The sequence below is a fragment of the Pseudopodoces humilis genome, chromosome 6, assembly GCF_049639895.1.
Source record: "Pseudopodoces humilis isolate 2021_Gansu_Grassland_sample_001 chromosome 6, ASM4963989v1, whole genome shotgun sequence".
Lineage (NCBI taxonomy): Eukaryota > Metazoa > Chordata > Aves > Passeriformes > Paridae > Pseudopodoces > Pseudopodoces humilis.
The window spans coordinates 13,260,388-13,404,566 of record NC_142205.1 but is presented as its reverse complement, the minus strand read 5'-3'; the positions used below and the strand labels follow the sequence as shown (position 1 = coordinate 13,404,566).

Sequence of the window (144,179 nt, the reverse complement as noted above, 5' to 3'; positions counted from 1 at the left end):
TGCAGGAGTGGTGCTGGGAAGAATCACTGGTTTAAGGGTTTTGACAGGTCCTGTATAACAGCACAGTGTTCAAACATTTCTGTGTCTTAGTCTTAGCAGGTTATTCTTCAGAATGTTTTTGCCTGCTGAAGCACTGAAAGACACTATTTTCACTTTTGAGACAAAAAATGGGGTAGCTATTTCCTTAGAGAAAAAACATTAGATGAATCAGGCTACATTTCAACACAAGCTTGTGGAATCTTAAGAACATTTGCATGGGAAATCTACCAGTGTGTTAGAAGGAAAAATAAAGCATAGGAAATAAATCCCTCTATAGGTATCCAATGAATTCAGACCTCCTGTTACTATGTTGTTCCACCCCATAACCAAGCTTTATACTCCTCCAGGAGGAGTGCAGGTTGATTTCTGTTATGGCAATGCAGTAGCAAGTTGCAATGTTTGACTCAGTGACTTAGGACTTCTTTTCCAAATTACCACTCAGAAGTGGAATGCCTTTTTGAAAGTACAAAAAAAAAAAAAATTGCTGATATAAATCATATACCTATATATAGATATATAGGTATATATCTATAGGTATAGATATATATATAGATATATAAGTTTTTATATATGAAAATTTTAATCACATTGAATCAGCCAAATAATTATAAAAGCTGACCCTGCATATTTTTGTAACTTCAACCTTAGTCCAGATATACTTTTAAACTGAGATATTAATAAAACACAAAATCAACCTTGAGACTGTCTAGACCATTCATATAAACATTTTGAGTTTAGCCACTATCTGTAGTTTCAGACTGCAGCTTTGCTGATAGGCTAGAGCTCTAGGGACTCATGTCTGTCAAAGATCCTCCTTCTGCACAAAATTTACTCCACTTAATTTTTAGCAGCTGGAGATTAGAAAAAAGCAATTATCACTCACAGCCATGGCTGGCAGAGAAACAGATTGGGGTGACATGGCCAGATGATTATATTACTTAGAGACAAGGACATTTTTTTTTTCCTGACAGTATTTCAAGAACTTGTTCAGACCTAAAGAGGTGCGAAAATTATGGAACTCAAACAAGCGCAAGTATCTCTCCAGAACTCTCAGAGCTTTGGTCCACTGTTCTGGCATCTCATTTAACTATAGCACAGCCAAAAGATCAGGAGGAAAAGAAAAAAATCAGACTGTATCTTTAAAATCTTTAGGTTCTACCGCTGTCCACACCAAAGCAGGTGATAAATTCCCTAAACATTTATTTTGCATGCACTAAAGTGATATATCTCAGTCTGTTTTGTTTTGTCTAAGGTCTCCCTAAGACAACTAAAGCAAACCACCAAATCCAAACAAATGTAGAGGTCATTTCTTAGCCCTTAAGCTCTCATTCAACCTACAACCACTTTCTATATTTTTGAACAACTATTCTCAAATCTTATATATTGAATTATAATAATAAAGCAACAATGAAGGAAAACTTTTGAACTTTCCAAATAGACTTGAGAAAATACTTAAGGAAAATTCCAAACTGATAATACTCAAAATGTATAGTGAAAAGCCAAGAATACATCATTATATGGGAAGTTTCAGAAGAAAATCTTCTGTGTAAAGAGAGTCTGACAATAGAAACTTGGAAAGCTAACCTTTAAAAAAATTACTAATTTTCCCATGTCATGCAACAACAAAAAAAGTAATAGAATAGTAAAACACTCCCAGTCTCTCTAAAGCAGGCCCCAAAATCTTTCACTTACAAATCCTTGACTAAGCCAAATAGAATAATTTGTTATTTAAAAGGAAAAGTAATAAATTGGATTTTATGCCAGGAGAACAACCTAATAAAGGTGATGTTGGATGCTGATAATGAGACTTTACCAGGAAATCTGGAGATTAGTTTATTACTTTCTTACATATTATTTGAGTTCAGATCCTATTTATAAATGCAGGCACATTCTCAGTTAGGTCATTCCAATTACTTGGTATATAATTCAGCACCTGAATCAATTCTATCAAGCTGAAGATGATGCACTTGACGAGATCCTATTTGCTGAACAATAGGTGGATAGAAGCTTCCTTAATAAAAGAAATAGAAAAAACCTGTGAGCAAGTAAGACAAAGTGGAAAGTTGCTCTAGAAATGCAGGCCTGTTTCCTGTGGCATGATGAGTCCCAGCCCAGCATTTGCATGGAGGAGGATTACTTACAGATGGAACTGTCAAAATTTGGTTTTCATTGTACAGGATGACAAATGTAGTCCTTATGGGAGAAACTTCTCAGCATAATGAAATCTAATCTCTCTGGAAGGTAAAAGATTAATTCCCCGTTCATTTCATTTCTCTTCAACTTCCCTCTAACTACTGCATGTTTTATAAGGGTTTCATACCTTTGCAGCCATGACCAAATATCAGGGGATAGAGGGAGAAGAGGCAGACTTGCCCATAATTTTAAACTTTTCTCCCTCCTATGCACAGCTGATTTCTTCTGTTTCTGCTCTGTACCACAACGATGCCCAACTGGTGGAACAAAACAGGGAGTGCAAACAAGATCTGCCAGATCTATTCCAGCTGGACCCAGCTCAGTTCTCTAATTTTTTCTCTACTGTGAGTTCATGCACATCTTCAGATATTCCCGTGCATTTAAAATATATGACTAAAGGCACTGAATTGCAGTTACCTTTTCATCATTTCTTTGATCATTTGCTGTGGAATCAGATTTCTCCATGATTCTTTGCTTTTCCTTGTTCTCATCCCTTAAAATTACTGATGGCTTGGAACATATTTCTGGCTGGAATTTTAAAATGGATAAAATGTATAAAATCATATCTATAGCTCACAAACTAGAGATAGATAGGTAGCCACTTCCTTTGTGAGTTTTCTTTCATAAACATGAATTTTGAATCTGCTTATAGAGCTCCACATCTAACACTATACAGCCAAAGCATAAAGTTTCTCAGCTTGTTCACTCTCTAATTTCTACACCATGTTATTTCTGCTCTTGTGCATCTTAGCAACATCTGTGATGGTGAGAAATGAGCATAACTTGCAAGATAACTAAAAAGTTGAAAGTCATTGTAATCATATTGAAATGATTCTAAATTAAGAAGATGGCGTACAGACTTACTTTTATGTCTGTAAGGAAAGATGAAGATTACACTGAGACCAGTACTTATTGCTGTCTTCATTTGCTCTTGTTCAGCATGAGTTCACTTTTCAGAAAGCCCCTCTGTGTCTGTGGGTGTGCAAACTTCAGTACTGGTATTTGTAGAAACAAACAGGTGTTGGCTTGTCAAGTCAGTTATAATATCCATAATAACTAGTTTGCACAAACCAACATGCTTGTGTGAGGTAAACAGATGGCATCATATTTTCCCTCATGATGTAAGCACTTTTTAAAAGCTTTTGCAAATATTGCTTAAGGATAGTTAACAGTGTCAAATGCAAACATATTTAGCACCTCTCTTCATTTCTGTATCAAGGTATGGGTACATTTGGTATTTCTCTATCCATATTTATATGCCTCAAGATATATATGTTATCTTTCCGATATTATGCTTGATTATAACTAGGCAGTCTTTAATTCAGAGGGACTTTTCTCATTAGTAGTAAGAAGATTACCTCTCTATTAAAGTTTTTTGTTTTTATCAGAAGCTTTCTCCATATTTCAAAATTTTGCCACTGAGCTTGGATCTTCCAAGTACACAGCAGGCAATGCTTTCACCTTGATACAGCTCATGTGCTTGAGGGGGAAGCACATGCTTACATGTTTGTAGAATACTGTGAACAAAACCTCAGAGTTCTGCCAACACTGTGTAAATTCCATGCATTTAGATTGATTTTCCTACAAGTCTCAGATCAAATTAAGACATCAAAAATCTAATTAATTAATAATTTCTCTGGACAGGAAATTATTTCATTTAATTACCTAAATGATGACTGAATATTATTTATTGACTGTCTCAGGACACAAGTCATAGTAATTTCTATTCCTTCTGCTCCCTTCATTTGATTTTCTTTGCACAAAAGGGACAAGTATTCTGTTTAATCACCTGTAGGAGCCTCTGTCAGAACCAGCAGTGCAGTATGCAAAGCCAGTGTACAACACCACAAAAAATAACCAGCTGACATATTTGGTAGGATTCACCTCACTTAATTCTACCTTCCTTCATATAAGCTAATTTGCTAACCTGGCTGCACCCCAATAAGGAGAGACATTGGATACAGAGCTCATGTTACTTTATTTAGATTCACTTTCACCTGAAAAGACAGGATATTGATTACATTGACTACAAAGTGTAACTAGGACAATTAACTCCTGATGTAGACACCAGTTCTCTGATCAGAAGAGCTTACTATTTAATTTGGAAGTTAGATTCAAGCCACTGCTGCTAATCCATAGGCTGCCAAAGTAAGGGAGAGATCCTACAGTGCTGATCCCTGACTCTATAGACATTGTACTTGGAAATTGTGTTTGGAAACATAAAAAAATTGCCAGAACAGTTTTTTCTAAGACCACATTAAGAAATACAGAGCAAGACTAAAGATGTACCATCAGGATACAATATTTTGGCAAAGCTGTATCTTCATAATGCCTTTCATGGATGGAAAGACTTTAAAGAAAAAACAGAATCCTCCTTCCATCCACTTCTCTCACAGCTCCATGGAGAAAAGCAGTACAGTCAAGGAATAGTATGAAGTAAAAGAGCAGAAGAATGAGCAGCTGAGGGCCCCACAGCTGATGGATGGCACATTCTGGCACAGGGTGCATCTGCAAAGCACAGTGCTCTATGTGCATTTCACTTCCCCTGGCTTCCTTTAACAATAAAAAATAAAAAGGCAGGACAAATTCAAGGCAGGGAGGGAAAAAAGTATTTGTAAACAGAAATTATATATTTTGAGGAACACAAGGATTCTGTGTAGAATTCAAAATGCTCAGCATTTAATAGATATAGAGATTCAATGTCAAATGAAGAGTACAAAGCAAATGGTGACATAAAATAAAAATCAAACACCTAGACTACCGATAAATCATTTCTTTTTAAAAAAATGATTCAGATTTCTTTCTCTTTCATTGCGGCAGAAAACAAAAGTGAAAAATAAAGAAATTTATATTGCAGTTTTAAAAAAACTGTGAAAACACTGTCTGAAAGCACTATTTACTCTTCTTTAGTGAATTTATAACTGAGAAGCCATTGACAATAATGTTATGAGCTCAAACTACAGTGCTGCTTAATTTTGATGAACCCTGGTGAGTAATCAAAGTTTTAGACATTTCATTCTCATAGCATTAGCATTCAGGACAGTAATAAAAGGCAAGTCAGGAAGAAAAACAAGGGAAGTATGAATATTAGCAAAGTTACTGTGAAGGACAAGAGGAAAACCTTACTACAGAAGGAAACCTGCTGGCAATTCCTGTACCTAATTCAATGTTCAGGTACAAGTCATACTGGAGGGTCTTGGCATTGAGTCCTTTGTAACTGAACCCAGTATGAAACTGGATCATGAATTTTTGTTATTTTATGTTTAGTGACAAACTATTAAGAAAGAAAGACTCAGAAACAATTAGATCAGACTATTATTTCAGCATTTGTGAGATTTTTTTATGGAGTCCTATTTCTCTCTTTAAAAAATGTATTGATAAGCAATATTGAGAAGCAAATTCCTTTAAAGTGGAATATAACTGAAGATCAGAGTGTAGTAGCAAATTTTGTGCACCTCTCAGAAAACCAAAAATGGCAGCCACTGTCCTGTATAAAACTCTACTTCTGTTTGATGTATACAGTTCTGAAAAGATACCAGTGTAAATTATTGCTCTTATGATAACGTATTCAAACTCTCTTTAGTTAAACAGGTGGACTGAAATAGAGAGGGAAAATTCCCCATCAATACAGCACTGATGCCAAAGAACAAAAATTCTGAACAGTTAACAGAGAAAAGAGTACAAGAAGGGAAGGGACCACACGTATGCCACATTATTTGATCATTTTAACGTGGAGATGAGAAACCTTTACTGACAATTGTTTATCTCAGAAAGGATTTGAACAGCCAGCTTAATGCAGGACTCACAAGTAGCTTTGCTAGTGTGAATTAACAAGGCCCTTGATTTTGTGACATTTGATGTCTACATTTAGAAGAGTATAAGTGTTATTAATATCAGTTCCCTGAATAAAAATATGTAGATACAAAGATAATACGGAATTATTCTGGAAAAACATTCTCATGGAACACTAAATATGATGTAATGGAGAGGAAAAAAAGACTGAGAACATTTCAGGACTACAAGACAGATTGCTCACTAACAGATAATTACAGAATAATTATGTAATATTAGTTTGATTTTCAGGCAAGGATTACTAGAAAAAAAGCAAAAAGATCTGCACAAAATCAGATTCATAGAATAGTTCAGGTTGGGAAGGGGCCTACTGAGATCATCTAACTCCTACTCAAGCAGGGCCACGTAGAACTGGCTACCCAGAACCATGTCCACTTGGTCTCCTGGCAATATGCAGCAGAGCTTGGTCACCCTCAGAGTCAAAGTTTCTTTCTTGTGTTTGCATGGAATTTCATATTTTTTCACTGATGCCCTTTGATTCGGGTCCTGTCAGTGGGCACTGCTAAAAAGATCCTGATTTCCTTTTCTTCATTCACTTGCACAAGAAGGGAATACACACAGATAAGGTCCCCTCTTGAACCTTCCCTTCTCCAGGCTGTGCAGTCACAGCTCTCAAGCTCTACAGGAAAAAGATGCTTCAATCTCTTAATCGTCATGTCTTAATTGTCATGTGACCCTTTGTCAGACTCACTTCAGTAAATCCATATCACCATGTATTGGTGATCCCAGTAAATCCAAATTAGTCCAAATATGTTTGTGTATTACTTTATAGAATGTTGTAGAAAAAAAATATACAAAATCTACTCCAAATGAGAAGAAAATCTTCAAGAGGATTTTGCATGTTGCAAAAGTTCATTTTTTTTGTATTTGTATTTGATCTCATTCTGGTCAATGAAAGACTTAGTAGACACCAAAAGCAGAGGGAAGATTGCTGTAACATGCAAAAAGAGGGCAAATCAGTGCAGAAAAGAAAACCAAGCGAATCATTCGCTCATGACTTATTTGTTTCCTATGGATGTAAGGCCACACTGATACCAAAGAATGCAGTAAGACAGTGCTACAGAAGCAGTAGCTGTCAGCACAGTAAAGGCACCTTGTGAAAAAGAGGAAATCAAGCAATTCACAGCAACAACAATCTGTGGACAATCTGTGGGAATATTCATCAAAATATGTTGAACGGATAATCTGGAGTGAGCATGCACAAGGTAAAAATAGGCGACAAAGCTGTTCAAACATTACCTGACTTCTCCTTTTACAGTTTCCTCACATAATATTTATTTTCTCATCTTTCTGCTCTGGGTTTCTTCCATGACTGAAATGAGCAGACATGCATATTGAGGCTCACCATATGTGCTCTGGCTCTTTTCTATGATTGTGTTGGATGCCATTCTACTGAAACAGGGACTTAAGATGCCTGCAAGCCCAGATCTTGCTTTAATTTCTCAGCATAACTCTAGATGTGTCCACAAGCCACCCTCTGGATCACACTGTTCTTCAGAGTACCTGTTCCTTATTTTGGCCTTCATACCCATTCACAGTATGCTGACAGACCCACAGAGAGGTTTTACACAACTGCTGTCCTTGGGCAACACTTCACTAGAGACAACCTATCACTCACCCCAATGTTCCACAGATTTTGTGAGTAGTATTGAAATAGCATGAAGATCTCCAAATTCAGTCTCTTCTGCTGCATACTGCTTCTAGTGTCCATGGAGATTCAGGCTTTGTGGTTTTCTTAACCCTAAATCTAGGCACCACACTAATAATAAGTGGAGAAGTAAAAGAAGTCATTTGTCATGCTGAGATTGCCAGCACATGTGTGGTGCCAAGGAGAAAGATGTGGAGGGAGCAATGCTGTGGCAGTGCCACGCTCCCAATGGCATGCCTTTTGTAATTGTAGTGTCCCTGGAACTCTGGGCTTTGTGGTTTTTTTCAACCCTAACCCCAAACATAACACTGACCCTAAGCAGAGCATTAAACACAGCCATTTGTGAGGCAGTGGTGCCAAGGCATTGCTCCCTCCTGACCTTTCTCCTCGGCACCACCCATGTTCTGGGTACCTCAAACTCACAAATGCCTCCTTTTAACTGCTGAGATCTCAGCCTGACACGTTCTCCACATTTCTCCTCTACTCCAGTGCACAGTTTAGAGGTTCAAAGGCACTGCTGTGGGAAGTCTCACACCTTTTGCAGTATGTGAGGTAAAAGCTGAATCTTCTCAAGACACGTAAAAACCTAAGTGACTTCTTTACTACTTTTAGTTCATTAATTGCTTTTCCTCTTACAATTTGTAATTGGTAGAAGGTCATTCTTTTCATACTGGGGTTAGAGTTTACGGAGGATAAGTATAAGTACTGGTATAAATTACATCAATCAGTTCACTGATTTTTGTGTTGCTTCATACCTATTGAAGAGCAACATCATTGTTTTGCTTTCTCTCTCCCATCTACAATAATTTTAAATAATACTTTCAATTACAACTTTCAGTTACAAGTCTTCCCAAACTTTTCTTTCTTTTCTGTCATATAACCACAACACAATTCTTTTGCTCCTATCTGCAAAATTTTGCAAACAGCAAAAATATACTCTCAAGCAGCTCATCCACAAAGCACCTTTCTCTGATGTTACTGCAATTTTCCATCTCATATGTTTGTTTATTTTCTCACTTGCTGGAATTTTGAATTTCTCAACCAGACACATTGGCACAATTATTTTTACCCTATTTTATGCACCCTGCTGAGTATGTCTACAGGCTCACAGTCAAACGTCTGCTTCCTCAGCAGCTGATAATCTTCTAAGCTCTGTGGGACTTGTTTACTAGTCTGTGCCAAAGGGGCACAGTGTTCTTTGAGAGGCTCTCATAGAGAGATGTTGAATTTTTTACCAAGAGGAAAATCAGCAATGAACAGAAGCAAAGATAAATTTTCTTTTACTTAATTAACTCAGAAAACTACATTTTCATATAGTGTCCCATTTACTCAAGTCTGCTATAGTAAAAGCATAAACTTCATAATTATTTGGGATATTGCTTTAACTAAAGCATAAACTTCCAATTAGAACCTAAGAAAATTGAAAGGGTACTTTGGTTCTTTCTTAAAATATCCCAGTTAAAATACTGGTAGATTGTGGCAGATGCACAGCATAGGTGCATAAAAACCACATAACTAAGTGCTTAGTCATGCCAAGCTTGTAGTCACCTTATATCTGTGTTTAAAATGAAACTCTATCTATATATTTGCTGCTGAATCAGACCATGGCTTCTTTTTTCTTAAGAAGTGATCTACTCTATGGCATAACGAAGATGAAATAAATAGGGTTTTCCTCTCTGCACTCCCTTGTGCACAGGAGACATCTTGTCCCACTAGACAACCAAACCTAATTTTATGTGATGCACTTATCTGTCCATTTCTGATTCAGCCCCTGTATGCTGGACAAATCACTTTTCTTCTGCTTTTCCTGGGAAGTCTTAATAATAATACTGACTTCCACTGCAAATTTCTTTGAGATTTAATGATAGAAACAAAATAGAGAAGACAGGAATTATCACAAGATGATAATAATTCAATTGTTCAGCCATCAATAAAACTTAAAAGGTAGTGCAATAACTTTAGAATCGTATGAAAATTCCTCTTTCGAAGACTGCTCTGCTGTGCATTTGCTAAACAATACACAGTGGTTTCCAACATTCATTTTTCAAGAAGAAATTATTGCTTGTCACCTGGAGGTATAGCAATTATCAGCAATGTTACTGATAAGCAATAACTTACAACAGATAATTTAAGTCCTTCTTCTGCGAAAATTGAGCATTTGTTTTAATATATTTGATTATTTTCAGCATGCTCAGATTTTCATTTTCTGAAAAGTGGAATAGCTATTAACTACTTCTGTTAAACTATCAAGGGATTGGATAAGCTCCATGCAAAATTTAACACAATCAAATTTCAGTGAAAGGTAGAGCTCTAACAGCATCCCTCTGAGCTGCATTGCCTCATGGGGGCAAATGGAGGAATGACCCATTTCAAATTTATCACCTCAAAGTTCCTGGTGTCACAAGATTTTTTAGCCTTGCTATGTAAATCTTACTAAACATAATCCTTAGAAAATCCTTCTGGTATTGGCATCATCCCTTCAACAGCTTGCATTAAGTGAGGCAGAAAGATTAAAAAATATGTGTGCTAAATCACAGGAGTCAGCATCAGATTCTGCAGTTCCTCCTAGTGCCAAAGCAGTTACTCTGGGACACTCACAGCAGATACCAGGCTATCTTTCCCCCATGCCCTCCCAAAAATAAACAGGCCCCTCATTGATATTCACCTATTCAGCCTAGTTCCTTTGGTGAGTTTTGGGAATAAAGGGTAAATTAGGTATTTGGTGGAAATGCATGCATTTTCTGATTAAGGAAAACATTTTCTCTGTAATTTTGAGCATTGTTAATTGCCTTACTAGTCCAATGCTGAAATATAAAAAGTGGTCATTGTTGTAACAACCATGTGACATAACTGTATGTTTATCTTGACAGTGTTACAGCACAGAACCAATTGGTACTGGGGTTTGTTTATGTTTATCTGGGGAACAAATAGAACAGTTTTTTTCTTGTATTTAACCAATATCTTCTGTAGTAGCAGGAGTCTGGGAAAATTAAAAAAAAGATATGTACGAGAGAAATTTTGTGATTTCTTTTTTCCTAGAGGCTTCTCCTGGAGCCTTCACAATAACAAAGGCAGGGATACCAGGGGGTAAACAGTCAGCCAGATTTTGACATGAAAAATACAATATATACATCAGCTTCAGGAAGGATGAAAGGAATTATGCCTTGAGTACTATGCCAAATTTGAGGTATCTTGCTGAGTTGACTGTCAAATTTCCTCTGTCATACGTTATAGACTCACCAGATGAAACAAATTGTTAAATAAGGGTTGAAAAAACCTTCTAATATTCAGTGATGATTGCTTTTTCATCTTTACATAACATACAACTCAAGTATTAGAATGAACAGTGTAATATAGAAAGCTACAGCAGAAGTGACAGATGCAGTCATTAGATTAGAAATGGGGAAAGTTGTCTTCTGCAGATTGAATATCTAAGATTCAAGGAAATAGGCAAAGTAAAACAAGCATCTATAATAGAACAAAGATAAAATGAGGCAATAAGGATTCATTAATTAATTTTTAAAAATATTGATGTTGTTCTTTTCCATTTGACATATTCACTGGCTCTTTAAATTATTATTCCTATCACTGGATAGTATTAGTAAAAAGCTGCATACTTTGGTTTGATCTCAATATATTCTCATTAACATTTAGTGGCCTAATGAAATAAGAATAAATAAATAAATTTTTCAATGTAAAACTATATCTCATATGTATTATTGCTATATCACAGTATGTTTTGTGGGCTGTTTTTATCCACATAAAGTAATAATCTTAAATGGGATGCAGAAAAACTCATTTAATAATGAAAATTACTAATTGTTTCATAGCTTCATAAGTTGGGCCATATGGAAGATATTCAGGTGTTTTCCTCTAAGGAAAAACACCTGACAGCAGAGCAGTCTTCAAAAGAGGAATTTTCATACTATTCTAAGGTTATTGCACTACCTTTTAAGTTTTATTGAGGGGTGAACAATTGAATGATTATCATCTTGTGATAATTCATATTTCATAAGGAAAATGAAATATATTTGGGGGCACATTCTAATCCAGTGTGCAATACTAGAGATACAGCTATACAATTCAGAAATCCCATATTTTAAGCAAGCATATATTAAAAATTTGTTTAGAAAATTTGGTTGGTGAACTTTTAGCATCCTTGACTGATATGAAGTTCTGTACAGTAAGAATAGAAATTCTTCACAACAACAATTGAGAGCAATTATTGTTACAATGATCAGTGGTTTAACATAATTTTTCCTTTGTTCTTCAAGTCCTGATTAACATTGGGAACATGTTTAAAAATTTCAGTCGAAATACTTACCTGCATAGTATTTTCTTTCTTGACATGTTTTCTGTAAAATGTTAATACCTAAATTACAGTGAGGAAAAAAAACCAAATAATTGAGCCAAAGTTTTGTGCCAAGACAGCACATTAAGGTCTCTAAAAAGTTAGATGAGTTTAAGTAAATTCTTTTCCTCTCTGAATGGGAACCTTTTCCTACTGAGTTTAAATCAAATGCATTAATGCACCAAGGCCCACAGAATCAATGGTATGTCTGTGTCTGTAGCTTCTGTTACATCCAGTTTAATGGATCTTTGGGGGTGGGGTGCCAATTGCAACTGTACTTTCTGTGGAGCAAGAGGTGTAACTTAGAAAAAGTTCCCTTCCTGATGTGAGTGCATTTCACTTTTCTCTCTGTTGTGCTTGTAAATTAAAAGATGGGTGAATCTTCTCAACATTGTTAACCTTGTTAGATTTAATTTCTATGGATTAAAGATCCAAGCAAGGCTCCACATCCCTTCTCATTTCAGATGCAAGGGGTGAATTGAAAATAAAGCACATTAGAAATTTTTGTCTCAAGATCAAAAATAGTTCTGCATATTATGTTATTAAACCCAAAGATTTAACAGAAGAAAAGAAACAAAACAAAACCCCCATATTCTATGTTGGATGCTATGACCAATCCCTGATCTTTGCAGTATCAGGAATGGAAAAACCTACAATCAGAATACCAAATGCTCCCATTTGAATAAGCACAACCCAGTCAGCATTTCCAGTCTATTGTCCAGAGCCATGGGCTCAAACTCTGACCATGGACTGGGGTCCTTGTTCAGCTCATAAAACTCTGCAGTGTACTTGCTTTAGATCCTGTAGTCAGTGCCTACACAGCCTGAGCCCACACTCACGTTTGCACAGTCTTCATCAAAACATCAAGTTGCCTTTTAGTAATAATTGCTTGTCTTTCTAAATTCCTCATTATGGCTTCTTTTAGACAAACAGACTAGAAAACAAGGGAGCACAGACTTAGCCATGCCAGGCCAGGCTTAGCCAAGGAATATGCTGCACCCTTGTCATTTAAAAGCATTGCAGGATTGGGGTGATCTGTTCTGTTGAGAAAAGCTGTCCTTTCTTTTTCTTCTTCACAGGCAAGCTGAATATTTACAGCAGCTCAAACTACTGCTGAGGAGACAATCCACTGTTATGAGGCACTGGACCTGCAGTTCTGAGGCAGTAAAAGATGGTCCTTAATTGTTGTGCCATCTTTGCCACTCACAAACCATCCAAAGTTTGTCACAAACTTTCTGTGGAATACATCAGAGCAGGTTTGCCTGGTCAAGCTTAGACACACACTTAGCACTTACCACAAAAAAACTGAGTGCACTCCCTGTGTCACAGCCACCTTCCACCATTCCACCTTCAGTTTAGAAATAAAATTGAGCTGCTGATCATTAACAGTCCCTGACATTACCACAATATTTTTCTCCATTATTTTATCACTGGTATCCAAGCCTGATTCTGGACAGTTTATTCCTGTATTCTACCTTCTCACACTCCTTGTTATCCTTAAACTGGATTAGATATTTTCTCTCACTTTCTGTTCTAAACTCATAAATATCTCTAATTTTCCATCTCCCTACTTTTAACTAATCAAAGTGATTGCTGCAATTATATGACCTACTTGCATTTTTTATACTAAAACTGGTGCAGTTAGTGCTTGCTACTGTTCTTTCCTATATATTCATTCTGTCTACTAAAATCTATAAAAACTCAAATCCACACTTACTATAACTAAAGAAATCGTTTTTCCAATATTTTTTTCTAAAAAATCTGCCCCAAATGAAAATGTATTAAATGAATAATGCAAATCAAAGGCATGTGATACCAATTGGATAACATAATCTCAATTTTACTTATCTCATAGCAATCATGGCATTTATGATTTACAATAAGGGACACAGCATGAGGTACTTTCATAAAACCGTTAAGGATTATAGCTGAACATAAACAATACAATCCATGGAACTGGAAATAGCTTTAAGATCATCCTTTTTCCATAAATATGTATGAATTTAGCAAAGAAAGAAAAGGCTCAGTTATTTTATCTCACTGGCTTCTTATCACTTGTCACAAATGATAACTACTCTATACTCTCTCAATATATTACCCCTTCACTCTCAATCTGTGATTTTTCAGTGTGAAGAGATTCTGCTTTCAGCAAAACACACTCAAACTATGCAGTGGAAGGATACAGGTTATCTGGACACTGACTTGGATGTTAAAAGCCAGCCTCCAAAAAGGTAACACCTGTCCAAGTTCCATAGCCTGCTTTCTCATCTGATTTTTCCTGAGAAGGTGTTGGTTACATAGTTCAGAAAATCTGTGGATAAAATAATGCATCTCTACTGCAGACAGATCTTCTGAGACTATTGCATACTTACCAGAAATAAAGGAACACCAGTGATAGAAATAAAATGATGCCATTTGCATAGCTGTCTATGACCACAGATTTTTTCACAAATAGAAAGAAACCCAACCTTTTTAATGGCTCCTGGACCCTCAAAGCTTTGACTGTAAAAATTCTCATTTTCCTTCTATGACTCTGTCTTCCCAAATCTTCACACTTTTTCTTTCAAAAGTGTTCATCTTTACAATGCTTTTGCTTCTAAGATTACAGATACTCAGCCTTATACGCCTTTTAACAAGTGGCCACACTCTACAAGGCAATTTCTTTGAGAGATCAAGGAGGATTCACAACTCCTTTACAACCTTTCTATTCTGGAGGATTCAGCAAGCTTTAATCCCTTTGTTCATGTTCTAAGACTAAAAATCTAGTGTAAAATTATGATCTACAGATACTTTCACCAGATCAGTGCCCTCATGATTTAAAACACTGTATCTGGGAGTCCTTCCTCAAATTTCATCAAGAGAGAATTAAAATGATGGAGTATCTTTCAGCACCAGCCATATAATCAAAACAAAAATGGTTATCCACTAAATCTATTTGCAGATGTGACTAATGGAAATCATTGATCTAGTAAGTTAATTACAGCTTTGATTTAACCATATTTTTGTTCTTTTTGTAATAGATGTAATAGTAAAAACTCAATAATAAATTATATATATAAATCACTATGATTTCATTAGAAAGTTGAGCAAGCAATGTAAGGAGAAAAAAAAATGCACAAATGGGAGTGCATCCCCAATCATCTGCATCATGTCACTGTTAGACAGCATTGCCTTTGCTGCAGCTCTCTCCAGCCAGCTCTTTTCAAGATAGCTCTTCTATAAGGGAGACAAGTCCTAAAATATTCAGACATGATCCAGTCATTTGCATGTATACTGAGTATTAATGGCCCCTTCTTGGCCCTCTTTTGCTTGGTAGCACAGACACAGGATGCACAAAACCTGACAGCTCCAGAGATTTCAGGAAAGCAGCCCACACACCACAAAGCTCTACTTCCAAATGAAAGGCAGTCCATTCATGTAGCTGTGTAGGACTATATCAAATTCTTCCAGAATAATATGACAATTAAAGAGCTGTCAATATATTCAGCTCAGCATTTTAATAAGTTTTTATAACCAGATTTCTGAATATTTTTGAGAAGAACATGGTCTGAGTGCAGCCCTGCAACATGCAAGATTTAACAGCAATCAAAGGCTGGTTAGATCTGAGATACTTTCACTTAAAGTGACAACTGAAATTAAAAACCATAATGTAAATTCTATGGAGTGTACAGCATTCAGTAATATAAATAGTGACTTTTTAAAACTGACAGAATGAATTTGAGAATCCACCACATTACAGTTTCCCTAAAAGTGCAAGTTTTGCCTGAAGGAAATCAATGTAACAGAATATGCCATCACCTTTACCTAATAGCATTGTTAATCAACAGGTTTCTGACTTCAGTAAACATCAGGTCTCTTCCTGGATTTTACCTTTCTTGTGCTGCAATGAAAACTTGTTCAAATATCCAAGGCTGTCAAAAACAGACACCACTAGTGACAGAAATCATATTCCTATAATCCAAATACTGATGTCCAGTACTGGAGCTGAAGAGCCATTCAACTCCTATCAGCCTGAGACTTTTGAGTAGCACTTGACCAAAGTCACTGGTAGATTTATCACAGCTTAAAAAAAAATATTTCCCTAGAAATTTATATTGTTTCTCCATTTTCTTCTGCATCCATTTCTCTCTCTCTTATGAACATCTTTCATGGCATCATTTATTCTAATGAGTGAGCCATACCAGTTATGTTCCAGTATGTATGGAATCATGCCATTTCTAGTGGCTATCTACACCAGGTATGGGAATATGAGACAAATTCTACAAATTTACTGGCATAGTAGTTGTACTGACTGTATTAATTATTAATGTGGGTAACACTGCTGTGAGCTGTGACATGCTGAGTACAGCTACACCCGCTGTATGTCAGCACAGATAAGTTCTGAAAATTATCAGGGCTATACACTATTATTTTACCTTATGAGTTAGCATCCCTGAGAGATACCAGGAGGACTTTAAAAACCATGAGTTCCATTCTTCATTCTCTTTTTAAGTAAGAGTATCCCAAAACTTTTGTGTCATACTTAGTCCAGACAAGGCTGAATGGTTCAGTTCCTATTTCACATACATATGTGTAAGACATATGTGTCTTACACATATTGACAATCCTTGTACTTCTTTCCTCATTTTGAAATAGTCACTGGCATTCACTTTCTTAAGTCCATGAGGGGACTGATTATGAACATTCCTCCTATTTCTACTTTTCCTATTGCACCAAGCACCAAACATCACTATTAAGACTTTTTCCCCTCTATGCAAGAGAAGACAGTCTGTTAAATATAGATTTTGTTTTAGTGGGAGGGGTTTTCCCAAACATAGTTTTCCTGGCAGTTCTGAATTTGTAATTTACATATAAAGTGTGAATTGCATGGATTGCTTAGACAATATACAGGCAAACCAAGAAAGGAACACCATAATCAAGTGTTACTGCAACATATCTGTGGTTACTGGGTACACTTTCCATCTTCATTTTACTGGAGGTCATGAAATGCAAATGCTAACAAATAAGTATTGCACACTCTGAAGATTTTTCTGGTTCTGCTTCATCATTATATGATGAGGGTGCATTGTCCCCTCCAAGGATATCTGAAGAAAGTATGCCCTTTGACAAATATGTATCTCCAAATTAAAGGCAGAATTTTATGCTGAAAACAGCATAGAACAGATATGTTTTCACAGTACTCCCTAAAAAATCATTTTTAAAATTATTTTAACAGGTGTAATGCAGATCAAGAGCTTTGACAGAAGAGAAAAAATAAACAACAAATAAAACAGGTAAGTGGAATGAATAAAATTGCATAAATGAACATAAAAGAAAACTTACTTATACAATGAAAAAAAGAATAGAAGGAATAAAACCAGTTTAAAACTAGCTCTTAAAACTCTCAGGTGCTAAACCAAGAGCTCCCAAAGAAGAAATAAAAAGCCACTTGAGGTCATACAAATTACCAGTAAAGTTCTGAACTTGATGGAAATTCTATTGCAAAAGTGGCTCTTGCAATCAAACCTGGGAACCAACAGCTTGCCAAAGAAACTTCGTTCTCAGGCTAACAAAGAGCTTCGTTTAAAATCATAATCTCAAATACAGCAATAAATAAAGATGCAGATAAAAACAGACAGTTTACATGAAAAAGCATGTAAAGCAGCATAAAATCAGAGTACCTGGATAATAAACCAAATAAAAGAAATGTTTGTACTCCTAACTTCAAATATTAACATGAATATCACTAATGAGTCACCGTTTCATTGGAAAGGCAGCTAACTTCAGTTTAGAGACATAGTTCCAAAGACCCAGGGGACTGAACTCAGTGGAAACTAGAACCTGTTCCTGAACATTAATTTAGTGCAAGGTAAATACCATTTGAAAGCACAGCTTCTCTGTAATGCAGAATTAATTTCTTACTCTGAATGAGTTAAGTGAATATTATCATATGATTTTCAACCACATAAGACAAATAAGTACACATATTTTAAGTTTTAATGATTTTAAATTATTTCATGTTTTAAAAGAAACCTACTGGTCTATTTTGAATTAAAATGCCTTTTTAAACTTTGTCTGTAAAAAGCCCTGAATCATTTGCTATTTCTGATTCTCCTTTCTGACAACAGTTTCCAGTCATCTTATTTCCCATTCATACAACTAAAGCCAAACCAGATCTGTATTATCTATGACTTTCACTTATGCTTCGCTAAGCTTTTTACCTTTATTTATTAAATCTTTTTTAAGGACTATAAAATGAATTAGTGCTTGATGACAGACATCAGAAATAAGGTCAAGACACTGGAAATAAGGTCACCTGTGAATATGTTTGAAACTGCTGCTGTGGAGAAAGAGCTCTTTAGAATGACAGGAAGTGTAAAGAGCATCCTCAAAGCTGCTTCGTGTATGTGTGTGACTTAGGTCAGATACTAATAGCAACTCCATAATGAAGGAACCCTCTATCCCTGTCTAGATGAATGAAGAGAAAGACAGCTTCACTGGCACAAGATTTCTACTCAGATATCTTTTAAAGATACTTTGTCTTTAAAACAACAGCTTAGCATGAACTCAGTACTAACTAGCAGTTGAACTCACTTAGACAAGAAAAATTTCCATCTTAAGCCCATCAATTTAGCTTTGGCAATGAAAATTTTGCTTAAGTGTCTCAGATATATTAGTTCTCTGCTTGAGTGTCATATTGAATATATGGTTGAGCACAGGTACTAAAAGCAGAGGATGACACAGAGATGATTTTCTGGAAGACTGCAACACAAAGAGCTTTGTTGATGTCCCAGAGGACAACAGCACAAACTAGCTTTCCTAATCTGTTGCTATATAATTTTGAAATCATTAAATCTAAATGAGATGCAGGAAATACAAGTCTTGTGCCCAACATCACTTGCTGAGGCAATTTTCCTCATGGACATATCAAAACTGTAGAGTTGTAATACTTGTAACCAAACCGTAAGTGGGTTTCATAGGACAAGCGAGTGAAAGGGATAATGAAAAGGATAATTTGTCTCTCAGATGCATGTGTCTCTGTGAAGAATCATCTAAATCATCTAGCATCTTCCTGACAACTCTGTTATGCTTCCTTTTTCATTTGTTACACAACTGTCATACTCTATACTCAATTTGTATGTTATTTCTTTTCCTCCTCTCCCCTCTTCCTCCCCACAACCTCAATTCTCTCTAATTCAATTTTCAGTATGCACAATCAGCAATCCAAGCAGCCAAAGTAAGAAGTTCCATGCTGGATTAAAAAAAAAAAAAAAAAAGGTGCTGTCTCTGCCAGTCCCCCAGTTGTCAATGCTAACAGAACAACTTAAGTCCTGAAGCATAATGTAGGACATATTTTAAAAATAAGGGCTGTAATACTCTTTCACAGAGATTGGTATTCCTTCTGCCTACCAATATGTCCCTTCCTTTAAAAAGATTGCTAGTATATTGGTGTGTGATACTGAATTTGAGTCTCACGTACATGAAGGAAAAGGATGGGAAGGGGAAGAATTTAATCATTTTACTCAGAAAATCTTTTGATTTATTTCAGTCTGTTTGCTCTTGTGTTGCTCTGTTTGCCCTATCAGCACAATATGCCAGATTTAATAAAGTCCATTTGTGCTTCACTGTCATTTTTATTTAAAGATTATTAAAGCACTGATATTTAGAAATTTCAGTTTAACTAAAGGTAAAGGTTTCGGTTTCTTAAGTGTCCTCAGATGCTTAAGCAGAAATGTTAAAGTATCAAAGGGTGGCTAAATCTCAGGTTTTGGATTACTGGTCTTAATCTGAACTTTTGACATCTGGCATTTCACTCAACTCACTAAGAAACGTGCTTCAGAAGTGATATTGCTGTGGAGATCACAACACAAGCTAATTAGCACCAACAGATGAAGTGTTGATTTCTCACCACAAGTGAAACTTGAAATAAAAAGAAAAATAAAATAACTGATAAATGTTAGTGATTAGCATTCGTAATCTTTGTTTTCATGGTACACAAAAAAATATGGAAGGTTTGCATTGACAGCCTGTATGAAAATACCTGCACCTGTACTGTGAGGGAGGGAGGAAACACGAGGTAGCAGATGGGGGATCCACATGGACTCTTCACTTTCTCTGCTTTCAGCTAAGTGCTTTCTGTCACCTGTTCCACAGCCCAAATGAGAGGGCAGTGCAGGCACAGGCTACACGACAGTGCAGATGAAGGTATGGATTTGTAAGAGCCAGAGCCCCGTCGATCTCTCCAGTGCAAGGCATTTGTGTTTGCAGTGGTTGGAGTAGCAGCCACAAAGGAAGTGACACAATCACCAGGTCAGCCCTGCTGATGGATGCTCTGTCCATGCCTCCAGAGACACTGACCTTGAAATCCCCATAGGATACCCCCCAGAGTCAAAAAAATTTAAAAGCCTTGAATTGTTGTAGCCTAATCCTTCCGCTAAACATCTATGTTTCAGAGGACAAAGGACTGGAGACATAAATTGCTTTCTTAGTCTAAATTAACCATCTACACTCCTCTGGATTCAATGAAGAGAGATGGACACTGAAAAAAAAGGTAATTCATCTCATCTATGTTAAGACAGAGTGAATAGCTCTCTGGAGATAGCTCTTTCTCTCCACTGACTACAGAGTGAGCCTGGATGACTACTTTAGATTAGAGCTGTATCTTTTTTGATGGCTGAAATAAAGTAAGATGAATCTAGGCAAAAATTACTAGAATTTCTAAAAGCCCATTTATTTTTCTTTCATCTCAGGTTACCTGCAATCACTGGGAACCATACAGATGAGTAAATTTTCTCTGCTCATTAAATTTAATTCAGTAGTATTCCTTAGAAAGTATAATATAAATTTCTTTAAAAATGTCATATGCTGCCCAACTCTAATAAATTCCTACTAAACCTTCAACTGTTTAATTTTTGAAATTGATTCTTTTAACCCTACATCATAAATTATGCAGTATTTCTGTTTATTTTAATGGTCTGAACAGTGATCTGTAGGATCTAAAATTCTGTTTGTTAATTCTCTGTTACTTTTCTATTTTATCTTTTTACTCTTAATGGCTATTTAAAAAACAAATCTATAGAAGCTATCATATTTTAGAGTTAGCATTAACTAATTGGTAAAAAAAAATTTTTTTAATTCAACAGAAAGACTTTAGCAGATTTAGATTTGCTTTTTTATGCTGGAATAACTTTTAGGTTTGGTTTAGTTTAGTATATATCCTGCCTGGGCCTCTCCTTCTTTCTTTGACATAAAATGATGTAAAAATCTCTTCTCCAACTTGCAGAGGATGACTTGCATTCAAAGACACATGGAAAGGAATCATTCCACATTCTTTCTGCTTAATTACCTTTCTTCCCTTCTCCAGAGCAAATGCAAAGGAGAGGTGAAGAATGTGTTGGACTTTGGTTGTGCCTTTTACAGAGAACTCTGCACTACTGAATTGATGCCAGCCAGAGGTTTGCAGACCCTGGAGTCCCTGAAGCTGGAAAGAATTTGGATCAGCAGTATTTCGGGAGAACACTTTTGTAGAAGACAACACAGAACAAGTAATAATAATGTGAAAAAATTCAGGAATATTCTGCAGACCTGCTTATTTATGGCAGTATTTGGAAATGCCAAATTCTTAATGAAGTTTTTTACAACGTATCCTTCTCCGGGAAAAAATAAAAAAATAAAAATAAAACAAAATCAATGTTCTGTTCATCAAATCCAGAATTACGAGCAGCCTCCTTCTGCATAGGGGACACACGTTGCTACCTAGGTGATGACACAGTGGTAATAAATAGCAAAAAAACAGGAAAATGGAAAGCACTTCTTGTTCAGAAAAGGGCAACAAAGCTGCTGAAGGGGCTGGAGCTCCTCCTATGGGAAGTGGCTGAGGGAGCTGTGGGTGTTTAGCCTGGAGAAAAGGAGTCTCAGGGGGACCTGATCACTCTCTGTAACTCCCTGAAAGGAGGTGGAACCCAGGTGGAGGTCGACCTCTTCTCCCTGCTAATGAGAACAAGAGAAAATGGCCTCAGGTTGCACCAGGAGAGGTTTAGATTGGATATTAGGAAAAATTTCTCCACCAAAAGGGTGTTCAAGAACGAGAACAGGCTGCCCATGGAAATGATGTCATCATTCCTGGAAGTATTTGAAAAACATGTAGTTGTGCCACTTGGGGACACAGTCAACACTGCAGCTTTGGGTTAAAGGTTGTACTCTATGATATTTGAGGTCTTTCTAACATTAAAAATTCTGTGATTCTATGGAAAGTTTTCCACATGCCTTGAAAAAACCTGTTTATACTCCTCCTTGAGCACAAAAGGAAGGTGTTTGTTTCTCAGGCAACAAGCCACATTTGTGGTTCTCCCCAGCACAACGAACTGCAGCTGTGGGGCCCAGAGGAAGGCTGGGCATTAACTGGTTTGCCTAATGATGCTTCATTACCTTCCCATCTCATGCTACTTTAGTCAGGACTAGATTTAGTCAGGACTGCTTCCATGCCTGCTTTACCACATGGAAGCTGGCTGACCTGCACCCCCTCTCTGCAGCATGGCCTGAGGTGGGGGAAATTTGGGGGCTGCTCCTGAGGGCCCTGAAAATGGGGTGGCCACAGGCAGGGCGGTGTCCAGCTGCTGTTTGTGGCCAGCACCCACAGTGTGCAGTACTGACATGGACATGGCTCGGAGTAACCCAGTCACTCCCGCTCCAGCTGAGGGAGGGCAGGTTAAGATGGCCTCTGTGGGTCCCTTTTCACTCAAATTGTGATTCAATAACATTATTGTCACTGAATGTTGATAAACAGGCTGGGGCACTGCCCAACAACACAGCAAAAAAGGTGGAGCTACAGTGTGACCCTTGGTGCAGTCAAAGCTTGTGGCATCAGGTGATGCAGTGGGACAGTGTGCAATAACACACACTTGACAAATGTCAGTCGTTAGATGCAAGTCCCAGTTCACGTGTTAAACTGCTTGGAAGTGTCTCCTTAAGCTTACACCTGAGTGCAGACCACAAGAGAGAGCTGAGCAGGCTGGAGTCACTGCTCACTGTGCTTGTCACCACTCAGTGACACCTCTGTATGGGCAGGGAATTGGGCAAGAGAAAGTACACGAAGGATAGTGTGAATGGGAAAGGAAAAGGACCTATAAAATAAGAAAGTATTTGACACTTGAAAGAAAAAATCAATGCTTCATCATTAGTTTTATAATATATTCAGGCATAAATCTATTATTAATTTGATTATCAGTGGAACTTCTGCAAATATTAATCATTATTTCACAAGCTAACATTTGAAAGACATTTCATTGAATAGAAATGATTGGGCTTTTTTCTTTTTATTGTTGAGAATTTGTCAAAGATATTAAAAAGAAGTAGCATTTGGAGTAAGACTCCTGCTGCTTACTGTGTGCAGGGATCTGCCTGAACCTCTCAGAAGGGGCATCATGTTCCCACTAGGCAGCCCCCACCTTTGGGAGTTACCCAAGCACAGAAAGCTGCAAGGCCTTTCATATTACACTTAATTTTTCTAACTGAGCCCTACAAACAAGGTCAGACCCTGCCCAGGTGCACGTATACATGTGAGGTGCATGAGAGGACAGAGAAGATTTCCAACTTCCTGTGGGCCACTTCAGCAGTTAAAATGTGTTTATACTGGTGGTTTGGGTGGTTAACATCTCCCCCATAATTCTGGAAAATACTGCACTAACAGCCTCACTGTTTCAAACCCACTGCTTTCTTTTCCTTTTTTTTCTTCCTGATAGGAAGAGAGCAATTGCTCACAAGATTCATACTGTTATGGCTGGTTCTGCAGGAGTGTTTATCTAGAAATCACCCTATCCAGGGCCCAGCTGACATCAGTGATGAAGCAAGTGCACTACATGAGCAAATATGCTTTGGCAAGACAAAGCGACATTTCCGCTAAAATTGTGATTCTGCAACGAAACCAGAAATCTTAACTGAAGTTTCACTGGGGGGAAATCAACAAGGTTTCTAAAGGCAAATTTTCAGTCTTCTTAAAGAGTGTTACAGATGAAAAAAATATCTTACTTCAGTCTTTACTCTGGTTTTACTTAACCTGTAGAATGCCTGCCTCCCTTGTAATGGACTTTAGGACTGAAGAGGCCTTAGCACTCCGCTCTGCATACATTGCTCTACTGTACCACAGTTTTATGCTTTCTGTGCAATACCTGCCTTCAGCTTTTAGTCCGGCAAGTTCTCAACAGAAGAAAGAGATGAATTCTATAATGCTAATTCTTTTATGGATAGCTCCTAAGAAGATAATATATTTTTCACAGAGGAATCTTGGCAATGATAGCTACATAACCTAGTGGATGCATAGTTGTTTTATCCTGGCTTCAGACTGGAAGTTTTAACTGTTCCTTCCATCCTACTTGTCAACAATTGGCACAAATTTCACAGATTTCCATTAGCACTAATTAGAATTAATTTGCTTTGTAGTACATGGCAATTTTGTCACTTCTTTAAACTTTCCAGAGTCTGCAGAGTTATCAGATTAGAAAATTTGGAACTATGTGACCTCAAAAGTTCAATAATTATTTGATGCCAGTAAATGTCTACTCCAAATGGCATCTATTTCCCTTTGATATTAAAAAGGATGTATTTTTATTTACATTTCCCATTCCATTCCTGCATATAAGTCTAAAGAAAACCTATTATAACATAGAAGTAAATCAGATTAAATTTAGATGCACCTGTGCTTTCATAATTATATAAATATGTCTGAAAATTCTGCATTGTTCCCACTGCAGTATTAACTCAGCTTTGTGTCCCTAGAAATGGATTAAATCTGATCAAATCAATAAGCTTTTCTTTTGACATATTGCAGAGACAAAACACAAAATGAGCTGATGGTGATTCCATTAAGAAGGTAGTTCCATTCTGATGTGTCTGCAATAGCAATTGACTCAGAATTTGGTCTCTCAATGCTCAAATCCCCTACCAGTGGTAATAAAGAGTAGGGTGCTCCTGCATGGCTAAGAGGCAATTTTAAATATTTTAAAAATAGAAAATATGAAGGAGCAAATGATTATTCAACAGGGACAACATCCAAATACCCAAATACCACACTTTGGACATGCATTAAAAACATGGGTCTTCACAGTCCATTGCTTGTTTCCATTAATTCACCTATAAGAAGTTTTAATTAATTTCCAAAGGCGTTGCAAATGCTATTGCTTTATCTCTGTAGAAATACCCATCTATCCTGTCTGTTTTGAAATCTAAGAATAAATAGAAATTCCACTAATCCTACATGAATAGCTGAATCTCAGATACTCTTTTCTGAAGAATGACTCAACACAATGAAATCCTGCTAATATTTAAATTTAGTGCACAATTAAAAACATTAAGAATTTAATATACATTTTTAAAGTTATTATGTGCTCTCCAAGGATCTATCCATGTAGCTGTTCCAGAAGCTTATTGTACACCATTAACTGGTACAAAGCTGCAGATAATTGCAGCCCTGGTTTGCAAATAATGAATGTTATGTTACAATTATTTGTAGCTTCATGACATCTCAGCAATGTAATAGGGTGAGTAACAGAGGAAGGAGGAGTATGAAATGAGAGACTTAGAGATGCTACATACTAACTAAAGCCAGAGTATCAAAGATATCAGGTGGCAGAGCTCAAACTTTTTATTGTCCTTTTCTTGACAGAAAACTGCCCTTAGAACTGGACTGCTCATGTGATAGCATCAGATATTTTAATTCAGTTTTTCTTATGAAAATGTAAATTTCAATTTTCCAGTCTGCTCTATTGCAACATCTTCAGAAAAATAATTATTTAAGTCTTCCTCTAGACATTCTAAAACATCTATAAGACTATAATATAATCAAATATTTACTATATAACTCCAGCAAACTATAAGAACAGTTACGTGTGCTCTTCAGTTCATACACGTCCACAATTTCAGAGACCCCCACAAATGTACTGCAGGAAGGAAGAAGTGTTCCTTTGTCCCTCACCTCCCACCTCTGGTTGCCTTGACAAACAGGTTGATGCAAATTCAAGTCTAATATTGATGCACAGACCTTACCAAACATGTTTTCTACTTAACCATTTGGCAGTTTTGCCCAAGCTGTATTTGGAACATGCTGCCACTTATTTGAAGAAGGTCTATAATTTCTTTTTAAAATGAGCTTGCATTGCGTTATTGTTAAATTCAAACATGAACCACTCTAGAACAATCATTAATAGGATAGAAAAATTTAGGAACTACATGGCCAAACATGGCATTGATCACTGGATTTCTACTGACCTTGTTCAGAAAACTGTCAGGATATTCTCAGAAAAAATTCCTTCCTGATGAACTTTTTACGGCATTTTTACGACATTTATGGAAGGAGGTGTTAGTGTGTTACATACAAACCATTCAGCACTTTGAAATGGCTACCAGCCATGAATTTGAGGCATAGATTTTTCAGGGAGAGAGTTAAATCTCTGCCCCCCAAAGAAATCAGTATCAAATGCCATATGAAAACCTGACCTTAGGCTGATCTAGGCATCCCCTTATCCCTCTGATATAGGTCTAGGCTCTACCTGCATCTGGATCCAGACCAATTTATTTTTATCCATCATTAAAACTGGTATTTCCAGCTATTTTTAATAGCTATTTACTCTGCCAGTGTTTGTTTTCCACAAACACCTGCTCTCTAATGGAAATAAATTAAGCTTTAGGCTTTTTGCCAGTCTGGTTTTTTATAGAGCATGAAAGCACTGTCAATTGTCAGTTTTCTTAAGATAGGTTTTAAAATAGAAAATAGCCAATACCAATATTTCTTTGTAAATAATAAGAAGTTTACATTTTAATCTGCCTTGCTTTTTCTACAAGTCCAGTGCATCAGCTTTGGCAAATATAACTGGAAATGAGGCAGCAGGATCAAAGAGTCCTGCACAGGTGGAGTCAGAGATGTGCACCCTAACACAGTCTTCTAACACTAAAGTCAGTGAATAAGCAGCAAATAGAGTTTCTGAAAAACTGGAATAATCTTCCACTACCATAAGGTATGTTTTCTGCAGAAAGTGATGGTAGGAAGGAATGTCCTCATGAGGACATTGTGTCACTAGGGTGTAAGAAGCATTTTTTTCCCAGATATGAAAGCCAATGTGAAAAAACAACCTTTAAGAATTTTGTGATCTCATAATTACTCAGATCAAGAGTTTTCCTTCTGGATTTACAATTTCCAGATGTTTCAGGATTATAATGCCAGCCTAAATTCTGATATGACATCAAAAGGAGAGAAAAAGAATGAACAACAAGTTTCAAAGGGAAGTAAAGGACAAAACATGTTTGTTGGAGAGTCCTTTATAGATTTTTAAAAATAAATATCGCTTTTAAATGTCACACAGATGTCCCTGCATAAATCACCCCTCCCAAAGCATTGATACTTTACACTCCCAGACTAGACCCTGAGTGAAGTGACTCAACTATTTCATGTCTTCATTTACCCAGCTAGGAGGCTCAGGAGGACAGGAGGTTTTCCAACCTCACACCCTTTTGGTTACAGAATGTGCAACTGTTTAACTGGCTTGTTCACAATTACATGGTTTTCATCCTTTACAAAGTTATATCTGGGCAAGTAGAAAAGTTGCTTCATTTTCTTTGGCTCAGCATATGCCCTCTGAGTCAAGGACACCTTAAAAAGGGGGAAAGTTTCTCCTTTCTTCGGGGGGAGATGAGGGGAAACCAATGGGAAGAAAGGGATACTCAGCACTCTGATGATGTCAGATCCAGAGTGATTTCTTGAAAGAAAAACACCTTAAATAATTCATCACTGTTTACCCAACATATAACTAAACTTTAAGGACGTATACTAACTTTTAAGATATATAGATATAGATATAGATATAGATATAGATATGCATAAATTTTAAAATGTGTATAAATAATCAAATTTCAGATCACTTAATTCAGTATTATTTTCCTTTACTCGGATAAGTAGCTTAGATACTACCTTGGATTTTGACAAAAATAACAGAATGGGGAATTTTAGTGCAAACATGTTTTTTACTAAGTCTTTCAGGGATAAAGCAATAATGATGTTTCAGCTACCAGGCACTTTTAGTCAGTACTCTACCACAAATTCTCCAAAGACTTGTGTTCACAGCAAGTTCTGGCATCTTCATTTTTTCCTGCTGTGCTCTGGCTTTACTTTGCCTCTCTCCAAATAAAGATAAAAAACATTCCACCTAAATAGTTCTAACCTTTAAGTGATTATACATGTGCCTTTTTTCTATTTGGAAAATTTTTTCTCATAGGTTCTGCAATCATAAGTTCAGGGCAGGGCAACATCCTCACTCAGCTAAGTCTGTTTAAGATTTATTAGCCTTGTACAAATAAGTATTGCATTTATTTCCTGTTTTTTAAAGTAGACTATTATTTTGCTCACTTTGAGTTTTCTATAAAGAAATGAGATTTTTAAACACCTATTTTACCTTAGCATACCAGATGATCTTTAAGGTCTCTTCCAATCTAAACCATTCTATGATTCTAGGATTCTTAAATAAATGAATAAATAAACTTTTGAAATTTCTTAATATGATGCCAAGTATGATATATATAATTTTTGAAGTTATTTATTATTTTTTGTTGGTATGGAGAGATATTTATTGCAGTTCCAAAAACCCCTCATTTTACACTGTGACAAATTCTTTTATTCCTCTGCTGCCAGCAGGACTCCAGGTAAAGAGTAAAAAAATGATAAAGATTGGTGGCCTCCCTCTTGTTAAGTGCATTATATGGCTTTTCTTCTTCTGCCTTAGAGGATGAATTCAGGCCTCCAACATCTGTTTGTCCCCAGCTCCAAAGCACTTCGTAGCACTTCGGGTTCTATTCCCCTCAAAAGCAGGTGACTGACTCTTGTGGAACAGGATTTTTTCTCACAGTTTAAAAGACAGCTTCTCCCTCGAGCCTTTCTTCTCTGAAACTGTTACACAAATTCTTTTCATTGATTTATATAGCCTTCTAACTTTAACATTTGTATAACCTTTTAACTTTAACATTTGTCTAAATTTAGTCACATGTATGTTCTCATACACACTTGTTCCTGTGACAATTTTGTTTAGTTTAAATAACTCTTGTCTCCCTGTTACTTTCACTCCTAGTATGGAGAATCTCCTCACAGACTTTGTTATACAAACTGTTCCTGTTTATTTTCATCAAATATACATTTTGTTTACCTTCTCATTACATTCTGCATTTCAATTTCTTATTTTCAAGTAAGATTCTAGAAAACATTCTTGCTCCCCACTAACCTGCAGCAACATTTACACACGGACCTTTGTTTGGAAATAATTTAATGAGAAAGAAGAAGTTGAGCATTCTAATTCTCTTCTTTTAAATTTCTAAAGAAAAACAGACTTGATCACTCAAAAAGCAAGCCAATAATAATGGCAACACAAACACACCCACATCCACCTTGGGTCATATTTTGGCAAAGAGCTGTCAGTGATGGAGAAAAGTTATGATAAGTTGAATTTTGTGGACATTGTGAAAAAAAATTCACAGTGAAACTGAGGATTCTCTAGAATGATAAAGTAATAATACACTGTTTTCTATAGAAAGGTGAGAATTTCTTTTAATCTTCTAGCCATAACCTCATAACATCATCTGTTTGTATAGAAACCTTTCAGATTTTTCTTCCAAACAACAAAGACAAATGGACCTCTCCTAACAGACATTTTTATGCCCAGTTTCACATCTGTCCTCCTGTTTCACAAAAAGCAAGTTATCTGCTTCACATTAGTAGTTAAACAGGTACTTAAATTTTCTGCTGAACAAGCAGCTATCAGGAAAAACAAATCATTATCATATAGGCCACAGTTTGGGGGATGGTATAATATGCCTAAAACTTTTCAATCATGGTACAGCATTGCACTCAAAAATCAATGAAATTTCATGCAAACACGAAGACATGCCTGAGACCACAACTACAAACTCCAGGGCTCTGGATCTATTATGGAATAATGTTTTTTAAAAATTAATTTCCCCTGTTATATTCAAATAGATTGAATGTGCAAGGAATTCTTGCTCAGCCTGAGTCACACTCATGTACAACTAATAAGAATGATAAAGTTGAAAATGTTTGTTTCTGTATAATCTCTAGATATTTCTATCTCTCCTGAGTGGAGGATACAGTTTGCTTCTATTCTTACTACTCATTTCATATAAACTTGAGCCATTTGGCAGCTTTTTTGGTGGAGGCATATCATGGTATTTAAAGTATTAGCTTTTTTAATCTACAGCTCTTTGAAATTGTTCTCTATCAAATTTTCAATTAGTTGTCCCCCTTAAGTCAGGTTGACAAAGAGAAATTATTCATTCTAGTACAGAAGCTCCTCAGCCACAGGAATGCATGACTGTAAGGCTGGCTCAAAAGATCCTCATTATTTTCTGACAACTCCTTAGGAACAGTTGTTTTGAAAACATGGTGAAATAGGTTGCATTTGAATAATGTAGAGGTGCCTGTAAATGCATCCTGATTCAAAGCAAAAGCAACAAAATGTCAAGGCTGACTAATTTTAGCAGGGGTAAAACTGAATAATTTTAAACTTATCTTTTCAGGTTTTGAGTTTCCAGCTCTGCCTATATCCATCCTTCATCCTCTTTTTCTCTCTCCAAACCTTTATTTCTGCTTATCCCTGTCCTTCTATTTAAAAAGCACCAAGAGTAAACCCACCCTAGCCTCAGCTCCTCAGCTCCAGCTCTGTGCTCAAGCCCCCACACCACCCCTCACTTTCTTGTCCACTACAAAGCCCCAGGTGGGAGGGTGCAGTAGTGTCAGTACCTCTGCTGGCAACCCCACTGGTCTTCAAACCTGGACATTCAAAGCAACATTGCTAAATGAGACCATTCAAGAGCTGAAGCACTTAGAAGTATTTTGGATGGGGGGAAAAAAAACTGCTCTCATTTTTTACACCAGGAGTGTTTGAATATTTTTTAAAAGTATAGGCTTTATATATTCATGTTTTTCCTCTGAGGGTTAGAAACATAATTCCCATTTAAAGAAAAGCTGAATCTCACATAACCATGTGATTTGGGGACTGTGGCCTGTTAGAGACAAATGTAATGTATTACAAGAGTCACCCATGAGAACTGGCAGTGTGAATGCAATGATAGCATTTCAATCATCCTAACAGAATGTTTGGAATCAAATATATAAAATCAGAATAAAATGTGACAAATATTTCTGCCAGTCTCAATTATATAAAAGTTATATGCAGTGTACAAGCAAAATCTAAGTTGGCATAGTCCCCAGAAAACAGAATGAGGAAGAAAGTTCTAGACAAATATAATACTTTTTAAGAACAAAAGCTTGTCTGAATCTCAATTAAAGTAATTCTCTTGAAGACATGATAACCATTACTTCTTATTTTATTTTCCTTATATAATGTATCCTTAGTGATTTTTTTTAGGAAGTAATAGAAAGAGATTTTTAAAGACATAATAATTAAGATGTTAAAATGAATTTGAATTGTGAGGCTTTGCTATGCTTCTTTTCATAACAGAAAACATAGTCACACCAGAAATTAATCATTGCAAGCAATAACTTCTAAGAAATTGAAAATCACAGCCTATCTATTTGTCTGTAAAACATTGTTTTTCTTACAGTACTTAACACCATGATGCCTTATTGTGGCACACAGTTAAGGAGCTTTCTTTTTGGTGACTTCAGTATGCTTTGAACTAGGTTCTAGTTGAGAATCCCAACAAAATATATTACATTATGTGAAACAGATGTATCTGTTATTTGAAAAATTCCAGCCACCTATAAAAATGATGGTTTGAGTGCCCAGAACCACTGTTTGGAAAAAATATACTAAAAAAAAATTGGTATTATCCAAATCAGTCCCTTGCATAAACATAGCAATAGCAGAACAAAATATTTACTGGAAGGTAGCTTGTGTTCAGCCAGTTCCCACTCTGCAGATATTTCAGAGAAATCTTCATGAAACCATCTCTCTTAAAAAACCTGCTCTTTTCTATCCCTGTGTCATTACAGGCACTTCTAGGAATCATTCTTTGTGCTGTTTGAAGTAGCCATCTGTATTTAAGCTATATGTGTATTGGTAATGTACAGTACTTCTCATTGGGGTGTGCTCCTGACACACATTCATGAACACAATTATTTGACAAAATCATTCAATTCAAAGCATCAAAGTCCTAGAAAATATTTTCAGTATATTTGTCTCCTCAGTCACCTTGTGAGGTTCAGAAATTGCTGGTTATTTGTGAAGGGCTGGCTTTTGGTGGAGGATACTAATGAGTTACACCCAGTCAGCAGGATGGACCTTGTATACAATGAGAGGCATGTGCAAAGATGAAAACTGCATCAGTAACTGCCCAGAAGTGGCTTGAAGGACTAAATGTATAAAAGAAATATGAATAACAAAATAAAAAGCCAAAACCACACATGAGACCTCAGCATAAAGAGACACTGACACACTTCCTATTCTGGTTTACTCTGACAAACTAGTTCTCATTTGGTTTGCTAAACACTTTTGCTCTCATTTAATACAATGGTAAGTGTTTTTAGTTTTTGCACTCCTGTGTTAGAAAAGTGACCTTTTCTGTAGCATACAGGGCAGAATTCTTACTGGAGATTAAAAAAATTTATAGATGCACATTAACATACTAAATACATAATGTAAATGCAGAGAAATAATAAATATACAAAGTTCACCACTGAATTTGCTTGCAAAATAATGAGTACATTGTATAGAACTAGAGCCCTAAAGGGATATTTCCTCTGCATATTACAGGAACATTATAGAAAAGCTAACATGGAAATTATTGTATGTAGCACTAAGAGCACATAATAGACTCTGCCAACAATGACAGGCTAATTAGAGGATCTGTCAATGAACAGCTATGGACCCACATCCAGTGTTAGTAAGACAGTGCAAGCAATGTTGTATCTTCTCTGTTGTCCACAGATGAAAGATGTGAAAATGCAAAGGCAGTTCAAAGGAGGGCCAAAATAATGAACGAAGGGATAGGAAAAATAAACCCCATTATATGAGTCTTAAAGAGCTCAACTTATAAAATAAGTGCTTGATCATGAATACATGAAATAGTGGGAGGCCTTTGAACCTTGCTGACAATGACATAATGAGATCCAATGACTAGAAATGGAAATTAGGCAACTCAACTTCAAAGTAGCTGAAATTTCACAAAAGATGAAATTTCAGAGAAATGACACCGATTAAATACTTCAACAACTTAGCTTTACTAACACCTTGAACCTGTAAAGTGAGATTAGATACATTTCTCCAGAACAGAATTAATTCATCTTTTGGAAAAAATTCTTTGGCTTGTGATCATGGTTTGAAAGGAAGAATAAGACTGGAGAATCTTCCTGGGTTTGAACTCCATGAATTGGATTAGTATCAGTCATGTCTTTTATTTCTGGGCCTCAGGGAAAGCAGGACCTGCATGCACGTCCACCACAAGCTCTGAAGTTCTGCATTAAGATAAGGATTACAAATTTCATGCTTTTGGATTTTTCAAAATGCCTGTGAAGAATTGAAAATAAGTGCTTTGCCATGAAACTTTTTTTGGTGCAGAGTGGGGAAAAGGTTCTCACCTCCCCCAGAAGCAAAAGAGCTTAACTATGGGGAAGGTAAAACATGGATAATTTTCACTCTCTGAGCTTCCCAATTGGTGTACTTTATAAATCAATCAATTAATTAATAATATAAATTGATGTAGGGAAATAAATTTCTTCACCATTGAGGACAGCATAAACACTCATTTTCCACAATTTTATAATGTAAGAATAGTAGTTCTGCTTTCTCCATGTAATTTTCACTGCAGAAAAACCAATTCATTGTTACATGTAGTAAACATTTATTTTCCAGGTACTGAAGTCCTTGATCGTGTGTATTACGTCTGATAAGCTGTAATATAAAAAAATATCAAGCAAGTTCTCATGGACTACTAGTGTTTGAACTGATTAATTAAATTAAATTAATTAAAATAAATGTAAAAATTTTAAATATTGCATTTAACATCTGGCCAGTCAGTGTATGCAATAGGTGATACACAATACCTACATGCATATATAGGCAAATATGACTAATTGCCTTAAAAGAGCAATTTTGCTAACAGAAACTTCCTCTTCCTGGTACTACTAAAATATGATCAGATTTGTCTGTGCGCTATTACTAATATATTTCTTATATAATTTTTATATTCCTATTGCACTTAAAAACTCAGAGAAAACCAAGAAAAATATTTTAATGATTTCCTGCCTTGATCCAAACGACTCAGTTATTTGTAAGGTGGATACTAAAGATTATTATAATATTTTTCCCACGTACACCTTTAGATACATTATAATCACATCAGAATAATTTTCACTGTTTAATGTAGAAATCTAGTTTTCCAGCACTCAAAGTTTAAAGAAAGTCTGTGGCAGAAAAATGGTGTTTATATATAGATACTTTTTCTACTGACAAAAATTAGCTGTATTTTGAAGATTTCTGCAGATCAAATGGTCTCATAGATCTATAGGTGCTTAGACTACTGAGCTGTAAGATTTCTGAGTGACTTCTAGAAGAATTTTACCAGCTCTGACTCTGAAAATTCCTGTCCTCGCAGAGTACTCCAGGGTCTTCCAATGTTCTAAGTCTCAGCTTCACAGCAAAGTGTCTAGAAACAGGGAGATGTGACTTATACTGAGTGGACTCCCAAAATTAATGGAAGATTTTACCTGAATCCCTCAGTTCTTCATCAGTCAAATTTGGATAATAGCATGCCTTCACCCCTCAAGGGTGCTGTGAAGATTTATTAGTTACTGCTTATGAAACACTCAGATACCACAGCAGTCATGCCATAGGAAATCTGCCAAGTAAATACCCACTCTTCAAAGCAGGTCTCCAACAAAATGAAACAAAAAGATGAGGGACAAAGTTAACAGCAAAGAATAAACTATTTCTGAGCAAATCCCACTCACTGAATGTACCTAGCATGGCATTTTAATGCTTTTTGTTTGTTTTTTTTTAAATCTAAACAAGAAATTAAACAGGGGAAAAGAGAATCTGAATGAATTTGCCCACACAGAAATTACAGCATTTCTTAATTATGAGTACAGATGGTGCAACTTCCAGAAAGCTCTTCTCAAGTTGGATTTTTATGTAATTTCTCACAGGTTAAAACACACAGTTAGATGTAGCTTACCATAGAGCCTTAATACATTTAATGTACCATGCATCATGTACAAGCATGTGTTCTACTATTTTTATGTAAATGAGAATATATTTTCTAAGCTCTACAGTAAATATATTTTTGTTTTTTAACAAGTAGTTTTATTAACTGAATGCTTAGTTCTAGTAACCTGTTCCAGGAAGTATAGCCAACCACAAAAAAGATTAAATTCAAAAAAGAGTATCTTCCATAAAAGATAAGTTTACGCAGAGGTTTTCAAGTTTTTCAGTTCAGTATGAGTTTTTGCTAACTTCTCTATTTCTAAAATTGGTCAACTCACATTTGAACTTGTTCAATTCCAAGTAAAATTTTGAAGTACTCAGTCTCGGGTCAGACACAAGAGAGGGATATGTTATTTTTTTAAGAAAATATTCTAAAATTAAAGGGGTAGTCATGCAGAAGAAACGCAGTACCCAAAAATCAGTCTCATCCATTGATTTTTCTTTCTGAGCAGAACATCAGCAAAGTGCCTCTTCCAGTAGAAAACAGCTGAACTGGGGATGTGCACAGGAACCCAATGAGAGATAATGAGTTCTCAACTAGACAGCTCAGCTCAAGAAGCCTCACAGTTCACAAAGGAAAAGTTAAATGATTGTTTTGTTCACAGTATCTTGGCTTGGCTTGGTTCCTGACTTGGGCTTTCTTGCCGAACTTTGCTGAACTTTGAGCTTAGCATTTGCTGAAGGTCTGTTGTGCCAGGGTGGACAGTGGCTCTTGGACAGGCAGCAAGTCCTACTTAACACTTTTTTCAGCTGCATGTCTCATCAGAAGCCCAATGCTCCTCAGGGTGGCAATAATTCCTTCGCCTTAGGATCAGCGTGGTCCTCTGCACTGCACAGGTTAATGCAGGATGAGAGCTGGGCATCCATGATGGGCAGTGTTAAACCAGTGTACACTGGTGAAATTTTGTATTTGTGTCTTCAGTACTTGATACTGAGGTACACAATACAGGTGGGCTAATTTTAACTGTTTGAAACCCCTCCATGTGCAGACATCTCAGAGTGGGCACAAGAAGCAAAAAATAAAAGACAAAACCAGAAACAAAAACAAAACAAAACCAACCAAACAAACAAAAAAAAAGAAATCATGCTTCCCATCTCTAGAATTTGGGAATTTGGAGTGCAGGTTGAGCCTATTTTATGAAAATTGAAAAGACATGATATGACATGTAATGCCTGGGCAGTGTGATCGTGGCTCTGAAACAGAGGAAAGAAAATATACAGGAAAGCAGCTGCCTCAACAACTCAGTTGCTCCTTCATGTACCAGTTAGATATAAGACATTGAATGTTATCTCACCATATAAGCTGAATTGGAAGAGGCAGAAATAAAGTAGGGTTTGAGTGTTTTTGGAAGCAGAGGATTCAGGAGTGCTTTGCTGATCCTTTTGCCAATCCCACATTAACACCAGCAATAGGGAGCATTCTGCTTCAAAAGCATGCTCATGTTGTTGGGGAATTTCAAAACATTTCACAAAGGTATCTTTGGGTTTACTTGAAATGCACCATTGAACTTTTCCCTAGCCTCAAACTTGATTAGAGAGATATTCTTGCACTTTACACAAACTAACCTGAATACTCTTAATCCACAAATGCATTGATGTCAGCAACTTTCACTCAAACCCATATTTGATAACTCTGCTATTTAAACCCACAGGCTGAGTACAAAATGCCACCTAAGTTGAAAGTAGCTAAGTTCACAATGATTTGTGCTGGTTTTAATTACAATATTCTATAGGAAGCTGAATTGCAATAAAATATTAATAGATGTTATTTTCATTGTTCAGCAGGCCTGATAGGTTTTTACTTCTTAAAGAATGCTAAAACTTCCATCTTATTTAAGTTACACTTCTTGACAGCACTGTATGTAGATTTCAAAACTTGTTTCTCTGGAAAAACAGAATAAAATAAATCCCATGCAAATGAGCATAATCAGCATAATATCAATGAAAATTTGATTTGTTACCAGTCAAAACCCTTATCATTTGTTTCAGTACATTTTTGTACCTCACAGACAGACACTTTTCCTACATGCAAATATCACATTTCTAATAAACTTGGAGGAAAGGGGATGACTGCAATGGAAAGGAAACCAAAAATATTGATAAATTTGATCAAAGTATAATGTCCTGATCTAAAAATAGCAAAATTTATTTTGACAAAAAAAAAATATTACTGTATTGCAACCTCACTTGACCAGTAATTAAGCAAAGGCTCCCATAAGGCTTCCTTGGAATTATGGTATTTTAATTTAGCTTTGAAGAAGAATACATTTGGGTTAAAAAGATATGTTCTAACTTCATTTATATTGACAGAGTTGATCTATTACTGTAGAGTCTGTGACTTTGATAACACAGACATTTTAATATGGACATGATCTCCACTCAAAAAATTGCAGAGGCACATTGGACACAGAGCTTCCCCATCAGATACACCAGCCTTACTTATATTAGCATTCCATACAGGAGGTTTCAGCCTTGTAAATGACACTGAGGAATGTATAAAAAGAAAACTGAGAAGTCAGCAAAATGCCTTGTAAATAGAGGGGCATACTTTGCTTTTCAAAGCAGTATTACAAGCAAGAGTACAGTGAGAACTGTCTATAAGCGATTGAAAAATAACCTTCCTAGAAAGGTTTAATTACAGTTCTGTAATGCTACAAGCACCTTATTATTGCTTCAGGGAAGAGATGCAGAATAAACATGTTCCACATATACTAGAAATTCCATTATGGATTTGCCCATAAAACTATCCATAATCAAAATATAAGTTGGGAAAAAAAAGATGGGCAAGTGTTATGGGGTTTATTTCATTGACCAAGACACAAGGACAATGTCTGTCAGACAGGATGTCATCTGTATAGCACAAGCATAAACAGCGTATAAATAATAGGTCTTGTCCTGCCATTTAATAATTCCTTTTCTCAGCACTGGGTTTGGATGAACCCAGGTAAGACAGAAGGTTCCTGCTAAGCACTCATACCTTTAAATATTTTTATAACCTTTCACTGAAATTGGAAAAGCAAATTTTCATTCCATTTATCTCAAAGCTGAGTTTCTTCATCATTCAAATTGTGTTGTAAAAACTGTCTTTCTCTGTTTACTTTCCCATCATAATTGTATTGTTAGAAAACAAGTCTGGTGATTCTGGCATTTCATCCTGTGCTGGTGGCTACCTGTAGTATTTAAGAATGTGAGGGATATTCCCATGCAGTCATGAATAACAAGATAATTGACTAAAAAGAAAAACAGAAGATGCAGAAATTAATTGAAGTAAATTGGAGATGTGAATGTAGGACATTTAATTCTTCATCCAAGAACATAAGGAAATGAACAGAAAAGAGAATGTCCTGCAACACAGAAGAGTCAATGCTCTCCAAACCAGAAAAGGCAAAGTACAGCCTTCTACAGCAGTTCTTCTCTCTACCTCATAGAGGAAAAATGCTCTTTATAATTCATGAAAGAGCACTTCTATTGGCCCCATCAAGCCTCAGCTCTTCAGTATGGGAGGCCTGCAAGAGTGTCTTTACCAGGGACAGGAAGCCTCCTTTCCAGCAGAAGAGAACTTGCAGGTCCAAGGCTGCCCAGCGTGCTCGTGTGCATTAAGCCTGTCCCACAGGCAGCCATGCAGATGGAAAGCTTGCAGGAGGTGAGCCATGCTGTGCCTACATCTGTCCTGGGAGGCTGCACTTTCAGAGGCACAAAGACACGGCCGCTGAGTCCCTCCACTGTAAATGAGACATTTTCTCACAGTGAACAGCTTGGGTATTAAAGAAGTAATGTACCGTTCACTAAAGGCAAAGTGCTATTGATGTTAATTATAAAGCTAAAACAACATTTTCTAAAGGAAAGAGACTTTGAGGGAATTCAAAAGCTAAGTCTCATTTTGAGACTCAGAAAAATTTTCTAGGGAAGTAAGAGTTTTCAAATTCCTCTCATTGAAACAGGAGGTCAGCGCTTGCACTTCAGCTTTTGTCAGTGTCTGTCTCTGGAATGATGGTTACACAAAAAATTGTGAGATTGGTCACTCCATAGCAGTAGCATGTACCTCATTGTTTAGCCATTAAAAAGATGTATTTGTCATAAACATTTTGCATGAAAAGTTTCTCAGGGAGGTTTTTTTCCTTGGAATCAAATAGTATAATGAAATAGTATAATAAAATAATTATAGTATAGAAAGAGTAAGAGTAAGAGTAAAACTAATATTAAAAGGTACCTTTGTGAACTTTCTGAACTTAGTCTAGCAAATGTTTAATTTAAAAAATTTCAAAACAAACTGTTTCAAAATGGCTGATATTTTTCCCCTACTTTTTCTTATGTTGAACTATTACTGGGTCCCAGTGTTAACAGAGTCTGCAAGTAGATGTAGATAAACTGAAATTATTTTTTATCAACAATTAAAGCAAGTAAGTCTCAGCAAAAGGATACCACAGTCATAGAGTCATAAGCATAGCACAAAAACACTGTCCCTCAGAAACTGCCTCACAGCTCCAGAACTTTTTGTTCTGCAAATCATGAGCAAGAACAGACTTCTGGAACAAAACCAAAAGTCACATTATTACTGCTCCAGTCAGATGAAACCGTGACCTGAACAGAAAGCAAGCGATGATGAGCAGATGTGGAGGCATTTCTGCAGTATGCACCACAAAGGTCCATCCTGCAAGAGACAGTACTAGGATCATCACTCCATCAAAACTCTTCCTAAGGATTCCTGTAGTTACTCCTCCTCAGCAGGACTGTAAGGACTGCCCATAGCACAGCAATAAAAGAAAGAAGAAACAGAATTTGCAGGGGTGTTTTACAAAGGACGCCATAGTGTGCATCTTCATTCTCTAAAGCAACAATTAATGAGAAGAATAGGACTCATGTTGACTTCAGTTTATGCTAAACTGGCACTCTGCAGTTTTACAGAAAATAATTATAAATATGTTCGTTTATCATAATGGTGGTTCCACACAACATTTTAATTATAGTATTTTATTTATGCAGAGAGTACTGTCAATGTTATGGCTTCAAATGTTTACAATTAAAAATTCCAAATAAAAATATAGCATGCTTTCCAAACACAGAAAAAGTATCAATTGGTTTGTGGGTCATAGGCTGATCTGATTGAGAGCTGGAAATTACTATTCTATTTTTTACTGATTTTTTTGTATGGAAAGCATATTTTGAGATAAAATACCCTTTCTTCCTGAGAAACACAATAAGCTAGCATAAAAGCTATTGGAAAAGAAGTCAGCTTAGAACACTATTTGTTTTGGAAATTCAACAAGATTTATTTGGGCTGTATGTTAGCACCCTGTGCATTCTGGTTTCTGGGCTAAAATGCTGCCAATGTTCTTGTGCTGGGACACCATTTCTGTACACTATGGACTGATGTTTTCAGGACATACATTTGTCTCTCACAGCAACACTGACATTTTTTATGAAATATTTTTAGTAGGAAAAAAATATTTAATTAAGTATACCTTTAGAAACTTCATATATATTTTCTATTTACATATAAATCTTGTTTTAAAATACAAGGAAAAAACATTCTTCAGTTCCTCCATGATAGTCCTATACATAGGAATAAAGATTTACAGAAATCCCTTGAAGCCACGGCATAAGAATAAGCACATTGTTCCTAAATTATTAATTTTGTTTTGAGATATAGATAATGAAAATAGTTAAGCATACCTTGAAATAATGTCTAAGCTCTTTGAAAAGCATTAGAAGATAAGTAAATTTAAAATCAGGAGATATATTTTTCCCCATTAAAATTAAGCAGCAGCCTATTGAAACAAAAAATTTTTTAGAGTTAACATTTGAAATAGGTATTGTCACAGAGACAGAGCTGCTGAATATGGGTTAAGGCTGATGAGAATGAGAACATCTTGTCTGTCCTATTTCACTTTGAGGTAGATTCTTAGAGCAGAAAGGATGAATATCTACCAGTCTCACAGAGCTGATTGGTGCCAGGGCTGTTGTGGCTGTCCACAGGAAACTCACCAAAACCAGAATATTTGTCCACTTGCACCATTTCAACATACCAGTGCCTCTGATCTTCAGACAGCTTTGTGGAGCATTTAGCAAAGCTGCAATTTTTTATTTTTTTTTACAGGAGAAATTACCTGGGCATTGTGCTAGCTCCAAACCCACACTCTGGGAAGGAAGACGTCTGTGAGTTGCCCTTGATTCTTCCTATGCTTTTCTGCTTTTAAAAGGTTTCTGCTGAAGAGTTCTATCCAAGTAATTAGCTTGTGTTTCACAGTCTGGTTTTGCTCTAGCAGATGCTTTCTATGCCTTCAAACCTGTGACTTTCATGGCATGAGGGTCCTAGAAATAGCCTGACACCTTGGGTGGTGGCATAGAGCAAAGTCTTGAGCCTGCCTTGTTCAGCTGCTTCTTCTCCATTATGAAAATCTATAGAGCCCCTATAAACTAACTGTACTTGTTTTGCCTAATTTCACTGAATGTTTTTTCTGCACTACTAATTTATGTTTCTGGGTGAAAGGTATTAGAACTGCATTACAGGGTTACACTTAATAAACTGATGCAAATAGTTTTCTTAATATCTCTCTTTACAAAGAGCTTTGGCAGCTTCTATTAGAGATATATTTTGTTACTGTGAAGCTTCTGGTTGCATTTCTGGCAAGATTGGGAATCAAATTAGTGTGCTATTAAAATAAATTGAGCAACATGCTAATTATTGCCAGAAACGAATTAGTGAAGCTGGATTGTATTCATTTAAATCAGATAAATAAGTACTTCCTCCTACATGTAACTGTTTGTTGTTGCTGTAAAGACAGCCTTTGAAAAAAAATTTTGACAATGCCTTTTGACAACTGCTTTTCACCTGCTGGTGAAATGACTGTTTCAGTTTCTACCACTGTTCCCTATTGTACCAAATACAATTGGCCTAGTGCTATAAAACACTTCAAAAGGAGACTCAGCAGCATAAAAATTAAGCTTCCCAAGAATTCCCACATCTTAACTGTAATCTCACGACTGATTTTCCAAACCAGGAATATAGTAGTGTCTATGGCAACTTCTACTCATTTCCATTTATCTTTAATGTGAGAATACAGATGGCCAAATGAGCAAGAATAACCAGTGAAAAGTTTACACTCTGTAGCACCATAGTCTCAGCACAAAGATCTGGCCCCCGGAAGACATTTTTAGCTATTTATAGGTTGAGTTAATGATTTACAGAACTGAAAACCAAATTCTTCAGTTCTTCCTTCAGTAGTGCTTTACAAGAAATATGGTTATTCTGTCAGTAGGGTTTTCAAATCCAGTTTTCTAAAGGTGTCTAAATGATTTTAGAAGGTTATGTCCCATTTTCAGAAGCAAGTTACATTTTTGTTAACTCACATTTGATTATAAGAAATTTCTTTTTTTTTCTGCACCAACTCCATGTGGGTTTGCTTTTGGTTATTTCTTGTTGGGTTTGCATTTGTTTGGGGTTTATACAGAAAATTTAAATGTCCTGAAGAGCCTGTATTTTTTTTCTTAGTCAAATAACAATGGCAAAAAAACCCTAAACCTCTAACAAGGATGTACTGTCTAGCAAGATATTAATAGAACAAACTTGCACTAACTATCCAAATGAACAGACAGAGACCTTCTCAGTTATAAAATGAAACATTTTAAAATGCTCAGCATTTTAATTTACTGGGTCAGCCCAAGGATAATGCAAGTTCCTCTGATTTGCTCCAGTCTGATGTTTGGAGAAACAACTCATGAAATTTCCTGCAGGGCCCTGAAATTTGTTTGCACTGCACATCCCTCTTCTGAAAGTAAAAGCCCCAGGAAATCTGCTGCCTTTTGTGCAACAGAGCTAAACCAAAAGCAAACTTTTTCCCTGACTTTCATTTTGAAATTTCATTTAAGTAACTATAATTGAAAGGTTTTGATCATTTTTTATTGTTCTTGGCAAATAGTACTTGGCCAAATTTTTAACTGTGCTTCATATGTTGACTTCTCAATTTTTTAGACAGCACATAAAAGCTAAGTCTCATTTTCTCATTACCCTCAGTTACGCTTTTTACAAACTCTTGGTGGCTTGGGGCTCTTTATTTCTCTTGCTTCTTTAAAGTTGCATAGAAGCATCCCTTCTGAGCCTAGTTTATGGGAGACTGGAATTTATTTTGTTGTTAGTTTGACTAAGATGGTCCTTTAAGGACAGGGGCATGACTGGCATGTGCTCCTTCAGTTTGCTTGGCAAGGGGCCTCTGTTCCACAGGGTTTTAGCCAAAAGAAGCAGCCAATCTCCGTGACTGCTGCACAATGTGCTGCATGTCCTTGTGTTCCCATGTTTGATGGGCAGGGGGAGGATAGCAGGGTAAAGCTCATCATGAAGTCCCAGCTTTTTTCTTGTCTGCAAAATATTTTGTGTTGCTGGTGAAAAGCAGATGCACATTTACAATTTGTTGTCACTTACTCCTCCTTTCATCCATGGAACATCTACATTTACAATCTGGGCAAATCTTGCTAATCTAAATGATTGCAAAACCTCTTCTTAATCAATAACAGATGTGATTGGTAATTTTATTAGTCGTATTCATTCCAAGGATTTCATTCCCAAACCCCCCCAACCCACAGTAAAGGCAGACACCCAAACTCAGTAGGTGTAAAGTGCCAGAAAAGTGGCTTATCACAACACCTGTGTAAAGAAACTTAGTGTAGTGTTACTTCTGCACTCTGAGTGATTTCCAGCTAGATTAAGTTATAAGAAATAAGGAGATATTTCTGTGATTCAGCTAAATAGGGTTCTCAGTTGAATCTGGTAATGCTTTCTCCCTACAATAGTTTTCATCCCCACTACTGAAAACTTCAGTCTTTTAATACTCTCAAAGCAATCTTTACAAAAATAAGGGCTTTTTTCATGTGAGTTTTCTCTTTTGTTCCCCGTCGCACTTAGACCTTGTATTTTAAGATCCAGTCTACATCAAAATGCCTATAAATTTTCATAAAAAGGGATTCTTGCATAACTATGTAATTATTAAATTCATAAAAACACACTCATTTGCAATACTGTGAGTTATTAGAAGTTTACAGTTTGTCTCATGCCATTTTTGAATACTTTGAAATAGGTTCAACAAGTGCAGACACAAAGGAAATGTTTGCCAAACTTTTTTGTTTTCAAAAGCGATTGCACATTTGATAGCAAATTTTCAGGTAGCTTTCTTCAGAATACAAAGGACTTTTCAGATACCGGAAGCATAATGTTCAATATTTAAAGCAGGAAATACAGCTTTCATTCTTGTAGTATGTGGTAACAGAAGTTGGCACTCTTTGGTGAACTTTTTAAAAAGAAGTTGTTTAGAGAAAAGTGCTGTTTCTTCCACATCTTCCAAAATTTTAATCCTTTCTTAATTTTAAAAAGTAACTAAGGAACCCTTTTTCTCAGATGTCCATCTGCTTTACTAACTTTGCTTACCAATACTGTAATTCACAAGCCATCACTGGCAATTTCCACTATCACAAACCCATTATTGTGATTTCAGAGAAAGAGCAACCTGCTCTAGAAACTTTTCCAAGAATACCAAAATACATAGGATAAATGCAATCTATACAGAACAATAGCAGTAGAAAAATAAAACAGTTTGGCTCACTATCAATATGATTCAGCAACAGCTAAAACTGGATTAAAGCATTTAAAATAAACTGAATATGCACACTCATGGGTAAATAGAAAGCTTAAGAATTTTTGTCTGTGAATTTATGGTAAATTTAAAAAGAAAATGTAAAATAGGGTGAAGATAATAGAAAGCTCAGAAACAGTTGATATACATACAGTTGCAAGTCCCTGCCATTTGACAAGTTGCTGCACATTAGGAGAGCAGACAATAAGACTATTTTTTACTCTCATTGCAGTTATTAAGCTGAGACAAAGTAATGGCAGTGGACAGAGATAGAGACAGAGTAAATGGAAAAGTTATAAATTCAATTTTTATGTCTAAATTATGTGACTACTGAGGCTTTTATTAGGAAATATCAGGCAGAGACAAGCAGACAATTGGAAAATTGATTGAGGCATCAGCTTAAAAGTCTTGGCAATACAAGAGCTGACAACTCTGAAACAGGTTTTAGAATTCTAGATTTCTTCAACAAAATGGTAAAATCAAACTTTTGAAAACTCTGTGTGTGTGTGTGTGCTTTTTTTTTGTGCATATACATAAGTATTTTAATTCCCTCTTTTATAACCAAGGAGTCTCACAGACCCATAGTGTTTAGATTCAACTTTCAGAGACACTTTTCAAAATTTATGCTTGTTTTTTAAAACTTAAATTTCACTTCCAAAATTCTCATATAAATGCAGATTTGTATGTACAAGTTCCATTATTGACTGCACAGACAGTAATGATAGAATAATGTGTGCAATAAATGAAAATTTGTCCATGTACAAATGGAGATAACATTAAGGCCACTTTTAAAAGCATGATCACACTAAACACTTTTGGATGCTACTCAGTTATCACCATATCTTCAAACTCCTGCAGATTAACACCTGCCAAAACTGGAGCATTTTCTCCTTGGAATAGAGGATAACTCAAGTTCTTTTTCAGTTCAGCAAATATTCTTCTGGAAAAAAAAATATTAAAAAGTACTGAAAATGAATACATCTAGATTTTTAATTCTCTAAATAAACAGTATGTTTATTTTTTCATCACAGACTCTGAGTATATGCATTTCCCTGACTCAGGAATCATGAACAAGGAGTAAGTACTTCACCTGAATGTTTGCCAACCTCTCTTTCCCACTCAATACTTAGCTGTTACTGCATTCAACTATTGATTATTGATGTTAATTTTATGCTTCACTCATGCTAAGGATTACATGGCATCAGTCACAGTCTTTCCACATCTTCTAATCTGTTACTGCCCTCTACTTTTGTCCTTTCTGACATTGAAACTGCCATGTCCTACTTTATCTCCACGTTCTCAAATCACCCCTCCATGATGATTTCTGAAGGGTGTCTTTAATTCCACTGTACTTGCCTCTACACAAACTGAGTATAAACCTCTAAATACCAAGTATATAAACCTCACCTGTCTTTCTAGGAGGGCATTTCAGGGTTTTTAAAGAAGTCGAAAGAGCCATCAGCCCCATGCAAGTCATGCATTGAGGGGATGTGTGGGAGGAAGTGAAATCACAGATTTCACACATGCAACTAAGGATCTTGCAATACCTGGGAAAAACAGATATAGTACTCTAGACTAAGCTTGTAGGAACCTCTCGTAGGGCAAAAAGGTGAGGCTTGATTTTGAAGCCAGTTAAAATACATTGAATGCATGGCCTGACCCAAGCTCATATAGAGATTCTGTAGCACATCCTAGCAGGGAATGCAAGCTTTCCAAATCCCATTCAGTGTGAAACACCGCCTCCTGTGCTTCTTTTCAACTGGAGCCTTTGAACACAGAGTTTTTCAGAGCAATTCCAGAGTCATATATTAGTGGATAGCTTAAGAATATGTTTTTAATAATCTGGAGCCAGTGGACTTTTTCCATGTGTAAATAAGTGAACTTTAAAACTTTAAAATTATTACTGTGTCACACTATCCCTAAAAATACTTCTCTTGTATAAACATCCAAAATTAACAACTCATCTGGGAGATGGACTCAATAACTTTTCACTTTCTTCATGTGTTTTTATTTTTTTCTCTTGCATACTTCCCAAAATTTATGTCTGATTCTTGCAAAAATATTAAGACAGAAATGAGAGGCAAAGACTTAAAGGGACTTCTGTTTTGCTGTTGAGATATTTTCCCCAAAGGAAATCTAATTGTCTAACAAGGTGACCCATCTTTCTTCTTCTATGAGGCATCTTGTCTTTTACCCACAATGAATACCTGAACTTCTATCAGGTTACCTCACTTTCACCACTTACACTGCTGTTGCAATGTTGTACAATGGATGCAATCCCTTTATCTTCATTTCAGAGTGGCTTTGCTTCTGGGTAGCATCACAAAATTACTGTCCATTTGCTGCACTTAGCCATCCCCACCCTCTTTTCTTCTGTAGCAAACATCTAAAGCACATTGACTCGTACCAGCTGCCTGGAAACGTGTGTGTTGCATCAGGATTCAACAGCACACTCAGAAAGGAAATATTCAGCTCTGAAATATATTCCCTTTGCTGCAAAACAATTCACTTATAAGGAGCAGAGCACTTCATATGGTGCCAGGAATGTGTGTTTTATTTCAAAACATGTCTTAGGTAATTGAGAGCAATTACTAAAATTGACAAAGGGAAATAACTCCCCAAATCAGTCTTTTGTTTTAGATCCTTGTGTCTCAGACGTTAAAGCTTTACCTTCTTTCTCCTTTATATTTCTCATGCTTTATCCTTTGACTGTCTTTCCACCTCTTCTCCATGGGTTTTTTCACATTTCCTTCAGTGATCCCAAATGACAGGACCCCACCCCACAAGGCCTTCCTTTAAACACAATTTAATTCCTTGAACAGATCCTCTGAATACTAACATGAAAATGTATTTTTGACAGTTGGAAAGCTTTAATTTGATGTAATATGTAAGTGAACAAATCATGGAATGGTTGAGGTTGGAAAGTACCTCTGAAAGTTACCTTGTCCAGCCTCCCTGCTCAAGAAGCATCAGCTAGAACAACTTCTCCAGGGTTGTGTCCAGCTGAGTTCTGAATATCCTCATGGATAGAGACTATGAGAAAACTCTGGCAGTGTTTGACCACCCTCAGAGCAGGGAGTTTTTTTCTTGCATTTAAACAGAATTTCCTGTATTTTAGTCTGTGTCCATTGCCTCTTGTTCTATCACTGCACATTACAGAGAAAAGCTTGGCTTCCCCTTCACTCCTTCCTGTCAGGTATTTATGAACACTGACAAGATCTCCCCAAGCCTTCTCTTTTACAGAGGGAGCAGTACCAGCTATCTGAGGCTCTCTTTGTATGAAAGAGACTGGTCCTCTGATCATCTTCATGGTATTTTACTGGACCCACTCCAGCAAGTCCATCTTTTTCTTTTACCGGTTAGCCTCAAATTGCATACTCAAGCTGGGGCTTCACTGGTGCAGTCACCATCCTCAGCCTTGCTGGAAACACTGAGGATGCTCCTTGCCTTCTTTGCTGCCTCATGCTCAGCTTGGTGTCCAGCAGGACCCCTGGGTCCATCTCTGCCAAGCTGCTTTCCAGCCTCAGCATGGATTGGTGAATGGAGCTGTTTCTTCCCATATGCAGGAGTCTGCATTTCCCTTTCTTGAGCTTTGTGAGTTTCCTCTTTGCCCATGTCTCCATCCTGTCAAGGTCCCTCTGAATGACAGTACAACTGACTGCTGTTGAGTACTGTACAGCAACTCCTCCCAGCTTTCCATCTTAAAAAGCTTGCTGAGGCTGCACTCTGTCACATGGGTCAGTCATGAAGACATTAAACAGTATTGGCCCCAGTATCAACCCCTGTGCTACACCACTAGCAACTAGCCTCCAGCTGGAATTTGTGCCACTGATCACAGCCCTTCAGGCCTGGCTTTCAGACAGTTTTCAATACTCTTTATTGACCACATGTCTAACTCACATTCAGCTTGTCTATGAGGGTGAATCATATGCATGTTCTATTATGCTGTAGCTCTTTTTCCTATTATTTTCCCATTCTTCTAACATCATGTTAAAAGGGATGTGTGTGTAAGCACATCCTATACTTGCTTTAATGTCCCTGACATTCCCAGAGTGAGGCTTGATGAGCAATGCACCCTGTGATCGGTGTAGGGACTGTGCAGTTCAGGGAACAGTAATTTTGCTTCTAGTATTGAATTTTGCTGATTTGTAGTTTTCTTCCAGGGTCACAACCACATTTCAATTTTTTCATCTGGTGGCTTCAGGGAAGAACTGAAATTCACAGGGAACATAAAGGAGGCCATGAAATTTCCTGCTTAAAAGTTTGCAAAACCCTCAGGTTTTGCATGTCACAGAGGCTACAACAGAAGCCATACTTCAGAAGATGTTATTTTTGGCAGCAGCAAGAGGTCACAGTTTGGGGAGAGGGTGGGGTTAGTGAAATCTTTTAAGGTATGGCCCTCTTTCATTCAGACCATCAGTCAGAATCACCTCACAACGTTTCCATAGAGAGCAGGGGACCTGCAGCTTCTGCCTAGCACCCTAACTGGAATTATAAGGTTCTGTGAAAAAGGGCTTCTTTCTGTAGAAAAGCTCAGCCTCTACTTCATTTTCTCCTGTGGTTATTTTTAGGCACCCTTGACACTAAGAAAATGTCTCTACAGAAGCATCCTACAGCTACCATGACTTGTACAGAAACAGCTAACTCATCTTAAACTCCACAGCTCACTACAGAGAGTAACATACCAAGAGCAGCTCACTGCTCGATGAAAGCAATCTCAGAGGATTTACCTCCATGAGCAGGAAAGCCTCTCAGTTCAAAACTAGCTCTAGCAGATTCACCTTGACTGAAATTAAATTAAAGATATGGAGGCAGGTTTTATGCATGAAGTCAAATTTGTGCATGTGAAGGAGCACTGACATAAAACCCAGTACAAATTTGTGTTCTGGCAGGTAACAGGGTTACCAGCTGATCAGCTGGTCAGCTCCTTATAGAAAAAAAAAAAAGGTTTGTGTATAATACCCAATATCAGGTAATGCTGTCTAAAAAATTATACCTATCTGCACTTGCAGATTTTTTTCTTCTTCAGATGGGTAAGGGGACTGCTCAGGTTTAGCTAAATGAGAAAGCTTCATTAATATTCCTTTTATGAGCTATCACAAAAAAACACACTTCATGGTTAAGGAAGTTAGACTTCAATGGGACACTGGACTTACAAACAGAAAGGGACAAAGGCAAATTCTAAAATTAAGGACTATTTCTGAGGTACTGACAAGTCTATATATACTTTGTTATAGCTTTTATAGATGTCAAATATGTAGCTAGACAGCTCTCTATCTGAGTTTACCCATGTTTTTTAAACTGTGATCCTTGTGGGTCCCTTCCAACATAGGATATTCTATGATTCCATGACTGATCAGTGGCAGGACTCACCCAGTGTGGGTCTATAATTTTGAATGCTTGATAAAATCCAAAAGAATGGTCATGTGTTAATTTACACCATGACACACATTCTGTAAATACAGAAATGTATTGATCACTGAATGAACTACTGTAGTTCCTTCAGCTGGCAGCAGAGCACATGGCTGTGAACCTGCCCTGTATAACTCTGGTGGAAAAATCCCATATGTAAAAAGTCACTTAGCATTTATCATATCAGAGTTATAGTCAGTAAAAAACCACAAAATAAGTGATGCACACGTTTTCTCTCCTATCATAAGAAAAATAAAAAGATATTCCCAAAACCTCTCAAAACCTTGCTCCAGTCAGTCCTCTGGTACAAAAGCAAAGACATAACCCATTATTCCTGATACTTTTAACTAACCAAAAATGAAAACAATATCTCAAATGGAACTCTCTTTGTACATATTAAATAACATCAAAAAGCACAAACAACCTTTGTGGCTGACCCTTCCACATACTCTCACAGTGCAGTACAGAAATGGGGTTAACACAGAGTTTCTGGAACAGTGCACCCATCCTCCTTTCTGTTTTTCACTACATTTTCTCACAAAGCTGACCAGAGGGAAGGAACACACAGCTGCGATTACTCTCTTCAAGGTCTAATAACAGCCATGCAATATATCACTTTAAAATACATTTTTTTAAATTAAGAAGTTGCCCTTGAGGCTGAAGACTGGTGAAATCTCCCATGTTAGATCAAACCACCACTTCTGGTGTCAGCAGCAGCCCCTGCTGCGACTGCTCCTTTGAAGTGCTCGCAGGTAGAGGCAGCTCAGCAGAGAATGCCCTGCTGTGCTAAACCAAGGAGCTTGAACCCAGAGATCTTATTTTCTGCTTGTTCTGGAAAAAATCCTGCAGAGCTGCAGGCATACAAATTCAAATAGGAGGGCTATAGGTGCATTAGAAATATTGCAATTGATTAAATGACATTTTGCATGGGAAAGGAGCTCAAATTTAAGCCAGGGTCTTTGTGCCTAAGTGTAACATAGCTATAAACTGAATTTCAACCTGTGTTTTAAAGCTGGTGGCTTACTTTTGCTGTGGGAGTGGGTTTTAACTACATCTGAGACTGAAGATGTGGCATCACCTGCCTCTAAAGTAGATTCAGAGATGTCTCTCTGCATTGAGAAATGGCTCTTCAAGTCAAGTTCCAACTAAGCTGCAGCAAATTTAAAGCCAGTGTTTTAAGACAGTGTATTTCTTTGTCTGCAGAGAGGAGCTTCAACCCCAGCTGTGAGTGCTTCAAAGGCATAGATTCCACAGCTGGTACTAGAGCTAGAATTAAGATGCCAGCTACAACATTTGCTAGATTTTACGATTCAAAGTTTTTCATCATCATTTTTATCAATGTATACATTTTAATAAATTGGAAGTAATCTATAACACTAATTTGCAATTTTAAATACAGCTACACTCTAAATATTATTTAGATGAAGGAGACATTTTAGAATTTGTGAATTATTTACATTTTTCAGAGAGTATCCTTTTCAAAGGATCAGACATATATCTCCTGTAGTTTGGTAAGGTGCTGAAAGTAAGACTTGCCCTTATTAGCATATCTAGGTAGAACTTTCCTATGATCAGTCAAGGCCTCTGAAATATTTATGCTTTATACTGAGAAATTACTCCATATCCTAATCAAGTACAGTGTTCAAGCTGCAAAAAGGCCAGTGCTACTATATGGAAAGATGGCATTATTTCCCAGACTTTATTCTGAAATAACTAAAATACTTCAAGCACACAGCTTGGCATGTGAAGGGAGAGCCAAGACTGCAGCTTTTACCACCCTGTAAGTGTGGTAAAGCAGGTGAGAACAGGCTCCTCATCACAGAGACTGTATCCAGGGGAAGCTTGGCTCACACTGGGATAGAAGACAGATTTCATAATGCTGCTTTAAAAAAATCCCACAGATACATTTTTAAATAGTATTTCCTAGATTAATCCACAGATCCACTCCCTCCTCTTATCCCTGACCCACAGATAATGTGGTTCTGCCGTTCTCCATCGCCTGAGTCTGGAGCCTAAAGAAAGGATCTAGAAGTGGGCAAGGGACACAATAGGAAAATTCCTGCTGGTCCATTGTCTACAGGGTGTATTTAGCCAATAGGACTGGAAAAGTATCTTAAGTACAGGGTTTTTGGAGGCCATCAAATCCATTTTTAGTCAGGGGGTTTAGTTTATCTTAATTGAAGCCTTTGCCCTTTTATTTTTAATGAAAAATCTAAGTCAATAATTTACAGCCTTGCTTTGTAAAAAAAGGTCTCTTTAAAAAATCCTTAATATTTTCTTGGTGAAATAGCTTTATTTCACTTTGTCTGAATCATTTCATAAATGAAGCATTCTAGTGTATTTGGCTTTGTTTGTATTTTTCCTTTACTTCAAAATGAGATGAAAAGGGACAAAAATGTAGAGAATAAGATGAAATCAGGAGCAAAAGCTAAATTAAACTGTAGACAGCTTGAAGCTTCCTGAGAATCATTTCTGCATACTCATTACACCTCCCATTTCCTCCCTTCTCTAGGCAAGAGGCAACACTCCATTTTATTAGCCCACGATGAGAAGCAATGCAATGTTTGCTATCTGGCCAGGCTGGAATTAGTGTCAATTCAGCTGCTCTGTGCAAGAGACATTAAAGAGCATCTCTTGTTCCATACTGGGGTTTACATTTTGTCTGCAGCTATGAAGTTTTCCAGTCTTTTTAACAAGGGCAGCACAATGTCTTTGGAGGGATTATATGCTTGCCCTTTTCTTACTTCAACTTAAAGTATAATAGAGAACCATGGAGTAACTATAACGCTGTAATTAACTGGAGTGGCTCTGCTGATGTTATTAACCATGAGCGTATAATTCAAGTGGCTTCTGAATAGCCATAAAGCCCCAGGAGTGACATACAGCTCCATATTCACTTCATAACCATCTGTTATTATCAAAATATGTTGGATTTTCCAGTTTATGGTGAAAGTTTAAAAGTAATGCCTCTCTATGAGATGTTGGAAAATGCTTTTCTAGATGGTTCATAACTGAGGGAGTGGGCAAAAATTATAAGACATTTGTACTAAATATTAGTTCTTATTTTACTCTATCAGAGCAGAAATACTTTTATTTTACTCTATCAGAAATACATGCTTGTAATTCTTATTACCCATTTTTTCTTCCCCAATGAAATATTCTTTTCCATTCTAATTCTTCATTCTGAGCAATTTATGAGTATCTGACATAACTGTAGCCTGCATTAGGGAGAAGTGGAAATCACAGAGTTCAAAGCCATTATGACTCTCCCTGCCCTGTGGTGCAGAGCGAAGCTTGCACAAGTTGTCACAGCTTTATTAAGGTCAACATTCCAGCAACTGGTAGAACATCTGATGCTCCTATGGTTTTGATCTGAACACACTCATGATTTCCTTCCCATCTGCTTTCCTTTACATGCTAAATATTTATATTTCGAAAACTGTGTGCCTAGAATTTCACCTTTTAATCCACACACAAGCACTTAACAATTTTTAAGGTGCATATGCTATCTCTGGCTTCTGGGAAAGCAAGACAGGAACCATGGCTGGCAGGGCAGAGCTTTAGTAGGCATCAATCCTCAAGTTTTTGGCAGAGAAATGGAATTTCCTGAATTATTTTTTTTTTTGCTGCTTCCGTTATTATATACAATATCATTCTAATTCTATTTTTAGAAATTGAATAATTTTCAGGAAAAATTATTAAAAACATTAAATGGGTCACAAGGAGCTAATAACCCAAAGGAATCCAATAAGCTGGACAAGGTGAACTTTACCCCTTCCCTTTATCAGTAGTCTGGCCAAATGTCTCTAGCACAGGCCAGTATCCCTGGCTCTCTGCCAGGCCACTGTAGCTGTGTGGAAAGAACTGGAGGCTGAGTAGAAAACAGTCAATAGAAGGGTGAATCCAGCTATGGATGGGGTGTGGAGATGGGGTTATGGAACACTCTTTAAATTTGGGACACAATCAGATCTGGGACTGGAGTTTGAGTCTAAAGTAACCAGACCTTGTTTATTACAGGTCTCTGAAAGGTATTTGAGGTTAAGTGAATGCTGCTGCTGCTATGGACAGCGAGCCTCTGTTGGTTTGAGGCTGTATTACAATTAGCACTAGAATCAGAGTTAGTATAAAGTTCTGAGGGTAAGCAGTGAGAAGATGGCTGTATTGATGAATGACAGTGAGACACAGAGGGACAACAAATGCACATCACCAAAGGTGACTTCACAAATGGATATGGTTTGTTGAGACACAGTAGTGTCTGGGGCAGAGGTGAGGGAATTAAATGAGTATGAATTGAGTTAAATATCATGGTCAATTTTATTGGACTGGTAGAGCTCAGATAAAAACTGTCCCAAGGGATGCAGAGCCAGGAGTCAAGGGAATTGGTAGAGCTATCAGAGCAAGGGCTTTGCCAGGCAGTGATAGCCAGATTCAGCCCAGGGCCAAGATCAAACTCGTGGCAGTGAGGCAGGGGCAAGGCTAACATGGGAAGTCAGGGTTCCATCTGATGAGGGTAGTAAGAGTCAGACTGTACTGTGGCTGCTGGGCAGGATCAAAATCATGCTGGGAAATCCTTTGTGGGTTGGGGTATCAATCAATAGGGTCCATGGACAGGCATTGGAATGGCCATGACTGAGTTGGAGCCTGGAACTTCTGAGAATTCATTGTGCAGGGCCTGACTGCCCCCCTGGACTGAAAAGGGAATCCTGGGCCAGGAAGATGGGCTGGGCCAATGGCCCCGGGGTTGGCTGCCCAGAGCCTTTAAGGACTTCAGTGCTCTCAGGGTCCTGGCAGCAAATGATGAGTAGTGACAAGAGCTTCTGAACTACCTTTTAGGTTCAGAATTGGGGTTGAGGGTAAAGGCATAAATTTATGAGATAGCTTTAAGCTGTGCCAGATAAACCCCACAGAATCAGGATGTGGGCTGACAACAGCAGTATGGTGGTTAGGTCTATGAAAGGTTTAAGTCAAGTACAGTTAAGGTTAACTTCCACTCAGGGAATAATATTTATTATAATATATATAATATATATTTGTATTATATCTATATAGATATAGAGATATATAGAACTTATTATAAATAACTATAATAAAAGATACCCTTTCTTTCCAGATCAGTGTAGGCTAGGATAAGAGCTGTGAAGGAATCTAGTTGCCTAATGGGTTAAAGCACAGCAACAGAAAAAAAAAAAAAAAATGAAGATAAATTTCTTGAGTTTTTTACTTCTGGAAATAAATTGCAGATTGACCTAAAGCAAGGACAAAGGGTTTATCTAATCTTCTTCCTTCGGAAAAATAGATGGGGTTCTGTGTATGTGCCAACAGTCAATTCAGCGTGGGCAAATACTGAATGTGGATTCCCCTTCCAAAGAGGTTTTGGTTTAATTGACATTATTGAGTGTCAGATATACTATGTTAGATATACTATGCTTGGAGCTGAGACCAAAGTATCGGTTTTAGCAAATCTGTTGAACCAAATGGAAAATTATCCAGTCTTTCAGAGGACTTTCCTGAAGCCACCCCTTTGGGCACGCAATCACAGTAAAGCTGGCTGGGGTACAGGAGCACTGATCTTGGCATTGAGAGTAAATCAGCTGGTATCATTTTGATCACCCTCAGGGACAAGCAGCAGAGTCTGCACTTACACTGTGCCAGTGGGTTAGCTCAAAGTATGAGGGCATTACATAGGCAGTGAAGGACCTCTGAGTCTGATGTAATAACAGCCAAGGCAGAAGAGGATAAATGGTGCCTTCCTTTTGACTCTCCTGGGTGCCTTTCTCTAGGTTCTGTCCCATATTGTAATGGGAGAAAGAATACCAACAATGGTAATTTTGGGTGTACGTTGAATGAAACTTTCATTTGTTGTAAACGGATTAAGTTTGAGTTAAAAGCCCAGCATAACTCTTCTCAGCTTTCACCAGACACTGAAGTATCTTTTCTCCTCCAGTGAAGCCTATCAGTTCTAATTTGAGTGACTTTCCCACGATAAGTTTCTATTTGCAGGTATTTTTCACACACTTCTTGACATTCAACTTTTCATTGTTTAATTTGGGACTGGAGGTCAGAGCTGGTTTTGTTTTTGTTTTTTTTTGCTAGCCACATAATCTGAACACTGGATGCTAGGGATAGCTTTATTTCAAGTGTCATCTGTTTGCATTGTCAATCTAGTTCATTTTGCTGAATTCCTTCATTTGTTTGGAATGTACATCTACACACGTTCCTACTAAAGTATTCTCCAGCATGCTAGAATAAGGGAATGCAGTAATGGTACCATTTGTCTTAGTTTAGGGCAAATTAGGAAGGTGTCACCCCAGGACACCACTATTGAAGAAGGAAACCTGGAAAAGCAGTTTGCTTACAGTCCTGCTTTTTGACAGTCTTCTATTGCAAAGAAAATAACTATAGGAATCTGATCAAACCTTTTGAAATTCGGTGGGAATTTATTAGATTATGAATGAAATTGATGATGGAATGATGTAATATTAATTTTCTGCCATGAACTGCAGAAGCAGTAGAGATGAAGCAGATTTTTTGAGAAAGTTATGACATAAAGTGAGCACTATTGGTTTTCACCAAGTAGTCTAATCGCTGTACTCTCTCCAGATACAAAAACAGTATGTGTGCCCTGTGCTCCTCTATGCAATATCTGACAGCAACTAAAGTTGTAAGAAATAAATACAAAAAATAAAAAGTAAATTATTACAGTTAACTGGAAGATATTAACTAGCCCAGTGTGGAGTCAAGCCCCATTCCCAGTCTAATTTCAAGACTATTTCATACACAAAGGATGGACAACTTGAGGACTGTTCAGGTTGTGTCATCTTCAAATCCCCAGGCATTGGAGATAAACTATTTCTTTTAACAAACTTGTGCTGATCCTTTATGAAAATACTGTTATTTGCAACAGTGAATATAGTAAATAGTTTGTGGTTCCTGAACTCTGTTTCTGTTGAATGTATAGTAAATAGTTTGTGGTTCCTGGACTCTGTTTCTGTTGAATGGCCTTCAAGAAGAGAAGAACTGAGACAAAGATTAAACATCAGGCGGCATTTAAAAGATGATTTAAGAAATCCTTCCTAAAAATAACATCATGCTGCTTGTGAAACGTGACTGGTTTTCATCTTGCCAGCTCCCAGCACCAGGCACTTATTCACAAAGGCTTCCAAAACAGCAAGGTCTATTCCCCTCCAGTCCCCCTCCTTAAGCAAGCTTTCCAAGCAGACACCCAGCCATTCTCTGAAGCACACATCTGCTGCTGTCAGGCAGCACCCACTGAAATCCCAGGAAGCCACGAGATGGGGAAGCCGGCAGCATGAGCAGGTACCCAGCCGTGACTTCTGTGGAATTTACTCAGAATTGTAAATTCTGAGGGTCACAAATGCGGTCAAAAGGGAGAGGGTTAGTCTGGGATTAGTCAGGAACAGACACCAATTGCAATACAGGACAGGTCAAGAACATGAGCTTTTACTCCATGATGGATAATTGAGAGGGAGGAAGGGAGAATTCTGAAGCAGAAAACTTTTGGTTGTTTTTTTTATTTTCAGAGGCCCTTAGCTACAGCCAGAGAAAAGCTACTCTTCTCAACCATGAGTACTGACACTGAGTCAACAGCAGGTTAATTCAGTCTTGTAATTTATATTATAAGACCTCAGTCTGAGTGAAATGAATGTTTAAATATAATCTATTCAGCAAAATCTCTTCTCTTTCTCCCAAATGAAGCATTTCTTACATTAGATTTTTCAGTGTGAGTTCTACAGATTGCTAAATCAAGATATCAAAATATTATGAAATTTACATATAATTAATACAGTTTTCCAGTCAGAAATCCCCTGCAGAAACCAGTGACTTATGATTTGTTGTTCTCCCTGAAGAACTTTGTGTTTAGGAAATGCCACTAGCTGTTTTCCTAAAAAAAAAATACAATGAAGTAATTAAAAAACTGAAAAATAATAAATTTAATTATTTTTGTGTTTTGCTAATGATTCAAAAACTCCATCAATATGCTTATAAACAAAAGAAACAACTATGAAGGTCCTTGCTTGCTTTCATTTTTACTTGGAAGAATTACCACTACGCTTACCTCTAATACAGCATGGAAACCATTCCTGTGGTAACACCTGGAGCAATCATTTCCATCCTCCCATAAACTGGATTTTATTGGCAACCTGTAAATACAGTACGACACTGTTGGATTCACAGATACTAAAAATATGGATATAAGTTTAGAGGACAGTAGCTGTGGAGTGCTTTAGTGTCCCCTGATCTTTTCACTAGATACATATTTCTCTCCAACCTTGGGCAGGGTAATTTTATTCTCCCTGGATATTAAGAGCCATATTTTAAGCTATATTCTGTGTCTGTGAGGGAGGGATCAAGGACTTACATTATTACATTTATATGCAGATTAGTCCACCTTGACTCAGAGTGAAATCAAATTGAAAGCTGCTTACCTGCTAGCTCCTTTCTGACAGCAGGTAGCAAGGAGGCATTTTCTTCAAGTTCTGCCTTGTTACTTGCCTGTCATGTGCAGTAGGTAGGCTCAGGTTGTTTTATGATTTGCTGTTGTAGAGAAGTAGCAAACCATCGACATAATGGGAATAAGGAGGGGGTTTTGATCCAGGCACTTTAAGTCAAATGTCTGCTGAAACAGTAGGTTTGCCCAGGGCTATGGGGCAGATTGCCAGACTCTGGCCTCTGGAATGTGCTAGGAAGAGCTACACATGTAATGACAGCAGCCAGGGCAGTGCTGAGTCTCACAGAACCCCTGACATTCTCTGGCACCGAGATACAATATCATCTGCCTGACTTCTTGTTTGCTCCCAGGATGCTGCTCATCCATGGAACAGGGAGATAATAAAACTTCAGCTCCTCTGACTACCTAGGCTGGGATTCCTAGGTATTCCCTAGGTGAGTGGAAATAGTGGAAAACAAGAAGACTTTAGCTTCCTTTTTCACATGAAGCAGTCCCCAAAATGTCTGGCAGGTGGTAACTCCAAGATTTCAGGAGTTAAATATTTTTCCCTCTGACATTCCCAAGTGAAAAGGGATTTGCACCCTTCATTAAAAGATGCAGGGACAGATAAAAAATATTCTGCTGTACAAACTTAAAGAGTAAAAATAACTTGGTAGGTACCAACACAGAAAAAAGTCTGAAAACTGTACTGCTTATGAGAGAGACAAGAGAGAAAATAATTTAAAATACATATATGAGCATTCAGAAAGACACACTGTTGGTGGAATTATCTTTAGATGGCATGTTTTCAAATTCCGTGTGTCTTCTGAGACTGCTTTTGTTACAAGGATCTTCATGAAAATTAAAACACATTTGCTGCCCATTCACACCTTTGCTCTTCATTCCAGAAGAAATCCTCTAAATCCTCTAATCTATGATTTAGATGTGAAATATCTCAAGGGTTTGCACAGAAGCCAGGGAAAGCAAAAATTAGTGTAGCCATAGTGATGCACCCCTAAAACTCTACAAAGGGTTAATATCATCCCGAACAAATTCAGATGGAACATTGTAATTCAGTGACTTCCATTTCTATGATCACAAACCACCAGTGCTTCAAAAGCATCTTTTTTTTTACTGTTCTTATATTACTATAAACCACTTTACACACATAAAGAATTCCCTCAGTCATGTCCACTCAGTTTAATATTTACCTGCTTGGACTGAAAAATGTGAAAACCCTGTCCACATGATAGATTTGGTTCTTTTGTAGTCTTACTGATCTTCTCATAGAATACACGATTTTCAGTGAGTTTAGCAAAACTTACTGAGAGATAATTTTTATTCATTCTTAATAAGCATTTCTATTTCAAACCACTGCTTGCCTAATCCCTCTGCTCTATACTGCGCCATGGCAGAGCTGTTATTCTAGATAAGAAAGTGCTTGGCATAAGCAAGCACAGTAATATGAACAGTATTACAGGTACCCAGGTCTCCCAGCAGCATTCTTTCAAGTGCCAAATATCTGTGGTTACCTTTCAGGTACCCACAGCCCCTGTCTTGCCTGACAACGTCACTTCAGCCAGCCTGTCACTGCCTGACAAATTATCAGTAGCTCAGACTACAGGAACCTGACCAAATTTGGGTTGTCCTATAGTCCAGGAGTTTAACTGGATCATTCTTGTGAATCCCTTCCAATATGCTGTGGATTCTGGAAAAGCAGGTTGGTCTCATTTATGGACTTGAGGTGAGAGATGCTATGCTTAAAGTACATATTATTAATTAAGCTATGACACTGCCTTGTGCAATGCATACCATTACAGAAACATACAGGAAGGGTAATGCAAGTAGAGGGAAAGCTCATTGTTATACCACTTTATTCAGAGGCAAAGTTTTCATGACACACCTCCCCAGGAAATCTTTGCCATATGGTTCAGATTATATTGCAGCACTTGGCTTGAAATTACCCATACTACTCTGTTGTTGTGTGAATATGTTTTATCTGACTCAGTACAAAAGTTGTGGGAAGAAAACCATGCCAAACACTGAATCTTTTCCTGGCATTACTTTGCAAGGCGCAGTGTCATGCACCACAACAAAGACCAAGTAGTTTCAGAACAGCAATGGCTTAAAAGAAGTCTCTGTCAGTATTTGCAATTGAGACTGAGTGAAACATTTTCCCCTCCTAAAAGATTGCAAGCTTTTGGTTTGAAACATGCCTTAGTAGAGTGAAAACCTTTACTTCATCCACAGGCTTTGTTCTCTTTGTGCAGAGTCGCCTGGCTAGGATTCATTACAACATTTCCACTTGAGATGATACTGTAATACAAATAAAGAATATTCTGTGTATCCTAATTGTCAGCATGAATACCTGTACTAACCAGTGCTAGAGAAGTGGCATTTATAGCATATCCACCAGGGACTTGATTCCCTGTTAAAACTAGTTTCAATGTCTTCTACAATTTTGTAAGTGGAACTAGGGTACTGCACCCTGTTCTGGAGTCCCCAGCACAGGAAGGACATGGACCTGCTGGAGTGAGCCCAGAGGAGGCCCCCAAGATGATCAGAGGGATGGAAAACCTCTCCCATAAGGAAAGGCTGACAGGACTGGGATTGTTCAGCCTGGAGAAGAGAAGGCTTTGAGGTATCCTAATTGCAGCTGTCTAGTAGCTGATGGGAGCCTACAAGGAAGATGGAAAGAGAGTTTTACAAGGGCATGTAAGAATAGGATGAGGGGAAATAGCTTCAAACTGAAGAGAGCAGGTTTAGATTAGATATTAGGAAGAAATTTTTTAATGTGAATGTGGTGAGACACTGAAATACAGTAAATATTTGTGGATGCCCTCTAAGAGTTGTGAATGCCTTCTAAGAGTTCAGGGTCAGGTTGGATGGGGTCCTGAACATCATGGTGCAGGGGAAGCTGTCCCTGCCCTCAGCAGGTTGGTTGGAACTAGATCATCTTTAAGGTCCTTTCCACTTCAAGCCAATCTATGATTATATGATTCTTGCAAGGAGTTGCCACTTTGCAGCTTGTTACTGCAGTTTGGTACTACAGTGCCTTGTTTCCATTTGACATTTCTAAAATCTGAATTTAACCAGTACAATAATTAATTGCTGTTCAAAATCTTTGTGTTTCTGTGGGGTTATCTGAACTGATAGTGTGCTGATTGGTTTCTGTATTTACACATAGCATTTTACAGGTTTCCAGGGAAACCTAGAGCACTCTTTTAGGAAGAAGAGAATCCAAATTGATTGTGCCAATCATAAATTCTAAGTAGTTTTTCAAGTGGTCAACTACATAATTTTGCTGAGATAATAGAGCTTTTAATATTTATTATTCTGTTGTTATTATTATGTTCCTAGCATTTACTTTAGGTAAAAAGAACAGAACAAGTGTCTTTCAACAGGGCACACTTGGAGGACTATAGTAGTTTAAATGTGGTAATCAGAAGAGCATCTGTTTTATGGAGTATTTATTGTAAGTCACAATAGTGAGTACAATGCTGCCATGGAAGATCTTACTACTGATTCATAAAACTGACCTTTAAAAGCTAAAATAAATTAAAAAGCTCCATTTTAGGGCAGTAGTTGGGATTATATCAAAGTGGTCAAGGCTTTTCGTTGGACCTCGGTGATATTTGTATGCCAGTGTCAAAACTGTGATCCTGAACCCCTTGTGATCGACTGAGAGGTCAAATGGCTCTTCCCTCCTTTCCTGTAATCCCTACCTGCTGATGTGCCTGCAGCAGGCTACCCATGGCTGGGGAAAGATGGAAAGCAAGTAAGGAAATCTGTGGGTTGAGACAGACACAGTTTAGTGAGTGAAGGAAAGAAAAAGAAAAAAAAACCTGAAACAAAACAAGTGGTATGAAGGCAATCTCTGAGCAGTGGCTGTTTTACAAAAAGAATAAAACCCTCACTGGGATATTTTTATTTTTTTTGTACTGAGCACATGCTGTGCAGTGTGGGATATCTCGGGGGTTAGCTGGGGTCAGCTGTGCCAGCTTTGTCCAATTCCAGCCTCTGCCCACCCCCAGCCCTCTCACTGGGAGGGCAGAACAGGAAAAAGAGAAAGACTTGGTGCTGTGCAAGCACTGCTAACAACAGCCAAAGCACAGTCTGTTGTCAGCACTGTTCTGGTCACAGATCCACAGCACAGCACCCAACACACTTCTCCCAGCACAATTAACTCCATCCCAGCCAGAGCCAGCACAGCAAAAATATCTGACATACGTAGGGAAGTAACTGCGCCTCTCCAAAACTCTCACAATGTCCTTCTGCATGTAGGTACAGCCTTCAGGAATAGGAATATTTGGGCTCACCTTCTGACCTCTTGGGAGATCCAAGGCCTCTTTTTTCTGTGGGATAGCACCCACAGAATGAGGACTGCAGGATATTCTGGTGAGAAGCCTTCACCACCTGCCCAGGCGCCGTGCAGAAAACCTCCCCTCCTTTGTCAAAGCAAACTGTAGGGAAGATCCAAGGGGTGCAGGTGCCCATCTGGGGTACAGGAGCCCACCCTGGGCTACTGCACCTCTTTTCTTTCAGTGGAGAACTAAGCAAGACACAGAAATGGTCACAGTACAAAGCCACATACCTTCTCTGACTACTAGATTATTTCATACAAAAGATGGTGGATAGCTATCCCTCACTTTTCCTGAGGAAAGCGTCTGCCTGATGCTCCCAGCTGTGTACTGCAAGCACTGGCTGCACCTCCTCTGCAGCCTGAGCAGCCACCAAGATTCATTTCAGGCAGCTGCTCTTTGCTAGCTCGAGGCAGCTCTCTGTTCAGCAAGCTTGAGATTTCAGACCCTGCTTTGAGGTGGGCACCACCTGAAGAAGTTCAAGATCTGAAAAAGACCTATAGCCCTCTTGAGCAGCATCTCAGGCCAGGCAGGATATACCCAGGCACCCAAAACAGAAAGTCACACGTGTTCAGCCAACTTTGAAATCCAAGCTTGTCTTCAAGAGTGACCTAGGCCGATCAAGCCATGTTCATACTCTCGTACTTGCAAGTATCATTTTCAAAAGTAAACTCTCTTCTATGTAAGTTTTTTGTTATGTTAACTGTTGTTTGATTTAAACTATTTCAAAGTTACTTCTGCCCTCCTGACTGCAGTTTTGCTTAATCTGGGCCACAGCAGATGTGGCTAAAACCCCCTCCCAACCCAAACCCCCCTATTAAGTAAGAGCATCTATAGATATAGATGTGACCAGAAGACAAAATGAACAGTACAATATTCATTTTGTGCACTTTCAAACCACCGTGTAGTTGAAGGACCCTGTGATTGCCAAGTGCCCCCAAGTCCAATGACACTGACACGTGTGGTGCACATACCACCTTTAGCAGCTGTTTCAGGAAACAGGATGGTTTCTGAATGAGAGCATCCCTTAATAGTCACCCTGGCAACTATTTAGAAAACAGCTTTGAGCCTTGGATTCTGCTAAACTCAGAGTGCTAAACAGCATGATCCTTTTGTTGTATTAAGTAGCCCATAAAATATAGTACTGACCTCTTTCAATAGTAGTAATTGAAATGCAAATATGAAATACAAATGTGGTTTGTATTTCCACAGACCTGAGAGGTGCCTGTTTTTCAAACTGGGCACTGGCCGCATTTAGATGCCTACAGTCAGCACAGAGTTGCATGCTGCATGATTTATTCCTTTCCCTCAAGAAAAACTCCTTTTACCTTCAGCTAGTTGTTTTATCCCCATTTTTCAGTTGCATCCACCTATTTTCCCTTGGTTTATGAATTCTTTGGACAGGGACTAATTTTACAATTGTGACTCATCTGTCACAGGAGGTCTGTTCTATGACAGGAGCTCTCAAACATATCTGCAAAACCAAATAAATATGCAAATAACAAAATAAGAAACAATAAAACCAAATAACCAAAATAATGCTTAAGCAATAAGGAATTGCTTCTGGATATTTTGGGCCAGTTTAGGCCATTTACAGTCTATCATGAAGAAGGATTTGACATGAATATAGCAGGGCCTTTGCAATGTAGCAACTGATTGAACAAAACATCAGGCAATATTTCAGTGTTACACACAAAGTATTGCAGTCAGAGGAGAGCTGGTAAATATGATCACTATTTTTTGTTGTTTCACTGTTGAAACAGAAGAAAAGAGAGAAAATCAAAATAAAAGGAAATGGACTTTTGTCTCTTTTAATCATCTGTACTTAGTCAACTTTTATTCCTAGCAAGTAAAATTTACTCTGGTAACAAACCCCTTAAATGTTGTGAAATAAATAAACTTTCAAATGGAGTGTCTTAAAATTTAACTAATAATTTCATGGCTTTTGGAAATTATAGGATTTTTCAAACTTTTATACAACCAATTTATCATAAATTACAGATAGATGCAACAGAATAATCAAGATTAATTCAGTAGGCTTTAATGTAAATGTAATTTCTATTTCTGTAGGTGCTCCATGACAATTGGTCTGCATTTAAATATGAGTCAATTATCACCTAAAATTAAGTCTATCCTCACTTTTTCTCCCCAGTATATCTTCTGACCATACATAATGTAACTTGGATTTTGAGAGGAATGGGTATTGCTGCTCTGTCTCTGCCACCATCTTGTACTATCACAAACACACAGCTTAGGATTTTGTATCTGGTCAGTCTGGTATGAGTATCATAAATGGAAAAACTTATAGAACATACCCAGCTAAATTAAATTCTACATTTTCTCTAAGTAAAAAGAGGTGAAAGTGTCCTAAATTGCATTTAAAAAAAAATAAAAATCCATATTTTTGCAGGAGGAAACAATGTTGCTGTAGTGTTGACCAGAGAATGACGAAAATGTTGTAAAAATACTTTGGCCCTTTAATTAGATAGGGTGATTTTAAAAAATAGCATAGGAGTATTTTAAAGCACAAATGGTGAAAAATACTTCTTTCTAAGCAAGGTCAGGATTTTATTAACACAGAACATTGAAAAGGTCCTAAATGTCCTCATGGTCTCAGCCATGATAAGTTTCTGATAAATCCTAAGCCATCCATGCTCCTAGTTACCATTAACGGGTACATAGTTCTGATGGACTCCTAGAGACAGCAGTAAAACCTCGGTGCTGCTTCTCACACAGACACAAAAACTACCAAACAGACTGAAGTAGTTCCCTGCTGCAGGCAAAGGAGAACCTGCAGAGGGTCACTCTGTAGGTGGATGTTGGGAAATTTGCTGCAGGAAGGGGAAGGGAGGGACGAAGCAAATTCAAACACACAAAAATGATGTTCATTGTATGTATAATACTCATTCAACAGCCTTTTGCATTTGTAGTACAGACTGCCTTGGGGGAGCTGGAGGAAGAGTTTTGTAAGGAATGAAATTGTTCTTTTAAAAGTCAGAAAAATTACACATGAACGATAAAGAGCAGTGAGATGACAGAAATCAGTTACCTGTTCATATTCCACATGCTCCAGAGACATACCACTGCAGTACAGATTTAACCACTTAACCAAAATCTCTATAGCTATAGCAACTGCTCAAGCATACTTCTGCTAAATCCACAGCTGAAAACGAACATATCTTGTCATTCTTCTTAAATTTGCATCTTTGCATTTATGCCCATTAGTATTTCCATAATAAACTGTCTAATATGACACTTAGAAAAAGTCATTAGCAATGTGTGCATTTAAATATTGATTAAAGTGTTTGGGGGGATGGGTTTTGTTTGGTTTTTTTGTTTGTTTGTTTCAAATAGGTTGGAGCATGTTTGTAAAGAAAAACTGAAACCTGATTTGGCAACACTGATTATAAGATCTATCATTTAAATGAGTTTGGGTAGGTACAAAAAAACATGACCATCTGTAGGAATTATTTGTGAAATATTCCTAACTCTTTTTGCTGAAAACACTGAAATGTCTAGTAGTCAAAAGGTTAAAGTAGAGATCATCTCAGTTTTTGTTTCAAGGATTTATAAATCAGTATTATTTCACCTGAGTAAAATAAGGAGTTCTGTTTCTAAGGCCCAAGAGCAATCAGAAGCAGAGAGGCCAAGAGAACTGAGCTCTGTTGTTTTGGTAGCTACACCGCTGCTGTTTAGCAACTATTTTACCAGCAATAGAGATCTTGGATAGGTGCCCCTGGGTTTTAATTCCTATTCAGTTGAATTCAATAAGTACCCTATTTTAATGTAACCAAAACAGTGGACACAGGAATTCAGTTTCCAGCTTTTCATTCCCTCAGCAGGAAAGCGTTGTTCTTTTTTCCAAATAGCTGGGAAAAAAAAAAATCAGGAAAATACTCAGAGAATGAAAATGTTTGAGGTAGAGAAGAGGGTAATCATTTACATATGTGCATTGAAAAGTTTTGAAAATTAGTTTTGGAGCTCGGCTTGCACTTGCACTTCTTACCCACTTATTATTGCTCTCTAACAGCAAACTTTTTTTCTGAGCCAACAGAAAAACAGTAGAATATCACCCAGCAGACTCAAACATCAGGAAAAGAGTGTTGCCAAAAAACAAGTAAGTAAATAAACTACTTTTAAAATCACGGATAAGTAACATAAATAAAAATTTTATTATTGATGTGTCCATGCTATTGTCTCACTCTAGTATACTCTTGTGTGGTTTACACTTGCTCACTGAACAGGAAACCACTCAGCTTCACCCTGTGCTTAAAAGGTGCTGCTAACCTAAATTATTTTGTAATTGTAAGAGTGGGCTAGTTGAAACTCAGAGGTCTGTGGTGACATTTCCCAAACTTCAGGCAATTCCAAGGGGGGAGGCTTAGATATGGATAAAGTGAGCATGCATTAATGCAGTCTTAATGTGATCTCTGGCCAAATCTTCATTGCAAAATAACTTTTGATGCTGCTTCTGAATACTAAATACTGCTACTGCAATGATCCACAAATGTTGCTGGACAGGCTGATACAGAGCTACAGTCCAGTGGGTAAAGAGGGTCGTGGTGAGAGAACCAACACCAGAGTAAGGCTTATGTGGTTCTTCCTCACCCAATATATATTCTCCATGGCAGAGCAATAACAGGATGGAAGAATATCACATCAAGACTAGGGGAAGTGTTATACTTGTTTGGCAGAATGGGAAGGGAGCCATGTGAAGTGGCACAGCTGCATGCAGAAAGAGAGTTTTAGCTCCTCTCTCCCTAAGGAAACTCGTCCCTCCACCAATACACCGAATATCCTAAAGCAGCAATAAGGCTGTTACAATATTTATGCCTAAAATGAATGTTTTCAAAATGAGTAGAGCTCTCTGCAACAAACTTGGAGCTGTAAGTGAACAAAAATGTATGGTTAGACCCAAGATCATTGAATTTCCAAACCTGCCAAGTCATTTCTCAAATGTACTTATTATCCTTGCAACTTTCACTCATTTATTTAAACTGGACCCTTTGTTTCATAGAACAGTGGAAATTTCTAATGTTTAATTAAGTGGATTTTTTTCTTTTTTTATGCATTTAGATCTTGCCCAAACATACATGAAGTAATGAATCCGAATGTACATCCAAAAGGTAAAATCCTTTCACTGCTGAAAAAGGAAGTACTATAGCATGTCTGTGTAGCCTACTGCTTACTCAGTAAAAGTCTGAGACAGATCTGAACATTTTAATATCATAAACATTAAAATGAATGGGCAGAATAAATGAAAAGTAATGGATACCCATTAAGGGGATACCCACTAATGCAGACAACAAAAACTTCCACTGTGCCCAAAAAATGTTTGGCTTCATGATGGTATACACTGCAAAAAGCCAGGAATAAATTATTCTCTTGATGCAGACTGAAAACATTACTTTGGGCTGACGGCTTCTAGAAAGTAACTGAGGGAACTTCCTTTTTCCCTCTGCTGCTACCTTTGAAGGTCTCCTCTTTTTGCTATTTGCTGTTCCAAAACAACAAGACAATGACATAGGATCTCTAAATCTGTTTTCATGACAGATTATGGTCAGTAGCAAGCATGTGTTTAAACTACATTAATTTCAAAAGTAAAACACTGCACTAATTTAAATTGCTCATAAATGACACTGCAGTTCCCAACTGTAGATGAGCTGAGACATTTAAAGCAAAGCATATAAAATTATTTAACTAAAAGTGGCACAACTTGCCAGATAAATTTATTTTATGTACCATATGTATATAGTGTTATGTGAAGTTTGCTTAAATGTATTCAATATCCATATAATACAGACGATTTAGACTTAGGTCTGGAAAAAGCAGTTCTGGGGAAAATAAAACCCAACAATCTATCATCTAACTGTAAATCTTTTATTGTCTATGGATAGCTGGCCTTAGCCCAAATGCCCACCATAACTGGCATTTATTCACATGCTTTTTTCACACCTGTGAAGTGAAACCTGCCTAATCTTTTACTTGGTACTCTAAATAAACCTTTATTATTCAGGAGCTTATTTATCTAGCCCCTCTATAGGCTTAAGGAAGATGCCTGTATACCTGAACAGGAAAAGGTTTTGCATCATAATTTTTGGTAAGGCAGCATAAAAGTGACTCTGAAAATGTCTATGCAGTTCTTCCTTGCAGCATTTCCAGCTTCAGGATTTTTTCCTACTGATCCCTGTCAGGATCACAGGGTTTATTAAATCACAACCCACAATTCTTTATTGCTTTCAGCCACTGGCTGAAAGACCACAGTGACTAAAAAAACCCACTGTGCATTCATAGATTCAGAGAAGCCAATGGGAACAGATTTGCCTTCTGCTTTCCCACTTGAAGAGCTATATTTTTGATGCTGGGTTTTCATGTACAAATTCCTACCTAACCTGTCACCCTTTTAAACAAAACTTTTTTAGGTCATCATGAAAAGTCAAGGTTGCCACAAATACGCACACTCTTTCATTCTGCTGCAAATTAAAGACAAGATAATTTTTTCCATTTTGTCCTTTGACAAGCATTCTCTGTCAACTGGCAGAAACACACCCACATGTATGCCACAGAAATATAACAACTTACTATTATTATAAGTGATAGTCTCTATTTCTCATTTTTACAGGCAATGCAGCAAAGCAACGAAAAATTTTCAGACTGAATAAAACATGATGAGTCCCTGTAGCTTGAGGAGACTCTAGCCTGTGCCAGCTTTAGATCTTTAGCTTGTAGTGAAAAAATTATGCCAGAAGGCCCAGCTGATTGCAGCTACCTGGCACAAAGACTCTGCCCTCTTTCATCCTTGTTCAACAGCCAGTGTAGCAAAAGCCAGAAAATTTGAAGATGTCTCTGCTCATTGCTGGTGGGTTGGCCTAGATGACCTTTAAAGGTCCTTACCAACCCAAATTAGCCTACAGTTCTATAAAAAATTGACTGTTCCAGCAAGATAGATAGATGGATGGATGGATGGATGGATGGATGGATAGATAGATAGATAGATAGATAGATAGATAGATAGATAGATAGATAGATAGATAGATAGATAGATAGATAGATAGATAACAGCAGAAATAGTCTCCCCTTAGGTATTTAGCTTCTACGACAGTATCTCACCTGGACAGTGTACAGTACTTCTCATTCGGAAGGCCTGATATGTACAGCAAGGCTGACAGAGTGAAATATTCATCTTCATTATGAAAACTATATTCTTTAATAACAGGAAGAGTGTTTTCTCACTGGTTTTCACTCCTCAGCTAGTACAGAGCAAATATTAGGGCAGATACCTTACACAGAGGGCAGACCCATGGAAAAGCAGCACCAGTGCTGCTCCCTTCACTGCTCCAGTGCAAAGGAGGCCTAAGAAGAAAGAAGGAGGATGGAATTCATCCCAACTCCAGTGATTCATGCATTACAGAAGAGATGATAAACTGACCTCAAATTGTAAACTAATATTGGATAGCAATACATCACCCCAAAGGCTTGTGTCAAACAGTCCCCTTTTAGCATTAAGCCATGAAATGCATGGGCAATAGCACTGACGTTTACCACTGTTATTAATTTTTTACTGTTGAGGATAAAACAACCATGCTTCTTTTATGAACAGAAGTACAAAGGCTGCAAATTAAGACACTCTTTTTTATCATTATCCTGGTACCACCTTTAATTAGGCTTACTTCTGATTAGCACCAGTATAACTAAACAGAAAATCAGACAAGTAGCTTTCATGAATAAGTCTCATTCCCTGTAACCCATTAATGCTCCTCTGAGAAGAGATTAAGGTACTACATATATTGAATAAATGAACGTTCAATGCCATCTGCTGGGGTATATAAAATATGCAATACCAGGCTCACAGAAGGAGAGCGATATGTAAAAAAGGTGTTTAGGCAGAAAATTGCTTCTTACAAAACACAGCTGTAAGGGAGGGCTGTGGGATGCTGGCTGTCCTTAATAACTTTCAGCCATGGGGTACAACCCCGGACAAGAAATAGTTCTGGTTTTGACTCTCTTCTTAACATAAAAGTATTTCAGTGCACAATTATCCCTTTTTTTCTAAGCATTACAACATGCTGTAATTATTTGTTATTGGCTGGTCTTGATAGAAGGACTTTCATGCTCTACTTTTGAAATCAGGCCATAATGTAGCCAGAGATGCAAGATTTGTGATGTTACAGGCAGCCTAAGAAAAGATAGAAACAGTCCAGAACAGGAGCACATACCAGGCAAGGTCACACCATGGCTGTCCTGCATTAAAGAGTCACTGGATTAAATGTGTGGATCAGGTTAAGTGCAGAAGTTGGGAGTCTCTGTTCGCCAGCTCTTGGGCCCTGTAGCTCAGGCTCTCCTGGCTACACCATGAGACAGCTTCCTGGACAGACAAATACCACCAAGAACAATTTATGGCCTGATAGCTGGAGTCTTCTCAGATCTGGGATTTTCTTCTGCTACGAAGAGAAAAAAACCACTTTTCTATCCACAGAGGGATTTCCAGACCAGGAATCCCATAGATCTCAAAGTTCTGCACCAAGAAGCAAAACTCAGGAGAGAGAGAGGAGTTTCAAGCACATCCTTCTTTGGGTGTTTTTGGTGGGCAGGCTTAGACATGCTCATGACTGTGAATCCCATTTCCACATAGCTACTTCCTCATGCATTGTGTAGGTCCACAAACTCATGGCTGGACCTGCTTCATGTTCTCTTTTCAGTATCTCTAAAATACCGTAAACAAATACTCTAAAATCTGCAGTTGGCAGTTTTATTCCTTTATATATTAGCTACTGTATAATTTACTACAGAATGGGACCTGCTGACAGCTTTTCTCCATTTTATGCAGAAAAGAGAACTATTCCTGATAACACCTATCATTCTGTAAGTACCACGTGTTCTTCCTAAGATTTTACCTTTTTATCACTTCCTGATGTATGTTAATATCACTTGGGCTATAATACTAACAAAAAATGCATTCATCACTGGATTTTAATGCAAAATAAGGCATGAGAATTGTGAAATACAGATGAGAACTTTTACTTTTTTTTAGTAGGATCTAGACTGGAGAAGTGACTCACTTGCCAATTCTCCAGTTATGGGCTGAATCTAAAATACACCTTTATCATAAGATCAGGTAAAAATAACAGGAGTCAAGCTCAACAAGGATGTAAGTCATAAATCTCAATATTAAATATGTAAGCAATACAAATGAAAGCTGAAAAACAAACAGTGGACATTTCAGTGTCTTTCCATTTGTATCCGAAATCTGGGTTTGAGTTTCAGTTCAGGCATATAAGAAAAGAGTGTAAATACCTTTTTAATCACAGAAGGCTGAAAATATAGCACAGAACTATGTTTTAATAGAAAAGTTGGACAAATAAAGGATGATTAATGAAGTTTGATGCAATCAATACTTTGACTGCTTCAGATTTCACAGAATGATTAATAACAATCAGATACTACATGAAACTAATACCAAATAGAAGGCAAAAATAGCACAGAGGAGAATGGGGAAAGAATGGTCAGGAAATTATTTACTTATGCTAAGACACTTAAAATAATTATTTAAGAAATTTCTGAGATATTAATTTATTATCTTTGAGAATTCTCCAGGGTCCTGAGTTCCTAAAATTATGGAAAAGAACAGTGGTTACTGCAATTTCTTCCAAGAAAGAAAGTAAATCCTGAGGATTTATCTGGTACCTGGAGAGACTATTATACAATCTGAAAGCATATTTTGGAAATAATAGATCTGATCATGCAAAGAATTGTTAATCTGAACATGAAGAACATCTCATCAGCTCCTCAAACTAAAAGTAATTTCCTTTTCAGCAGAAATATGACTACAATAATGAAAAAGAAAACCGTAAATGTGATATATATTGATTTTTATTGCACCTCTGATATTTCCCAGAAGACAGTCTCACAAGTACATGCCTGGTCTAGATGAAAGTGCATTTCATTCAGATGAAAGTGCTTGCACAACTGATTGGAAAGATAGCCACTCTCAGCCTAGCTGACAGTAGTCTGCTGTGGAACTGGAAAGAGTTGTTCAGAGAAGCGCCTGAAAACCCACGTACCCTGCAGGGGTCTGTCTAGGGTGTGGTGACATTTTTATGTACTGTCATAAAGACAAACCTCACCCTGCAATGTACTGTAAAGAACACTTCCTGGAGGTCTGCCTCATGCTGTAACGAAGATGTGTAAAACCTGGAGTGAGCTCACAGGAAAGTAATACTGGGGATATGAGATTCAAAGTCTTTTTGTCTCTGGTTGACAATCCAGGAAAGATTTAAAGTATATTTGCTTAGTGAGAAGAATAAAAAAAATATATATAATTATAGGCATTAGCATAATGAAGTTTGAAACAAAGTGGACAGTAATCAATTTTTTTAGTGTCCTTGGAGAGTAAAACAAATTGGTTTAAATTTTAGCACTCAAGAGAAAAAGCATGAACTGAAAGGGCAGTTAAGTGGTAGGAAAAGATACATCAGAAAGCTATGGACTCCCCATTACTAATGAGAATAAAACAAACATCAGGGAATAAATCTGAGAATAAAAGAAACATCAAAGATCCAAGTGTATGGATGCACCTACACTGTTGGTAATGAAATATGACTTCTAGAGGCATGGAGTACATGTTACATATACATGGAGCCAGCAGTTATGTTACAGTGAGTGAACAGTGAGGATGAAGGGTGGAGCAGCACTCCAGAACACAACCTTAAACAAACCCATACAAGTGTATGGACACATCCAGAGACATCCTGAGTCACTCTCAGCACCATATTTCCATGGACTCCACTGTTCAATACATACTAGCACATTCACTTGGACTGCACATTTGTTAGCACAAATTCCCCAAAACACCGTATGTTTTTATTTTGAAGCATGACATTTGTGATGAGCTAGTTAATACATTCTTGCAAGTAACATATGTAAACAGTCAGTACAATACAAATACCACATGGATAATATTAAAATAAAAGATACAGTTTCAAATGTCTGCAATGATCATAAATTAAACACTCTCATTATGTTTCAAAAGCAGAGGCAAAATTCAGAGAGACATTAAACTGTCCCCCAAATGGCTATTTCATGAATCTAAATTAAAAATTTAGGTACTCAAACCACTTCCTCAACTACTGTCCAACCCTTCAGTTTCCATCAGAAAATTTCCCATGCACCAAAATGTCTGGTTACAGCAATCCTATATTTCTACACTGAAATCAATCTTGAACTTAAATTTATTTGTATTATCTGTGTATCTCTTCTTCTATCCAGAGCAAATACTTGACAATGAAGGGCAAGAGTGACTTACAGTTTTCCTCCAAGCTATCCGATGAGGAGGAAAATATGTACGAGACTGTAAGTTCTTCAATGCTGGAGGCCATGGATTCTTTGAGAATCCTTCCTGCCAAACCTCTACAAGAATCTGAATATGCAGGTAACATTTCCTGTCTGTGGAAACTGAGCAAAACCTAGAGTTATATAGGAACACTACAGACTTGGAATTTTCAGTCCAGATGTTTGGGTCTTTTAATTAAATGGTTCAACTGGTAGGCAAAAACATAGAAGAGCTTTGTCTCCTTCTTCATATTCAACAGTTACCCTGATTTTCATTAAATTTTACTAAATTAATAAGTACACACCGCTTTTTAATTTTAGTATTACCTTCATGGGATAAATTCTATTATCCCATTCCACATGGAATGTGAAAAATCTGGCTGATCAAACCCACAGCCATTTCAGAAAATCTCACTGCTATTTAAGCCTAGAAACCTTTAAGATGGAAAACATATTAAAGAACACACTAAACTTTCCTTCAGATGATAATGTAGTATTCTTTCTAAAGGTGTTCTCTGATGCTTTAAATAGCAGTAATAAGCAATTACTTTGAGTGTATTTCTCAAGCATTCTTAACCTTGTAAGGTTAATCACCTTTTGGTTTACTAAAGCTATTCTAAGTAACATTTAATGTCTAAATATAGAGCCAATTAAAATCCCATTTATGGAAGTGAAATGTCATCCTAGCTGTGCACTGCTCCAACCCAACATAAACACTCTAGAGGTTTTAAATAGTTAAAAAAATGGAGGGGAGTCCTAGGTGAGAAAGGCTGGAAACTATAAACCAGGTAGCTTGCTCCAGTTCACATCAAAGTCAGCAATGACATTTGCTACTCATTTTTTGTGGGAGTTTGTTTGATGTCTAAACAAATAGATGGATTTTAAAGTGAGTAAATTTATCAGTCTGTGAAAGGATCACAATCAGTCTGAACAACCAGATATTTACATTATGTTCCAAGACTAATTTGTCTATTTTATTTGGAAACCTGAAGTGAATTCCAAATACAGTTTTTATCTTAGTAGGAAAAACTTTCATTTAGCAGTCAGCATCTTTTGTTGCTCATGTAAGATTGTCCTGAAATAGCCAAAAGACATAGTTTTTGTTTTGTGATTTCAGGTAAAACACAATAAACAAAAACCTGCTTTTTGTCTGTGTATTATGCCCAGTAACTATAATGTGACAAGATACAAGAGCAAGGAAAGGACTGAAAATATATTTCAAAAGGGTAAAATTCAATGCTATCATCTTTAACATCTTTTCCAGATAAATACAGTCAAAATGCCCTTGAGATGTAAAATTAATGACTGAAAAACATGTTAGTATACAACATGAACACTTCTTTTTGTTGGCCAGGAATGCAGCTTTTATTAAAAGCTAAAAATTAAAATACAACCTAGAGAATAAAACCCCTACAACAGTCACAAAACCAGAACAACACGACAGCATTGCCAAGAGTAAAGGTTCACATGAAAAACAAATTTAGTAATCTAACCACAGTTAAGGTCAAATATCTGCCTTAACTGTTTACCAGCTTGTGAAGGTTCTTATTTATAACCACAGTGGGGAGGTTAACCATAAGGGTACTTACTACCAGGGTCATACTTATGTCCTCCATACAGCTGTTAAAAGGGTTGTAAAGTCTGAGGGAAAAAAGGAAAAAAAAATTTCAATGAAAATGGCGAGACCTGACCTGAAAGACACATTTTGAACATTAAGACCCCCTCCTTTTTCAAACAGCATATTACTGAATTACTCAGGCTTGATTTTTCTTCCTCTTTTGCAGACAAACGTTGCTTAAGGCCTTCAGGTACCACTTCCCCAACGAGTGAGAACCCATCTCAGCCCCTTCAACACTCAGCTGTAAGTAAAGATACTAAACTGTATTCACAAATGATTTCCCCTTTTCTGTAATACCCCCCAAAGTGCAGGCTATTTAAAATCTTAGCCACATCACTCGCCCAAGTTCCTGTGAGCTGTTCCTGTTTCACTTTGCACAATGCCCTTGCCTCTTGCTTTCCCTTGCTGACTGTGGGTCTCAGAGGCATCCCAGCCAGGAGCAGCGCCCTTTCTACTGGCCATAGCTACAGGAATGATGACTAACATCACATCTTTATTCTGGTTTATTAACAGATTTGCACACTTGATCCGGAGGGGAGAACAGTGCCAAATGTAAGAGGTATAATTAAAAAAAACCAAACAAACCTACCCATTTCTGCAAACAGAAATAGCAATTGTTACTTCCACATTTACCTTTTGTACTTAGGCAGAGATCATATGTGATATAATAGACACAGTTTTCAGAACAGCAGCTGCTTTCCAAAACAATCATCCTGCAAATTTTGCAATTTTTTAAAATTTTTGCAACCCTTTCAACTATCAAACACTGAAGTAATTATTTACAGAAGGAGACATATTTTATCTCAGGAGTTCCCATTCCTACAGGGGGAGGAAAAAAACTCTTCAGTTTAAAAATCAGATTTTCCTTTTCACCATATTGTAAGGACAAAAGGGGCAGGGAGAAGCCAATGTCTCCTGAACTCTTCCACCAAAAGGTTACAAAAACCTGTTGTGCTTTACTTCTCACAGTGTACTTCTTTTTCACTCCCTACCCTTCTCAGGTTTTTTCCATTAATCTATTGTAAAACATAATCTAATAACTATTTTTAACTAGTAATACCAACTTCAGCAATTCCCAATAAGGACTTACATCCTAGGGGGATGACTATTTAAAAGGGCTCTCTGACAATGTTCACCTACTCAGGATATGTTAATTGCGTGGTACATCCCCTAGCATATTTTTTTCCTCTGCTGATTTACGTTTAACTCTAAATTTTCTTCAAAATCCTTTAATTTTGAGTCCAAAATGTACCTTTAATTTTTGTTCTGTTTCTTGCGCTGAAATCAGAGACTATCTTATTGTTCAATAATCTAAGTGCCCAAATATTAAATCCTCTGATTGAGTTTTACTCAATTTTAAGATTGTTTTAAATCAGGTTTCTATACACTTTTTTATATTTAATTAACTTTGGATGAAGCAGTATATCATGAAGTCAGCCACTGAAGGATTCAATATCTGATTATCTTTGAAAAGAAATGGTATTTTTTATCTTACCATTTTCAAATCTTTGAACCATAAGGTAATGTGGTTAAAAAGACTGCAACTGCCAAGCCAAGAAAATGTGACCCTTTTGTGTTTGCTGTAACAGCTGATTTTTAGGAAGTAGTATAATTTGATCAGCCAGAAAAATAACTCAAAGAATTCCATGTAAAACAGCATTTGCTTTTTATCCCCTCTTATTTCACACTATAATGCAAAATGTAGAGAAAGAATTCCTACAGATGATGAGGAAGTAAGCGCTATACAGTTTGAAAATGAAAGTTTAGATTGATTCCTGCAATCAAATCCCCATGTAGCCTGGAAAAAAAACTGAACTGAGAAAAATTAGAGTAAGCCAGCTTAAAAATCCGCAGAAATCAGTAGGCAAGGACAGTTTGCCAGTTTATCTAAAGCTTTGAATTCCACCAGGACTTAGTAGGTTGGTTTTACATGTCTCCATGTGATGTGTGCTGATGTTAAGATGAACCATAGCCAGTGCAGGCAGGTAAATCAAACTCCAGTGTTTGAGAACACAACTGATAAATATTTTTAGTACTTCCTGAGTGAATAGTGCTTATAGAGGACATTATTATTTTTAGATAATAGCTACACCGTTTCTAAATACATCCTAACATTTTTTCTCATGCCCAGTGTTATTAAGTAGCCTTGCCACAAGATGGCATGAATAGCACAGAAGACTTTTTTCAGCAGTATTTTCTAGAAATGTTAAACGTTTACAGTATCATTATTTTATTCAGAGCAATTTGCTATGGTTTAGTTGAAGGAGAGCTTGAGATCTGCTGCATGTCATTTGCATTAGTTAGGATTTCAGCACGTAGAACTTATGAAAATAATTTCAATATAGCAAAAATAAAGTAAGATTTTTTTTATTAGTAAGATGTTAAATAGTAATAAAATCATAATAAAAATAAAATTAGTAAGATGCTAAATAATCAATCATATTTTGGTATATTTGGAAAAAAATAGAACTGATTTCATTGGTTTTCAGTATTTTTTATAAATTTCTATATAAATATAAAAACAGACAAAAAATGTATTCCTAACTCAATAAGCATATATACATATTTACAAAGTCTCTGAAAAATATTTAAATTTACAATACCTGAATAAACATCACCCTCAAATGTTTCATTCTGAAAGCAAGAGCAGAGTTCTGGAGGTAGAGCCAGAGGAAGACAAGGAATGGAGTTGGACTGCCCATAATAATAACAACGTCAGAATAAAGCTGTAACTTCATTTATGAATTATATGGGTAGCAGTCTACTAAGAATTATTTGTAATTTTTAGGAGGAAGAATGAAAACACATGGATATCAGGTAAGCAGCATCTCGCATCAATTACAATTTTTACTGCCATTTAATAGATTTTTAAAAGCAGGCTGCCATTTTGCTAGCACTAGCTAAAGGAAAAGAGAACTCCTATGTGCAGTCCTACATTATCTCACTCACTTGCACTCACATGAGGATGTCTTCTATTCCTCAGTGATTTTAAAATGGCATGTTGTTTTGTGCTGTAGAGCACATAAACCCTTTGACACTTAATCTAAATTCTTCACATTTCTCTCTAGTAAACCAAGGGGGGGAAAAAACGCTTACAGAGATTTTTGTTTCCTCTCTTTTCCAGGAGCCTACACCTCCCCCACGGTAAGATCACATCAGAGATCACTTACCTGAGGTCCCCAGGGAACCCAGTGCTAATGAATGCTCACATCCATCTGTGCTGCTCATGGTAATGAGGTGACTGGAAGTGAGCCAGCATCCTTTTATGCTGGCTCTCCTTCGACTTACAGGTTCTGATATGGAATTAGGGAAAACAAAGCATGAGCTCTAAGTATTCACAGCAGGAGTTCAGGCCTGCATCTTCAAAACCAACTTGGCCGTGCCTATGGACAAGTCAAAAACACAGAAATATTGAATCTGGATCAACCCAGATATAAATTGCTGGGGAGAAAAAAAAAATATTCCACCAGTTTTATTGGTGCCTTAGGCTCTGTTCACTGTGATAATATTGACTTCATTCTCACTTAAATCAATTTGCCAATGCTTTTTGCTACACATCTAAATCATGTATAGAAATCAACTGGAATATTTCCACTTACTCCCACAGAAGATAGACCAAGCTCTACTCCAAAAATGTATTTTTCTATAATATGCCCACAAATAAAAAATTAATCACTTCTTGATTTGGTCAACCTCAAATAATAACTGCTATAATTTTAAAAAATCCTATTTTTAGGATTTTTTAAGGTCATCTAGGAATGGCAAGTTTATTCCTCCATGCCTACACTGACTGATCAAAAAAATATAAAAAAAAATTAAAATATTATTAGCATTACTTATTTAGATTTGATTCTAAAAAATATGAAATGGCATAAAAGGGCAGTAAAATTTCACAAATTCAAAACTGTAATAGTGCAGGAATAAGAACATTCTCAATCCATTATTCTATAAAATTTCACTATTTGTTTGTTTGTATTATGGTGGCCAGAATGGTTCTTCATTCTCTCACTTGACTTAATTTGAGTATGTGCTGTGCAAACACACAAGGCTCCCTGCCCAGGAGCCCGCCACTGCAGGCAGTTCTGCCAGGCACCTTGGATGCACCCACCTCCAGTTTTGTCCAGCCAACTTCTCCAGTCACAGCTGGGCTGTGACTGCCTGGTCTCAGAGCACAGGGCGTGCCCACATCCCTCAGAAAACAGCAGGCCATGTTACCTGTGACTTTTCTGGGCTGAAGAACATTTTCCCCTCTGTGTCTGAAACTGCAGTGTTCCCTGGCTGGACCATATACGCAGCCATACCCACCTGGAAATACCCACACTGCAGAGCTGTACTTGGCACACACAAGCACCATTTAGTGGCACAAAACAGAGCATAGTCACACCTTGCAAATGTAGATTATCCAATATTACTATTGCTGTTGAAGGGTCCTGAAGAGCTGGATCTGGCTCAGCACAAATACATTGAAATACTCTCAGAAAATTCCAGTCACTTACTTCTACAACTTGTGCTTTAAAGTTCTTCACAATCCCTGCACATCCTTTATTCCCTATTAGCTCTTCAAGTTCTCCTTTGACTTCTCTAGGCCTCTGAAGATGCTGCCAAAGCAGTATCAGCCCCTTCCTCCAGAGCCAAGAATAAGCAGCCAGGTCTTTCACAAGAGGAACACACTCAGCCAAGATCCCACCTTTCCAACATCAGCAAAAGTCACAAGGTACAGTGCATTCCTCATCTTCGTTCCCTGAGAATCAAAACATTCTCCCTGCTCAAACCACAAAATTTTACCTCCATCACACCTCTGCTTTTACTTAAGAAAGTTATTCTTTAGACAGCTGTGAATAATTGAGAGAAGTGGTATTTAGTATAACGTGACACTGGCATTTTTTTAAAAAAAAAACCTGACAAAATAATGGTAAAGACGTAAAGGAGTAGAAAAGTAGATAGAATTTTCACAAACACATTAAGATTTATCCCATTTTTTTTTAATAATATTTACAGGTCTTGCAATCACTTTTAAGTACAAAAATGCTATTTACTTAGCACAGCTAATGAATCAAGTGATGGGGAAACACACTCCACATCCCAAAGACATTACATTGAGCAAAAGAAATGACTCATCTGTAGGCAGAAGTCTGGCTTCAGCCCATGAGACCAATGGATCCAGGCTACGAATCACTTCTTGCCCTTTCCATTTTGCACTCCTCAGCCACACAAGGCCCGTGGTCATCCAGCATCCTGACATGGCAGTGAGGATGAGCCACCTGAAGCACAAACCACTTGTGCCCAGCTCTATGACCCTGCACAGGCTTACAGCACGTTATGAGTCTGGTTGCTTTTTCCACACAACATGTGCCTGGCCAGGTGAGCACAAACACTCTCTGCTCACTGCCACATATGTACATGTGCTCTTGCTGTCTGACCAAAATGCACATTCCTAACGGGCCACAGTGTTGGGCACATGCTGGGAAGAGGAATGACACAAATCCAGGGGACACAGGGTATGATGCTCAAATGACTCTTGACAAAAACCCATAGCAGCCAGAAGCTGTGTCAATCTTGTCCATCCTTCCTTAAATGATTTCAATTTCAACTCATCAGGGTGGAATTTTGCTCCATTTTACAGAGGTCACTTCAAATCCCTTGGGGGGAAAATAAGCTTACAAATCAAGCAGACAATCTTTTGCTAAGGTTAACTATATACTTAATGAGTGAGCTCTAATTGGTTGTTGGGGTGGGTTTTTTTTCCTGAATGGTGCTTAAATTTTTTCATGGATTAGGTTCCAAAAGCTGTTGGTTGCTAAGACATTTTATTAATATGAAGTAACTTCATATTCAGATGCAAGACCTGACTGATCTCCTCCCTTGGCAGGGCAGCACAGATTGAAAGCTTTGTGAGAAATGTTATAATCTGTGTTGCCCGCAGATATCAGTATGCAGAGCACTTGGATTTAAAAAGTCCTATTATAAAGCCAAATTCTGTAATATAAATACATGTCATGTCTATTGTACTAGGGGTTTTATCACTTGAGTAAGGCCGAAGTGGAACAGAATAAGACCACACAATATTTGGGAAAGGCACTTGACAAATTTCCCACAAGCACTTCACTCAAAATATTTCTTACCCATCCTCACTCCAGTTACAGCTTTGTAAAGAGAAAACATACATATGAGCTGCAGAGGGAAGGAGCACAGCACCACAGCTTACAGTCCTTTGCTAGACTGTAAGCAAAGCTGTCCAACCACAGATGTGATTTAGGAATGCAAGTCCTGTTTTCCAACAAAATTTGGAAGACTTACAAAACACATCATTATTTATACACTCTAAAAAATATCTTCATAAAAAAATAGGCAAGTGCAGGGTCTTGGAATGTATTTTAGAAGCTCTGGTATGATTGAAATTTTTATATGCCCATGGTAAGGAGGCCATGCAAGGGCCTTGGAGGTGGAGGCTAGCCCTGCAAACACATCTTTAATGTCACGGAACTTTACCACCCACCCAATGTCCTGAATATGGGCTTTCACACATAAAGTAATGGCCCTGAAGACCAAGCTAACAAATTGAAGAAACTAACACAAAAACAACTATCCAAACCAAAACAGTTCCTCTCCTTTCTCCTAGCCTTCTTGAATAATACAGATAATTCCCAAATTTCTTGCCTCAGGTCTCCCTGCTGATCAATGCTTTCAACACAGGCACAAGGAAGAGAGCCCTTGTCACCGTTGAAAAATAGCTCCCAGGGTTTCCTGTACCAGATCTTCCTTTTGTCTTCTGACTGATTGAGCAAAACATCTCACTGCCATATTTATTCAATCCAAGAGATAGGCTAAAAAGGAACTAAATCTCAGTGCCTTCCAAAAATTATCAGAAGCTTATTCACACCTCATGCAGCTAAATAGCTTGTAAAATCTGGTCTTCTGTCTCTTTTATTAGGAGATACACGCTGCTAGAAAGCGTAAGCTTTCATCATAACCAAAACATCTAATGGAAGACGTCAGACTCAATAGTTTGTCCATTTTTTTTTGGAGGGAGATTATTTCCTTCCAGGGAAAGGATGATACTGCTGTTGATCAGGCATATCAGGAGAAAGCAGAAAAATACTTTAACACCTACTTAATCAGGTCTATGAGGAACATTTTCTACTCATCTTTCCCTGGTTTGCACCTCCTTTCCTCTCAGCTCCATGAGTGTTTCATTTTTTAAGTTCTTCAGTCTTCAAGGAACTTACTTCCATTTATGGCTGACTCTAAAGTGTGTAATAAGACCTTTTGGCATGAGATGAAAAGTGCTGAAGTTGATGCTCCTCTTTTTCCCCAGTGTAAATACTTAACAAAGTTGTATTATACCATACTGAATTCAGTGGACACTATTCTTTTTTTAAGGATGTCCAAGATAGTTCTCCTGAAAATAATTCATATAAAAAAATAAACAGCCTCTGAACTTCTACAGCAGTAACAAAATCCTTCCCTTGTAAAGGCCTGTTAGTTTTCAGTGATGATGTAATCATCATGATGTACCCAAAGTGATTTTTTTATCATACTTAAATGTTTTGTATATTATTCTTTCTTTTCCAGACACTCATCTGTTAATGAATCAAATAAAGTAAGTATTCATTTTGTGTATGTATTAGGACCATAAAAGCCAAGCACATTCCACAGCTACACAGCCTCTCTTGTAATAGTATTTTAGCCTATCAAGTTAAAAAAAACTATGAGTCCTATTAGCTTTGTGTCACAGAAGTATCCATCTTTAATGTGTGTTGCAATTTCAATACTGCTACTTCCTGAATGGGGCAAGTTTCTGAATTTGTTTGAAGAGATAAAAACATAAAAACGTAGTGCAAAGCTACCTATCCAACCTTCCACATAAAACATCTCTCATAAGTGCCTGATGTGCATGCCTGTGAAGAGCGAGCAGCAGGAGACACTCTCCTTCAGACAGATGCCACAAACTTTTTTACAAGCAGCAAACTGAAATGATAAGGTCAATGGAGCAGTGTAATAGCATGAACGTAATATAAATAGTTCAAATACAAGATGATCCATTTCAATATGAAACAAAAATGGATACATTTTAAATCCAGTTTTAACAGTGCCTGCTATCCCCCAGCTCCCTTTTGCCTCTCCTTCCCCACTCACTCTCTACTCAGACCAATGAAGCAAAGCAGAGGAAATGGTTAAAGGGAGTTTAGTTATGACAAGTGGTTTCCTATAAAACTTAAGAGACAGTCCCTACAATCATGCAGAGTGTTAAAGGATATTTGTAAAATTTGGAAAGAGGTTATAATTTATAACATTTTGAACTTCTTACCAAATGTTTTACTTCATGGACTAATGTGTTCCTACTCAATTAGTTTTAATTTTTTTTCTCATTAAAGGGAACAGAAGAAAGGAATCTATACTAGCTAATCCCAACTTTACTTCCACAGCAAGCTGTAGCACAATCTACAGATTTGTCTAACTTCTAAATCCATTGAGTTTTCCTTCTCCAGTTCTGACTGGGAGACTGCCCCAAACCTCACTCCTCTTGGTTAGATGCTTCTTTAATTTGAAAGATGGTGACAAAAACATGGTTTGATAGCAATATTGTAATCAACACTTAATGCTTAAAAAAATGATATACTGGCAAGAAAGACAATATTAAAAAAAAAACAACAAACTTTTGCCTTGGATACCGATTCATTACAAACCAAATATGAAAACACTCCCAAGAAAAATAAATATCTTACAGCTGTAATTAATATTTCTGGCTGGACACTGTACAGCTGCACAAATACTTCAGCTCTTAACAGGCTCTTAGTTTGGCTACATCTTAAGGAGAAATACTGTGTGTCTCATAACATGCAAAAGATAAAATTTAATTTTGATCATTTCCCATTCATATGGATATATTCTTATGTCCATTCATATGGACATATTCTTCCTCTTCCTGGAGGAAGAGAAGACAGAGTGTGCCCTTTTCAGGGCTTCAGACACCAAAGAATAGATCAATAGGTTTGAGAGGAGGACTGCCCTTCACCATAACCCAGACACACTGCAGGAGAGAAGCCTCTTGAAATTGGAAAGGACAAAGGCAAAATGCTACCCAAGAATGAACTAAACCCTCTGATCAGCTTAGAAAGGCCTGGGGACCAAAGGCTGAACATGAGCCACTGGTGTACCCTTGATAGCCATAAAGGCCAACAGCGTATCAAGCTGTGTCAACAGCAGCATTGCCAAGAGATCAAGGGAAGGGACTATTCCCTTTTCCTGATCACTCATAAGGACTATTCCCTTTTCCTGATCACCCATAAGGACTATTCCCTTTTCCTGATCACTCATAAGGACTATTCCCTTTTCCTGATCACTCATAAGGACTATTCCCTTTTCCTCATCACTCATAAGGACTATTCCCTTTTCCTCATCACTCATAAGGACTATTCCCTTTTCCTCATCACTCATAAGGACTATTCCCTTTTCCTCATCACTCATAAGGACTATTCCCTTTTCCTCATCACTCATAAGGACTATTCCCTTTTCCTCATCACTCATAAGGACTATTCCCTTTTCCTCATCACTCATTGGACAACACCTGAGTACTGCTCAAGGCTGAAGCTGACAGAGCAGAGAGGGTCACCAGGACAGCCAGGACACGCAGCACCTGTCCAGTGAAATGAGTCTGGTGGGATGAGATCCCTTTGCCTGGAGAGGGGACAGCCTGGGGGAACCCAACAGCTGCCAGTCAGCGTCTGAGACATGTTTGTCAAAAAGGCAGAGCATGGTGTTTACAGAGTGCACAGTGGAAGTACAAGAGACAACAATCTAGAAATTATGAAGATTCCAATCAGAAATAGGGAAGAAAAATTAATTATGAGTGTCCTGAGTTTTCCCAGACAGGCTGTGAAATGTGCATTCTGAGAGGTTTGCAAGGCCCAGCCAGTTAAAGCCCTGAGACCCCAGGTCTCATCTCACAGCTCTCCATGCTTTAAGCAGGAGCTTGGGCTAGGACCTGCCTAGGTCTTGTCCAGCCTGAATAAGACTTGAAATTCCTAAGTAATAGGTAAACATTACTGGAGAAGTAACTAATAAGGAAGGCTCAAAATGCAACATCTACAAAGAATAAACTATTTTTCTCTTTAATGTTTTTGAATTATAGTCTTAAGACACATCAAATTAACAAACAAAATAATTGATATTTCCATCATTTTGATCTGTGAATCAAAATAATTCAGAAATATAGTGAAAGTTTAGGAGTCAAACTCTGATATTTAGAAACCTATCATTCTTATTTTTAACATAATATGTTGGATTAAGACTCTCCACACAGTGATTTTGAATGAAATATCTGCCAAGACAGTAAAAATAATTGCATTGTCAGTTAAGGAGCCTGAAAGTAAGTGACTGATTTTAACCTTTGGATAGTGTCTCTCCAGTTAACCATAATCAATCTCGATTTAATACAAGATCAAGAAAGGAAAATCATATTTTAAGTTAAGCAGATACACAATAGTTATATGAAATGGTGATCTTTGCAGTAAACCACATGTTCAGTTACACGTCTATGAAGTTCAATTCTCATTGCTGCTAGTAGACTGGTATCAATATTCAGCCCAGGTTTTTGACAAAGTGATCAGGTGATGATTGAATAAATTATTTTAAAACTGGTGGGTAACTGGGTCTGTTTGTTTGGTAAATTCAAGTTATGAATCCAAAGAAAAATATTTACTATGCTATCATTTTATTATAGGCACCTGGAAGAGAGCAAGGTCAGTATTCAATAATATGATAATAATTTGTTGTCTTTCCTTTATATTCCAAAACTAAATATCCTACCATTAAAATTCTAACTGTAACAAGAGACATCCCCCAAGTATACATCTGCTGAGAACAGAGAGTTCAAGAGACCTCAACAGTTGCTGATGAGCAGCAGAAAAAAGGAAACTTAACTTGGCCTTAGCTGCAGCTATTTGGGGAGCCACGGTATCACATTTGCCCTAAGCAAATGTCTTAAGGTATTGGGGAAAATAAGAGTGCTGGTGCCTAAAAAACCAAGAGAAGGATATCCAAAAGAGATCTGCACAGAGGGTATCACCCTTCTCTCAATCTTGCTGCTCTACCATTATTTGAGGGTGAGAATTTTGAAATAATGTTTTTGAAAATCTTTGGGCTTTTAAAGCTAAAAAAAAGTTAAAAATAAAAATTGAAACCTCCAAAGTTTAAAAACATGCCAGTTCTTTAGATGTATATACAGCTTTGAAAAAATGGCTTAAACCACTCACTGTGTCCACATGCACGAAGGTCCATGACAAACAACATTACTCCAAAATACTTTGAAGATAGATACAGGGTACATGGCTTTCATGCTGTTTACACTTTGTGTTAATGAGTTCATAATTTCCTCTGGCGTTTCCTTTTGTGGATTAAGGCACCATTTCCTGATTTTCAGCAAGAAATAGAATTGACTGCATTAATAAATTCAATGCCTATCCTGTCCTATAAAAAGGATTTATGAACTCTCCACATACTTCTGCTTCAACATTCTACATGATTTACTATTATGTTAAGCCATATTTGGCATCAGCAAACCCTGTAATGTCCCCCATGTAACATTCAGTACTAGCCCAAATGTTTCCCACTGAAACCATTAGCTGAATCATTCAAGCCAGACTGATTACAGCCCTTTAAGGTTTTCTACTGAATTGCTTCACCCTCGTGTATGAATTTACTTAATTTATTTCACAGTAGTTCCTTGATGCTGTCAGTTACACAAAAGAAGAAATATTAAGTTCTTATCCTTTTTACTAATAGTTACAACTTTGGGGAAGAAACCTGAAGTATCTTTTCAAGCACAACAACATCCTCCTGAAGCCAGGTAGGAAAAAAATGCCATGAGTTTGTACTGGATGCTTCAAGGACTAAACATTCTGCCCTAGAAAATTATACCTCACTATGCAGTAACAGCAAGATGATACCACTTTCTGATGCCATGCAGTGATATATTATGTTTTGCCCTGATGTATGACAAGAACCATCTTTGGGAATTGCTTTCAAGCTATTGTAATTGCACAGCCAATTTTTATCTTTAATAGCATGCTGCTGTATTACATTTCTGCTGCTATTTCTGTGATAGGGTGTTAAATATATTGTATAAAGAAGCTCTGCTATCTCCAGCCCCAGCATTTCCTCTCCCCCTCATTTTCTATTTTTATTTACAAAGGATATACACCTGGCTTTCCAAAGGTTGATCATTCTTCCACAGAAATCCTCTGTAGTTAGACCTACTTTGTTTTTCTAACCTATACAAATCTTTCCTTTCTAAATGTCTGTACTATCTTTTCTCTTGAAACATGCAACAAAACCCCTAAAGTATAGGAGACAGCACAGTAAGTATATGAATGATTTAACATCTTTCCTAGACAAATACAGAATCTCTCATGTAGTGCTGTTTATAACAATGGCATTTCTTTGGGATAAAATTATGGTATGGAATAAATATGACCATATTAGTGACCCCTAGTATTCTGTTTCTTCTTATGCTTTTGTTACGTGAAGTTATTTGGTCTATATTCCTCCCAGTGTAAAAAAGCAAATACTAACTGGCCACTCAGGAGCGGTCTAGAAAATCAGAACAAGCATGGAAGAACTGCTCCCTGGGTCTTCCTATGGAGGCACTGGGAACATCAGCTGAAATTAGCAGTGAACAAAAGCAAACTGTGCATCACTGCACATGCAGTTAAAATGTGCAACTCTTATGGAGAGTAAAAAAACCAAAACTCCGTGCAACTTTAAAAAGTGGCTCATGAAAAAAAGGGAAATCTGTCAAAAGACGCTAAATACAAAAAATACCCTCCAAAACCTGGCCCAAAGCTGCCATCAGTAAGAGGAAGGGGTATTCTGGGGAAGAACAGCTATGCATTTCTCTCTAATTTGACTTACACTGCCACCAGAAGAAATATTTTTCTGACATTACTTTTATTCATTGCTTTTTCCTAGCCCTCAATGTACACAGAGCTCTAAAAACATCTGCAAATCAGGTAAGAACCAGAGATTGCTCTGAAAGCCAAATTAAACATGGAAAAATAAGGAGTAAGAGAGAGATTCAGGTTGCTATGCTTGTATGTCTGCACTGAGGATTTTCAATGCACTTCCTACAGTCCTTGACTACACAGCACACTTTTACTCTGCTGTCACTGCCTCTGCAAATGCCCTTTTTATCAAGGAAACAAACCTCTAAGCTGTGCCAAGAACCCATGAGTGTGCAACACGAACTTATGGTAAACACAAATACCACCAGGAACAACATATGGACTGCATATTTTGTTCAGATCAAGTAGGATTCAAATTAACTTTGGTCACTGCCAGGCTAACCAAGCCCACCTCCCCCAGCTTTGCTTCACAGGCCCCAGCTCTCAGATTTTGGTGGGTTCCCTCCATTGAGCCACTTCCTTCTTGTGCTGGGGTGCAATTCCACACATTCTCTGGATTCCTACTAAAAATCTTTCTTTACATAATCCATAAAGCTCATCTAGGTCTCTGTTTGCTGCTACCACTTCAGACTCTTCCTATCATCCCTACCAGGGCTTCTGCTCCTTCAGGCTCTCTGGGAGAGCAGAGAATCCTTTTTCTTCTGTCAATTCCTTGCCCTCCTGAAGCAAGGGAGAGAATAAATATTGAGCCTTCCCCCTGCTACCCTTTAATTGCCTTAAAGTCTGTATTTGGCTTAAAAATACTTTAAGAACAAATTTAATTTTATTAAATCTAATTTCTTGACATGCTGTTGTTAGCTCCACCTCAGCCAGACTTGGTACATAAGCATTGCAAGAGAATTTTACCTTTCTTGTCCCACACCTTAAAGACATACCAAGAAAAAAAAATCTGCAAAACATACACAGCACAGATCATAAAGCAACAATGGTACTAGCAGTGAGGTCTCTTTAAAAAAAAACAACTCTGGGGATAGCCACTAAAAATGCATTGTGAACAAAAATGCTAAAATCATGATCCAATAAGCTGAACGGGAAAAAAAAAAATCACATTTTGACAAGTCAAAGTGATTGCAGAAACAAAAGGTTGATGTCTGGTGCCAGCCCTTTGAACAGTGATTTCATTACTGAACAGACTGACTGCCTGCTGAAGATCATGGCTCTTTGTCTACTGCTATCAGTTGATCTTGTTTTAAAAACAAAAGTAATGCAGTTATAAATCAGAACATGGTACATATATGAATGGAACAATGAAAACCGCTGCCCCTCTGTAAAAGAGTCTTCCTAGTAAAATTTAATATGCTACATACCGGCATAAAAATAATAAACTGACAAAGCAGGAACAGATAAAGCAATAAAAATACCACCCTTACAAACAACACTGTCTCTGGTGACAATAACCTGAAGGAAAAGATGGAAGCCATTGATAACCACATTTTTCTCATTTACTTTTAAAATGGACACTGGATCATTTCTCCCACGAGCATTGCATGAAACACACAAAACTGTTTTCTGTTACACAGCAGAATATGGTGGTTTTTATCTTCAATTAACAATTTTTCCCCATGTTGTATATCTGAAAATTACATTTGATCTTTACATTGAAAAGGAAGCCCTTGCTTTTCTCAGGCTGTTTCTGCTGCATGCTCAGTCAGCCCAAGCCTCCCATATTACACGACTTCTTGTGTTCCTGACCCAAGCCCTGCACTCCCTTAGCTCCGCAGAGACCTGTAGAGCTGGGTCTAGCTGGTAAAGGGCAGCCCTAAAGCCACAGCCAGCAGGGAGAATAATGACAGAATCACATTTGCTTTGGGAGAAGGATTTCAGCTCTTCCAGGCCCCTGCCAGCAGCACTGTATGGAGCAGACACACACAGCCAAAGACCAACAGCTCCTCCTTAATGCGAGAGCAGCCTCACTCCTTGCTCCTGAATCTGTTAACTGAAACAAGTCACAGAGCAGACTGAAATTCTCCAGCATGGAAGAACTTCTGAATCATCTGAGGTTTCAAAAGCTCAGTAGAAACACTGCTAGTTGGCAATGGAATAATGAGGAGCTTTAACAGCAACTGGGACCCAACACAAATAAAAATTACTCAAAAGGTGAAAGTAGAACAGAATGAACCATTATCCTTGTCCCATATTTAGTATTTTATTTAGCATTTGCTGTTTTATTAACAGTTTATTATTTTGCTATGTGCACAACAGCCTGTCAGATTGAAGTCAATTAAAAACCGTCAGGAAACTAATGTGGTAAATCTCTGGGGCATTCATCTGAAATCACTGATGCTGCATTAGCACAAGACCACTTGTAACTGGAAACTCTGAATTTTAAAGGTTAATATCACAATGCTCTAAAAGTACTATTCTCGAAATTACTAAGTAAAATATAGTGTAAAATTAAATTAGAACTTTTAAGAATGCAACTCTTTTCCTTCTGAATTTACTTTTACAGGTTCCACATTAAGTGTAGATAATTTGAAAGTGAGGAAGCCACTACCTCCTACATCGTATGCAGCATGCAAAAATAAACCAAAACATCTGCTCATAAAACAGGAAATGCAATCTCTTACCCAACCCACTGAAAAGGTAAAGACCAATTTTGCTACATAAAAAGACAAGCTTTATTTCAATATGAGCTCTTGAAACCACGGATAAGAATTTAAATGTTTGATTTGATTAACACTTCCTAACGGGACTTCTCAATATACATGCACTACCATTATATGCTATGCTGAATGTGCTTTTAAGGCAGATTAGATACAATCTGGTTTTGCTTCTGCCAGTTGTTGTTGATTTTTATACACTGATTATGCTATCTTAAAATTAAGGATTTAAACAAATGTGAATGGTATGTTGGAGAATATGATCGCCACAAAGCAGAGAAGATACTGTTACAGAAAAACATTGTAAGTACCATTTTATCTCAAAACCTGGGATATAAACTCCTGGGGGGAAAATTTCGGTAAGCTGTCCACAATGGCTTACAAGTTTTGTTGTGAACTAACCATGCAACCCATAATTTAAATCTGTATCAACAGGATGAGACATTCTTGGTTAGAGATTGTTCAAAGAAATCAAAGGCTGAACCGTACGTTTTGGTTGTTTATTATGGAAGAAGAGTATACAACATTAAAGTACGTTTTCTGGAAGAAAGCCAACAGTATGCCTTGGGAACAGGGCTCAGAGGAGAGAGTGTAAGTAAAACCCCATCTGCTGTTACAGCCTGTAGCTTTTATGTTGGACTTCACAAGTTCTTAATACTAAATACTGGTTACAAACTCTCCCACATAACAAACTTGTTGTTTTATTAAAGTTTCTTTCACAATACCCTAATTTTAAGTATGTCTCAAGTTTCAAGCAGCTTCAACATAATAGCTTAAGACCAAATTTTGCATACCATGCTCAAATTCAGATTTAAATCAATGCAAAAATTTCCTAAGTACTTACAATACTTCTATCTACTCTAAGTAGCACCTCCAAAGTAAAAAGGAAAGAGAAGTTCTACTTTTTCTGGTATAAATATTATCTTAGCATATTTTTAAACTTGTGATAATTTAAGCAGGAATTTAAAAATATACACAGCTCCACATACCTGACAGCAGGACCTGGTGCTATGAAGCAATAGGACAACATTTGTCATGGATATTCAGAAGCAATTAAATCATGTGGGTACCCAGCAACCAGTTTCTCAGATATGGTAAATTTCAATTAGAAAATCCCTTTAGACGAGCAATGATTCTTTATATAATTAAATTCAATTATAGTCATGATAAGAGTCTAATTCTTATTCTACATATACGGTTAAATAATAAATGCTGTATATGCAAATCTTTCACACAAGAAAAAATAAAACATTAAAACTGAAAGTCAACTCTATAAAAATGGGATACTTTCAAAACAAAACTAAGAAAAACTAAAAACAAAACTTAACAAAAAAGAATAAAAAAATAAAAACACGACATAAAGAATGCTCAGCTGCAGAGCAAAAGTGCAAAGCAACAAACTCCTATGGGTTATTAGCTGTACAAGTCACTGACAAAAATCCAACTTAGGAGAAGCTGCAAAGATTCTGTTATAAATGAAATGCAGCCAAATTTATCAATAAGAATTTTATTGAAAAATTTGCAAAATTGAGTTATGGAAACAACCACAATCATTGTCAGTGTTAAGCCCAGGATCGACGCTGGGTGAATTCTGAATCAGCCTCTGTTGCACTGATTCTCCCAAGTTCACAAACTGTCTTTAGGAGAGCTGAGTTTTACAGAGTTTTTTCAGCTTGAGGCTATGCAGTTACTGCTGATGAGTTGTCTGAGAAGGACATGAAGTTTGAGCGGGTTTTTTTGGGAAGCAGGCTTTGAGATGTACAATCGTGGTGAGTTTTTCTCAGGAGAGGGAGTCTGAGTAATTTTTCAGGAAACCCACATTGAGGTGCATTGTTTTAGAGAATCAGATCAGGTCAGTATCAGGCATTAATCGCTGGGTCTCAGAGCGCTTATCTTGCTTGGGTGGACCCACCTCTTCTCAGTGTTACCTTAATTGCTGGGTCATCCTCTCACAAATTCCTGGTTTTCCAGCAGCTGCTTTTGCAATCTCAAGCTGCTTGTGTTTTTTTATATAAAACATGTTTTTATACTTGATTTTATATGTGTACAATAAAACACGATTTATACCAACATATATTACAATTCTGTAGCAGAATCTTCAATTATATCCTTTTTATGCACTTCAATTCTTTGCAGAACTTACCTTTTGTATAATAGACTTTAAAAAGCCTGGTATCAAAATGATGCAAGCTGATTTATGGCATCTGATGGGTCCAAAATTTATATTAGAATTTTTATTAGAAAACATGGAATAGGATTCATGAGCTTTCACAAGAGGAACAAAGTTTACTGGCAAAGCTGTTCTTCAAGGACATTGGTTTTTCTCACACAAAACAGGGGAAAAAAATCCTTCATTATGCAAGCAGAATGAAACAGTTTGGAAGCTAAATGGTTGCACACACCAAGAATTATACTAAAGGTATTGGTGCTGCTGTAGTGACCATCAGTTTTCTGTAAAGCACTGGCTGCATTTCTGAACTGCAACTCCCAGATGATTTCCTGGAATTTTAGTATGACTTAGGAGAAAGCAAGTTTAGTTTTCCATAGCTCTGACATTGTTTAGTCTTCCTGTAATGGCTCTAATACAAACAAGCTCGGAACAGAAACAATGAGAGAAATAAGACATGCTACAGCATAATGGAGTATGTGTGTATTCTCACAAGAAAATAAAGACATAGAACTAAATTTTCATTACATTAACAACTTTAACAATTAAGGTAACTGGAAAATCACTTGAACAGTACATGAACAATTTTCACTGAACTAAAAGGAAGAACACAATCCCTCCCATCTCAGGAAATACCAAAATATATGACTTTGTTGTTTGTTCCAATTTCTGCACAGACAGTACATATCTAAAACAGTGGGTCTGGACTGACAAGTCAAATTGCAAAATACAACTCCAAAATAAGTATTCCAAGCATCTAGTTAACAACACAGAGTGAATCCAAGACTTGGCTCTACCAGGCCAAATCTGTAATCATGACTGCCTACCTTATGCCTTCTTCTTTGAGAATTCCTTCTCTTTAACTCAAATCTTCCAAATCAAGCACAACAGAAAAAAAACACAGAATTTCTTTGCTGGTCAATTAAGTGTTGTGCCAGGGAATCACAATCACGGCAATCCTATGCATGAAAATAGAACTGGGCACAAAGAACATATGCAGTAATGAACAATCAGTGGCATCAACATTGCTCAGAAGAGCTCCGGCAGTCTCAAAGGGTTCCCCAAAAAGGCTCTTTCTTGAAAACTGTCACCTCAATTTTTGCAGCTCATCTAAGGGGTTTTTTTTGAAAGTGAAAATACTTTGTAAGGCTGTGAAATATTAGCAAATTGCTTCCTTTAATTTTTTAGTACCCATTTAAAAGCCTTCCAGAGCACTCTACTTTGTCCCTCTGCAGGGATACCCTTTGTTTCACCACATCTTGCAGTGCAGCCACACCTAGCTGCTCTATCTAGATTAGCTGAATATTCCCTCTTCACCAGCCAAACAGAAAGAAACCTAAACACCAAGGAATACGTGCAGACCTATTACATTTTTCCCCAGACAGTGATTTTATTCAGAGGTTTGGTCTAAACAGATTTTCTGCAGTGTGTTTTCACTTTTGAATTAGTCTATTTTCATCCATTAAAAACACATTTTTCCTTACACATAATTATTCAAAGTTTTTCCTATCTTATTGCAACCTTTGATTTTTACTATACAGCCTACAAGTTGTTAACATACTGTATCATCAAATAATGTTTTAAATTAAGTTATTTTTTAAAATGCCATTTAACTCTCATGAGTGCTTTTATCATTAGTTCCCATGTAGCCCTGTAAGGTCATAAGAGGGGGGAAAAAAGAGGGTGATGATCAGATTTTTATGGTAAAAGTAACTGAAGTTCCATGCAGCTAAATTAGTATCAAACTCTAATACAATAAACAGAAAGGTAAAAAATAAGAAAATCACTTACTCTCTTAGTGGAGGTACATCTTTCGCTAGCTATTTAGCCACAGATGTTCACACCTACATACATACTTGATATACCATACTGAGCTTTCTAAAGGCCGAATTACATAAAGCTATAAGGATCAGATCCTCAAATGGCGCATACATGGAATTTAGGAATTTACATTCAAGACTGGTATTCTGAGCACCTTTTACCTGGCTGTTGCCTTCCTCTACTTGACAATTTCACTGTTAAAGATCCAGAGATCCCTTTAACACTGGCTTTTTTTCATAATTCTTTTGAAAATGATTAAATACAAACCTTGCTCATATTTAAAGCTGATCATGATACGAAATTTACGTATTATTATCTCTTTCTCAAAACTAGATATGCAAAATACATGGTTTTAGCATGTCTGTAGCATCAGTCTCAACTCCCAATGTAATGAAAAATGTGTAAAAATGAAAGGCAGAAGTAGGCTCCTCTTCAGCTTGGTACCTGCTTTACAAAGAAGTCTAGAGCAGAGCCTGATGTGTATCTCTGGATCTCCCTTTTCCAGCCACAGATACTCCAGCCTCACCAATGCATTTGCAGCTGCTTTTCATCTTCAAACTATCAGTCACAGCAGTCACACCATTTCACTGGATTCATTTCCATGTGATCCAAAAAGATCAGCTCCACCTACCTTCAGCAGCCACCAAACTGGCCTGGCCAGTCCAAGCAGGTTCGGGAGCACTTCCACAATGCCTCAATGCCTCCCACTGACAGGGGTATTACTGCCAGGAAAAGAGGCACAACAAACAGCCAGTACCTTCAACTGAGAGATGTTTACAAGACAAGTATCTTGTCCACAGCCTAAATGACAGCTCAGGGATGAATGGTCTTTCAGGATATGCAACACAGCCCAAAGTTATACCAGCTTCCCAACACAATTCAGAACTGCACCTTTCATGAGCAACCCCTGAGACCCTATTCCCATCTCCCCTGAACAGTCTGGAGACCTGCAGATAGGAAATTCCTACAACAGCAAAGATGGGCTGAGTATCTTCACACAGTGAAGGAAAACAAGTCAAATACTGAATTTTCTTTATCTTTACATCTTTAGGTGTCTTTATACCTCTTTACAAAATATGGAGATCCATTAAAAGAGCCGAGGACATAAAATTCTGAGACATTTTTCACCCATTACCAAAGAGCTACAAAAATGAACAACGTGGCATTAACCTAGTGAAGCCTAATTAAACTTCCAAAGCAGATGAACAATTATAGTAGACCTTTTGACCTCCCAACCAACAGGAAAAGAATTGGTACTGGAAGAGTTAATTTAAATAAAAAAGTAAAGATTACTTTCATAAGGCATGAAATACAGACCACAGTTTTGGCTCAGTTTTCAGTAGCAAGAGTGACTTTGAACGTAAGACAAAACAACAAAGTAAAACAAATGCATATGAGTAAAAATTATCAAAAGTTTAGAAAATTACCATATGGGCTTTGAGATCAAATAACTTTCATCTTAATACAGGAACAGTTTCACCAAATCATATCGTTAATCAGATTCTGTTGTTACAAACTAGGTGTGAATCAGGTGGGGGTGAGAGACACTGCCTTGAGACACTACCAGGTGTAAAATGAAGAGCCATGCTTACAGTAAATGTTATATAAATAGGTGATAAGTATTAATGTCAAAGTAAGCTTTCATTACAGTGTGCAGTTTTGGTGGTTTAATACCAATGAGTACAAAGACTAGCTCAAGAGGAAAATACAGATATGATGAGAGCTTTGTGGTGTGATAAGAGCTTAGAAGGTACACACAGGGAAGAGAAATATTTAAACTGAACGACTACTAATAATTGGAATGGGATTCTTCCACTAGGGCAGATGAGAATAAACATCTTGGGTAGCTTTCTGTTGCTGTTTAATCAGGTCGGCAACCTTGAACCATACCTTTATCAGTTTAGGAGTTGTTTGGAGAATGTCATTTTTTGGGCATGAGAGAACAAGATGCTTCTTGTTCCATACTTCAAAGGGATTCTATAGCAACTGTCTCAATGAACTGAATGGGAAAACAAAGTGTATTTTTAATAAGGTACACTGAAACTTGCAGAGTAAAATATCACATACTGCTAATTAAGTCTAACTTGTGGCAGGAAAAAGCTAATAACAATTTATGGTTGCTTCATCATCTCAAGATCTGGCATCACATCTGGCATCACAACCTCTTATAGGTGTTACTGCATTACCAGGGCTTAGACATGCTCCCTTTTTGCCCTAAGGAGCTAGTTGATTTGTCCTGCACACGACAGAGACATAAAAAAGAAATACGAGGACCAAAATATGGTGCTTTTCCTTTTAGAACTGCTTTCATCTAATCATAATTCCATGAAAATTCCATACCTACTTTTAATACTGTCATTTGCAAGTCTTTTAATGTTATAGATTAAATCATCTAGCAATTTCATTTTTCAGTCACTGATTACTATCTTTTTTCCCCCAGAAATTTAATTCCGTGGAAGAGATCATAGACTTCTACAAATCCGTTCCCATAACACTCATTGATGGAAAGGATCAGTCAGGAAACCACAGAGAACAATGCTACCTCAAACATCCATTCAAGTCACGCTGACGTCTTCTGCCTTATTGTCACTGATTCATCTGTACAGATAAAAATAGAACACTTATTTAGATGTCTCAAGAATCAGATTTGCCTTTTGAGCACAGAGCTCCACACAATATAATGAAGCATTCCACAGATCTACTCCATCTTTTGATTGTTGCATTTTCACTTTGAGGATACAAGAATATGTCAACATATTAAATGACAGGAAGGTGTTGAGACCAACTTCTGATACGCTGACAACTGACCAATTTGCTTATCTTGCACTCTACCTTCTAACTTAAGATGAAAATGAAACTTGTCCTTGCTTACCTAAATGTCACTGAAACTTCGCTGAGTAGCAAAACCTAATAAAATATACCACAGTCATTAAATAAATATTCTTGCTTTTAAAAATACACATGAAACAGTGTGTCATTCTCACTGTCTAATAATTTCATGTGGTGTGCATATGTTTGCTCAACAACAAGCTGTGCTCAGCTGCCACTGAAGTTAGTGTCATATGATGCTTATAGGCACTGGAGACTTTAAAGCTAGCTGTACTTATGTAAATTCTTATTCTTTAGCTCAAGTAGCAGATACTTGTATTCCAACCCTGAGCTTTCAAACTTATTAGGACCATTATGCAAACATTCACTTTGAATTCATACCATGTGCAAATGTAAAGCTCATAAGCAGGAAAAGCAGATGTACTTAAAAATCAGCAAGAAAACATGCTCCAGTGTGTATGAGCAAGAACATGAGAATGTGATTATTTTTCCAGAAAAAAAAATACAGAAATATTTATTCATACAATTTGAGTTTTGGAAGCTTACCTAACTACTGTATGTATATGAAGGCAAACTATAATTCCATATGTACATGAAGGGATTTTTCTGCAGAGCATCGATAATCCTCCTAACCACACTCAGAAATTTGACTAGGCTATTGTAATATATCAAAAAGGAACCTCAGTTACTTTATCCTTATAGAATAGGAACGAGAAGAACAAAACCACTCAAGCCCAAAACCACAACATTCCAACCCGATTTATGACGTACTATGTAGTGGCACAAACTAGCTCTAAAAAAATTTAGCAGTTGATTATTGTTTCCTTGCAACCTTTTTATTTCTCAATGCTGTATCAAAAGGGAAGAAAACATCAACTGTAAATTATTTCTCTCAAATTGATGAGACTGTTAAACTTGAAGGAAATTATTCTGACATAATTTCATCTAATAAAAGTAACAAAACAGAAGCTGCTAAAATAGAGTTTAGCAGAGTTCATAAAAAAAGCATGACATAATCTACTTTAAGAATTTCTTAAGCACAACACAATTTAACTTAGAAAAGATTTTCATGTTGAAACAAAAAAATAAAACAAAACCAAAAAAAAACTAAATTTAAAATTATAAAAAACCCAAGGCTTAACAATTTAGATAACAGATTATGGCAGTGACATACAGAGCTTTCCAGCTGTTTACTAAAGTAAACAGTAAAGTTGCTTACAGAAGACAAAGCATTACTAATATACTTAAACCACCCAGAGTTTACAAAGCTGAGCAGTAACACTTCTCCCATCCCCCCAGCACAGCTTTCATGAGCCATGTTCTGATTTTGCCAGTGACAACACTTACAAAGCCATTTCAAAACTATTTATTTGGTAGCTTCTACAGAAACAAAATTAATTCAATCAGTAACCTGGACTGAAGGAATTAACACAAAGGAGGAATGCTAACCATGGGAGTTTCTCGTGTTAAACATTTCAGTATTTATTGTGTATGATACACTATAATTTTAAGATGGAAACTACTTTCACCATTGAAAATCCTAATAGCACTGTTAGGTTTGGCATCAAAGTATATGAAATGGAAAAAAAACCCTCTTGTGTACCCATCTAAAAAAATATAATTCCATTTGAATACAAAATGAGAACTGTCATTTCCTTATTATTGACAAAACAGGAAAAACAAAGTTCGTTCTGTGGAATAGGTTAGTCTGATACAAATGATACAAAAACTTTCCACGTGTACGTGATGAAAAAGATCTGACTTAAAGCACCAGCTACCTGAAGGATTTTAACACTGTATTGCAAAATTATGGGAAAGCAATAAGTGGTTTTGAAAATAAACCTCAGTCAGATGTAGTTTTAAAATATTTACAATCCAATGTAGATATGATAAATATTTTATCAAAACAATGTATAATCTGCCGGAGTATATAAAAAAATATTCCCAGTTAAACTGTTTACAAAAATGCACCATCAGTGAAAAGAGTTAGGGACTACCAGTTTACCAGAGAAGTCCCAGTTCAAACATAGAACACACATCCAGCATTAGAGTCAGCATTGATTTTCATATTTCTAAAATTGTAACACATTATTTTAATTGTATGTGCTTCAATATACTTCATTCTGTATGACTATAAAATGATTTAAAAATGACAAGAAGAGAAACATCCACAACTCACATACAGAAACAGTAACTTCAGTGTCATCCATCCCTCTTTTTTACTAAAAAACTGTAATTTGGCCCTGATTTAGAGAAGTATTTAAGCAACTGAGCAATGTTTACACTGCACTGAAGTCCTTATGCATCAGACATAACCTGTAATGAGGCACATGCTTGTGAATTTGAGACCTACAAAAAAATAAATCGTAACAACACCTAAATTCTTAAGCATCATGAAAGATTGCACTGAAAATCTGTTTCAACACTGTCAATGTAAAAGTTGTGCAACGTGGCTTTTCATTTTGAAAAGTCTTCAACAACTTCCCCAGTAAATAAGCTCACCAACTAGAGTTCTAACCAAATACCGAGTCTGTAAATGCTTCTATCACACACAAGGTGGTAGAGGGTTTATGTTTGGCTAATACTACTTCACAACAGCCTTGAGGCCATATAGAGAAGCGCTTTTCACTATCAGCCCAAGCCTGATGGTATCTCTGGCTTGATGGTACAGAATCCTGACAGTGTTCTGCTCCCTCGCATCTACACAATACAGTCTAGGTAAAGACTCAGTACTAAACAAAATTAATTTTTTTAGTGCTATTTGACATAGCAGGAGTAACTGATTCCATAGATTTTTCATTTACACCCTTGTACCTCCTCTGAAGTCAGCAGAACTGCTTTTATTTCACTGAAACAGAGCACTTGCATTTAAATTTTACTTTTTATGTGTAGTGCTTAATTTGCCACTAAAACCTATAACATACACTTGCTGTCCACAGAGGACTAAAGGTGCATTTCCATACAGATGTGCTTGATCTCTGAAATGCCATGCTGTAATAAAGCCAATTAAATCCTGTTAAATTTACAAATATCTCATAATCTAAGATTTTAATCCATACATACCTAGCACAAACCACATACAGCACAGTATCCTAAGGTAACTAGAAAGATGTTTGCATAGCAAATCTTCAAATTTCTCCTATGGAACAGATGAAGCTGACCTCAAATACAAATCTCAAACACAAGAGTGCAAAGTAGTGCGTAATCCTCACTATCAGCTTCTCTACCTCTCTATACCTCTACTCTCTTCTTCACTTTGCTAACAGTAGAGGACTTTTGGCAAAATAAAGCAGTTATTTCCATCCTCCATTCCAAGCAAGTTAGTGTCACTCATTAAAAGCAAGAGGGGAAACCTCCCCTAGGCTCTCACTTAATATTTTCTTGCTTGAAGAGAAAGAACGTCCCAACCCTTGGTTGCCTCTATTAAGTGCCTCTGTCCATGACTTATCCATTCTTCTTGGTCCATATATACTCTTCCACAAAACCAACACTTAAACAGACATTGAAGTGCTTCAGCTGGTGAAGTTTCCACCACTTGGTAGTTGTTTTTGTGCGTCTTTTTTAGCTTCATTTTTAGCATACTCTGCTTTTTTGTTTGGTTTCCTGTCTCAGCATTCTGAAGAGTAAGACGCTTTCGGTAACGCTTGACACCAAGACAACTACTTGTCCTTTCTGACAGAACTACTTTCAGGACTTGACCTTTATACTTGTTGATAGTCTTCATGACATTAATTATCTCTGGTGAATCAACATCAGGATGGTTTAGTACCACAACTGGCTGATTACGACGAGGGCATTTTATCAACTGATTTGTTTTCAGAGGAACAAGTCGAAGACGTCTTGCTGTCAACAGATATGACATATCAGAACCCGAAGTGGTTTCTGACTGAGCTCTTGTTTTCCTCTTAGGAAGCTCTCTGAAGCTTGCTTGTTTTGCCTTATTTTTGGGACCTAGCTGACTTCTTGAATAGTGCTTGCTTTGCTTGTTTACATCACTGCTTTTTTGAAATGGTATACCAGTTTGGTTGCTGTTATTTTTAGCACTTGCCTCTCGTTTTGGTCTTTGCCTGAGTGATATAGTTTGGGACTCAGCACTTGATTCGCTCTGATTAGGCAAACATGGGAAACTACTGCTAGGTGTCTCAGAAACACTGACGGGGACCGGGCGAGGCAGAAACATTTCATTGCGATGCTCAGGAGCTGATACTTCACTCCTGCTTTCTATTCCATATGAGCTTTGACTGCTAGTAGCATTCAGCACTCTCAGCATTGTCCCTTTGGGGATAAACACTGGGGTAGCAACATGGGAATTTTTTGTTACCCTGTTTTTAGAAGTTCTTGCAAACTTCAAGAGCTGATCTTCACTGCGTTCTTCACTACTAATCACACTTCTTCCACCATGCACTTCAGACAAAGTCATAGGTTGTTCCACTTCAGTGGCACAAACAGCTCCCTCACAACTTGCTGAACTTTCTTGAGGCAAAAGCAACTTTTTACTAGAAGCCTGACATCTCAAGGGCACGGATTTCACATTAGGTTCAGCAGCAGACATGAGCTGAGCAATCTTTCTACACAGCAATGTTGCTGATTTCTTCCTGCGTGCTGTGTAATCCCATCTGACATCCTCTGGTACATTTTCAGCCCCAGAGCTAAGAGAAAATACAGATGAAATAACAGGTCCTTCAAAAGGACTGCCTTTATTTTCCATCTTCTGTAGTTCTAGTGATTCCAGCGGATGACTACTCTTTTGACTTACGGTTTCAGGTCTCTTTACTTTGCTCAAGCCAAAAGTTATATCCTCAAAAGGTGGAGTTTTAGTAACATGGAAGTTTTTTCCTGCTTCAGAAGATGTAATAGATTTTTTATCAAAACCCTTTCCAGCTAAATGTGCTTCGGTAGAGCTGACTGGTAGACTCCTCCGTTCTTTGCCAACCCTCTTAACAGACAATGTATCCTTTTCTTTAGAGACAGCAGAAAAAATTTTGCCCTCCTGAGCAGCTTCTACTGAAACATTCTCGGAACTTTTACCTTCAGAAATGGGAGCATATTGTGGATGGTATGTATCTTCACCTTCTTCGTAACAATACAGATCACGATGCAAACTATTTTTTCCATCTACTTTTCCCCTTGAGGATTTAAGATCACTTTTTTTTTCAGTACTGTTCATCACCAGAGATGGAGAACAAAGCTCTGTAACACCTGAATGGACATCAATACCTTTCACCAACTGAAAGGATAATTTTGATGTATCTTCCCTCTGCACAGATGCAGAGCTACAGTCTGAGAACTGTGAATCAGAAGAACAAAAACATTCAGAATTCTTATCATGAGTACTATCCAAATTAGGCTGGTTACTAACACTGGATAATCTGTTTACATTCACTTCCATAGTTAGTAACTCATTTTGACACACAGATGTTTTTTTTACTTCTGCAGATTGTTCTGTACCTTGATTCTCAAGTTCCTCTTCAGCACAGTTCACAGGTTTGTAAGTTGCTTCTTTTATAGGAATTAGTTTAAGAACCAGCTGTTGTGCTCCATTCACTATTTTAAGCTCTACTATTTGAGCTAAACAGTTGGAAGGAACTACAAGTTCAGATGGTGCAATTACTGTTAAAGGCATTCCAGGTTGTAAAGGCTCTGTTTTTGGAGAATAAACCTCAACCTCCACACTTTGATTCTCACATACACTCATTTCAGATGGCTCCAATATTGTCTTATCCTGGACTGATGATGTGTTTATGCTACATTCTACATTTTGAAATGAACAGACTGTTTGAGTTGCTTTACTCGGAATCTCATAAACCATATTTGAAGACAAATTTGAAATTTCATTTTGGAAAGGAATTATATTGTATATCTCTGTTTTACATAAAGTGATTTGACTCTGCTTCATTTGCTGGTGGTTCATGAGAGTATTTGACAGTCGTTTTCTGGGTGTTTCATGTACTCTTCTCGTATGTTTAACGATATAATCTTGTCTAACAGCACCATATTCACAGTACTTACACTGATACGGAAAGGTTCCAGTATGTTTCACCAAATGTTTCTGGAATTCTCCTTTGGTGTAGGATACATAACCACAGTGGGAACAAATAAACTTAATTTCTTCATGTTGCCCTACATGCTTTTTATACTGTAAAGGATCCCTTGTTGAAAATCTGCATTTATCACAGTAGTATCTACCTGGCAGAAAATTTTTTACTTTAAATGTTCTCTGGGTTTTATTTGGGGTTTTTCTTTCAAGTTTTTCATAGTCTGCAGCATTAGCACCCTCAGGAACAAAACCGAAAGCTGGTGGTTTAATATTACTGCACTTCTTGCAGATGAAATCTTTGTCTTCAGTCCAGTCAAGCTTCTTATGCTTTTCTATATCTTGCACTGAAATTTTCTGAACATTTCTGCATTTTATACAGCTTATCAGTGACAACTTATTGTTCTCAGCCTCAGTTCCTTGGTAACAGCAGTTTTGGTCATCCACCCCTTTTGACAGATTTGTTTTATCATTGGATTGCTTTGGGGATGTAGTTAAAGAATTACTTTTATCATTAATTTGGCCAGGGTACAATTTTGGTAAAATTTCCCTCATTTTCTTCAACTGCATTTCAGAAGAAGCAACTCTGCACCATTTTCATTAAACACAGCAGCAACAGACAGAAAGTTTTCTTGGTATTTGTCTTGTGTATGTTGCTTATCAGTCAATCATTCAGGCCATCCATCTGCAGAATATATGCTTTGGAAGAAATGATGTTCAAGCAACTGCATCCATATTATATTCCATGTTCTTAGCTTGCAGCACTAAAGAATAAAAAGCAGAAGATTAAGTCAATTAAGATTCAATGATCACTGAAATACAATGAACTAATAATTGAACTATTAGTGGACGACAGCTGAATTACAGAGTTCAAGTCCACTGTTAATATACCATTGTATATCAATGTATTCTGCACATACAACCAATAACTCTAAAACATACCAAATCAAATAATCCTTTAACATTTGCAAAATGTTCCCAAATTCGTAAATTACCTGCTAGGCATCGAAACCTGAAGAGTTCATGGTACTTCTCCCATGTCATGAAAAATTTTACACTTAAGGAACATATTTATAAGCTGAACAAGACAAGACACTTGGTAACAGAACTGAGCAGCAGAATATGATTTCAGTTAATATAAAGCCCACAACTCAGGACAAGTTCTCATGAAACACTGCAAGTGCTATTCATATGTGAATAGCAGGGAAACAGAGTGTGGCTACAATGGTTACTAGAAACACAGAACTATAAGGGTTTTTTTAAATAAAATAATTTTAAGTTAGCACGGAAAATTCCTGACATACAGAAGGAAGTTCTTTTCTAATCAGTGCCAGTGTTTCAGATATAAACAGTCTTGAGCACTAATACATAACAAGATGTGATTTATGCTTCACATGTTCTCAAAGTAATGAAGTCAAAACAATCTGTGGCTGCAAAATTAATTACTTTCTCTTCTATTAATATGTAATCACTTCTATATATGTGGACAAGCATATAAATAATTCACTTCATCCTAATGAAACAGAATGTCAATCAAGCAAAATAAACAGTGCAACATAAGGCAGAGGGAGATCAGCAATATCACTGTAAAACACCAAATTAACACACGCAATGTATTTGGCCCACAGGTTCCAGCACTCTGTCTCTCTACTATATTTAACAGGAAGAAGATCTCAGCCATTAAGCTTTTGGCAAGACTATGAGACCACTATTATTTGGAAAATAAACAATCAAATTAGGCTTTTGAGACATACATGAAGTCCAATCAACACCTTTCTGATTTTAACATCATTAGTTGTAGACATACTGTTGCACACATTAGCAATCACATACTCAATTGCATGAGGTTATTTCTGTTTTTCAATACATGCTACAAAAGGCTTCTGCTTCTGAAGTCCAGATCCTCACCAAGTCTTACCTAACAGAGATCAGGATCTGATCTGGACTCCAAAGGCAAGGTGCTGAGATCATTTAAGCAACTTCCCATCACAATAATTATATGCTAATCAAGAAATTAAACTATGGTATTGAAAAGACACTGAGGTGCCCAAGAGAATCCAGAGAAGGGCAACTGAGCTGGTGAAAGGTCTAGAGAGTAAATCTTACAAGGAGTGGCTGACATAGCTGCGGGTGACGAGCCTGGTGAAAAGGGGGCTCAGAGGAGCTGTGACTACCTGAAAGGAGGCTACAGCCAGGTGGGCATCAGCCACTTCCCCGAGGTAACAAGCGACAGGAAAAGAGGAAATTGCCTCAAGTTGCACCAGAGCGCATTTAGATTGAATATTAAGAAAAATTTTACATTGAAAGGGTTGTCAAGAATTGGAACAGGCTACCTACGGAAGTGATGGAGTTACCATTCCTGGTGGTATTAAAGACATGTACGCTGGGCACCAAAGGATATGGTTTAGTGGTTGGCTTGGCAGGGCTGGGTTACAGATTGGACTTGGTGATCTTGTAGGTCTTTTCCAGCCTAAATAATTCTGTGATCTCTCCAATGGCTTGACAGGACTAAACTGATCCAAGAAGATCTGATCCAAGAAGATTTTCCTGCAGAAAGCAACCATACCCTGCACTGCATCAGAAGCACCTGAAGCCAGCAGGTCAAGGGAGGCAATTCTCCCACTCTGCACTGCTCTCATGAGACCCCACCTGGACTGCTGCTGCATCCAGCTTCGGGGCCCCCAACACAAGGAAGATGTCGTGGCTCTCCTCTGGACCCATTTGAAGCTGAGCACAGGGCTGAAGCACTTCTCCTATGAGGACAGGCTGAGAGAGTTGGGTTTGTTCAGCCTAAAGAGGTGGCTTCACACTGACCTTACAGCACCTTTCAGTAATGAAAGGGGGCTTTCAAGAAGTCTGGAGAGGGACTTTTCACAAAGGGATGCAGTGATAGGACAAGAGGGAATGGCTTCAAGCTGAAAAAAGGTAGATTTAAAGTAGGTATTAGGAAGAAATTCATTACTGTGAGGGTGGTGAGGCACTGGCACAGGCTGCACAGAGAAGCTGCGGGTGCCCCATCTGTGCCAGTGCTCAAGACTAGGTTGGATGGAGCCCTGAGCAATCTGGTCTAGTGGAAAGTATTCTTTCTCATGGCAGGAGACTGAACTAGGTCTCTTCCAACACAAACCACTCAGTGATTCCATGATCTTCCTTGTACTCCATCAATATCCATAACTACTATAACAATGATGCTCTAAAGATGTGGCTCTTCAAAGTATTCTGATGTAACCACAAACAACACTAAAAGTAAGTTCAAAAAATTGTTAGGGACTACAGAACAAGCTTTGCACTCTTAAGGAGATGGATGGGTGTACACTAAAACTCCTTAGTGGGTAGTTCTAGAGCTGTAGTAATCTCATTTCATTGCAATGCAGACAGCAGTAAAAATACACACAATGTGAAAAACTAATCAATGGCAGCCTTGCAGGAAGGAAGAAAGTATACATGACTGCTGTATCACAACCTGGAGAATTTTCTTCAAGCAATTCTAACGTGGATGACATTATGTGCTCTATTATCCCAATTCTAATGAGGAAAGAAAAGCAAAACATCTGCAGCAGTTCAGATGGAATATCCTTCCCTGGCTACTACCACTTTCTAGACTTAAGATTAACCTGTCGACACACAAGTGTGGTGGTAGGCCTGTGTCCACGACATCCACTGTTTTGTTTCAGGAGAAAGATGATAAGAGATCTTTATAAGCTCAAGATCCAGACCAAAGATGCTTTATGCATTTCTCTACAGCTTTAAGAAGTATATGGCATTTGAAAGGAAAAGGGGAAGCTATATCAGTATTTGCCTTTTTCTGCTGTTAACATCTATCCATTAATACTGAAACTGACCTCCATGCGAACTAACTGAAAGCTAAGTATAAAGCATTTATGCCATCAACATCCTTGACCACAAAAAAAAGTATAAACCCAGAGAATTTTCTTGTTTTTTAAACTCTGTGGATTTCACTTTATGGGAGAACATAAAAAAGAATTGACAACATTTAAAGGGTAAGAGAGTACAAGAAACACAGTCCAACATTTTCAGAACACTTCAATTTAACAGTTCTGGGCTTCTCAATCCAAGACTTTGCCAGAAAAACTTAAGAGAGGTAATTCAAAGAACAGGCTAGTAATCCTTCCAAATTTTCCTAATTCAAACAGCTGTATGTAGGAAAGTCTGTCATGGTTTAAGCCCAAAACCACGCTTTCATGCAGACCTGTGACAAATACCACGTTGCCAGAATGCAGGTTTCAAGCGTTGGTGTGTGCCTGCGTTCCGTATGTGCCAAGGCTGATTCCAGGCAGCAGCCAAGCAGCCACAGAGCTGCTTGCTGCTTTCCCACCCTCCCCTCCCTCAGTAGCAAGGAGAGTGAAGTAAAGAAGCACAGGAAGGTTTATGGGTCAGGACAAAGGCAGAAGTTAAAAAGCAAGGAGGTGACAAAAGGGAAACCACTCACTGCCTTCCACAAGCAAACCAATGCCCAGCCAGTCTCTGAGCAGCAGGCACCCTGGAAGCGAACTCCCCTCTGCCCTTCTTCCTCTACTTCCAGTTTTCGTGGCTGAACATAACATTGTATGATGGGGACTATCCCCCAGACCAATGCTGGGCAGCTGCCCCAGCTCTGGGGGGGGGGGGTCTTTTGCCCACCCCATTCCTACTCATTAGAGAGAGGCGGGGGGGAGGAAACCTTGGTATTGTGCAAATATTGTTCAGCAACAACCAAAACACTGGTGTGTTAACAAGACTGTTTTAGCCACAGATGCAAAACATGGCACTGTACAGGCTGCTTTCAAGAAATTTAACTCCATCCCAGTAAAAGGTAAAAAAAGAAATGAATAACCAGTTGATGTCCAAGTATCATCTCTGACGTCTTCCTAGCTAGTTTTTCATCATGTACCCTGAACACTGACTAGTTAATAACAAAGGTTGTGATACAAACAGCTCCAATTTATACTTATTTTGGATAAAACAAGCCCCAAATTATATTGTAATGTCATGTAATGTATTAAATATATATATATATATATTCTTTTTTTATTATTATTATTTTTTTTCTGGTTACTTCAGAAAGCCAAGATCATCAATGTACACAGGGGGATGAACATTACATACATTCACTCCATATCACTGGGGGAGGTGGGGAGGGGGAGGAATTCCCCTAAAGATTTGTTTTGGTATTTCAAGGGTTGGCAGAAACACGCTTCAAAAGATTTAATTAAAAGATAGATAGCTGATTTATAATCATATGCAGTGCACACAAACCAACCCAAAGTTATCATTAAAGGAAGACCTCGAAGTCTACAGAGTCTCAATGGCAAATACAGAAACGGGATGAATGAAAAATGAAATAAGAGACATTATGACTGCCAAAATCAATTCCAGTGATTGTCTTCACAGGAATGAATTCAGAAAAAAAAAATAAAAATATTCAGAAATACAAAAAAGTACCCAAATCAGGAAACATTAAAAAAAATTAGAGAACCTAGTTTGGAAAAAAAAAAAAGAGCACATGGAAAAAAGACATCACAAGAAAGATAAACCAAATTTTCCCATTCAATCCTACCAAACACCTGCAATTCCGTGACATTAGAAGGTCAGACATTCAACAAAACAAACATTTCTGCCTTTCACACAACACTTCATGTCTTGTACTTTTCTGCTTAAAATACAAGAGACTAACCAATCCACAGGAATTAAAAAGTATTCCAAAGTGTGGATATCCCATGTACACAAAGGTTAAAAAACAAAGATCCATTAAAACAGAGGAAAATAAGACAAAACATCCTCTGCAGCCTGACTATGCCAAATTCAACCAGTACAAGGGTTTTTGCACTGCAGTAAGTAACAAACCACTGATGTGGCCACTGTGAAACTGGAAATTTCTATTTACTTCAAATACATTGAAAATTTGTTCATAATTTCAAAGAAGAATATGTATATTCCTGGTCTTTAGTTTCCTTTAGTTCAAACTATATGCTGCTATCAATGAAAAAGGTGTGATGAGCAGGATGCATTTAGCCTATGTGATCAAATAAATGAGCCCCTACTTCAGCAAAGCACACACCTCTCACACACAAAGATCACAGACTGCAGCCAATAATCGAGGTGTGCTTTGCTATTGAATAGCTCATATAAGTCATCCCTAAGGAAAAGAAGTTTAAACAGAATTGGAAGACACTGTGCATCAATGCATCAGGAGGATGCAGTGTATAAAATCTGAGCCACTGTGAAAAACTTAGATCTCTGTGCATGCTTAAAATTACCTTGCCTGTATTTCACAATTTTATATATGGATATATATATAGACATATATTTAACAACAACTATCTCTGTTAAGCAGAGTTAACTGTTCTACTCACCCAACTACATGGCTGCCAATTACCAGTCATTTATTTTAGACCTAATGACCAGGAGAGAGCCAAAGTGCTTCACTCAAGTATTACATATTGTATTAATTATAATAATTAATTTTGTATTAAAAACAAACAATTCAAATACAGCAAAGAAATTTTGTCTTCAAGTATTTCTTCTTAAAAAGCCATTTTTTCTCACAACAGCTAATCTTACAGTCATAATAGTTCTTGGTATTTAGCTGAAATTCACATGAGGTTTTTCAAAGCAAAACGAATGAGGAATGACAATGCAGACAATTAAGAAGAGCAAGGACCATGCACCAAGGTTTCAGAGCTCATTTTTATTTAAAAAAATACAGTTCTTTCACTCTACAGAAAAAATCAATTACATTTAAAATGCTTTTTTACTTATAAAGTCATGCAAAACACCAATTGAAAGGAAATCACTATTTCTTGAATGCATTTTGTGAGAAATTGCCCAATCTACTAATATTTTTTGCCATTGTATAGACACAGTTACATGTATGTACCATGCAGCATTCTACTGAAATGGAGGTCTGCTTCCCGGCAGCTCAAGGAACAAGGCCTGGCTTTATTTCTATCTGAAAAATACACATTTCTGTCATATCATTCAACTGCTTGGTGGTCTTCCTGCAATATGCTACACAAATAACTACCGAATCAAAAGCAGGATTCTAGAGAGTGCTCAGAAACGTTTATAGAGTTGTTTATCATTACATGTTTGATCAATTTCTTTAAATCTATGCTGCTCATCCATCATTTCCCACAATTCACAACAATTTTCAAGTGTTTATGTATATCCAGAGCATACTGACTAGTATAAAGCACTACCCTACTCTTGAGTTCTAAGGCCTGTAGGAAATACAGCAAGGAAGTATGGCACTGAAGAAAATGGGAGAAGAGGGGGAAAGAGTGCCATTAAAAGCACATATTCCCTCCATGCCCAGATCTCAAAGCATTCATGTAGATGTTAATTGATTTCCACAGATTTCATTCCTGCTGAAATTAGCCACATACTGTATGTATGTACAAGAGAACAGCCTTGACTGTAACCACCTACTGCAGTAACAATGCACAACAGATTGCTAGAAAAATCCTGTAAAACACCATCAGTCCTCTTAAACATAAAACAGACTTTTTAAATTAAATGTACATTGCAGGACATTTTGGCTATATCTACGATAACACTGGATTATTTATTTAGAAGAAAATCGGTTTAGACGTCGAAATTACTTTAAGTGTCCAATGTAACACTTTTCAATGATAGATTATCTTGCAACAAAATTCAATATGGGATTCAATTAAGCCAATCTTATGCCCAAATACTCAAAAGAACCTCGTCAGCACACAAAACACAGGATGTTCTATTTTGCTCGTGAATACATTTACTAACCCGAGAGCTCCTTTTCTTCAGGACGATGACCAAGACGACAAACCTTGACGACAGCTTCAGTCCAGACGAGTCCAAAGCGGCCTGATGGCGTCCACGAGACAGCAAGCACCAAAAGCCTCCTTTCCTCGGGCATCCAGCCCACGCACGCACGGGTGCCGCGGAAGGGAGGCCTCCCCGGGCCGCCCGCCGCCCGAGCGCGGGGCCGGGGCGCGGAGCCGCGGGCGATGCGCGCCGGGGCAGGCGCTGCGCGGGCCGCGCACCCCCCCCCCGCCGCACGGCCCCCCCGCCGCCCCGCGGGGGGCAGCCCCCCCCCCCCCCCGCGGCCCCGCGCGGGCAGACGGGGAGGGCGGCGGGAGCCGCGGGCCCGGGGCCTTACCTGGCTCGGGGCGCGACGAGCGGGATGAAGGAAGGGCTCCTTCCCTCGGCGCTGTCCCCGCCGGCCGCTCCCGTTGTCTCCGGACACAGGAGGAACGCAGCGCCGCCCCGCGTCCTGCGCGGCCGCTGCCGCCCCGCCCTGCGGCGCTCACCCCGGCAGGGAGGGCGAGCGAGCCCCCCGCCGCCGGCCCGGCCCGGCCCCCGCCCGCTTGGCGGCGGAACTGACCTCAGCGCGCCCCGCCCGCCGCGCGTAGAGCTCTACCGAGCGGCGCACCTGCCCGCGGGCCGCACCGCGCCGCCCGCTGCTGCCCGCTGGCCGGGCCGCCGCGCTGCCACAGCAGGCCAAAGGATGCGCTGCTGCTCCCAATAACCTCTCCGCATCCCTTCCCTTGCCGTTGTGTTCTGCTGGGCAATGGTGTGATGGGCACGCGTTTCACGGGCATCGCTCAGTGAAGTACTACAATGACGCAGTTGCGTATGTTCATATCCTTCCTGTGAAATCCAGATATCTTTTGAAATAAAGTGTTCTCAGCAAAATTTGAAGGAAGAAAAAGAGGACTTAACTGACTGACTGCATACTGCCCTACAAAGTACCCTCGTCACTTGTTACTGCAATATCGCATCACTGCACTTCAAAAGCAAACCATATCTTAACACAGGGCCCGAAGTCTTGCCAGATGACGTCTTTGAAATTAAGCTTTTTCGTACATGTCTTCAAAGTTGAACTCTGTGTTGCTGTGACACATTTTCTGATCTGTTCTCTACTGGAATGATTTGACAGTGCTTGATCTTGTCTAGGCATGGACATACATCCTCAGGGATCTTGGATTTTGGGATAGCCTCTTCAGGTCACAAAGAAAGAAAAAGGAAAACTTTACACCGGGAAGTCTGGGAGGAAAGAGCCCGTCAATGATAATTTTTTTAGTTCCAAAACGAGATCTTCCCTTCAGGAGTCTTTTGATTAGCAGTGTAAGAAGGCACTCTCAATGGCAGTTCAGAACATTGTAGTTTACTGAATACCTTTAAACTTGTGAAGAAAGTTTTCTGGCTGCTGGAGCTTGATGGGATTTCTAAAAGGCTTTTGACAAAGACTGTCAAAGAAACTAAACTGTAATGGTGTTAGACCAAATATCTTGGCATGAATAGCTGGTTAAAGGTGGAGTGAGTGTGTGGTCCTTGTTGCACAGAGATGACGTGTGCACTGCTCTATCAATCTCTTCTTGGACCTGCTCAACATACAAGTGACTTGAAAAGGGAGCTAGGCACTCAGGTGACAACCTTCCAATCATACCAAGCTATTGAGGGACCTGAGGACAAAAACCCACTAAAGATCTGTGGAAGAACGTTATATGAATATATACTGAATATGAGAGTAAAAGAGCAGATTAGATTTTGGATAGATAAAGGTGCTGCACAGTGACAAAAAACATCCTGACTTCAAATTAAAAATCATCAACTCCAAGCTGACTAAGACTGTACAGGAGCAAAATCTTGGCCTTAGAAAAAGTTTCTGTGAAAATCTCCCTTCAGTGCTTAATCAAGTTGATAAAAATAAGCCTTATGCTGAAATTCAAAAGAGAACAGAGAACAAAGCTGTTTAATGCTGCTGTGTAAATTCATGATTTAACACATTTTAAAAGCTCTTTGAGTTTCTAAGTTCCCTCAGCTCAGAAAAGACAGAATAGTAGTGGAAAAGGTTCAGTGAAAGGTGAAAAGGATGATCAAAGGTACTTTGCTCTCAACTTTAATGAAAGGAACAGCTAAGGAAGTTTATATCTGAAAAGGAAAAAAAAAGTTTATTGATATAACAAAGTGCTAAAAATCATGAGTGATCATTGTAATTGTGAGTAGTTACAGTTGGAAGTCGTGTGTGTGGATCCCATGAAAGCCACCAGGGACAATTTACTAATTAATGGCTGGTGTCAGCTATTCTGCAAAGGTGGTTATGTAGTGTTATGAAAGTTTACTTCCCTAACTGTTAAATCAGTCAGTCTTTGACACATGAACATGTATTCACTTTGTTACTATGTATTAGTTCACATAACACAGTGAAATGGAACGAGATAGTGGAATTTTACTGGAGACTTTGAGTTTGTTCATACCCAAGTAAAACAAACTAAAGGACAGTCCAGCCCTGAAAATAAGGACTTTGCTTCTTGGAAGCATAGAACTGTCCATGAAAGATAAAGGACAGTCATGGACAGCCCAGATAAAGCCAGAATTTTAGTCCCTCTAATATGTCATTGAAACTCTTCCAGTGTTATCTGGCAAAACTGACCCCAGGGTAATCTGGATCAATAGACAAGCAGCAAGAATAGTGCAGAAATACAGTTGCCTGGCATATTTTTACAGTGATTAGAAAACAGTAGTGTGGGTTTTAGTTATTAGTCAAATCATGTTGTACTGGAGTGGTTGAAGGGTAAAAGAACCCTGTGTAAAACCACATTCAGGGTGACCCAATTTGGCTGGGATACCTCATGCACATGAATAAATATTTACTCTTGTAATTGTATACTTTGTTTCCTGTCCTCTCTTGGTCAGCACCAAAAGAGGAAATTTTCATAAAAGTGAACTACACTTAGCAGATCGGGGTTTTTTTCAAAACCAGAAAAATTAGGAACACTCCTAAAATACAAGATTATATAATATTTTACACAATAATCCAAGAAATAGTTTGCTACCCAACAGGTTTTCTCACCTTAGCTATCTGTATCTGAGAAAGTCCACGTATATTTTCATATCAGTAAAATGGAATCAGTTATCTGATACTCAGCACTGATTAAGCACTTTTATCTCTCTATCTTAGATATTTGTAGCTAGCCAGCTCTGAGTTAGAATAGCAATTTCTTCTAACAAATGCAAATAGATTGTTCAGTATTTAAATAAGGCCAAATGAAACAATGTCATCCAAAAAAAGCTTTTGTTATGGAATGCTTGAGAGACAATCTGCATCTTCCTCAGTGTTTTACCACTACGTAAATTCAGTCCGTCCCCTGCATTTTCAAACTTGGCATTCAAAGCGACTCTATTTCCCTTCGTGTCACATGAACGCTCTCTCTTCTTTGCAGACTCAAGTCGGACCCGATCTGATCAGATCGTAGCACCTCTTTCTCACTTAGGCTCCAGCCCTGAACCGACTTAGAACACCAAACAGGGAGTAATTCCCTGCAGTTTCCACCTTATCTGTCCCCTTTGGTTTGCCATTTGCAAGCCATCTTTGGTGGCCTCTGAATTCCCAGCTCTTGCCTGGCCTTTCGTTCCTTCTCAGTTTGTCCTGTGCTTCAGCCAGCCACAGTGCTGGTTAGGCATTCGTGAGCCTTGCGGCTGAGGCTCCCAAAGGGAGGGTCGGCAGCTGGTAATGCCAAGGCTTGTTACCCAAGTAGGAAACGCTGGTAGCAGCGCTGCTAATTGGCGAACAGAATCAGCATGCAAACAAGAAGCCTCTTTAACTTCCTGCATGCTTTGCAGTATTGCTGTCCATGAAATTGGTCCTGTCACCAGGAATTCACCATGGCTTCTCAGTTGCCACTGCTTGTCCTGTTGCCATCCTGCATTCCTTTCCATCCTCTAACAAAATTATCTGATATGAAGTGCTGATTGTTGCTTGTGGATCCGTGAGAACCACAGGTAGACAGAATAATGTAATCACAGAATGGTGTGACTGGGAGGGACCACAGTGGGCCATTTGGTCCAACCTCTGTGCTCAAGCAGGGCCATCCCAGAGCACATGGCACGATTGTGTCCAGATGGTTCTTGAAAATCTCCAATGAGGGAGACTCCACAACCTCTCTGTGAAATCTGTTCCAGTGCTCAGTCACTTGCACAGTAAAGAAGTTATTCCTCAATATTCAGGTGCAATTTCCTGTGCATTAATTTCTCTCTATTGCCTCTTGTCCTGTTGCTTGGCACCACTGGGGAGAGCCTGGCTCCATCCTCTTCATGAAGCCTCCCTTCAGATACTTACAGATGTTGGTGAGGTCTCGTCAGTTGTCTCTTCTTGAGGCTGAACAAGCCCAGCTCCTTCAGCTTTGAAGCTCAACTACAAAACTGTCAAACAGCTGTGTTTAGAGAAGGTTCACAAAAAAAGAAAATAACGAGGGCAAGTAAATGAGCTAAAAGGCAAATCAGGTGCTCTAGGTGATTCTCTTTGAACAGTTTTGCTTTGTGTGTTACTAAATTCACAAGCCCTTCTGTCACTGAAAATCAGACTCTAAGACTATTTTTAGTACTAGATTGCAGGCATTACTTTAGTACAACACTGCTTGCATGCCACATCTTTCCCTGAACATGCATAACCATTTTCAAAACTTTTCACTGTTTGCACATTTTAGCAAACAAGGAAATTAATATTCATTTGCTATAATTGATATAATTCTATTCATTAATTATTATTCTATCCTCTATTGGTTGTTGATTGATTTGTTTCTTCTGATGCTAATTAGCCGATATTTTCAGTCTTTTTATTACCTTTTTTCCAGGTAGAGAGGGTTTCAGTACAATTGCTGAATTGTCTTTGTTAGTTTCATCTTTATCTCAGGGCTCTGCAAAATGTCCTTGTGGTTCATCGATTCTGCATTCCTAGTGCCCAGTTTCAGCAATATGTCTCTCACTCAGGTCTGGTTCACTGAAGCCATCTCAAGGTTGATTACAGTTGTTTTAGTGAAAGTTAAAGTTTCAGTAATTTTTCCAAGCCGTGTTCCCACTAGAGCAGCTTGTGGCAAAGCCTGTTGTGTGAATCAATGCATAGAGGTAACCAGGGTGACCACCAAGTCCCAGTTGAACTGCAGAGTGCATTTATTTCATTCATTACCTCACTGACAACAGCAGGTGGCAGAGACACAGGTTCTGTCAGGCTTAGTTCATCCTAGGAAATAGAGGCACATGAGGACACAGGCTCTGTCAGACTCATTGCAGCCTAGTGTTACCGCTGAAGATGAATAGATCACGCGGACACAGGTCAAGGTGTGGTGAAAGAAAGAGCCGATTTATTTTTCCTCCCAGGATTTATAGGCTTCTTACCACGGCCAGGGATTGGATGGTCAGGGTAACACTTTTTCACTGCACTGGCCATGAGAGATGCCCATCACAAGACGTGTAAAAGAACGTACACATATCTATGTTTGCAGTTACTGTCCTGGGAAAGTCTTTAGAAAACTATGTTAGCAAGCTCAGAAGCTGAGTTTTCAGGGCGACAGCCTAGCAGATCATGAGGATGGGCAGGGGCTCACTGCCTGCCCCTGTATATCAAAGGACTTCAGACATGCACAGTTTATCCCAAGGTGAGTTTATCCCATAATCTCTCCCTCTCCCAGCGGGAGGGTCATGTATGTGTGTGTGTTATCCCTACACAGGACCACTGCTTCCTCAAAACAGGTAGAGGATAAACAACACTAAGCATAATAAATGGAGTTTTCACATCCTTAGCAGACTATTCCCTCCTCACCAAATCTTCCAGTTTTAACCCCTTCCTCCCAGCACTTGCTATATGCTGGCTACAGTGGCATGTGACAGAGTGGAAAATGAGACTTCTTATGATTCATTAAAACAATTAATTATAAAAATCAATTAAAACAATTACTTGGAAAAGTTACTAGGAAAGTTGTATAATTTCCAACACTCCTACCATAAAAGTAAAAAAAAAAAAAAACAATGTACTGGAAAACCAGCAGTGATAACTCAAGTTGAAAATGAAGAAGGGCACTTTTTTGAGACAAACAAGATTTCTCTCCAAGCCATTGCAGTACCTTCACATAACAGCTTCTCCTGTCTCCTTTCAGGATGCTGATAAAACTATAGTCAAGTGGATATGTGTTTTTTTCACTCTGTAGGCAGCAATAATGCAATAGTACAGTCTAGCAAACTCAGGGAATGGACTTTGTACAGCTAAACTATGTTGGGTGGAACATTTTGGCTTTCAGGGTAAAAATATACTACTTTGTAAGCATTCAGAGCACTTAAAAAAGAGAAATACAATCTCTGTTTTCCAAAACGTGCATACAATGACAGTAGTAAGGATTTAAAACAGCAAGAGCAGAAGTTTCAGTTCTGAGTTTCCCAGCCCCACATATTGCAGGCTTGGACTTTGAAGGACTTTGAAAAACAGCTGAGTTGTTGCTTCGCGTTTCTGTGGCTGTTCTCGATGCTGTTTGATACGTCCCCTCTTCAAGTGGCTGAGCAAAGTGCGTATAACACATGACGTATTCTCGAGGCTTCTTTAGATACAGCTTGCTGCCGGTGAGCAGATCTCTTCCTCCTGCCGCTTTTCTGGGCTGGAGGGCGTTATGGCCATCGCGGAGGGTGCGGAGGAGGATTTACACGCCACGTCCGTTCGTGCAGCGGGCCCGGCTCGCGGATCTCTGCTGCCCTCCAGCGGCCGCCGCCCCGCGCCGCACCCGCTCCGCTGCGGGCCCGCCGCTGCCGCCCTGCCTCCAGGGAATCTCGCTTGGAGCCCCGCGGAGGAGAACGCACACGTCTCTCGCGTTTTTCCGTCATCTCTGGCCGCCGCATTTCTAGTATTTCCACCTACGTCCCCGTAGCGGCAGGGTCTGTTCTCCGCCCCAAAGCGCAGGCACAGACAAAGCCTCGCCCCCGTGTTCCTGAGCTACGTGGCAGCGCCTCTGCTGCCTCTGGCCGGGCAAAGCGCGTCTGGACGGCTGCTAGCCGCAGCGCCGTGCTGCTGTGTGCGGGTCCTCCAGCAAGCAGCCTGGTTTTATAGTCTTACAGGAAACATTCCCATGTAGACCTCAGCTCATTTATCAAATTGTTTAATTTGGGAATAGATTAAGCATAAGGGTGAAGGCTGTGGGCTGTGCAATAACATATGTCTCGATTTTTTGGTAACGCAGGTCAGCAGATGAAAGTCAAGGTGAAGAAGAGCCAGCTGAGAATGTGGTCAGGGCAGAAACTGGAACGAGGTTCTGAACCGCTGGAGCCTGGAACTCCTGCAATGGCTTTTCAACAGACAGGCTGTGAGCAGTCATTAATTTGGGCATAGCTTGGGCACTTTTTTGAAGAGCAGCAAGCAATGATTACCTGCAAGAAAGAGACCAAAGATGAGCTAGGGGCCCTCCTGGCACCATGTTCCCTGCTGGTGGCTGGGCTAAGAAAAGCCCCAGGGTAAGGGCCTGGGGACTGCAGCCATCAGCCAGCACATCTCCAGTGGCAGCCCCCAGGAAGAAAGTGGTGAGCATTCCGGGGTATCTTACAGCTGCCTAGAAAGAGAATGGGCAGGAAAGATGAAGTGAGCAAAAGCAAAAATTAATATTCAATCAGTTAGATTAAAAATGCACCCAGTTACAAGTCTACAGTTCTCTCTCATCACTTATTTTTGTGGCTCACATCTATTCCTTAAAAAAATATTTGAAACAACCTAGGGATAGAATAACATTCTTCATTTGGCAGTAAAATATATTCATAGTAAAGATGTGTCCTGTAAACTAATACAGCAGGAGAAATCTGAAATAGAGTCTTGCATTTTACACAAAATTTAGAAAAATAGTGCTTATCCAGATACCAGTAATAAGTCATAATACTCTTTTTAGGCCTTTCAGATTTCATTGCATTAGATTACTCTAGGTGTTGCAACTATTACAAGAGGGTTTTTTTTTCAGATAAATAAACTGATAAACAAAGATAACTACACATTCTGTGTTTTTTTTTATTTTGCCATCTATAAGGAAATTAGAGACAAGCAGAAGATTATCCCTCTTAAATCTGTACGTAGTTAAACCCTGTTAAAGCTATAGAGGTTTTAAATGACATTCCTTTATTTCAAAGAATTTTATTGTGTGAGTTTTTCTAAAAGTATCTTAGTTTCATATAAAAAAAAAATATTCAGGAATGATGCAAATCCAGACTGCTTAATGAGTACCTTTTTATTTAGAATAATGAGGGAAGGCAAAATAGGATTTGGGGCCATTTTTAGTTTTGTTTTTCTCCAATAACTCAGAAATCCAAGACATCATTATCGCTTGTATTTTATTTTTGTATCTATGGATTTTAATTTCTGAAGAAATAAAGGTGAAGAATTAGTAGAAGGAAATTATCATTATCAAGGTTCTAGAATTAGTAAATATGTGTTTCAGTCAAGCCTGAGAAAAGCATTTTCTTTTAGCTGCTCAACATCGCAAAGCACTGGAGCTGCTGTCAGCACAGAGCACCATGAATGGCCTGAGATGTGCTTTATGAAATATGGGACTTCAGTGCAACCCTGAGACATGCTGTGGTATCAAAATTGCCTAATTTTGGATCAAAATCATATTTAAGGGGCATATTTTAATTTCTTAATTGATATTCTTTAATTCATCTTAGAAAGAGATGAGAAGATTAAATTTTTTTTATAGCTTACAGGATGGCTAAAAAATGGCTTACATACATTTTTTCCTGAGCCTGTAGATGCTGTAAAGTGTTTCTAACATTTAATAGCTAAGGGTGCCAATGCTGTGTCCGTGCAATTTAAGAGAACAGTGAAGTTTTTAGGGCAGTCTTCCAGCAAGCCTGTTACTATAGAAGTTATTTCCCAATTTATTATTTGAAGTAAAATAACCTGAATTTTAGAAAACACTGCAGAATCTCAAATTTTCCATACTTAAGACATCTGTTTTTTAAGTTTCCCCCTGCTCTGGCGGCTTTGGCACGAAATGCATTTTACATACCCCTTCCATGAGTCATAAGTGTCTATTGAACTCTCTTTGTGGTTGTAGTGGGTTTAGCATTGGCTTAAATCGCCAGTGCATCTACTAGAATTATTTACTCATTTCCTGCTGTGAGATATGAATTAGGAGGAGAGCAAAGAAGGCTCAAAACTTAAATGGTATAAAGAAAACTGTATTAACAGAACTAAAAGGATAATAAGAATCAGAATAAAACCTTCAGAACACTTCTCCTCCCCTCTCCACAACTACTTTTCTTTCCCAACTGACAACAAAACCTGGGATTTTCGATCAGTTACCACCTTTACAATAGTCTTTCATCAGTTCTTGTAGGGAGAGGAGTTTCTCTCACCATGCCATGGAGACTTCTCCACAAGAAACAGTTCTCCTGTGGCTTCAATGTCACAGCAAATCAGCCACCCAGGAAAGGAAAATCTGTTCCCAGTGGGAAAATTCCTCCCATGCCTTGCAGCTTTCCCAAAGCTGCTTTCATAAGCCATGTCAACTTATGGGGTAGTATTTTAAGAATGAGCTGTTCTAGCATAAAAAACCCAAAAGTTCTCTTATCTCTGGGAACAGAGGCTTTTCTTCGTCTATCCCTGGGGCAAAGTTTCTCATCTCTCTCTGTTCAAGCTTCTCATTGGATTACAGCTTTTCAGCATCTGCACTCTCCAGCACAAATGCCCTCTTCTCATGGACTGTGGGTGGATGCTGCATCCCCCCATGCACTTCATGAATTACAGGGAAAAAACAAAGTCTAATATATCAAAAATATATCTTCACCAAAGCCTTACAAAGAGAATTTCAGCCCAAGACCAAGTCATCTCCTCAATCCTGTCGTAACTAGAATTTGACTACTTTATTCAGTGTCCCATGTTGTTTTCCTTACGTGTCTTCACCGTTTCCTTTTCCTGATTTGGGAGAGAATTGGTGTTTGTAAGTTCATTTGTTCTCAAGCTTTATCAACTGAAACAGTTTTATAGAGTTCTGCAGCACTGGAAGGTGGATCTCACCCAGGCTGTGCATCGGGAAGATCGCTCACCGTGCCTCTCACTGCTGCTCGTGCGGTCTCTGCCGACACCATGCGAGCCATGCCGGCCGCCAGCTCCACTCAGAGCTTTTCTTCACATGGAGCACTGGAAACAAGAAAAGCTGTTGCTGCCATTTTTTCCTTCTCTGCACAGCATGGCTGGCTAAAAGTGGATAAACAAAGTTCTGGGATAAACAAGGGCTGCATGCCACTGTCCCTGTTGCGCTGATTCCGGCCGTGCAGTTCTGGCCATGTGGCCGCTCCCTGTACAAGATGGCAGCGGCCACTCCAGGCCGCTCCTGGCCTCAGGACCATCCCCAGCACTGACTGCAGGGCCACTCCCAGCGTTGGTCCCGGCCACATGGCTGTTCCCAGTGTGATAGAGCCCCTGGCCGGCATGGCCTGGCGGCACCACTGGAAAAAGGACCAGAGGCTCTGCTGGGAAGGGGCCTGGCCCCACTGGGAAGAGGCCGCAGGCGCCTGCCAGGACAGGGCCCGGTGGGCTCCCCGGTGAGGGGCTCGGCAGCCCGCTCACCACCCCTCAGGGGCTGAAAATCTCGGCCGTGCTGCATGGGGCTGGCCTGGCCCGGCTGCACAGGCCACATGGGGCTGGTCCAACCAGCACCCAGTTACCTCTTCAAAAGGCAGAAGCCAAGAGAGAGATTTCCTGGCCTTGCCCAACTTCAAAATGTGAATCTCATAGAGGCAGACCTAGCTTCTAACTGGTTCAAAAGGTTGTCAATTCTCAGAGCCAGCCAGCTATTAGCTTTTGCTAGGCACAGCCAGACCTAACCCCTACCAGAAAATGCTACCAGAAAAATAATTTCCATGGGTGGCTTCTTCCCTTCTCACCAAATGTCAATTAATGCAAAATTAATTAATTAATATCAATTAATGCAAATCCAGCACAGTGGTGGACTACCATTTCATTACCATTTGGAGAGTCTCATTGCTCTTTTACATCAATCACTCACTCTCTCCAGTCTAATATTAAGGAGCGAAGAGGTAATGTTTCATATTTGTACAATCACAAAAGAAATATTACCAAATTCCTTGTCTTCTAACATAGTCATAAGCATAGTGAGAGGAAACATTGCTTCACATTACCAAACAGCTCCAAAATAGAGCCTCAAAAACCTTGAGTGCTCACATATCTGAAAAACAACTTTGTAAGCATCAGGTAAAACGCACTGAACGCTATAAACCTTGCATTATCATCTGTGCTAAATACGATCTAATAAATAGGCACACTTGCTCCCAATACACTACATATATAGATATTTTCATTTTACATGTAGCCAGAAGAGAAGGATGATAACAAATTACTTGAGGTGAGGCTAAAAAATAAGTCTCTTTACTATAACCACTTTCAACCCCTCACACCTAAAGTTAGTCTCTTCTCTTGGGAGCTTTAAACCTCTTTAGTTCTATACACAATTTGAAAAGGCCAGAGATACCTGGTGATCTGTGGGAGCTTACACAAGTAATTGGGGAAGTCTCTTAGGCTTCACAATTTTGGAGCCTGTGACTGGTTTGATAGCATCAGTCTGGACAGTCCAGAGAACAGCTCTGAAGAAGAACTGTGTTGGGAGAAGAACTGTGCTGGCAGAATATTTGACACCAGGAGGCTTCTGTTTGAGGACTGATTCACCTCATTTCTTTTGCAGCTTTTACAAGCTCCATTGGAAGGAAATAGATACAGACAGCTTATGCTGGGGAAAAACTTACATATATGTATTCTGAATTTTTTATTTTTTTTACACGTGTTTTACAGTCTTGTAATCACCACTGGAGGAAATGTGCACTGTTGTAGAAAGGATTTCTATCTTTAAATAAAAGTTTATTTAAAAAAAAAGTTAATTTATTTTGAACAGATAATGGATGCAGGTAATCTTTGAATATACCTAATGAGCTTATTTGGTTTTTTGAAGTCAATTTTGTGTCTCAGCAGGCATCCTTAGTGATATTTTTAGTTGCAGTAAATAATTTCATAAAATAATGAGGTTTTCAACAGGGAATTTAGTCAAGTTAGAATTCCAAGACTAGAATACATTTCCCAGGAACTGCAGATTGTTGTTTTTTTCAAGAGAATAGAGCATCTCCATTTCTGGAAACTATTCAACATAAAGGGAAACAGCACAGTGAAATTCCACAGGAGACACTCCCTATGCTGTTACTTTACTGTAGTGCATTTTAATTTGCATTATTATTACTAAAACATGGCCTGGAGTTAAATTTGATTAAATTTATTAAGTCCTTAAAATTAACTATTTTTTCTGTATAAGATCTTGAGTTTAGACTTTTAGCTTTTAACAGGCATTTTATTCTAGAAGGAAATTAACAGTCTGTTTTCATGTTATTACTGAGAGTTTCTGAGAGTCCTGCTTAAAAACAAAATACCTGAATGTCCCCAAGACCCCATCTACCTCCTCAAAAGAATTTTAAAGCCCTTGCCCAACTCACATCACTGACCTATATAATAACACAGAATGCTGCATGGATTGCTAGTGCCTTTAACTATATTTCTGCAGAACAAAAATTAAGAAGTGCTAATTACTATACTTTTCCACTGTAATTCAATTTTACCAATATTAAATTTACTTAATTTGTATTCCTATTTTTTGTAACAAATGTTTATCTAGACACTTCATAACACAATTAGAAACATCATGAGGTCTGTGTTCAGTTTTGTGTTTAAAACTCAGTCATCCACTGGCCAAAACAAAACATGGATGTATGATTCTTTTTATGCTCAGAAGTGTATTCCTTTATCACTGTCATCTTAGTTCCAAGTTTCAAAGGCAGGATTCAAAATCCACTACAGCTGATGGAAGTCTTTCCATTGATTTTCACTAGGCTTTGGTCAAGCCCCAGACGTCTATGAACAAGCTGAAACTCATTGAATCTCCATGTTTACAGAAGTGATGAAGCAAGTCAAAAGCCTCGTTTAATCTCACTGTGGGGGACAGGCCACTGATGAAAGAGCACACTAGCAAAAGGCAGATTTTGAAGAGACAGACCTGAAACAACCTGCTGTGCAAGTGCCATTTAGTTCTCTGATCTTAATTTCTCTTGATACAACCTGCTACAGACTGAACATTTCAGAATAAACATAAGGCTATTCATGTTCCCTGTCTTTGTTTTCAATTACCTTTGATGTTGGCATAATGGATGAATGTACATAACGTAGAGTGCAGTGGGGACCTGTAAATTTGAAGGGAGCTTTACCTCATGGGTGAGACTATGTGGCCCTGTCAGACCACCCAGGAAAATCCTTGACTCCAGCTGTTTCCCTCTGCCCAGCAGCCCAAAGTCTTTTTGTTGCCCTTTCCTTTCACAGGCATCCGTCTAGGTTTGTGGTCAGCAGCAATTGACTGACTTTCAGTCAATTCAACCACTTTTTCTTACTACCCCAACATGCAACACATCTTTCTTAAAAGTGCATAGTCAGTTGGATTATTACATAGGTTTCTGTAAAACTAGGTGAGAAACTGGCACAGCTTTGTTGTCTCCAAGACAGTGACCATTTACATCAGCTGTCAGTCCAGGAAGGTAACCCAGAACTTGGGATGGTAAATTCCTCTGAGGAATTTACTTCTGTACTAAGGCTCAGTATAGAAGCCTCATGTGGTTCTAGTTAATGCTCATCTCCAGGAATGTTATCATAACATTTGCAAGTAGAAAGTATGTTTGGTAATAATCCCAGTCATAATCTTCAATTAACACTATCTTTCATGAGGAAAAGACCAAAAGTTCCCAAGGCCTCTGGTCCCTCCTAGCGGCACACACACACACAAATTCTTCTATTGCAAATATCATATCTGTCAGCACAAAAAAAGAAATTATTCATGTCAGTGGCAGTTACCAAATGTGCTTCTGTGTTTAGAATTCATGATAATTTATTCTAATGATTTTCTTAAGAATCTATACAAACTGTTTAAATTTTTATTTGTTCTCATATCAGCTGTTATACCAGATAGGGTCTAGACATATACAAGATAAGGTCTGCTGATTTTAGCAACTGAGTGCTTGGATACAAAATGAGCAGACTCACTGAAGCAGATGAATAAGCCTCTATAGAACGCCCACAACATTACAATATTTTTCTACATGCAAGAACACAAAATGGAAAAACAAACTCAAATAGAAAACAAAATCAATTCTCTTGGGATTGTCTGAATCAGAATTCTAAGTGGCCTGAAAGCCTGAAAACATTTAAATGGAAAAATATACTCATTCGATAGTGCTGTGCACCTCCACTGGAATACTGCAAGTAGAGAAATTATATATGGTCATAAAAAATTAAATCAATTCAAAAGCCTTTTTGCTACTTCTTTAGCATATAATTGCACATACAATCTGAGTCAGGTATAATATTGTTTCAGTATGTTGACTTATCCATAACCTCAGGAGAGGAAATACCTGCCTTTTTCTTCTCCCTGTTGAAATAGCACGTGTTGTGTGCCTTCAAAATTGTTGGTAGCCTTTTCCCCAGAGAGGTTTCTTTAATGAATATTTAGTACTATCACCGAGCTGTTAATGGTGAATTTTTGGTCAGACCCTAAGGTGTCCATCATGGAAGGAGACAGGACAAAAAGGGGAAAAGCCTTTGTTGCAATTTCCAGTTCTGTGGCACTGACAGAGGAGAATCTTTTGCACATCCATATACTTAAGGCATTAAAGCAAAAGATAGACAATGACAGGAGAATTAGTGTCAATATAGCAAGTTATACAGATCTGTGAACCCTGCATTGCCTCAGATTCCTGAATCTAAAAAAATATTGCAGCAAGACTAAGTGCAGGTTATCAGATGATAACATAAGTTTCGTAAAAAGCAAGAATACAGAAAATAAGGAATTTTCATAGTTAGTAGATTCTACATGGAATATAGATGCTACTGAAGGAAAAATAGATAGTAGCATTTTCAATGATGAAAGCAAAATCAAAACCAAATAAAAGATGATAGATCTGCCTTTACAAAAAAAAAAATACTGATGGAAATCTCTTTGAGGGAAAAAAGTATAAGGACATTTTATTTTTAAAAAAGAACTTCATATTGTCTAAGGTAGAAATCTTAGTACTGTCTTGTGTGACAAAAACGTGGTTGAATTAAAATATGTATCTGCATAAAAAGAGAGGATATTAACCTTTTCTATTCAAATTAGACATGCCTTTGAAGGAGAATTTAAATTGAGTAGTAGCCTGGAAGCTTTGATTTACATCAAATAATTGGATATGTACTTCCAGCATGTAAAGCAGCCAGCAGCTGAAAATGATCTGAACCAAAACAATATTTTCAAAATCATCACTGAATTATCTGGAAAAATGGCCATGAGTATTGGGAACAAAACAAAGAGTGACAAAAGTATTAAAGCAGAGATGATTCTCATAGGAAAATCTTATAGATAAAATAATAGTCTCTCTAACTGCTACTGGAATTGAGAATTTTATTAAAATGTCAACTAGGTGGTCAAGTGCTCAGGTCAGAAAAACAAATCAAATGCTGGAAATTACAAAGAAAGGAATAGAGGACACAACAGGAAACATTATTTTTTCCCTATAGGAACCCCATGTTCCTGTATCTTGTGTATTCTGGGGTGTTATGACTCTTCTATCCCAAGGACTAGAATGGATTCAGAGAAAGGCAAGGATGATCAAAGTCTGAACCAGCTCTGTGAGGAGCAAGTACCAGCACAAGAAAGAAACTGCTGAGAAGGGAATACTGTGGAGGCCTCTGCAGCCACTAGCAACACAGAGAATAAACAGAGAACAATTGTGTTTTACAGTTGAAGAGACAGCAGTATTGCTCTCAAATAAAGCAAGCAGGCAGCAGATGCAGAACAGACAACAGGAGGTGATCTTCCACACAGTGCGTAAATAAGCTATAAAAACTCTAGAGACAGTGTTGTTCAATGCAAAATGGATTTTTATATGGATTCAGTAAGTGGTTGGGCAAATGCAAGAAGAAATATCCACCACTCTCTGAAAATACCAAGTGATCACAGGGTTTTGTATCTGCATTAGACGTCTGCTGTTGGTTGCTACAGATTGGTAGGTTAGAAGGACCATTGGCTTAATGTGTCATTTTTATACTCTTAGGCTACTGTAGTTTTGTGCTTCTGTCTTAACAAATTTAATTTGTATTGTGCATTAGGTTGGTGCACAACACAAATTATCTTCCACCTGTCAAAAAGGACAGGGGCATCAGAGAGCTGTTGCTAGGGATCTGTAAACTAGAATTAAATAAAAAGATATTGATAGTGATTTTACCATCAAAAACAGCAATAGACATTTCTTACATAAAGGTGGATTTGTTGCCTTACAAGCAGAAGGAATATTAAAAAGTGATATAACAAGATTGCCACTTAGAAATCCAAAGGCATTTGGAGTGTTTGGCATATGGAAATTTAAGTTACCCATTGATACTTTCTTTGCAAGGCTGTGGAGGCAGTAGGTGAGGGGTGATGGATGTGGGCTGTATATTCAAAGGCTGATATAACCTACAGAGACTTAACATCTTAGCTTCTTCTAGCATTAACATTCAGAGCTGAGGTTCTTCAGAAAGAGGTTCAGGAGTGAAATTCCAGTTTTGCCACTTTGAATTTCTCTCTGGAGTGCTTATCTCTCTTCACTGACTGTGTGGGGAGCTAAGGCACTGGGGCTTGCTATGCTAATATTGAGCTTTGGGACACTGTTGCCCTTTGAAGATCTGTTACTGCATGCCAGAATCCTGTTGGATTTTGCAGGAACATCACAGAGCCTCCAAGAGTGCCAGGGAGGCCAAGAGTGGAGGCTCCAGCTCGGGTGGAAGCACAAACCACAGAAGGTCAATGACTCATGACTACAGGAATGCAGCCTTGGGAGCTGGGAAGAGCTGGTTGGGGGAGCAGGGAATTGCAAAGAGAGCAAAGATGTATCTTATGTACGTAAACCATCCTGTACATAGTGAAAACACAAGATAACAGGGAAGTGGAGATAACAGACACAGTCCCTACTAGGGGACAAAGGAAGAGCAGGAATTGCTCCAGCAGCCTCTCTTCTAGTTACAAAGGAATAATACCTGAGTAATGTCACTGCTCCATGACTGCTACCAACTCCCTCACCTTTTGTAATGAAGGAACACTTTCTGATTTGCCATTCCTTTTGCTCCCATGATCCAGTAGTTTTATGTAAAGAGTTTTCCTTTATCAAATTCTCAGGTTAAGTAAATAAGTACATTGAAGAACTGTTTGTATCTCTCTGTTTTCTGCTTCTACTTTCCCACAGGACAGTGTGATTTATTATCACAGTAATTTATTATCAAACCAGTGTGGAATGAGGTGCAAGAGTTGTGATGATGTGCATGCATTGGAAATGTTTAACAGTTTAGAAGTGAAATTAAAATTACGAGATGGCAAAGCGAACTGTGAAAATACCTGTTATATGAGAGACAAAGAACCAATGTTTCAATGAATGTCACTAGTTCTTCCATAGTGTTTAAAAAATAACATAGAAAAAGTTATTTCCAGAGTAGATAATTGGATTCTGCCTATTTAATGGACATTACTTAGCAATGACTGCTCACTTGTGGAACTTTTTCTTTGTCCCTTCATAGATGGAGTGTGCTCTAGATAGGACACATTGCTGAGGGGACTGGATTTTGTTTGTCTCCCTAAAAGACTTCATATGTTTCAGGAAAAATCTTACAGATGAAGTAAAGTAAATCTTATTTCCTCTGTATTTCTTCCTGTATGACTATTCTGACAGTAGAGCAAAATATTAACTTTTTGAACTATGACAACTTCAAGAGCTTTAGTAGCTAAAGTCACATAAATTCAGTGCACAACCTCCTTTGTAGCTGCCATCATAATTTCTCTAGTTACCTTCTTCATCAGACAAAGTGCCTGATGTACATCTTGGAGCTTGCTGCATTTGAAGTTGTATTGTTATTGCCACACCTTTGAAAGATAGAATCTGGAGTTCAGTCATCACAAAGCAAATATCACCCCAAAGTAGGTGCCTCCCACACTGTTCTCAGCCAGGTGCCAGTGATGCACTGATTTACTGTATGGGTAAATCTCATTTGTGTGCTGGTATTAAGGACGCCTGTCAAATACACAAACTTCATAGCTCAGCAGGTACAGGCTGGGAAATGTTTACTTTTTTTATTAATAACCAACACAATAGAGCAATAAAGTGTAGGATATATATGAAAAAATGAGCTCTGTAGAAAGGGGTGAGAAAGTCTTTAGTTTAGGGGAGAAGTGTCACAGCAATCTTCAAGGACGTCAGAGATGGAGAATGTCTAGAAAGGGACCAATAAATGAGATTTTTTTGGTGATAAATATGACCTTTAACATAAAAGGATGAAGAGAGACATTTCTGATTGTGTGGGCCAGCATAGAGCCTACAACAGATTGTCTGATTTCAGGCAGACTGAATGTTTTTTGGTGTGGGTTTTTGTTGTTGTTGTTTGGTTGGTTTTTAATTTTTGGTATGAAAAGATAAAAGTACAGTTTTCTTTCTTTTCACTGATGTCATTTACAAGACTGCTTGTAACTGTGTAGCTGTCCTGGCTGTTTGAGAAGTTGTAAACAAATACTTTCCACACCAGTTATCTTAACCTGAATCAAGTGAAACAGGATATTTGACTTTGGATAATATTACACAACTTCTGCCCTTAAAAGTAGGAAACTGAAATTTTCAATGAGGACATCTTGTCCCAGCAGGCTGTTTTGGGATATTCAGCTGGTAATATGTTTTTTTCCACAAAAGCTGCCTAAGTTAGTTTGAGATCTAGAATCATATGAGTCAAGAAGGATGTAACACACTGAGGACTGTGCCTGACACCCAGCAGTCTCCAGGGTATATGTAGCAGTTGTCACTTCTTCATACAGCTTAGCACACTTTTTTCATTAATTGTTAGAAAACATTAAGAATTCCTCTCATGCCTTCTATCCAGTATCATTATTGCACTCATTACTGAGTTAATTGCAGTAGGCAGTCATTATTTTAATATTTTTCCTGTCACCTGTTTAAAAGAACTGTATATAAGCATTAAATAGTACAACTACTTAGTAACAGCATTGGAAATGGAATTCAGACATCTAATGGAATTATGCTACTCTCTAAGCTCACAATGTTAAAATGCAACAAAAAGCAAAATAGGCAACTGGAATGAAGGCAAAAAACTTGCTCTGTTTAAATTAAGGAACAGTTCTTGCAGCTCAAGTTAGACTAAAAGCGTACAAAAATACAAAACAAGATAAAACTTCCCATTGCATCTTATTTTAGCTGGAACTACAAAATGAACTAAGAAAAATAACAGAGCATGTGCCTCAAAAGGGGGTATATAAAAGAAATATAATGGACAAAAGAGAAGAGGAAAAGACTCTATTAAATTGAAATTACAGTTGTCTCACATTTCTTAACATTGAATGTACTGCTGCAAAACAGAAACAAAATCTAGGAAACATTACTGTTCAGGTGTTTTCATCATGTTAAACCTTTTTTGCATCAGATGAGAGAAAAGACTTGTTGAAAAGACAGTTAAATAGGACAAAATCCTTCATATGCTTTATATTGAAGAAAAAAAAAGAACAAAAAAGTTCCAGTCATCCATGAAGAGAATACAGTAATACATTATAAACTGCATGCTAATCATAGGAAAAACATTTGAAAGGATGAGGGTCATATCCAGTCAATTCACAGTCAAATCCTCCTGGGTTTTGCCTTGTATTTTGCATAGTGTAAATACAATTATACAGATGAGTCCCAGCTCACACCCTGTTGAAAAACCGTAGGAGAAATGGTGCAGTGGTAGTGGGCCAGGAGGATGCTCTGTGCCTGCTCCTCTACCTGTGTCCTACTTCCACTCTGGGCTGTTTGTTGGATGGTGGCAATCTGAACCCATACTTTTTTTTTCTCTGTCTTTGCCTGTTTTCCTGGTTTTCTTGCTGTGCTGTGGCTCTGGTGATGCTGCACAGCCCTAGTCCCATGTCCAGCAGGGCTGAACAAACTCATGGCGTGAGATGCAGTGCTCTGAGTGTTAGCAGAGTCACTGAACCATTTTGTTATGGTCCAGCTATGCTCCTTACTAAAAGTTTCCTGCCAGTGATACACTGCAACAGTGAAGGCTACAAATGTATTACAGCTGTCAGCCAGCTGTAAATAACAACTAGTTGCATTCAACACGCCAGACCAGTGTAAGAGCAGAGCCTGAGGAATCTATTTTGTTTGGAATAGAACCAAACCTTAGCCATAGTTCTGTCCAAATAATTAAACTGAAGTTTCAGTGCCCTTGAAAAAGAATCTAGGATTGCTATTAAATAAAGATTGAATATTGAAAATTTTCTTGATGAGGAGAAAATGTCAAATTAATGTACATTTGCAGTCAGGACACAGCTGTGGAAAGTTACCTCAATTTAAGTCACTGATTGAGGTGTGGGAAGTAAAACAGTGATTTCAGTTACTTCCTCAAAGAGGAAACTGGAATGAGAAGTCAGTATAACAAGTCATTTGTTTCCTCCCCAACTCCACCAAACATGGCTCAAGCATGAGGCAAAATTTGCAGTTAATTACAGATGATTGAAACGGTGAAAAACAAATCTAAAAGTAATGTCAAACGAAGCAGAAACAGAACACAGGATTTGGGGAGGTGACCAAGAAGTGCCAGTTCAGCACAGTTCATCAAAACTCAAGTGGCAGCTGTAGCAGTGATCAGCTGATTTCTGGAGGTCACAGATGTAACACTGAATTGAGATTGTTCCTTTGCCCAGAGATTTGCAGATACAGACTTCATATTGGTGAGAGTTCCTGGTAAAGCAATGCAACTTTTAAGAGACATCAAATGATGTTTATAGTGATTATAAAATGTAAATTGTAGAGGCTGATATTAGATTATTCTAACATTTATATGATTTATATCATGCCTGAGCTACTTCTTTGTTACTTCTGGCAGGAAATGGCCTTGTCCTGGCAGCAGCAGGATGTGATGCATTAACTGCTATACTGGAGCTTGCTAAAATATTTTCAGATGCAATAGCTGTCTTTCAGTTACTCATATAATGCTTTATTAAAATTCCAGCAGGAAACATCAACTATCTCCTTTGTTGCCAAATAATTATCAGCTTTAATAAAGACAGCAAGTTAAAACAAAAACTTGAATGAGCATTTCTGGCTAATGTCTATACCTAAATATCAATATCTTCAATCAAAAGCGGACGAAGTCAAGGTTGAAGTTAGAGTAACATGGCCTTCATGTTTTATAGATTAAGTCTTTCATGAATGTGTCTACACTATGGTTTAATTTTTCATGTGATGAATACTGAATTCCTTCTCTTGTCTGCACATTTGAAATTTGATGAAATGGAGATTTTATGTAGAAATAATTAAATAACCTAGCAGAGTTGCCATTTTAACTTTACTGGAAAACAGAAAGTTAAATGGGTCCATTTTGTTCTGAGCTTTGACATGAATTACAATAAATGTCCTTCCTTTCTTTAAAAGCTTGCTTGGAGAAGTGCCATCAAATCAAATCTTTCTACATCATTCTTTACCAATAAATAAACATTTTCAGCATTTAATGCAGTTAGCAAACAAGACCGGTTCTTCCAAACTGGAATTCAAGATGCCTTTTTCTTTTCCACACCACCTACCCTCAGCCCATCTGGAACCCTTTCTGGTTCTGTCTTCTGGAAAGTTATTTCCAGCTATTGATTTGCCATTTCTTAAAACAGCACCATTTACAAGACAGTAATAAGTGTCATTTCACAGAAGGTTAAACATTTGCATGAACTGATTTTTCAGAGTTATCCAGGATAAATTTGTCCTTATTTTCTTGGGTATGGCTGTTAGCTTATTTTTTTTTTCTATAATGCCCCAATTCTTCTGGAATCAACAACACTCAGAGGGCTTGTTACACTGCAACCCAGCAAAAATGCTGTAAATTTGTCTAGGATTTCAATTTATTCAAGGTCAGTATTTTAGTTCACAGTTATACCTATGAATCTGACATTCACAAAACACAAATGGTGAGATTAACCTGCTTCTGAACAGTGAAAGATAATCTCTGTCTCTGACCTAAATCACTTCAGAATAGTAGAAGTTATTAGTACAATGTGAGTCTTTCCTTTTACATGACTTACATCCTGTTTTCAAGTTCAGGCTAGTTAGGGTGTCTCTAGCCTTTGTAATCTAATCCCTGGCTTTTCATAGGACTGTGGGTGGATTTGGCTAGAAAACTTCTCAATGATGGATATTGTAATGCAATTTTATTCTGAAAACACATCAAAATGTTCTGCCTAGTATTCCTCCTCTTGTGGATCCCTGTTTGACAGACAGGATTTATGAATTACTATGAGCCTTGCCAATATTGTGTTTTATTCAAATATTTCATCAATTAAGGGGAATTCTGTTCAGATAATGTGAGGGATGTGAAAGCTAGATCCCTTGTTAGACTGCTTTTTGAACAATTTTCTTGCAAGTCTCAAGGCAATGAACCGATGCCTCCTGGATGTCATTTTACTCTCTATTTTCAGCACAGAAATGAAACCTGAATTGCATATATTAGTATCAGGAAGAATCATAAATGTTGAAGCTTTGGGAAACTAAAATACCAAATTTGAGATCCACCAGCTACTTTTTCCACAGACAACGATGCAGCCTAGTTCAGAGCTATTTTCTAAAATTTTCAGCTATTTTCAGCCTGCCATTCTTGTAAATGAAAATAATTTACATACTGAACTTATAGCAGATTTCTTGTAAATGGCTTGAATAATAATCACTCTTGGGACAATATTTCTGCTTATATTATCCTCATGTGCCATGGGTTGATTTCTCAACATTGAAGTTCTCGTATTTGTGTGGTTGTTTACTTATCTTCCCTTTAGCAGAAAGGGGGTGATCATATGCTGTGGCCCCAGTATGACACAGACAGAGAATGTTTCAAAAACCACATACATAATCTTTGTGGAGAGCTCACACATGCTGCTACAAGGCACCAAAAGCTGGTTTCTTGCTAAATGTAATTTTCTTCTCCCACAGGACAGAAATAGAGTGGCAGAAGAAGGAAAAATAATCACAAGCAGCTGAAACCCTCTCCTACATCCTTCTGCATTATTTTGCCATGCCAGAGGTAGGTAGCTGACCCACTTGAGTAGCTGACCCAAGCTCTGGAAGACTAATTGGTAAATTACTTTCACAGACCTTGACTGTGCAGATGTTGCTGTCAACTGGAAGAACATCTGCAATACGTGAACATTTGAGTGCAGACTGCCCTGTGAGGTGGTCTCCTCCTTCCATTGCATCTTCTGAGGTGAAACCAATTTCAGGCAGGGCAACACCACTTGCCAAGGCCTGCAGTTCTGCCCTCCTGGTCAGCATTTGCACCCCTCAGCCACCACTGCCTCTGGACCAAGACTGAGCTGCCATGTATGTCCCTTGGCTGTATCATGTATGACTATGGCCTGGGTGGTCAAGCCTGATCAGGGGATATTGCTGTCTGTTGAAGGCATGTAAACTGCTGCAGAATGCATCTCAGTGCATCTTGTGCCTATGTTCAAAATGGTAGTTGTTTTAGTGTCAGTCTTGCAAGAAGGGTGTGGTTTAGAGCAGAGTTCAAAGCTCCCCAAAATGTGGGGTGAAAAAGCACAAGAGGAAACAATGTTCAGTCAAGTTACTCAAGCATTTTCAGAGAAGAATTAAATTTTTTATTGATCCTCTGTCCTTGTGAGACCCCTGAACACTGACCACAATTTCTTAAAATTATGTGTCTGTCTTTTTGCAGCCTTTTTAAACTTCGCTGTCAGTCTCTTCATGAGCCTCAGAGAGCATCAGGACTTGCCATTTTAGAAGTACTACTGGGAAAATCCCCTTTTGGTTCTCTGCCCAGAGAACACAGAGAACCTCCCCTAGGTGTGCTCGACACTGGCAATAAGCAGCTCAGAGCAGCATCACACACGTGATGGCAACACTGGGCAAGCAGTGTGTGAAAAATGAGCTCCCCTCTCTGCAGCAGGGCATCAGCCTAGCCCAGGGGATTGGGCACAGTGGTTGCTGATGCTTGGTACAAGAGTGAAACCCTGAAACAGGGCTCACGTATGTATGAGGTGATTATTCACTTTCTCTCCTAGGACGCTTAGGGTTGAGACAGCATCAGACATCAGTGTAGACAGCTGTGAGCCTGAATTTTAGTGTGCTGTACAAAATTGTGTCTTTTGCCATTTCTCTGGCTACCACTTCAATTATGCAGGGAAAACTGCCTTGGCATCTTGAGTGTGAGAGTTTTTAATTTTACAGAACAATCCCTTAAATGGGTAGAAACTCAAATATAAATGCATGATGCTGGATCTGTTGCACCCACTGAGAACATACACTAACATCCATGCCAACTATTCTTGGTCATAAATTATATAAATAATTGGTTGGTTTAAGGGTTTAAAATATTGATAGTAACACATGCAAATTTAAAGGAGGCTGTGCAATCTAGTCATTGGGACTCTATGCACAGCCATCCTGGCAACTGTTTACCTCTTTTATGAGCTTGTTGATGTACTTGAGCAAATCACATCGTTGCTGCTCCTATGTCACCCCAAGAATGTCTGAACTGTTGTTAGATAACACCAGAAAAAGGAGCAATGTGTAAGGTGATTGGTATCTTAATGCAGAAAACACCGCATCAAGAAACCATATATCCTTCTAGAAATCACTGATTACAGTGCCTCAGAGACAGCTAATCCTGTGCACCAAAACACATCTCCAAATCTCAAGTTGAAAGTCTTAGAAATAACTCATGCAATAATAGTTATTCTGTATATGGTGGAGATTTGACCAACGAAAACAATACAGTGAAAAAGATCCCATCAAAATACAGAAAATGCCATGTAGAAAAACTACTTTTGCATTATTTCTATTCTCTTCATGACAGAAACATTGTACCACCAAGTGTCAAATGGGGATAAAAAGGCTGAACTCCTCCAAATTTCTTTAGAGTATCTTTCAAAATTAAACATGCATGGAGTTTTGTAATTTCTGATCACACCCCAATACACAGGGAAGTACAGACATGAATTAATCTACCCATGAAATTTAATAACTCATGTTTACATGATCGTGAATGAGACTCATGGAAACAAACAGTAAATATATGCTTAAAAAAAAATTCTAGCTACTGTTGTTTTGACTAACAATGAAATGAGTCTTGCAGTCACCTACTGCTCTTACTCAAGCAGGAAAGAGTAAAATTGTAGACAAACTGGCTTAAACACCGTAGTGTTAGAAACATTAGTAAATAAGCAAAAGGGGAAAAACACTGAATCAATTTCATAGAGATGAAAACCCTCAACAGATATATAGAGAGATATAGATGCACAATTATGTCATTAGAGAGAGAGATACTGATGATCAGATATATCACTATATTGAGAGATATACATGACCTTAAATAAGCCTCCTCAGTTGGTTACTGTTAAAAATAAATGCATAAAATTGTAAAGAAATCAGTGCTCTTTGAAAACTGATGCAAAAACTAAGAATAGGAGACAGAGAAAATTAAGATAAGTGAGAAAATATTTTTAGGGTTTTATGAAGAAAGCTTATAGAATGAGTTAAAAAGTTTTACATAATAACTGTGGGTGGAGTTTTTATATCTCTTTGAGAAATGATACTAGTGTGATATTTGCACCAAATTCAGTGCAAGATTAACAGCTATAATGCTAACAATTAAAAAAAAAAATAAGCTTCTAGTTTGTACATTTGAAGAATGTTAGATATCATGACCAATAAAGACATGAAAGAGGATTTCTATTTAAAGGCTGAGATTCAGAAAAAAAATAGTCTGAAAAAAAAATTGAATGAAATCAAACCTCTTTAGTGAACAGAGAATTCATACATAATCACATCTACACTTCTAAGTACAGAAAAGGGATTTGCTTATGAAGAGTACCACATTTTTCTACTTATTCATAGTTTGAACAGGGGATGCATAAAATAGATCATGACATAATGCCAGAGCCTGTCACAAGGATGGCAGACTTACAGTTAGACCATCAAGCCGGCTTGAGACAGGTGTAGAGACATGCACGTGTGAGCCAGTGCTAACCTTGGAGCTCTGGGCTTCTCTAATCTAACAGCTGACCATAAAAAAAAGGACATGACATAACCCTGCTACTTTGGCACCTCAGTCGTTCAACTTACTCCTGAAGTTAGGTTTTTAATGATAAACAATATTTTTTGGCACTTCTGATCCCTAAAATACCATTCTTGTTTTGCTGAACTAAGAAAACAGAGGCTACTCAATAAATCAGACCAGTGACGTGCAGTATTGCTCTATAAATCAGCATTTATTCCTGGGTTATCTAATAGATAGACAAAAAAATTTGTTCCTGGGTTATCTAATAGATAGACAAAAAGACACTAAAGAGAAAATAAATACATTTTCAGGCTTAAATTCCCTTCAAATAACTCTCAAGTGCTGGAAGAAAATATTTACAAGCTTGTTAATTGAAAATTATGCCAATGTTAGAAGATTTCACTGTTGGACTTAGTTCTGAAAGACTGAATGAAAACTGGAAAGAGGGATTGCAGTGTCCTCTACACCCTTAGAGACAGTACAGTAGTTTGATGAAGTCCATAAAGTTGTCATGGACTACACTGCAGGGTACCACATCTCCAAAACAGGCAACAGATTCTTCGTGGGTACCATCTGTAATTGTCCTGACTTCAACCACTGACTGCAGTAAGCAGGTGGCAATTATGACTGTGGGATTAATGACTGTGACAGCTATGACTATATTCCTCTTCCAGTTAATGCTATTCTATGGCAGGAAAGATGCATTTCTTTACATGCTATAATTATTAATGTGAGGGATGTCTGGGTAGTCCAAACACATATGCTTTGAATTCAGTCATTCTTTGGATCTACTAGCTAAATTGCATCCTGCTCCATATTTCTCCTGGATAATAATATGAACTGGGAGTCTGGCAACTCATTAGGGCACAGATGAGCTACATTTAAAGTATTGAAGAAAGAACTTGTATTACTTTCTACTCTTTGCTTATAAATATTTGGATTTTTCCATGTATTCAGTCAGGGCTACTTAGGAAGACAAGAGGTGCTGTGGTAGCAATATCCCTTTCTGCTTATCTGTTATGACAGCAGCTCTTTCAGTGACTGTTTATTATCCCTGCATGGGTACTGATCATTATTTACAAGCCAGTGCCTTATTCTGTCTCTCAGACTTTGGGTTTTTACACACCCAAAAACTGTAAGCTGCAGCCATACTGTAGTGTTTGCAAAACACCTTGTTCCAAGAAAGTGTGCAGGAACAGGAAGTGCAGAGACTGGCCTTCAGTTCTTCTCTTTGTATCTCACACTTGTCATCTGTGTGCCACCACCAGTTGAGATTTTGTTAGCTGGTATCAGGAAGGAAAAGTATTGTGGGCAAACCAAGTGACTACACTGGCTGGATGAGTTGCCTTCCACTTCTGCATGGGAAATACCTGGCATCTCCAGAGATGAAAAATTACAAAGTGGAAAAGACACAGTCAGAAACTCTGAGCTTTTTGAAGAGCACCTGTCTCCACTGAAGCAGTCTTTTGTCCCTCAGCATTGTGCTCAAAACATGAAACTCAGATGATGGTGTCATGAAAAAAGGAAGTGGCAGTGACTTACAGATTTCAGTTATGGAATATTCTCCAGTGAAAACATATAGTGTTCTTGTGCAGCTTTTATCTTAGAATTATCAACCCTAATATAATTAATGCCCAAAGCACTAATTAATCTGTCATACCTATTTTGTACAGCAATTCAAAACCCCTCTCTCTCCCAGTGGATCAGTATGCAGGATTCTTGCCACATAACCATTTTTTCCCCATTTACAACAAAAGAATTTTCCTCCTGGTGTTGCTCACTGATTTCAGATCACTGTTCAACACTGAATAAATTATAATGTCCACCCTGGCCATGGGTTTCTGGACAGGCACTAAAAAAGGGCACTAATGAATAACTGTGCTTGTGACTGGCCTACTGCTCCTTTGCTAAGCATTAGGTCCACCTAGTTTAATATTTTCAAGATCAGGGAGGAATTATCCTCATCTACTCCCTTCCTGCTCTAGCAGACTGTCCTGAGCATCAAGATTTCATCTCCCAGGACATAAGGAGGGATAGAAAGATGAAGTTTGTTCTTGTTAGTGTAGTGCTGCTGCTTTGCAGGAGGTAAAAGAGCCCTTGGGGCTCTGACTGACTTCATTAAATACTTGGAAATTCCAAATAATGGAGTAATGGAAGTCAGTAATGAAGTGCAATCATTGCATTGTAGGATTTCAGGCCTTTCTGCTGTCTGTCACTAGTCTGCTATAGCAGTGGTCTCTGTATGGCTAATTTCCCTCCAACACCCCTTGTAAACTTGTCTTTCTTCTGTGTTATTTTTAAGGAAATAAAAAAGTGTAATGCAGGAAGAACCTAATGAAGCTTGTGACCCTTACTGAGCCTATTGTTATTTATTCTATTGTGAAATTTTAGATTTTTATTGATCCAGATAGGATGAGAATGCACTTATAATTAATTGTGGACATCAACAGGCTAGAATATGAGAAATTCCAGTGACTGGATTATTTTTCCAAATAATTCAGAGCTTCAAAAACTAACTGCTGTATAGCAAGAGGCAAGTTTGATTTGTCTACAGAGCAAAGAATCTCTGCCACAACTATTTCTATCAAATAATTGCAGACCGCTATTTTTTCAAGCAAATACTGTGACTAATGAACCGGAGCAATTGCAATTATGTTTGAGGAAAGCTCTATTATATGACAATTTTGTGGACAGTTTCACTATTTGTCTCCACCCATAAGAAAGATGCAAAAGATAGTTTCAAAGCCACAAAAACAATCTTTAATTTCACATTGTGTACCAGTTTATATAATCTGGCCAATCTTCTGTGTCTGTAAATAAAAATGCTCAGAAAAGGTAAGGAAGGGAAGACCATGTCTTTCCTCTTGTATCATTCTGGGAAGGTTTGGCACAGGGAGACCTCTGTCCCTTTCTCAAAACACATAATTGTTTCTTTTTCCAAATAGTCAATGACTGTTTACATGGTTCAGAGAATTTGTAATTATTGTGGGAGAAAAAGACAATAATCAGCTGCAAGAATGAGGGTATGTGTGAAGGCGTGTTAGCACACAATTCAGGTATTTCATTCCATTCATTCTTGTATAACTAGCCAAAAACCTATTCTTTTAAAGCCATTGTACATCTTTAAAGAGAAAAATAATTACAACTATATGTCCAATGTTAAAAAATACCCATCATATCTCTAAAAGAAATTATACTATTGTGAACAGAAATCTGTATTTAATACAAAGAGGTATTTTTCTTTTCTATCCAGCTTTCCTTCTATTATTGACAGCATTTAAAAAAAAAACAGGATTATTTTAAGACACTTCAAAAGCCCAATGGTTAAATCTTCTTACCCACCCTAACAGATTAATGTCAGCTAGAGGGACTAGAGTGAAATAAGCATTGCTTCATAAGCCACTCTTTTCCTTATGTAGACTCTCCTGGCTGAAGCATCCTGACAAACAGTGAAAAACCTGCTTCCTTAGGGTCTCCTTTCAGGAAAGGCATAGAAGGACCCAGCACAGAAACTAAAAAGTCTTTGTGAAGTGACATGAAGATGAAAAGGACATACGCCTCTGCTTTTGTGCCACCTTCCTTCTTATTTCAAACAGCTCCTCTGTTCACCTGGGAAGCTCCTACAAGAGTTCACAGGCAGAAAACAGATCTCCTTTTAACCTCCCCTTCCCCAGCTCTCTCAGTGCCTGTCTCTTTGTCCAGCCCTTTTGAAACATCAGTGGTCCTGCCAAGACAATCTTCAGGGAATCTCACCAGGCACTCTCACCGACATTCATGCCAGCACTGCCAGAAATGCTTGTACTGGTATGTTCTGGAATTATATTCATCTTTTCCATGACAACATAAATTGGTATCCAGCTTCTTCTTCTTCTTCTCAGGTCCTTCTTTGTGTTTGCTTTGTAATGGAACACTGACCTTCTAGGAAGACTTGTATCTGCCAGACCCTGAGCACAAAACCTTACCCTTTCATTCTGTGCCCTGAATTTCATGCCAGCCCTAGCTGTACTGTGGGCAAGATTGTTTAGTTCTTCCTTTATCTAATTCTGGCCCTCTTTTGTTTTCCCAAAGTATCCAAGTTCAATGCAATCAGGAATTTTCATTTTTAGACACTCAGAGTCACCAGAGATTTCAAACATGAGCGGTGCTAGGAACGATGTTCAAGGAGTTCCCTTGGCCACTGCTCCATGTCCTGTTACATCCCTTTGCAACACAGCCCATTGTTCCCTCCTTTCTCCACCAGTTCCCTCTCCATTCTCACACCAGTTCCCAGCTGTGGTGACCCACCCACAAGGGGAAGGAAGCACCTGATCCATCCTGTGACTAAAGGCTGTCTTCTCTGGCTCTCTACACCATCATCTATGCCTTAGTTAGTACTTCTCCATATAGTGCCTTTGGGCTACAGGAAGGCCACTAGGAGAGTTCTTGATTAATAAAACATGACAGCATCCATTCATCTAAATTTAAGGATTTGTACAGAAATGTCAAGCACATTTCACAAAAGAAATTAGTTGATAATGAAGTGTTTACAGAAAGCCGTATGAGATTTATTTCTTTGCCTTTCTCTAGAAAACAGGGAAGAGCTGTCAGGACAGCCGGGTGCCATCTATTCTGGTATATTTATGTGGTGTTTTACCCTAATTTTCAGGTAGCTTCATGTCTTCATAATTATTCTTAAAATATGTACAAATTATTTATGTACTCCATGTGCTTCAAAATTTATGCACTTACTCCTGTTGCTGTAATTGTCCTAATTTGTGTGTTTTGTCAGGCTTCAAACCAAGGATGGTTTTCTGAATTAGTAGACTTTTTAGTGTTTCAAGAAAAATCTCCTCAACACAAGCACAGCAGACCAGGCAAACAAAAATTATCAGCTAAATTTTAGTTTGTTTTTACATCCTTCAGGTCAATTAAGGAATAAAACTGATTAGGCTTGAAAGAATTTCTTTTGATCCACATTCATTGTGGCTGGTGCACACCACCCACCAGGCTGAGGGGAAGCAATATCTAATGTGACATGCAAAAGAAAAAGGACACCTTAAGCTTCATTGTGCAGATAGATAATGGGCAATAAAGCAGACATTTGAGTTTCTTTGCCCCTTTGAGCATGCCAAAACCTGCCTTTTCACTTCCCAACATGGAATAGAGACCCAAAGGTAACTCCAGGCCATAAGGCACTGAGTTGACCCTCTGCTCTTCTCTGCAAGATCCAGTCAGGGCTGTATGAATCTCAGGAAGGGCTCTAACATTTTCCCTTGAAATCATCAAAGACCCTACTCATTCTGTGGCCAAGAGGAAATCCAAATTTAAACCTCTAAAACTCCACAAGCACAGAGTTGGGGTGTGGGTGCTGACTGAGATGAATTGCCTGTACAGCACAAAGCCTTCACTTTCTCCAGCGAGGAGGTTGGGGGTGGGCAATGCTTTGGGAGGCGATGCAGCCAGGACATCTGACCCCAACTCACCCCAGCTGATCCCAGGAATATTCCACAGTATCCGATGCCATGCTCCGCAATGTGAGGTGGTGAGTTCTGAGTGGTTGCTCAGGGGCTAGGTCAGCAGCTGTCAGTTGGTGAGAAGTGATTGCTTTTCCATCACTTTGGGTTATTTGGTTTGGTTTTCTTTTTTTTTTTTCTTTTAATCCTATTTTTATTAGCCCTCTACTCATTATGCTGTACTTTATCTCAAAGTATGACTTTCCTCATTTCTGCCATGCCAGTTCTTCCTCCTATTCCACTGAGATCTGTGAGCAAGCAGGTCTGTGAGGCTGAGCTGACA

The 144,179-nt window shown here is 38.0% G+C and overlaps 2 protein-coding genes and 1 long non-coding RNA gene across 4 annotated transcripts; 2 read left to right on the top strand and 1 right to left on the bottom strand.

Moving 5' to 3' along the window:
* Nucleotides 1-2,143: 2,143 nt before the first annotated feature.
* On the top strand, nucleotides 2,144-2,644 carry LOC148184114 (uncharacterized). The gene is made up of 2 exons (XR_015772800.1): nucleotides 2,144-2,280; nucleotides 2,448-2,644. It is a non-coding gene; the product is annotated as an uncharacterized LOC148184114 (long non-coding RNA).
* Nucleotides 2,645-71,900: 69,256 nt separating this feature from the next.
* CLNK (cytokine dependent hematopoietic cell linker) lies at nucleotides 71,901-98,393 on the top strand. The gene is made up of 15 exons (XM_088056787.1): nucleotides 71,901-71,982; nucleotides 74,386-74,548; nucleotides 76,233-76,309; nucleotides 76,580-76,625; nucleotides 78,855-78,883; nucleotides 79,191-79,210; nucleotides 80,652-80,780; nucleotides 83,639-83,666; nucleotides 86,790-86,808; nucleotides 87,851-87,914; nucleotides 89,036-89,076; nucleotides 91,478-91,611; nucleotides 91,854-91,931; nucleotides 92,064-92,219; nucleotides 98,057-98,393. Exons 1-15 carry the CDS (start codon nucleotides 71,911-71,913, stop codon nucleotides 98,183-98,185), a joined length of 1,185 nt encoding a protein of 394 aa, XP_087912913.1. The 5' UTR covers nucleotides 71,901-71,910; the 3' UTR covers nucleotides 98,186-98,393.
* A 1,402-nt stretch (nucleotides 98,394-99,795) lies between these two features.
* On the bottom strand, nucleotides 99,796-112,755 carry ZNF518B (zinc finger protein 518B). 2 transcript variants are annotated; one of them, XM_014263213.2, is made up of 2 exons: nucleotides 112,617-112,755; nucleotides 99,796-105,243 (listed from the first exon to the last, which is right to left on the bottom strand). In XM_014263213.2, exon 2 carries the CDS (start codon nucleotides 105,047-105,049, stop codon nucleotides 101,816-101,818), a length of 3,234 nt encoding a protein of 1,077 aa, XP_014118688.2. In that variant the 5' UTR covers nucleotides 105,050-105,243; nucleotides 112,617-112,755; the 3' UTR covers nucleotides 99,796-101,815. The 2 variants fall into 2 exon arrangements, with proteins under 2 accessions (XP_014118688.2, XP_005517892.2); XM_005517835.3 differs by lacking the exon at nucleotides 112,617-112,755 and adding an exon at nucleotides 112,241-112,415.
* Between the last annotated feature and the right edge of the window lie 31,424 nt (nucleotides 112,756-144,179).

Bases quoted from the DNA above. Each gene is read 5' to 3' on its own strand.
- CLNK (XM_088056787.1), top strand. From the start codon at position 71,911: ATGGGACCTGCTGACAGCTTTTCTCCATTTTATGCAGAAAAGAGAACT. The intron at 79,211-80,651 runs GTAAGATCACAT...TGACTTCTCTAG, and splicing joins GAGCCTACACCTCCCCCACG to GCCTCTGAAGATGCTGCCAA. The intron at 91,932-92,063 runs GTAAGTACCATT...CTGTATCAACAG, and splicing joins TACTGTTACAGAAAAACATT to GATGAGACATTCTTGGTTAG.
- ZNF518B (XM_014263213.2), bottom strand. From the start codon at position 105,049: ATGCAGTTGAAGAAAATGAGGGAAATTTTACCAAAATTGTACCCTGGC.